This window comes from Eumetopias jubatus, unplaced genomic scaffold (assembly GCF_037043125.1).
Source record: "Eumetopias jubatus isolate StellerSeaLion01/CBP00866 unplaced genomic scaffold, mEumJub1_p1.0 scaffold_7, whole genome shotgun sequence".
NCBI lineage: Eukaryota > Metazoa > Chordata > Mammalia > Carnivora > Otariidae > Eumetopias > Eumetopias jubatus.
Genome location: NW_028274813.1, coordinates 71,487,064 through 71,625,685, shown reverse-complemented (window position 1 = coordinate 71,625,685; position 138,622 = coordinate 71,487,064). Strand labels below are relative to the sequence as shown.

Below are 138,622 nucleotides of genomic sequence, written 5' to 3'. Positions count from 1 at the left end.
TGCCTGGCACTTGTGGGGCCGTGTGCGTGTACGTGTGTGTGTGTGCGCGTGTACATGTACGCAGAAGCGCGTGCTGTATGTGAGCCTCCTGGGCACGGGTGGGGGTTGGCACTGCGCTGGCCAATCTAGAGTCCAACCAGGAGGACAGAGGGATGGAGTGGGAGAAGGAGGGGAGAGGGTCGGGGCCCAGGAGGGCAGAAGCGAGTGCATGGGTTGCTTCGTGCTGCCTGCTTCCAGGCGTGGGCACTGCAGCTGCCACTCTTGTGCCCGCGGAGATGGGAGGAGGCGGGGGGGGTGGGGCGGCAGGAGCCCCGGTCCTCTGAGAGGAGGACCGCTGCCTGGGAGCCATTGGCATCACCTTCGTCAGGCCGGTGCCCAAGCTGGCGCCTTGGGAACAGGGGCCCCAGGAAGCAGAGAGGAGGGGCAGGGGTATGCTAATGATGTTGCTGTCCCTCTGGAGCTCAGCTCTGAGAAACGGTGGGACTAGGGGGTAGTCAGCCTTCTTCCGGTCTGGGAAAGTAAAGTGGGGGAAAGAGTAGCCAGGGAAGTGCCCAGGAAGTGTCTAAGAGCCAGGATGAGGGACTGTGCCACCGCTCCCTGGGGAGAGCTCCTCGGGGCCGGCATTCTGGCCCTCCGTGAAAAGCAGGGGGACATGGGCGTGAGGCCGTGGGTGCTGGCACTGCCTGAGGAGCCGGGCACAGGCTCTGGCATTGTGCAGAGTAGAGGAGGATGGCCGTGCCTCTTGCCAATCTGCTTGAGAGGGTGGCTGTGCCAGGGGTGCGAAGGGAGGTGAGATGTTGGAGTGTGTGTGTGTGTGTGTGTGTGTGTGTCGGTGTGTCGGTGTGTGTGTGTCTCTGTGTGTCTCTGTGTGTCTCTCTGTGTGTGTGTGTGTGTGTGTGTGTGTGTGAGTTGTTTGGGAGAACAGACTTTTTTCTGCCAGGACCTCCTTCCTGTTCCCTCTTAGGCATGGGGAGTGGAGCAGCAGAGGGAGAGAGTCGTGAGGACACAAAGGAGGAAGCGCACCATTGCCAAGACCCCAAGGAAGAAGGATGGAGAACGCTGGCAGTCCTGCCTGGCCCCCGGCCAGTTTCCTGCTGAAGATGGCCAGCTCCTCTTGCCTGGTCTGTGTATGTCCCTGCGTGAGCGTGCTGAGGGCGGGGGTGGGGCCTGCTTGCTGAGCTCGGATCTAGAATGGGAAGGGCACCTTTCTGGGGATCCCATTTGGACTTTCCACTCTAACAAGTGAGGTATCTGATTTTCTCCCTGGTGCCTTCCTCTCCTCCCCCTCCCTCCCCCCTCCACCCCTCTTTCATCTCTCTATCACCATCTGGGTCCTATTGCTTGGCACCCAACCAGCTAGATGCCGCCACGCTTGGCAGTGCTGCACTGGCACGTGAACAGCGTCTCAGATCCTGGCACTGCGGCAAACCCAAAGCCGCCAAACATGCTCACGACCGCCACTTGGCGGCAGAGAGAGAGGGGGCGGCGCACATAGGCAGGCCGGGCATCGGGCAGAGCTCTGTGTTGGGGGGTGGCACGAGATGGGACCCTCAGCAGCCCGCTGCGTCAGTACTCCAGCCAACCCCAACTAGACACCCACCTCCCTCCTGCCTCACTGCCCCCAAGAAAGGGAGTTAGGCTGCTACCACACTCAGTGTTTGAGCAGCTATTGCAAGGGAAGCTGGAGCACACAGGGACAAGGGCTCAGGCAAGAAGCCAAATCCAAGGCTCCAGGCCAGTGGCCTGTACGCCTCTCTGGGCAGTGAGGACAGAAAAAAATACCATGAGGGTGAATGAGAGCTGGAGAGGCCAGCCAGCTATGTTGTCACAAAGCTGGTGCCAGAAGAGATTGAAAGAGAAGTGGGAAGGAGGGACCCTCTGGCCTTGCTGCTGGGTAGTGGGGTGGTTAGCACCTGTATGCGTTTCATCTGCCTTGTGATTGGCTGAGCTGTGGTTGAGATGAATCAGTTCTTTCTCCCGTGTTAGAAGGCCCATATTCAATAACAGTCCTAGAAAAATGAAGAGGTGCTCTAGACCTAGAGAGGTAGGCAGGTATAAGGAAGACAGAGGCACCTGGGACTTATCCTTCCAGAAAGACTGTTCGGGGAGATATAGTGTTTCGGAATTTCTCAATGGCACCCCAGTTAGGTAGAATTTGGATAAATATCCATGTCTTTGAAGTCCACCCCTGGAAGGGAAACCACAAATCAGCAATAAGCCCTCATGAAAAGGAAGGCTCTTAGGAGGCGAGGCCCCAGCATCTGTGGTGACAGAGACCACCCCTATGCCTCCAGGGGCAGTGCCCTTGGCAGTGCCACAAAACTGGACCTTGGGCCTCCATCTGGAAGAACTTCTAGTAGGATGGGCTTTCCTTCCTAGCCAGAAGCCGTGGATTAGTAACTAGGAAGATACTCAGAAGAGTTGGCTCTGGGTGATGTTGAGGGCGACTGGTGGCTCTGATGGAGGATAGGACCTGCCCAGAGGGAAGTCAAGCCCTTGCCATGCTGGACTGAGCTGCTTAGGGTTGGGGGAGCTCTGGTTTCAGCATTTCTGGAAGTGGGTGCCAACTTCAGAAGAGGGGAGATGGTTTCCACAGCAGAGGAAAAAGCAGGGAGACACTCAGGCAAATGGGTGAGTGGACAATGTTTCTTTTCTCCTGTTCAAGAACAGCCAACGTAAGCAGAAGACACAGTCAGATTTCCCAGATGGTGGAGGTGGGGGTGAAGGCAGGGTAATGAAGAAGACAAACCTGAGGTGATGCTAGGCCCCTGGTGGTACCCCCTGGTGGAGCAGGGTTGGGCCTGGGCGCTGGAGAGTGAGGGGCAGGTCACAGATGTATATGGGCTGAGCAGCCCAAATCAGGGGTTCTTGAACTCCAGAGAGCATGGGATCACTTCAGGAGTTTCTGATTCAGAGAATCCGAAGTGTGGTTCAGAAATGTGCATTTTAAGCCAGCACTCTGGTGACCGCGCTGCAGGTAGACAGAACTTTGAGGGACTGTTCTAAGATGCAGCAGTCACGGTAGGACAGTTAACCTAGTCTGATTTCTCTAGGCCTTTGCATCTTTCTTCTTCCTCCCCAACCACAGGCATGTCTTATGCTGTCATGCCTGTGGTCTGTGTGTTGTGAGATATGTGTCAGTGTGTTGTGGGTAGGAACAGTTGGACAGATTATGAGGTCAAATCAGGCCGATTTAGCTTGTCAGAACCATGCCTCTCACCTTACAGAACACTTCCAAATTCTGATGGCTGGCTGCCCTGTGTTTTTGAAACCTCACCACTGAGAACCACTATGTTAGGAGCACGGCCGGGAGATGGCTCTCTGTGGTCCAGTAAGATCTGTGTGGATTCGGTGGCTTGGTACAGGACGAGTCCTAATTATACTTCTTCTTGGAGACAGGCCTGGGTCCTGGGTAGTGGAAGGAGGGGTGGACAGAGTACAGGGCCTAGCCTACTGCAGATACCTAGCAAGATGCAAATGAGGCTGTTGTTTGAGCACTTGGTGGGAATGAGCACAGTGTGGGTCAGTCAAGTCCAGCTGAAAAGCCATGGTGTGAGGTTGGATATCAGGGAAGGACTGTGGATGTAGGGCATGCTGAGTTCCTACTGATTACCTCTTCCAGTGTTTTAGCCATTGTTTGTGTAAAAGTGTGTGTGTGGTGGTTGGTAAGATTAAGAGTCAACCCCAGGGGGGCACCTGGCTGGCTCAGTTGGTGGAACATCCAACTTTTGAACTTGGGGTCATGAGTTTGAGTCCCACATTGGGTGTAGAGATTACTTTAAAAAAAAAAAAGTCAGTACTGGGTCACCTTTCCCCATCACCTTCCTTCTGGTCCACTTAAAATCAGCCTGCTTCCACACTAGTTTCTAACCAGACACCTCTCTGTGGCTGGAGAGCTGCAGGAAACACCGGGCTCACACTATTGACAGGGAGTAATGCCATTTACCCCTTGCTTATCCTTTGTGTGGAAGGTTGTCTGGGCCCTCTGTATGATGGAGAATGACAGGGTGGGTCCTCACCTAATTTTACAGTCCTCCCATAAAGTATAGTCTCGCCCTGGAGGCTTTCCCTGGAGACCACTTCCCATCCCTCTCCAGACTTTATGAGCCACGGTCTAGATCTTCTATGAACGTCCTCTCTCTGGTTTTTCTTTCATCTGCCCTTTTCACAAGGTATCCAGGCTGTAGTCCTGCAGACTGGGTCTGTCGCCCGTCTTGTAGCAAGGGCCTCCTTGGCGTCGGAGCATTTCTTCCTTAGTCCTCAAGGACATCCTCGGGCCTTAGAAGTTTCTCACTAGTTGCGCCCAGCTGGTGGATTGAGCTTCTCACTGCAGCCTAGAGAGAAAGGCCCCATGACACAGGGTCCCAGCCCAGTTTATTCCTGTTTCTAGTTTTCCCAAAAGTTTCCTCCTGGTTTCTCTTCTACCTCTCCTCTCCCCAGTGTCACAATGCAGAGGAATGGAAGGTCCTTTCCCCATGGATTGCAACATTTGGTCACCCTTCCTGATGTAACAGTCAGATTACATTTCCCCTGACTGTTTATAAGTTATTCTCACCTACTGTTGGATGTGAAGAAAATGAGTATGTCCTGGAGGCTGGTTGTACTTATGGGAGGTGTAGGTGATAGGGCTGGGGGCATATCCCTTGCGCCTCTGTACCCATGGTGCCCATCCTTGCTGGCATGTGTGTATCCCCATAGCTCTCTCTGCCTGGCTCTGCTGGTTTCTGACAGTGTGCGGTCTTGTTTCATTGGGGCAGTTATATACACATAGCTCTGTATTTCAGGTGTGAATTTCTATACAGGGATGAATGTTTGGATGAGAAAATATGCCGTAAAGCAACCAGGCTGGTGGAGGTTTGGGGAATTGGTGATCTATAAGCCGTATAAGTAGCTAAGGAACAAAAAGAAGGAAATTAACAGATAGAAGGAATTAAGCAGATGGGTGCTACTGGGTCTGGAATACTTGGCTTTCTTGGTTCTTGTGCATGCTTTTGTAATGCAGAAAGGGCTAGAGGGTTGAGGGAAGAAGGGTTTCTTCTTTGTGGCTCTACTGCAGACTCTGCCCCATTTGGCTGCTGCGGCTTTAGATTTTTTCATATTCTTCCAGAAGACTTTGAATTTTGTTCCTAGTTGAGAATGGGGTACCTGAAGCCGTCCCCACACAGATTCTGGTTTAGTGCAAAAACAGCCAGGCTCCCTTCCACCTCCTGTCTCCTGGTACTGATCCTAGCAGTAAGTAGGCTGGACCAGAATTTGGATGCCTCAGGGCCCATGTATGTCAGAAACCCTAGGCCTTTGCCCCAGGCCGTGGAAGACCAATATTAGGAGCCATGGATTTAAGCTCACTTCAGGGTTGTTGGGGTGGGGCCTGTATTTCAAGATAGAAGTCGATGTGCCAGGCATTTTAAGTTGGGTCTCCTTCTCAGGAACAGCAACAGGGTTTACCCAGAGTGACCTGGTGTTCACCTCTAGCATTCTGCATAGGGCCTGATGACCTGGCCTTCCTTCCACCAGAACAGCCCACTGAGCGTCTCTGAAGCAGGAGCAGAGCTGCTGGGGACTTCTGGTTTGAGAATGGGATTGGGGAGGAAGGCTTCCAGTCACTGGGAACATGGAATGGCATACCTGACTCCACGGTCAGCCAGACTCTTATCTCTCAAGTTACAGGGCTCCTGGTAAGGACAATGCCTTAGAATCAGCTTCTGTCCCCTACTGTGCATGTACGTGATATCTCTAGACCAGGGTGTCCCTGTGTAAGGGAACAGGCCAGAAGGCAGGAGGAGGCAGGGGAGGGATTTCTGGCTATGTTAACTCCTGGTAAAAATATTCACAGTTCAAACGACAGCCAGCCTGTCCTGCTTGTAAACTCCTAAAAATGCACACCACCACGCCTCTAATCATCCCCTACCAGGCGTTTGCCCTGGTTTTCTTTAAAATGTTTCCTCTTTCCCTCCTATCTTTCTTTCTAATTTTTGTTTTGTTTTCAACTTTTACACACAAGTCACATTCCCTGAAAGCACACAGTGGAAAAGCTTCTTTCCCCCTACACGTGCTGCTAAGAAGATAGTCTTACACAGAGTTTCACGGGGAAAAGAAAAGGATAGGAAGGGAGGGCCAGGGGAGAGAGGCTGAGAGGCAGGAAGGGGGGCAAGAGCACGAGCACAGTAGGGCCTGTATTTACACCTGGCATCACTGAAGGACTGCTTCCCCCCTACCCTGGTTGGCTAGAGTCGGAGCTCTTAATTTGAGAAATGGATTGGATCAGAAGTGAGGTTCACAGAACATGTGGGCACTAGGGACTCGGCTGATTTTCCCATCTTTTCGGCACATAAGCCTCTGCTTCGGTATTAACATGTTCATGGGCAGAGTGACAGGCCAGGAAGTGGAAATCCGGGGGCTGACTGAACTGTGGGCGCATATGAAATGGATGATGGTAGTGGAAGAAGCCCGAAGGGAGAAAGTCTGCAAGGAGAATACCTTGAGAGGGGACCCACCCCAAGCCCGGGCGAGGGCAGTAGCAGAAACTGGAGGACTGGGAGCTTTTGCAGGCTTTTCTTTGCTGAAATAAAACACCTGCTTTTCTACCTTGTGCCACTTTAGCTGGGCTTTGGGATCACCACCTGATGCTGGCAGAAACAATGAGGTTACAGATAGGGAACCCTCTTCTAGCTCATTGCTTTCGTTGGTTTCCCTTGGTGATAGCACTCTGTCAGAGATTCACCTTGTGCTTCGGTCATTGCCTTGCCCACCCACCCCCTGAGCTGTCCTCAGCTCCAGAGCCCCAGGGCCCTCCCAGACAACCTCTGACTCTTTGGGCGGTGCCCCCAGCAGCTGCTGCTTACTGGTGGGAGGAAGGGCAAGGTCAGAGAAGGAGGGAAGAACACAGGTGGGGAACAAGGGTCCCTGCAAAGGCAAGGATTTCAAGTGACCAGGAATGTGAAGGGGCCACTGGACACGGAGATAGAAGTTCGGGTTTGTGAAAGAAGCGAAGGGGAGGAAACCGTGATAAGCTGCAGGAAAGGGAAGTATACCCACGATTCAGAAACCACGCAGTCCTTTGCACTCTTTTCTTCCTGGGACCGCCAAGATACATTTGACAACACTGACTTTTCTAACTAGCGGCTGGGAACAAAGGGGTGTTAGCAGTCCTGATACTCAACTCAGGGGGCAAAGGTAGGTCCCTCCCCAGTCTCCAGGCTCTTTTCCCCGTGGCCAGCCCCGGCTTTGGAAGCTGGGTATGGCCAGGGCCAGGCTGCATGGCTTTCTGTCCCACTGTACCCATGCAAGGACTTAAAGCCATTTGCTCTTTCCAAGACTAGTGGTTTAAAGAAACCCTTAACGTGAGGGGAAAGGGACACAAACAGGAAAAAAAAAACAAACAAAAAAATACCAAAAAAACACTTGTTTGATGGGAGAGTTTGCAGTTTTTTTTCTGTATTTTCCAAGTTTATGTTTTACTTTAGTTCATTCCTCTGTCTCCATCTCTCTCCTGTGCACATGTGCGCGCGTGCTCTCTCTCATTTTTTTTTTTTTTTTTTGGTTGTGTGTGTGTTTCAGTTTTTTTAAAAGAACTTTGGATTTGCCGTTGGTGGGCAGCGCCGGTCCCGGAGGCTGGACCCCCACGTGGCAGGGCTGGGACAAGGGGCGGGCCCACGGCTGCTGAGAGGATCTCTGTGTTTAAAGCCTTTGAGAATAAGTTACTGCAGTTCCCAGGGTGCAGGGTGGGGGTTGGCAGAGGGGTTCCTGGCGGCGGCTTCCCCTAGAGTCCAGGCCGCAGGGGCTCCTGGTCAGGCGAGGAGAGGGTTAGGAAGGAGGGGTGTGGGGAGAGTGAACTGTGAGCACTTCTCCCCCTGCCAACCTCCAGTTTGGTTAGAGTTTTGTGGGCTCCCTGCCCATCCCAGGCTCCAACCTTGGGAGCCAACTGGGTATTTGGAAAGTTTGTGAGCTGTGTGGCGCTCTAGACAAGGGGGTAGGGAGAGAGAAGGGGGAGTAGCAAAGTTTGTTCTCCTTCCCCCTTGTCTTGGGTTTTAACTTTCTTCTTTCTTTTTTTCTTTTTTTTTTTTTTTTTTTGGTGTTTTCTCAGTCAGTGAACAGCATGGGCTGACATATATGTGTGTTTGCGGGGGTTGACTGTGTTGGGGGGTGAATCCAGTGGGAATAAGGTAGTGGAGGATGATTCAAGGATAGACCGTGTGTGGTGGGCAGGGCAGAGATGAGCGGAGCCTCAGGATGACAAGGTGGGTGTGCGTCTGTGAAGACATGGGGCAAGGAGCCGCAGAGGAGCAGCGTGTCTGGGGGCGGGGGTGGGGGGGTGGGCAGGGGAGCAGAGGCAGGACTCTGCTGGAGGTGGGGCATGTGAAGCCCACTGAGGGTGGGAACTGAAAGAGTCCCGTGAGGTGGGCGGGGGCGGGGGTGGGGGGGGAGGGATGTGAGCTCCCACCAGACACCCCTTGGGGTAAGGGAGGGGGCCCTGAGGCCCTCCCCTCTCCCCCCATCTTGGTTTATCTGTTTATAAAGCTAGAAGTGTAGAGGTAGTAGTAGTTTTTGGGTTGGAGTCCGTGTGAGGTAATCTTGCTTCCTCTTTGGCAAAAGCCACAGCAGCCGAGGCAGCGGTGGCGGCGTTGGTGATGGTGATGGGTGGGCCCCCCGGGGGTGGGGCCGCCTTGCGCCGGTGGGCCGAGGAGCGCAGGTGGGAGGCCAGGGCTTCGTGCCCACTCAGCAGCACCTCACATGCCAGGCAATGGTAGGTGCAGATGGGCACCCGCAGTGGGGGGGGCACAGAAGCCCCAGGGCCCCGCCCAAAGAAGCAGAACGATCTCTGGTGAGCAGTGGCTGGGGCCTCCCCATCAAATGCCATCTTGCACTGACGGCACAGATAGCGGTGGGTCACGTCCACAGTGGAGATCCCCGCACTGCCTGACAGCAGCTCATCAGCCTCCCCGGCCTCCCCCTCCCCTGGAGCAGCCAGTTCAGGAGGCTTTGGAGGCGCTGTGGCTGTGGGCTCGGGGGGCTGGGGTGGTGGCTGGAGGAGGGCGTTGGGGAGCAGTCCGATGAGGGTCTGAGGTATCACAGGGTTCATGGGAAATAGCCCCTTCTTCATGCCATAGAGCTGTTGGAAGTAGGCCCCCTGCAACTGGGGGCCAAAGACAGCTGGTGGTGTGGCCCCCCCCGCAGGGGGCAATGGGAAGGGCAGGAATTGGCCCCCCAAGAGGGCTGGGACAGTAGCCTTCAGTGCTTTGAGGTTCTTGAGGGCATCAGTGGAGGCGTTGGTGGGGGCTGCAACTGGCTTTCGCTCACCAGAGACCTTGTCCCCAGAGGGCTCAGGAGGGGGGCCTGGGGCAGGGTCAGTGGTGCCTGCTGTGGAGGTGTTAGTTTGCTCGGGCACAGGTCTCTGAGGTAAGGGGCAGCCTGGGCCAGCAGTCTGGACCACTGTGGTAGCAGGCAGGACTGAAGTGGCGAGGCCGAGGAGGCCAGAGGAGGCTGCAGGGCCTAGGAAGATGAAAGGAGTGATGAAGGATTAGCCACCTCCTGGCCTGTCATCCTTCCTGCTGTAGGCCACCTCTAGCCACACCCTCGCCCACTCCCACCACCAAGCGGCCATGCGCCCTTCCCTCCCTTTTCTCCCCACCTCCCCCCCAAGAGCCTGAAACTAAGGAAGGCCACTGGAGGCTGGAGGTGGGGAGAGTCAAGGAGAAAAAAGAGGGGCATGTCATTAGAGAGAGATGGCTCTCTGAAGTTCAACCCCTCCCAACTGCCCACTCACCTGAACTGAAAGGAGCTAAGCTGCCCAGTGGGGGCTGGGCCAGAGCTGGGCCAGACAAGAGGACCGGGGCCAGGCGAGGCAGGGCTGGGGCAGCCCCAAGGGGCAGAGAGGCAGGTGTGGTGGCAGGTGTGGCCTTGGGAGCCGGGGGTGCCTCGGGTGCTGGGGCCAAGTCGTAGCACTTGCTTTCACTCTTCAGCTGGGCTCGGACTGCCTCTTTGAGTTTGGCCAGGTGCTGGCGTGAAAAGAGATGGCCTCGGCAGGAGACATAGAAATCATACTTGACATCGCAGTAGGGACAGTCAGTGCGCTGGGCTCCCAAGGGGCCCTCACTGCTGCCCCCAGCCCCGCCAACCGCTGCCCCCTGCAGCTTGGCCTTCTTTTCCTTGGCACGAGCATTCTGGAACCAGACCTGGATGACTCTCTTGGGCAGCCCAATCTCCTCCCCCAGCACCTCACACTCCTGCATGGTTGGGGTACGGTAGGCTTCGTAGCAGGCTTTCATGATCTTCAACTGCAGGCTGCTCATCTGGGTCCTGTAGCGCCGCTGGCCCATCCCATCTGGAACCCCAGCCCCACTTCCTGTTCCTCCACTGCTTCCTCCAGCCCCAGGGGACTCTGGTTCGGCCAGACTGGAAGCAGACGAATCGCTGAGATCCCCTGCGGATGGACTGCAAGCCTCGCTCTCTGGAGAAGCTTTAGCCGGTTCCTCTGCACCCTCTTCCTCACTGGGTGGAGGGGGAGGTGGGAGAGGTAGCGGTGGCTCTGGTGTTGGGGTGGTGGCCTCTTTCCCAGGTGGTAGAAAAGGGAGGGGCCCGGCGGCAGGGGTAACCGGCGGGTAGGGAAAAGCAGGTGCTTCCCGCTTTGAGGTCTCCCTCCCAGTCCCATCATCTACCTTGCCCAACAAGAGGTTGAACTTGGGGAAGGTTGCCGGGGCAGACGTGATGGGGGGCTTGGCTGCTGGGTTGGGCACCGCTCCAGGGGTGCTTCGAAATTGGCCTTTCCTCTCCCGGGCCCTGGTGTTCTGGAACCAGACCTGCACCACTCGCTTCTTGAGCCCCACCTCCTCAGAGATGCAGTCAAGCATCTTGCGCGTTGGGTTGGAATCTTGCATGTACCAGCGGTACAGGATCTCCAGCTGCTCCGGCAGGATGGTTGTGCGCAGGCGCTTGTCCCGGGGTGGCTCGCCCTCCCCTCCCCCCCCTGCTTCACTGCCTGTTGGGGACAGGCTGCCCTCCTCATGCTTCCGTTTGAGTGGAGGCCCTGGCGCCGGCGGAGTGCCTGCCACCAGGGGGCTTCGCTCCCCAAACACCAGCAAGGGCAGATCCAGGAGGTGCGGGGCCGTGCTGGGCTGCACGGGCGGCAGGAAGTGTAGCCGCCGGTGACTGGTCAGGAGGTCTTGGCTGGGGAAAGCTATGGTGCACTGGTCACAGGTGTGGACTGGGGAAGGCGAGGGAGGGGCCCTCCCTTCAGGTTCTTTGCCTCCTGGCTTTGCTGCCTCTGCTTGGCTCAGCTCTTCCCTCTCCGGGGGCTCTGGTGAGGGACCCTCGGGCGCTGCGGGGGGTTCCAGGCTCTGCTCCTCCTCTGCATCCTCCTCCTCCACCTCTTCCTCCTCTTCACCGCGCTCTGCCTCTTCCTCCTCCTCTGCAGGGGGCTGGTCGTCATAGCATTTCTTGAGGTGCCGCACCAACTCAAAAACACAGGAGAAGGTGGCATGGCAGCGCCTGCAGCCAGAGGCTCCCCCGTTGCCTCCTCCGGTCGGCACAGGCCCACCCTCGATGGCATTTTTGCGTGCTTTCTGGCGGGCATTCTGGAACCACACGACCACCACACGGCTAGCCAGGCCCAAGAGACTTGCGAGCCGCTCCACCTCTCCATCCTTGGGGTAGGCACTGGTCTCAAAGAAAGACTGCAGGGCTTGGGTCTGGAACTCTGTGAACTTGGTTCTGGAGAACCTGCGGCCTGCAGGCACTAGGGGAGGCAGATTCCCTCTGGAGCCTTCTTCCTCCTCTGGGGGCCAGCGTCCTGCCCGGCTGCGCTCCTCAGAGGGACGGGTCCCCCCTGCCTCAGGCTCTGGGACCAGGAATGGAGGGCCCAGGTGGGGAGCTGGTGAATCCAGGGACCCATCAGGAGGTTTGGGGGGCTCTGCAGGGGGTGGGTATAGGCTGTCATAGCTCTTTCGAAACTGAGCAGCATAACGGCTCAGGGCCTCAAAGGGCAGAAATCGGCGGTGGACATGCTCCTCGTGTGTCTTGAGGATAAGCATATTGGAGAAGAGTTTCCCACAGGCCCCACAGGCCAGCTTGTCCCCACCCCCCAGGGCCTCTGGTGGGGGGGGGGTCGGGGGAGGGGGCACAGCCTGCTTTCCTTCATTGTACTGGATCACCAGCTCAAAGCCAAAGTTTTCTAGAAGGGCTTTGGCTGCAGTGCGGGCTGCTTCGTTGGGCGTTGAGGTGGGGGGTGAGGCGGGCCCTGCCTCATTCCCCTCTTCTGCCGTGGGGGGCCGCTCCCACTCCCGCTCAGCCAGCTCAGCCTTGGGTGGCAGGGGCGGGGGGGGAGGGGCGGCAGCTAGTAGGGGCGCAGGCCCAGCCAGTGCCAGCTTGGGCCCCACCTTGATGTCATGGAGGTAGAAGGGCAGGAGCAGCTGTTGCTGCTGGAGCTTAAGCAGTGATTCGGGCACCAGAGGGAAGGGGGGCAGGACTGGTGGGGTGAAGAGGGGGGCTGGGAAGCGGTGCAGGTCCAAGGGGGGTGGGGGAGGCGACAGGAAGGGCAACCCAGAGGTGAAGCCACCAGGGTCAGGGCCCTTCTTCTCAGTGCCCACCTCCCCCTCTGTCTCGCCCTCCTTGGGCTCTTCTTGGCCCCGCTCTGGCCCCTCAGCCTTGGCGTCAGTCTTGGTCCCCCGAGAGCGAGTCTGGTGCAGAACTGAGCGCATGTGGATCTCCAGGGTGGAGCTCTGGTTGTAGGAGACTCGGCAGACCGTGCACTTGAAGGGCTTGTCTGTGGCGGCAGCAGTGGGAGGCGCGGCACCTGCCTCTCCTCGGGCAGGGCCGGACGGGTCAATGGCAGCCTTCTTCATCTTGTGCAGGTGGGAGACAGAGTTGTAATGGACCAGGAGAATATTCTTCTGCGTGAAGGACTCCTTACACACAGTGCACTTATAGGGCCGGGCAGGGTCAAGAAACTTGTCCAGGGCAAAGTTGGTGGTCTTCCGATAGGTCAGAGGGTGGCGAGAGTCAGCTGGAGCAGGCTCTGCAGGGCGGGGCTCCCCGACACTGCCCTCTTCCTCCTCAGCCACGGTGGGTGGAGGGGCCACTTCTTCCACTGGGGCATCAGGCCGAGGGGCTGGAGAAGGGGATCGATCAGGGCTTCCCGGGGGCTTGTCTGGGGCCTCGGCTGAGGGCGGGGGAGGCTCAGGAAGAGGATCAGGACTGGCTTCAGGGCTCAGGTGAGGGCCTTCTGCGGGAGAGAGAAGGGTGCCGTGAGACCGGAACTGTGTCTAAAGTCAGACCCCACCCACTCAACGTCTAGGGCAACTGGTCCTTGCCTCGGGTGTCCTCAGACCCTCTTGGGATGTGGAGCCCAGGTCCCCTTTTCCTGCCACCTTGGCAGGTGTGCCATCCCCATTCTTACCTGCTCCCTGTTCTCTGCCGGGCGCAGGCTCTGGGGCATCCCCCAGCGGGCACAGAGTGGGCCCAGGTAGCACTTTGGTCGTAAAGGTCATCTCTACAGTTGTGGCCTGTAATGGAAGAGAGCCCAGTGACTGCCCCGCCCCACCCCCACCCCCCGCTACTCCTGACACCCTGCTTTGCACCCGCGCCCACCCTGTGCCCAGCCCCTGTCCAGGCCTCCACCCTCGTCCTGGACTCACGCCCCCTAACTTCTGCTCTTCCCCGTGCCGCAGCCTGTGCCTGCCGTTAAGCAGCGCTTGTCTGGACCCTAATGGAAATGAAGGAAACACTGAGCTCCCTCACCGGTGAGCAGAGGCAAGCTCTAAGTATCCCCCCAACACTAAAATTTACCCCTCAAACCTGTGAAGTGCTGCTTCCTCACCACCACCCTCCCGGCCACACACACACCTGCCTGGACACCCCTGCCTTTTCTTCCCCTCCTACCCGGCCCGAACGGGGCCTCCTGGTTGGGTCCTCCCTGAGCCAGTACTCACCACAAGCAGCAGCTTCTCCACACACTCGGGCACCACATTGTGCAGGTGGCTGAGGTGGAAGTGCAGGGCAGGCCGGCCCACCAGCTGCTCCTGGCACAGCGGGCACCTGTACTTGGGCTGCACTGCATGCTGGGAGAGCGTGTGAGCCCTCACCTGGTCGGGCTCTGGGCTCAGGAAGCTGCAGTATGGACAGCAAAACACCTGGGGACACACGGGTGGGGGGTGGTGTGGAGGAGGCATCAGGGAAGGGGGGGCCCACCATCACCCAGCCCTGTGTGTGCGTGAACACAGCAAGATCCCCACGCCCAATTTAGGAGTGAGCCCCAAACGAAGGCATCACGAGGGATCCAGCGAGAGGCAAGAAGCTGGCTCCTCCCTCGTTTCCCTTAGATTGGGACAAAGGCCTAAGCTAGACTTGCCCTTGCCTTCCTTCTTTGTTCAGGCCTCTCCCTCCATTCTGGCCTCTGTCTCTCCTTGGCCTGTCTTTCCGGTCTCTTCTGCCTCGCTCACTTCTCCAGCTAACAGTATATGGCCTTGTACCTCCTCCCCCGGATTGAGTTTTCTTTTCTTACCCACCCCCACCCTGCCGGTGTCTTCTCCATGAAATGGCTCCCCTGCCCTCTGCACATCTGGATCCAGGGGCTCTTTCATCCCTGCTCACTCTGCCTCTCCGAGGTCCCTAATCTGAGTGTCTCCTGAAGAGGGGCCCTCCCTACCTGTCTGCTCAGAAGCCGGCTCATTCTCCCAGACGCTTAGCAGCTCCCACTTTCTTTTCCTTCTCCTCTTCTTAATGTAAACAAACACCACAGCTCCCCCAGCGGCCCAGGAAAATTCTGGCCTGGCTCTGCTGGCGCATTCCCGCCCACACCTCCAGAGGGATGGGGCTGAGGGAAGGCCCTGTCTCCGCCTTAGTCACCTGACTGCCTGACCTCCAGCCTGCAGTTCCTCTCCCTGGCTCACTTCCTCTCCTGCCGGCCGGTGCCACTGGTCCAAGCCCAAGAACTGGGAGGAGGTAATGGCCCAAAAGGAAAGGCATCCAGATGCTCATTTTAATGCCCTCGGCCCTAGGAACAGATACCTGGAATGGGCCTGCAGGAGCGAACAGGAGCGAGGAGGAGGGCCTGGCCAGCACTGTCGTCTGTGGGAATGCAGGAATACTGCGTGCTGCGGTCCCATTTGGAGAGCTGTGAGGGGCAGCATGGCACCTCAGGACCCAGGCTGGGAGTCCCCTCAGAATAACACTTTAGAGCCACAGAGCTAAACCACCCAGGTCCTGCCTGGCCCAGGGTGAGGCCCGAGGCCAGGTGACTTGGAGAGCTGCAGAGTTTGCTATCTGGGCTGGGGCCTCTACCCTCAGGAAGGAGGTGCCTGGATGCTTCCCTGCAGGCTCAGGGCCTTCTGCAGGAGATGACAGGTCTAGTCGTCTTTCTGTTCCTGACAGGAATAGAGAGCTGGGCAGCAGCTAGTCTTGTGGTTTAGGCTTTCTCTTTTCATTTCTTCACTGTGTCTTCCGCCTTCTCTCCACCTGCTTTCAGCCTTTCCTACCTCGATACTGCTTCTGTCTCCCCTTCTCCCTCAAGTCCTGCCCTCCCTTGTTCCTCTGTGCTCCACCCGCTGTGTGGTGCTGAACACATAACTGGCCCTAGGTGGCGTTTCTCAGTGTGGTGTTTTGAGATAAGTCACAGGCCTGACAGAATTCGGTCTACCTTTAGTCTGAAATCCTGTGTAAAGCTCTACCAATGAGAATTTTAGGCTTTAGAATATGAACAGATCTCAGTAACACCAGACCCCCGACCCCAGCTTTTCCCAGTTATCCCGGTTCTGACCGTGGTCTGGTTGGCATTGTCTCCTGGAGGGCCAGTCTTGTTCTCTGCCTCTTCAGAAGCTGAAAGGAGAGGAGATTAAAGAGATCTGACAGCCCTACCTCTTCCTTTCCAGAGCCCCCAGCCCTTAAGATGACCTGACTTGTAGCAGAGAGCTTCCAGGGTAGGTGCTGGACTCTGGGGAAAGGGGAAAGGGCAGAAAAGGACAACGCCGTCCTCAATTCCGGGAGAGGAGGCCCGATGGGGCCAACCCCAGGTTAGCGGGATGGCCAGGTTTGAGCCTTTTGGGGCCCCCCCTTTCCCTCTGGTGAGTCCTTTCTTGCATCAGCTTGGCTCCCCACACCCAGGAGGCCTTGCCGGACATTTGGATTACTGCCACGTCCCCTGTGCCTCTCAGAATGTATGGGGGCGGGGCAGGGATGGAGGGAAAACGGACCAGTTGAGCAACTCACCCAATTGTTCGGTTTTGTTCTGGGCATCTTTTTCAGGGGTGGGCGGCTCAGCTAAGGGGGTGACAGGAGGCTTCCCTGTGTAGGAGGAGGGGAGAGTCAGCTTAAGAGAGTGAAGCATCAGGAAAGGGAGTACCTAGGGCAGAGGAAGTGGGACAAGCAGCCAGGAGAAGGAGAGATGGATGGATGAGCCAACAGGCTGGAGAGGACAAAAAGCTGCCAAAAAGAAATAGAGGATGAAGGAGAAATGGCAGGGTTAGAGCTAGGAGGGCCTAAGAGATGCTGTCTGTGAGCCCAGCCCCCGTCATTTCAAGACGAGGAAACAAGTCTGGCCATAGGCAGCAGAGATGGGGCCAACTCGGCTCCCCATCTTGACTGGTCCTGGAAGCAGGGAGCACAGAAACATAAAGGGAGGGGCACTGGAGAAGGAAGGTGAGGCCGAATGGAAGCAGGTGCGGCGAACAGGAGGCGGCAGGTCTAGCTGGGAGAGATTACCACTCAAGTAAGAATTGACAGATGTGTAGGAATTTATTTTCGATGGCAGCCTAATTAAAGTGTTAAAGTTCCTTAACTCCATTCAGCCCTGCGCCAGGATCATTAGCTATTGATCCGGGCCCCTCCGGCACTTAACTCCAGCCAGCATATTGGCAATTCAATTAGCACCAGTCAATGCTGCCTCTTCCTGGTTCCTGCTGCCCGCACCCTCACCCTCGCCCGCCGCCGCTGGCCCCTACAAAGCCCGGATGCCCGTGCCCACCTCTGACAGCCCCTTCCAGGCTCTTCTCCTGCACCCTCTGGATCAATGGCGCCTGGCTGGCTGTTCCCGGTCTCTGCTGGTACAACCTCAGCTGCCTAAGGGGGACCCTAAGCCCAGCCTTCGGGCTGAAGACCTCCTAGGAGACAGGAAGAGGCTGGGGAGCCCTCCTAGGAGACAGGAAGAGGCTGGGGAGCTCGTCAAGGGCTTCCTCTCCCTGCTGCCTTCGGGCCAGGCCCACAGCTCCCATCTCCGATCTCCTTCCAACACGCCCTGGCCCGGCACGAAGTGCATCCTATTCTGTTTTCCTACTTCCTCTCTCCTTCCTGACCAGCTCCTGCCGCCGCCCAACACCTAGCATTGCCGGGACACTGGTCACCATTCGGAATCACTGGGTGATTCCTCCTTACCTCCCTTCCCGTTTTCTGCTCTCCACCCAGCAAAGTCCCCGCCCTTCTCTGCCTCCTCCCTCCCACGAGCCTCCTACTTCCCCCTTCACTGGGCTGCCCCACTGCACCCCAAGTCCGGTTTTATCAGCCCTTCACGGCTGGCTCCTCTCCACTTGCTCTCGACTGCCCACAGACCCGGTTCTCCTCACTGGCATGCCCTTCTCCCCAGCCCCAGCTCCCACCGCATGCCGCCGCCCAGCCCCTTCTTCCTCACCAGGAGTCCGGAGCTGCCCGTGGCTGAAGCTCAGGATGCTCTGCAGGGCCGAGAGCCCTTCCTCGGCCGCGGGGCCGCTGTGCAGCAGCTGCAGGCGCCGCTGGGCCTGGGCGTCGCGGTGAGCCGGCGCGCGCAGGTGCTGCAGCACAGCCAGGCGGGAGGGGGTCTCCCACGCGCACAGCAGGCAGCGGAAGAGCCCCAGCTCGGCCCCCGCCGCGGCTCCCTCCATCTCCAGCAGAAACTGGAAGCGTGGAAAGAGGCTGCTCAGGCCAGAAGGGACAGGGCCCTCTAGATCTCAGGGGCCCCCTCCGCCTCCCCAGCGGGAGCCTGACCAGCAGCAGCCCCTCCCTGCCCATCCCTTCTGCCCTCTTGAGCACGCCCTTTTCCCTCCTCTGGCCACCTGGATATTAGTGCTTTTTCTCCCCCATCTCCTTCTCTTCCTCCTACCAATCCTGGCCTCCCCCCTGGTAGGTGAATGGAATCTGCTTCCATCCTCTTGAACTGGTCACAAGATGGCCTAAGCAGACAGACACCCCCCTTACCTCCCCACTCCCGACTCTAGTCCCAAACACCAGAAAAACTGAATAAAGTGCTGGATTCATTTTCTCTGAGTCCACCAACCTTTGGTCTCCTCTCCACAACCGTCTCCAAAGAGTTGATGATCCTGGTACATACTTGCCATTTTTATCCAAGCCTGCCACCCTGGGTTTTCCCATCGCTCTCCCACTCGTGGGGATCTCCTTGGTCCACCCCCATGCCTTTCAATTCTTCTCTCTCCCCAGGGGCTCTGTGCCGGGGCCCCTCGAGTGCCAGACCCTCCCTGGCCCACTCTTACCTTATAGATCTGGCTGTTCTCTTCATGGGCTGCACCCCGGGCGTGCAGCTGCATCTTCTCCTTGCTGTTGGACTCGAAGTCACAGATGTTGCAGCGCAGGTGCAACGGGGGCACGGAGCCATAAGGGGCCCCGTCTCCCAGGGGCACCGGGGACGGGGAGCCCATGGCCCCGCCCCCCTCCCTCAGGTGGGCAGCCAGCTGGTACTTCTGAGCATGTTTGTCGGTCTTGAGGTGGAGCTGAAAGTTGGCCTTGAGCTGGGTGCCATAGCAGCAGAGCTTGCAGCGGTGGGTGTCCCCGGCCACCTCCTTCCATTCGGCCTCCGGGAGGCTTCGGCCCACACTGCAGTGGTAGAGCAGCAGCTCCAGGCTGTCCGTGCTGAAGGCCTGGCACACCAGGCAGCGGAACACCTTCAGGGACGGGCTGTCATCTGGGGGCGGTGAGGTGGGCAGGCTGTCAGACAAGGAGCCCAGGAGCTGACTCGGAGGCAGGTGGGTGTCCGGTGAGAGGCTGCCAGGGGCTGGCGGACAGACACAGATGAGTGGCCCAGGGAAGGAAAGGGGTGGGTGGGCAAATGAGGACAGTGCTGAGGGACAGCTGGGATTACCGAGTGCATGGGGGAGCGGGGGGAGGCAGCCCTTGGGAGGAAGCAGAGACTTGAGTTTGGGCCCCGGGGAAGGGAGGAGGGGAAGCAGGTGCAGAGCCCAGCCTGCTTACCGGCTGCGGGGAACTTGCGAGCAGCTGCTCCGAGGTGGTGGAAGCCGTTGAGAAGCAGCTGGGCTTCCAGGGGCTTGTCCGGCCTCAGCCCGGGGCCGGGCAAGGGAGCCTGAGGCTGCCCTAGGGCCTGTGGCCCGAAGTACTGGAAGAGTTCAGGGGGGGTGGCGGGGGCAGCTCCTGCCGGGGGCGGGGGGCCTGGCCCCACCAGCCCAGGGGGCAGGCCCAGCGGCAGCCCCTGGTGCAGCATGAGGACATTCTGCATGTGCTTCTCGGAGGTCATGTGGATGCGCAGGTTTCGGGAGATGTTGGTCTCATAGCTGCACACCTTGCACTGCCAGGACGATTTGGTCTTGGGCTCCTTGTCCCCGGCAGAGGGCGGGAGGGACGCCTCTGGGGGACTGCCCTGGCCACCAGGGCCCGCCTGGAAGCCCTGCAGGTTGGCCAGGTGCTTGTCCGACTGCATGTGGATGCTGAGGTTGCCCTTGGTGGTGGTGGAGTAGTTGCACACGTCACAACGGTAGGGCTTGTAGCCGCAGTTGTAGCTTTCGCCCCGGGCCAGGCGGGGGTGGGCGCCCCCCGCGCTGCAGTAGCTGCAGTGGCTGTTGCTCTCGGGGTGCTTTTCGCGCATGTGCACGTCCAGGGTCTGCTGGTACTTGTAGTGCCAGTTGCACTTGGGACACTTGAGCGTCTTGCAGGAGTTGCGAGAGTGTAACAGAGACATGTGGCTGGACAGGCTGAGGCCCTGGAAGGCCGCAGGGCCCGGGCTATAGTCTTCGGCGAGGCGGTAGGGCTGCGGTGGGTCACTGGGGTCTTCCGGGGAGCCGACTGGGGCAGGGAGAGTGCCCCCCTCCTTGGAGGCGGGTGAGCTTTGGTTGAGGGCGGGGCAGAGCCCTCCATCCTCTTCTTGCCCCTCGGGGAACCAATCTGGCCCCGCCTCACCTGCTGCCATTGGCGATTCTTTGGCTTCGGTTGGGCTGGGGTCCCAGGTGGCGGGGGTTGTGGGCGGGGAGGGCGGGCTGGGGGTCGTGACTTCCGCAGGCAGGACAGGAGCCTGGGCTTCTGCCTCAGGGGGGCCACCCTCGGGCTGGGCTACATTTGCCTCTGTGCCCACCGTGCTGCTATTGTCAAGGGGGGCTTCTAAAGGGGGCTGAGCAGCTGGTTTTGGTTCCAGAAAGCTTAGGAGGGCTGCAGGTCCCTCATCTCCCGCCTGGAGGACAGCTGGGTTACCGGGCAGGCCCAGGTGTTGAGCAGGGGTTAGCTTCACCCCATGAGACTGTGTGTGACCCACGAAAGCCTGGGGCCTACTGAAACCCAGGCGGCACAGGACACAGAGCCAGAAGAGTGCCCTGTGCTCTCCTCCCCAGCTCCCCGTAGGGCCATCTTTGGGATCTCCGGGGGGGTTTGGAGCCAGCCGGTAGCTCCAGAAGGCTCCATCCCTTCCCTCACAGGTGGCCGGAGATGGCGCTGAGGTATCATGGGACAGAATTTGGTCAGAAGAGCTAAAGCCTTGGATTGGGTCAAAGCCATGTTGGATGTGAAGGGCAGTGAGGAGTGCAAGGGGCGGGTGGGCAAGGAGGGGCAGCCTGGGCTCTTCCTTGATTCCTACCTCACCCCAGGGGAAGCCCTTTGGTAACAGGAGTTCACTGCCACCTGACAGGGATAGCTTGGCCACGAGGTAGGCCTCGCCACCAGCTGTGAAGAATAAATGGTTGCTTAGGTCCACGGGAGGGAGCCCTCCTCCTTCCTCCTCCTGCCCCTTGTCCTCTTGTACTCCTAGGTCCTTTGGTGAGAAGCCACCACAGCCAGGCTCTTCTTGGGGCTCCCCAGTCTCCTTTGGTGGGATGAGGCCACAGCCCGACTCCAGGGCCTGTACCCCTGGCTCTGAGGGCCTCATGCTCTCAGAGCTGGAGGGGGCAGCAGGGGGATCTTTGGTGACAGGATCAGCAGGGGTGCTGGGGAAGGAGGTGTCCGGAGGCGGGGACGGGGCATCGTGCCCAGGAGTGGGGGTGGTACCAGTGGTAGAGGATGCGTTAAGGGTAGCCATGGCAGACGGAGGGGTGCCGGGGGTTCATTTCAGCGTGACAGCCAGTAACCCTGGGTGGGGGGGAAACGTGGAGAGAGAGGGGGGGCCGTGAGGTGGCAGGAGAGACACCCAGCCAGGCAGTCAACCCTCCAGATACTCCAGCCCCACTCTCTTCTTCCCCGAGCACCAGACTCAGGTACCCGCTTGCCAACGTGAAGCTTCACCTTAGCACTAAGTCTTCAAACTTAACATGTCCAAAATCAGAACTCTTGTATTTCTCCCCTGAACTTGTTCCTCCCATCTTTCCTATCTCCAAAATTGATACCTCCATTGATCTGGTTGCTTAGGCTAAAAGGCTAAAAGGTGGGCATCTGGGTGGCTCAGTCGGTTAAGCGTCTGCCTTCAGCTCAGGTCATGATCTCAGGGGCCTGGGATCGAGCCCCAGGTCAGGCTCCCTGCTCTGCTGGGGGTCTGCTTCTCCCTCTGCCCCTCTTCCCACTCATTCTCTCAATCTCTCGTTCAAATAAATAAATACAATCTTTAAAAAAAAATCAATAAAAACCTAAAAGGCTCCTCTTGCCCCCACCCATATGCAACCGGACAGCAGCCTCTCAGACACCTGTCCTGTCCCCCCGCCAGCGTCATCTCCACTAGCACCTGGGTGGCCCCAGCCACTGCCCTTCCTGAACCAGGGCAACGGACCCCACGGTGGCCTCTGCTTCCACTACGGCCCCTACAACCCAGTCTCCTTCCTTCCAGCAGCCAGAATGATCTTTCCCTTAATTCTCAATTAGGAAAAATGCCAGGGCGCCTGGGTGGCTCATCGGTTAGGCATCTGCCTTCGCGCAGGTCATGATCCCGGGTGCCCGGATCAAGTCCCGGCCTTAGGCTCCCGGCTCAGCAGGGTGTCTGCTTCTCCCTCTATCCCTTCCCTGTCTTCGTGCTTTCTCTCTCTCTCAAATAAATAAAATCTTGAAAAGAAAAATGCCAGACGTACCTATATAAAAGTAGACCAAATAATATCAGGAACCCCTTCGTACTCATCACTCAGCTTCAAAAGCCACCTGATTGGGACAGCTTGGCTGGTCTTGCTCCAGCCATATCCTCACCCACTTCCCCTTTTCCTATATTGTTTTAAAGCACATTTCAGGTATCATAAAGAAACATCTTTTAAAACATAAATTGTACTATATTCTGCTTAGAACCCATCCATGATTTCTCACTGCACTGTGAATAAGATCCAAACTCCGTCCCTGATCTACAAAAGGACCTATCTGATCTGGTGCCTACCTACTTCTGACACATCTTAAAACCCTCCATCCTGCCTGGCTTGCTAGCAGCGGCCCACTGGCCTTTCTGTTCCTCAAACACGCCAAGTTCATTCCCACCTTAGGGCCTTGCCTAAGCTAAACAGCTTACTCAGCCTGACAGGAAGACTCTTCCCTAGACCTCTGCTTAGTGGCTCTTCAGGTCTCTGCTTACGTTTCACCTCTTCCAACAGGCCTTCCCGCCCTACAGAGGCTAACATGCCCTCGGGGTTACCTTCTTCAGAGATTTAGCACTACCTGGTATTTCCTGGTTTACTTATTTCTCCCTTCTAGAAGGTAAGTTCCAGGAGAGCAGGAACTCTGCTTTATTTATTACTCTATCATTGCCACCAAGAAAGATGCCTGCCAGACAGTCAATACATTATCTGTTGAATGAATGAACTCTAGGAAAGACCCTCTGATTTTCCACTCGATGAAGGGGTAGTTTCCCTAAGTCAAGGTCCTCTAGCCAGAGAGGCCACAGTGAATTTTCACTGGCCTGCAGGTGCCCTCCAGATCATCCATCTCTGGTCACAGCATGTGGAATAGGTTGGGGCTTCCCTGGCCTGTTGGAAGACAACAGCTTCCATGTGATTAACCTCCTTCTCCCCAAGAGATTAAAAAAAAAAAAAAAAGTAACAGTAATATTATTAAAAGCTATCCAGGTACATATACCACGGTCCTGGCACTGTGCTAAATGCTTTCATCAATAATCTCATTTAATCTAACAACCACCTTACTTTACAGATGAGGCAGCCAAAGACACAGAGAGGTTGAGTGAGCTGCTGACTATCACACAGGTCCAAGGAGGTGAAACTAGAAAAGGACTGGCGGGCACAGAGACCTGGGCTCCTCCAACTACCTGGATCGTCCTCAGACCCAATACAGACCAAACACGCCTCCAAAGGTCTAGCAGTCAGGATTCCTGGGCTCCCTCCAGCTGACTAGAAGCACCGGGCCTCCCATGCTTTTACCTTGATGACCCCACCTCCCCGCCGCACCCCCACCCAACTCACCAATTCCCCAGACTTCACCATCCCATACTTCTCCCAATGTCCCAAGTGGCCTGCATCCTCTCCAGTTCTTGCTATCAGCCAGTGTCTAATGACTTAACCTTCAGCGCTCAGCCCAGTGCTGGGAAGGGATGTGGCCTCTCCTTGCTTGAGCCACCTCTAACCCTCACCTTCAGATTCTTCCATTAGAACTGGGTCTTCAGTCTGGCCCCACCTAGCCTGCAGGCCCCCTTTCCCACTTCCCCCCTCCTCCTGGGAGGCTAGCCAGGCGTGAAGACAGAGCCATTAAGGAGCTCCGCGTGGGGCTGGATCAGCATGCTAATGAAAATGCAAATCAGCACCTGGGCGAGGGGTGGAGGGCTGGGGGTGGTAGGGGGGAGGTAGTTGGAGAACCAAGAGGGAAGTAAAGGAATTAGATGGAGGGGTTATCCTACATAACCAGAAAGCAGAAGCCCAACACCATCTGAGAAAGGTGTCCCTCCTATGGACCCCTTGGGGGTAGGTGATCTGGCTCACGAGGGTCTGAGAGTCCACTGTCACCCCCCACAGTGAGGACCCACCATGCTTCTGCTGCCCCACCTGGTGAGAAGAACTGAGGCTGGGCCGGAGGGGCTTCTCCCGGGCCCTGCCACATAGGGCTGACCTGGGTGGTGCTCAGTCCCCGCGGGGCCACTGTGCCTACATCACATCGATCAGCTGCTTCCTCCTGCCTCACAACTCCAGATCCAACTTCAGAGGAGGTGCTAGGAAGACCTAAAACCCAAATCCTCTCTCCAAAGCCTTTATTTCCCAGGCCTGGAAAAAGACCCAGCTGATTGCTAGCTAGAAACCAAAGGAGTTTAGCTTTGGGCTAGCTTGTGGGTGAGACCCAGACAGCCGAGGGGAGGTCGGCAGCTGTTTAAAATTGCAAATCTCTTCCCCACCTCCCCCTCCTCCTCTACAGGAAAGAATTTCAATTGCAAATTTATCTCTACCTCAGTGCACCCCCCTTCCTCACTCCCCGCTCTTCTCTGCGCTTCTCCCCTCACCCTCTATTTATTACAAACCTTTAACTGCTGCAATTCGTTTTTCACCTTTTCCCCCTCCTGATTCCCTCCTCCTCACTCTTTTCTTCCTTCCCTCCCTGGGTCTCTGTCCCTCTCCTTGCCCTTCCTACCTGGAACTCGGTTTGCAGCTCTTGCTGGAGATGATGCAGAACCAGATGACAAACCAAAAAGTCACCCTCCACCTACCACCCCCAGGCCAGGCGTCCTGTCCCCCCTCAGACCACTGCCATTCCTCCTGCAGGTCCGGGCTGTCCTTAAGGGCGTCTCCTCTCCCTTGGGGCACATCCTAGATGTGGGGAAGGGGAGAAGGCGACCCTCAAGGGTCCTGGCATTCCTGCCTCTGGGGGAGGGAAGGGGCGAAGAGGGCAGACCAGGCGGAGGGTGGAAGTGGGGGGACCGTCAAAGGAAAGGTGGCAGCAAGGGCTGGGGCCCAGGAGGAGAGGGGTTGGGGGAGACAGCAGGCAGTGGCGGCGGTGTGATTAGAGCGGAGATTGATGTGAAGGGGCGCCACGGACGGCAGAGAGAGTCAATAAAACGAGAGGATCACATTAGAGGCGACAGAGAGAGCTTTAAATTACAAGGCTGCTGCCACCGAGGGGGATGGGAGGAGGCAGGCCTGGAGCCAAGGGAGGGTGGAGAGTTCTGAGGGTGTAGTCATCCCCTGAGATGAATATTCCAGCTCCAAAATGGCCCTCAGTCTCCAGAGCTCCCCTGCTGCCCCTTCATCCCATTTCCCTCCCTAATGCTTCCTTCCCTCCCACGGGGAGGAGGGGAGAAAGGGGAAGACGGAGAGAAAGCTATGGAGAAATAGAAGAGATTTTTTTTTTCTCCTATTACCCTCTTCCTCTTTCCAGAGCCGTGTCCCTGGCTACTGCTCAGGATGAGAAAGGAAGGATGGAAGTGCTACTTTCAAAGCTCAGCTAGGGAGGGATTGCCCCTAAACTGCACATATTCGTCCGTGGGAGGTGGACAGAAAGACACCCAGTAAATAGCTGAACAAGAATTCCTCCTTCTTGATGTGTGCTCCCTGTTCACTGGGCAGACACACAGTACTTAGAACAGGAGGGAACCCGGAGGCTCCAAGACAGACAGGGGGACCCAGAAAACTATTGAGAGAGAGAGAGAGAGGAAGAGAGAGAGAGGTTCTGAGATGGACCAAAAGGCTTGGGTGTGAAGTTATGGCCATCTGAAACGGTGGGCTCTGAGACCACGCAACACAGGCAGAACACGGTGAGACTTAAGACCAGAAAATTATAGGAGCCAAAGGAGCGAGGGCAAAGGAAGGGCCAAAGAAAGGAGACCCGAAGAAAGAATCTCTCCCTCACCGAGGAGGAATTAGGGCGTGGGTTCAGGTTCGCCTGTGCAAGCCGAGGCAAAACCGGCCAGGGGCGCTCCCTCCGGAGCCCGGCGAGACGGGAACTACCCTTGGGTAGCGCCCCCTCCCGGCCCCAGCGACTACGCGAGGAAAAGGAACACTACTGCTCCCTAGTGGCTACGGAAGGAACATCACCAAGAAGACAGGCCGGGCGGGGGTAGGGATGGGAGTGGGGGTGGGCGGACAGATTGCCTTTCTCTTCCCGCTCCCTTCCTTAAACCAGAAAGCAAAACCCCACTCCCTTCTTTTCTCCAAACGCAAGGACAAGGCAAAGGCTTTCGCAGGAAAGTCAGCCAGAGGGCACCAGCACATTTGCTTAAAATTTGCATACAATGATTTCTGCATCAGAGACCGCCAAACACTCTGGCCTTTCACTTTTCCAAATGTTGGATCTATCCCCTTTCCCTTATTCAGAATCAATTTTTAGGACCTTTCCTTTTTGCTTTTCCTCTCTCTGAAATTCGTGCCTACGGCACTGCTCTCACTTTGCCCTGGCCTCTCTCCCCATTTTGTCTCCTCAACCTGTTGCTTTCAAGAGGCCTCGGCCATGGAGAAGAGGGTCTCAAAGAGAAGAAGGAAAGATGGAGTGAGTGCCCTGTCTCAGGGGGACTTTTTGGTATAAACAGCAAGTAAACTCTGACTTGATGAGCTTTATTTTTAAGGCAGGGGAAGAACATGGGCTTTGGATTCAAGCAGACCCAGGTTCAGTGCTGGTTCCCCCACTCACCAGCTGTGCAACCTTGGTAAGTTACTTGTCTGTTTCCTTATCTGGGAAAATGGGAAGAATGACCCCTTCCTTCCTGACCCACTGTGAAGACTATGTGACCGCGCACACACTGGATGGTCAGGTTAGTTCTTTTCCTTCTCTCTTGGCTAGCTCCGCCCACAGAGCAGAGCAAGGTGTTTGCAGGTAGGTGACAACTTTCCTTCTGCCTTGCCCCTTCATTTTTTTTTTTAAGATTTTATTTATTTGACAGAGAGATACACAGCAAGAGAGGGAACACAAGCAGGGGGAGTGGGAGAGGGAGAAGCAGGCTTCCTGCCGAGCAGGGAGTCCGACGCGGGGCTTGATCCCAGGACCCCGGGATGATGACCTGAGCTGAAGGCAGACGCTTAACGACTGAGCCACCCAGGCGCCCCTGCCTTGCCCCTTCTTGACCAGGACTCATCCTCTAATTTCTGCCCATTTCAAAAACTGAGGGCAGCGTCTTCAATGGACACGATTTAAATCTAAGTGTGTCCAGCAGCAGAGTTCATTTCTCACTTGGCCCTCTTGATTGCCAGGCCTCGAGACACCCCATCATCCCAGAGCAGAGAATGGAAGTCTTGCCTAGGCCCACATTTGGCCTGGGTGCAGAAGCAGCTCATGCTTGGATCAAAACTATATGGCCTCTCCCTGCATTTAAAACTATTATTTTCTGTCTCTAAATCTTACCTTCTTATTTAAAAAGAAAAAAGAGGTACCCCTTTATTTTTCATATTTCAAGTTTTTATTTAAATTCTAATAAGTAACATATAGTGTAATATTAGTTTCAGGAGTATCTATTCCTCTATTTTAATCCTACCTACCTCTCCTAGATCTCCCCATCTCCCCCTACCCCAAATATTTGGCAGTGTTTACTTTGTGCAATAGAAGTTTTGTCCACAGGACAGAGAATGAGAATGGCAGGGAATGAGACACTCAGGAGAAGGAGTGTCATGGGGGAAAAGAGACAGCTAAGACAGAGAGTAAGAGGGAGAAAGAGGGAGAGGTAGAGAAGCTGGGGGAAGGGGCCAGATCTTGATCCACACATGTGATTACTGAATCTCATTGAAGCCTCCCAGCTTTGACATCGGATTGGGCAGGTGGCCTGTCCCCACTGGGAGGGATGGAGCAAGGGGGCTGTGTCTCACACCCTGCAAGATGCTTAAGGTGGTCATGAGGGAACTAGGTGAGGTGTGAGGAGAAAGGAGAGACAGAGAGGAAGAAGATGGTGGGGGGGGGGAAGGCTGGGAGCTGAAGACAGGGGTCAAAGGGCAACTGTGGATTAAAACCACAGCTTGCTAGTTGAACATCCATCCACATTTGCATGGCTTGTTGAGTGGGCTGCTGGAGGGGTGGATGTCCTGGAGAGGAGTAGACCTCTTGCCCATGCATCTCCCTTAATGACACCTCAATTGTTAGGACAGCAGTATGGAGCTGTGATATTGTAGGTGCACCCGGGAGACTCAGGCTCAGACAACCCCACAAAGCCAGCTCTGAACCCTTCTTCTGTATGAGGGGCAGGGAGTAGTGCCCTTGAGTTCAGATTCAGGATCCTCTCTGATCCTGGCAGGGGTGACCTCTGTAGAAGACTGCTGATCTCTCTGCACTCAAAAGGAATTACACACAATTCCTTATAATTATTTGGAAGAATACAATTGTAAGTGACTGTGTATATAAATAAAATCTGATTCTTTGAGTCTACGTGAACCCTTGTGATGGTAATGACTCCATTTAAATAGTGTCACAACAACAACTAATAATAATATCTTTAAATGTTTACCATGTGCCAGCACCATGCTGAGCCCTGGCCAAGCAAGCACTGCATCACCTAATTCTCCACTACAGTCTGATGAAACAGATATAGCTACTCATTCCCATTTTACAAACAGGGAACCAGACCTAGATGCGTTAAGGATTTCCAAGGTCTCCCACTTGGAAAGTAGAGTCCAGACTGGACTCAGGTAGCCTGACCCCAGCACAATTTGCAAGCTTCTGAACTCGGGCTGCCGTGCATTTTGAATGAGGTCTTTGCGGGTTTTTTTGTGTTACTCTGCCCTTATGTGTGTCTCGCCTTGAGCATATAAGGTCCTCTTTCAGCTTGGAAGATGTTGGTCAGATGGCCCCTCTGTTTCTCAGATGGGCCAGATCAGGACCACTGCTTTGTGCAACTCCAGGGGGCGCTATTCACAGGGCAGTCAATGAGGGGCCCTGGCCGTTCCTTTTGTGTGTTTGTGTTTGGGGGTGTGGGTGGAACTAGATATCAAAAGGTCGAGTTGAGGATATGTGTATTCATTTGTGATAATGTCTCTTAAAGTCTACATATGTGCTTCCATAATAGCATATGGACTTCAAGACAAGCCGTATGGTATTATATAAGAACGCGGCCTTTAGGGTCAGACGGACTTGGAATCAAAATTTTAGTTCTAGTCTGTATTATGTAAGTGACTTCGGGTGAGTTGCTTAAAAACTTTCTTCATATACAGAATGGGGAATAGCTCCTCATGGAGTTGTGTCCATTGAGATGATCATTATCCAGGCCAGCACTTTGTGATCAGTAAGTGGAAACGATAATTATTCATCCACGTGCCTTATTTGCTGAGTTGGGGTGTACGTGTGTGTTTACTGCTTTCTAACAGTGTGTGTGGCTGAGGGCCTCGGTGGAGCGCTGTCTGTCCCAGCCCCTCTTCGGGGTTAGTGAAGGTGCTGGCTCTCAAGCCTCCGGCTGGGTCTCCCCGACGCCCCGATTCTGCCCGCGTGGGCCGGCGGCTGCCCGCTGGGCGGCGGGGTGTCGGTGCGGGTGTGTTGCCGCGTGCCTGTTTGTGTTCCGCGGCCCGGCTGGCGCGGGCGTGTTTGGGGTGGTGGTAATTACTGGGATGGCCCAGCCCTAATGAGTGTGATCCCGTTACACTCTCGCCGCCTCTAATGGAGCTAACCTCATTTCACAGCCATTAGAGATGGAGATGAGGCCCCGCCCACTGGCCCCGCCAGCTGCAGCTCCGGCAGCCCGGCCACGTTCCTTCCCTCCGGCTCGCCATTTCCCGGTGCCGCCTTTCCTTCTCCCGCCTGGTCTTTCTGCTCCTCCTTCCAGGCTTCCCTGCCCTGTTCCCCATTGTTCTTTTCCCTCCCATCTCTCCGCTCCCCACTCTTCTCCCCTGCTCCTGGCGCGTCCCCTTCCCTCGGCCTCCCCCGTGCCTGGGTTCCCTCCTCCTCGCTCAGATCCGCTCGGCCGCCGCATCGCCACTCGCCCGTCGTCTTCTCCGCGCCCCTCCCCCGCCCTTCCCCGCCGCTGGCCCTCCCCTCCCCCACGTTGCCCCGTCTGGCCAAAGGACAAATCTCAAGGGGAAACCAGCAAAGACAAACAAGGAGCAGTGACTTCATTATCGTCGTTAATTTGCCACTTCAGTTCCTCCCACAAGGGTCAAAGCCAGCACGGCTTGAACTCAGGACTGCCACGGAGGCTGAGCCGGGGCTGCCTTTAACGCTGGAAGCCTCTCGCCAGCCACTCTCCCTCCCTCCCCCTCCCGGTTGTCTTCGCTTCCCGGCAGGGGGTCGGGCGCCCGGTTTTGCTCCTCCATTTCTTTCCCCGCTGCACAGCCTACCGCCCTCCTTCCTTTTTCATTTAAATTGTGGCCTTCACTCCAGCTCCAAGTCACATGGCTTTTACCTCGGACTCCGTCTCTCAGTTATACTCTGCCTCTCCCCGCCTCTCCCACTCCCTGCCCCATCCATCCTGCACCCCTTCCTTGGCCTCCCCTGGCCTTCTCTCTTCCTAACTTCAAGTGCACTCCTTTCTCTGAAGCACCAGGATTTATCTCTGGATTTTGGGAATGAGGTAGCCAGAAGAAGCTGGAGATGGAAGAAGGCATTCAGGCCCGAGGAGGCCAGTGGTCCAGAACTTGGAAAGGGCTGGACAGAAAGGAAGACAGCTGCCATGGGGGCAACAGGCCCATGAGTCAGAGGAAGCAGCAGAATCTAGACTCAGACATCCCAGACTTGAGAAACCACCTCCAAGACCAGAGAGAAAGGACAGAGCCAGCCAGAGGGCCTTGGGCTCGAGACTGAGGTGGGGGGGGGGGGTCACCAATAAAACAGGATTGAAAGATTTGACGATGGAAATGGCGTGTATCCCATCAGTTCCTCAGGGAAACCCAGTCTAACACTCCGTCGTCCCACCCTCTGCCTTCCTTCACTGAGAAGCCAGATGACTGGCAATTGACTCTGAACCTTTCTTCCCATCCCAGCCCCAAAGAGAGAGGCTGAGAGTAGCTGGCTGTGACCGGAGAAGGCACTAGGGAAATGTCCACACCTGAAGTAAAACTTTCTGGCCCACACCCCTCCTGCCCCACTGCCTGCACATCGGCGCGCTACACTGAGTGAGGCCCTGCATACATTTACCTTCTCTCAGAACAGAGCTCTTGCTACTATGTCCTAATTGCACAGGCGGCCGTGCCAGCACCATGCAGGTGGATGTATCCCTGCGGCGATTCCAAGGCTGGAAACTTCGCTTTCATGGAATCCCTTATTCCTGCCCAGACACAGGGGCAGCTCCTGTTCTCTCACTTGACTTTGACAGAAAAAATCTGAGGGATACCCAGCTATCTCGGCAGGAATTTAGAAAAAGATGTCTCCTTCCAGGTATATGCAGCCTGCACTTCAATGGTATAGCTTGGTGACAGGAGAACAGGTGGATCTTAGCCCAGTCACCCCTTACACGGGGCACACCAAACAACCATCCAAAGGCCCCCGGTCTCTGGACTAGTTTCCTACAGGAGGGGCTACTGAGAGCCAATGGGATTACCTCAGGGTGCCGGAAGGGCCCTCTGAATCTTTCACCCCTGTCTCAAGAGCCTGGGGTGGAGGAGGGGTGGGCGGGCAGTCCCCTGGGGCTTTCCCCAGAGAGGCAAGGGGCTCTGGGAAAGTGAGTGGTGGGATGACTGAGAAGGCAGAAAAGAAAGATGGAAAAATCAATGAAATGAGTTTCTAACGGTGAGGTAAAGGACCGCCGTGTCGACAGCCTGTCGCCTGCTGCAAAATATGAGCTGCCCAAGTCCATGGTGGTGGCTGACAGTGCATCCAACCGCCACCGCCCTCCCTTCAGGCTACCCCCTCCCCCCCAGCCCCTTCTCCAGTTGCCCTGGCCTTTCTTATTAAAGCCAGACTCCCCACCCCCACCCCCCACTAGGGCTCCCCACTTGCTTGCTCCCTTCCAGGTCTTCTCTCCTAGAGTCCTCAACCCATTCAGGGGCTTTCTGACTCCACCATAGAAACAGGACAGGTTATAATCCCGGACCGGTGCATCTTTCTCTAAGACTTCTGTGTATTGAGACCTCTCTGCAGATTTCCCTCAGAGTTGTGCTGAGCTCTGCTCTTCATCTCTTGCCCCACCCCATCCCTTTCTAGATACCTCTGGACTCTCTCAACAACGGGCAGTCAGGCATTAGGGCCATCCCTCACAGGGTTCCTTACATCCAGGTCTGTGCCTCCTGCCCGCTGGCCCACTTGGCCAATGCTGACTTCCTTGTAATTGCCTGGATTGGCCCAGGGTATATAGGATAGGCCTGGTATTGACTTATGAACTCTTTGTGACTTGGAGGGCTGTGCAGGGGTAGGGCTGATTCAGTTGCGGTTTCATGACTGGGAATGGGGTAGGGTGGGGATGCTACTTCCAATTCAAATCTGCCAACTCTGTCTTTAGAAACAACTCCCAACCTTTTCTGGAAACCCCCTCCTTTCTCTACCCTCCTCTGCATCTTCCTCTTGGGCTCCTGAGACTGTTCATTCATGTTTTCTTCCCATCATCTCTCCAAAGACTCCCCAGATCAGCCCCTAGAGTCAGCCCTCTAAGTGTGGCTGCCCTTGGCTAACACCAAGTGTGCCCCTAACCTAGTCAATCTCTCCTCTCTCCACCTCAGGTCTCACAGGGGCTCAGTGAACTCCCCTCCAGCCCTTTCCTTCAGTTTCTGCTTTCCCAACTTGCCCATTTATGCAGACTTAGGCCTGAGGCTTGGGGTGAGAGGAAGGTAGGCAACTCTTTTCCCTAGCTTCTCCCGATTAATTCAACATTCCATCAACAGATATTTATTCAGCATCTTCTATGTGGCAGACGCCGGGCTAGGTGCTGGGAAACAATCGGAAAGTAGATGGACAAGGCCTCTGCTCCTAGGGCCATCATGACTAACCCTGGGTCTCTCACCCAACAGCTTCCTCTCTCCACTCAGTCCCCTCACCCCCGTCCCCAGCCAAATTCCACTGCGCCCTCTGGCCTTTCAGAACCCTGCCCTTTTCTCTAGCCCTACCTCAGTTTACACTCACACAGCCCTGATCTCCTCTCTTCTGCATTTCCAGCTTCAGTCTCCACGCCTAAACCCAGAGCTAGGTTCATCTTACATTTTCAACAACTCTCCTCCCTGCTCACAAAGCCCTTCTCCTTTCACGTTCCCTAATTGCCATTTCCAGTTTTCTTCCTTCTTTGCCTGCCTTTCAGTCCTACCACCTGATCCTTAATGCCCCCTGTCTCCCAAGGTCCCTTCCTCTTGCTCCTGAAGGTTCTAGGGAACGTCAGGCACTCACAAGGTCTCACTCTTGAGCTCAGAACAGCTCCAGGGAGGCAAGGTCAAGCTACCGACCCAGACCCAGGCATCCTACAGATCAGACTCCGGCCCTGTCCCTGTCCGTGTACAGCTCCCAGGAAAGCAGCAAGTTGTTCCTCTGTGGGTCTCAAGGTAACACCAGCTGCTCTGACATCATGGAGGGAGGAACCCTGTCAGGTTGCCAAGGCAACACCAGCAATTTATGACATCAGAAGCTTGAGGTCTTTGGTTCTCAGGGGGCTAGAAAGATTCAAGTTCCTGTCAGCTAAAGTAAATGGGAATTCTACTTTTTCATCTCTTTGCCTGTGTCCCCCTGGCTTGGGAATGAAAAGCAAAGGCCTCTAGTGGGGCAGTGAGGGATGTGGCCAATGGAACGGATGCTTGTGAGGTCTCTTTCCCCGTCTCTTCACCAGCATCTCTGCACGCGCTCTGCCTCTCCTTTGGCACCTTTCCCTTGCGGGGCTTCACCCAGTGGTATTTCTGCGATGCCTTTTTCCGAATCACCCCTCCTGCGGTGCTCTCTTTGCACCGGTCACGCTGTGTCCCTCTCACACCAGAGGCATTTGTTCCCTTTGATACCTCATCCTCTCCTTTCTTCCCCCTCCCAAGCTCTGTGTGGCTCTGATCTGCTTCAGCACTCCTCCATTTGCCTTCCATTTACCTTCTTTGTACCATATTCTTTTTTCACCTCATCTTATTCTTCAATTCCTCCCTTCCCCCACTTTACCATTGTATTCACTGCATATTGCCTTTTCTGTTGACCTCCTCTTTGGGAATACTCTATCATTTCTGTCCATCTTCTGTATCGCTCTGAACTCGTGCTTTATTTCATTCTCCCAATTTTTCATTAATCACCCCTCAGTTCCTTCCCTGCCCCCATTCCGCGTGGATTTTCTTCCCTTCCTTTCGCACACTCCTCACGTCATGCATTTCTCTACCCCACACATTTATTGTACCCAGCCTCTCCTTCCTTTCTGGAACACTGTTCACCTCTGAAATCTTCCATCTTCTGCCCCTATCTACCTCCTTCTCTTACCCTTCCAAGCTCCGAGGGCTGGAAAACAATGATGGGCTTAAAACAAGGTAAACTCTCCTGACTCTTTATCCACCTTTCCCATTCTTTAGGCTGAATGAACCTGGCCTCTTGTATAAGATAGCTTCTGTCATATGAATGAAAACAGCCTCGTAAAGGATCATGCTGAATCCAAATATGATAATAACAGGGGCCCAGGAAGAAGATGAGCTAGAAAGTGAAGAAAAAGCCACTGATATCTAGAATGCACTGAAGGATGAGAGGCAACCAAGCAGGGTGGAGCTCAGAGTCCTAGAGAATGTCCCCTTACAAAATCAAAGTTGACAGTTAATGGACATAATGGCCCTGACTGATGAAGGGGTTATATGCCCCTGGAAGCCCATTAAATTGATTTCTTGGCCTGTTTATGTGCCTTCACAAACCATACTCCCCACCTCTCCCAGCCCCTTGCTCTCTGATACCTTCTGCTGCCGAGGTTAAAATGCTGGGTGAGAGGATAAGGGATAAAAGGAAATTAGGGTGACCAAGGAGAAAAGGTAGGCAGAGGGCATGTTATGGGAACAAAGGTAAAGAACAGGCAAGGGAGATCATGGGAGACAGGAATGCAAAAAAAGGGGGTGAAACAAAATGGGGAAATAAAAAAAATACAATGGCAAAATGAGGGAAGGGAGGAAATCAAGTCAGCAAGGAAGAGGTTTGTGGTGGGAAGCTCCTGGAGAGGCAGATGACACACAGGAGACCAGAGGTTCTGGTGGGGGAGACAGGCACATGGCAAAGGAGATAGTCAACAATGCTAGAAGTTCCAAAGCTTCCTGGGTGAAGGTGCAAGAGGATGCTGTCCTGGCTGTGCTGAAAGGGTAACTGAGTCCTTCAGGGAGACACATCTGCCCCATCCCTCAGACTCTTTCCAGGCCCCTGACCAGTGACTGCCACAATCATGACTGATAAGCATGAAAAAAGTAGCCTGAAAAGGCCAGGGATATCACAAGGACTCCGAAGAAGAGGGCATGGAGTCCTAGACCAGTCAGGCAGCCAAGGCGTGACACATAGTGACAGGGACACGCAGGGAGAGGATCACTCGGATAGGAAGAGTCACATGCAGAGACAGTGACACACAGACCCAGAGATGGATGGCTGGAGAGAATGAACGAGGAGGAAGAATGGCAAAATCAAGAGGCAGGGACGCATGGACACAGATCAGCGGGGCTACAGGCACCCCTAGACCACGCGTGGTCGAGTGCTCAAAAATGATAGGGCTACTCTGAGAGGGGGGCAGACAAGAGCAGAGCAGATGGAGAGTTGGGGGGCCAGGAGAGACACACTTCACCTTGAGTGGAGCAGTGGCCTCCCCTCACTACTCGCACCTTTCCAAAAAAAAAAAAAAAGCTCAACTTCAGGCAAAAACGAAGATCGAAGATTAAGAGTATCCACGTCTCCCCCACCCACCGTCGCCCCCAGCACGCTAGCCCATCCGTCAGCCGGCCCGCCTGCCGCGGTTTCCGATCCCGCAGCCGGCGGGGGGCAGCCGAGACCCAGGCCCCTCCGGGCTGACAGCTCCGAACCCGCACTCACCCGGCCTCCCCTTCCCTCCGGGACCCCCGCTCCCCGCACAGCTCGGCGCGGTCCGTCTAGGCTCTCGTTACCCTCCTCCGTCTGTCCGGCTGGCTCCTGGTCCAGCCTCGATGCCTTTTCCCTTCTTCGTCTCTCCCTCCACCCCTGCATCTCTCTCCCCCACCCCATCCTCCCTCGCACACCCCTCCCCCCCACCGCTGCCCCTCCTTCTCCTCAGGCTCTCTGTCTGTCCGTCCGTCCGTGTCCCCTCCCCCAGCCCCTTCCCGTCCCTCGCCGTGCCCTCCAGCGGCAGTCTCCGAGCGCCTCCTCTCCCCTCCGTCTCCAGCTTCCAAAGAGCAAGGAAAGGAAGAAGAGAGAGAGGGAGAGGAGAAAAAAAACCAACCCAGCAGCATCGGAAATCGATGCACTTACACCTCAGCTGGAAGCAGGGACGGGAGTCGAACCGCGGCCGCCGAGCAGCGCGAGGCGGGGAGGGGAGGGGGCGGCTCTTGGAAGGGACTTCTCCGATGTGTTGATTCCTTTTTTTTTTTCCCCTCCTCCTCCCTCCCTCCAGCGCTCACTCCGGGGCGTCAGGGACGGAGATGGAAAAAATAAATAAATAAATTCACGGCGGTGAGGGAAGTGAAGGAAAATAATCAATGCTATTTGGCTGCGGCTGAAGTGTTTTCCCGGCTTCGTGAGGGGGTTTCCATTGATTCACCCTGGGCACTCGCTCTCTCCCTGCCTCCTCCTCCTCGCCCTCCTCCTCCTCCTCCTCCTCGCCCTCCTCCTCCTCCTCCTCGCCCTCACTCCTCCGCCTCATTCACTGGCTGGAGCCGAGGCGTCCCACACAATGGAATAATCAATACCCAGGCGCCCGGGGCGGCCCCACTGAGCAGGTGCAGCGTCCCGCCCGCCGCGGTGAGTGCCGGGAGTTGTAGTCCGTCCGTCCCTGCTCCCACCCGCCTGCCCGCAAGCGCGGCGTACGCGCGCGGGACCGAGGCCCCAAGGCCGGCGAAGCCAGCGGGCGGAGCCACCTTGCTCGACTGTGGTACTGGGTCCAAGCCAGTGCTTGCCAAGGTGGCAGGCGCCTTTAAACTACTTCCCGTGTTCTCCTCTCCCTCCTGCCTACAGAAACCATACATGTGTTTTGTTGTTTTAAATCGGCTCTAGGGTAAGCCTGGGCTTCTACCAGCTTCCCAGAGCCTCCCCTGGCCTATCTTTCTTTTCCACTCCCTTCTTCCTGCCTTACCAGTCCCCCACCTTTCCAATGGGGTACTAGAACCTTCTCTTCCACAGCAGTTACTATGAAGTCTCCGAGAACGTTTGTCCCCTCCACCCAGAGTTGGGTCAGGAAAGGGAGGTTCTGGCTCCTGGTCCTCATCTTCAGGTCATAAGCTCTCTTATATTCTAATAATAACTGTAGAGATCTATTGAGTGCACAGAACAGTTCCAAGCAAGCACTTTTATGTACATTAACTTGCTTAATCCTCACAACTAGTCCCATTTTACAGTTGAGGAAACTAGGCCACAAAGAAGTTACGTGGCCCAAAGTCACATGGCCCGTAAGTGACAGTGCCAGGTTTCAAACCTCGATGGTCTGACTCCAGAGCTCACAATAGCTGCTGTAAACTACTTCTCTTAAAAGTAAAAGTAAAAGAAAGAAAAAGAAAGAAAGAAAGAAAGAACGAACCCTTGGAGTTTATAGGAAAAGAGGAAGGAGAAAGAAACTAACATTTTGAGGCTCTATGATGTGACCATTTATCATTGAATCCCCACCCATAACTGTGGCAGTCCACATCTTACCAAGGAGAGATGAAAGGTTTGGGGAGGTGAAGTAACCTGCCCAAGACCAAACACCTGGAAATCAAAGCTGGTAGTCAACCCCAGGTCTGTCTGGTTCCTGAGTCTGCCCTCTGCCCCACTGAATTGGACCTTATAACTCAGGGAAGAGGACCTTATAATTCAGGGGAAGAGGTCTTTTTCCCCAGGGAAGAAAACTGAAAATCGAAGGATGGATGAAAAGTAGGCCAGTGATTGGAGCTAGGGGCTGGGGGCCCTCCCCTCCCTGACTGCTGGTGCCTGTTATGGAGTGGAAGAGAGATGCATTCAAGACATCCCAAGTTCAAGATGTTATGTCTATAAATCAGTGTCCTCTCCACAGTACTTCCCACAGGTCATTTGTTTCCAGAAACATACTGGGAAGATGACAGATGTTAAGAACCTGGCACTTCTCACCTATCATAGGAGTTGAAAAGAGCCACTGTTCCTCAGCAAGCTACCTCACCCAGAGGGTCAGACACACAGTCTCCAGGTAATCATAGCCCTCAGAGAGATTAAGAAGGAGCTCTTTTTTATTTTATCTCCCAAAGCAGTCAAAGGGCCACCCCCACATCTTCCTGTATTTTAAGCAAACATGAGAGTTTCTCCCACTCCAGACAAAGCCTGCTCAGGGGCCACTGGCAACTCAGTGACAAATTCCTCAGGCTGGCACTCAAGGCCATTTCCACCCTGCCCTTCAACTGTATTTCTAGCTTCATCTCCTTCTTATACACTGGCCAGGTGCTCTCCAGCTTCTTGGTCTTTGCTCATGCTGTTCCTGTCTCCATCTGGGTGTCTGTTGAAATCCTGTCGTGTCTTTTGTTCCTATCCAAAACACCGTTCCTTCTCTGAAAGTTTTCAACCTTACCCTAAACACTCATTGCAGGGTGTATTATCCCCTCTAAAACTCCTGAGTAGTTAAACTGGTCTTAGTTATCCCCCTTTGCAGCCCATTACCACTCGCTTGTATTCTGTGGGCCGCCATAATAGTCAATAAAATATCTCTTGGACAGCGTCTAAGTGGCTTGGATTTCAGGCCTATTTGCCTAGGAAGTGAAGGGGCTGGAGACCCGACTGGGCTTCGGCTTCTTCCATCAGGCCGTCCGCACCGCCCCTGCTCAACTTTAGGTTGCGTCCCGCGGGCAGTAACCGCAGCTTTCCTGTCACCATAGCGACAGGGTGGAGCGAGAAAGCAAAATCTCCCCTTGGAACTACACCTCCCATCATGCACCCGGGCCCCAAGGTGTCAGGCTCAGCCTGAGGCCTGAGACCCGGGCCGACCCCCGGGAGCCGGCAGGGGTCAGGCAGGAGGAGCAGAGCGCCGGGGGACTTCTGCGCTCCCGGCCCACCCCTGAGGTCGCGGACCCCCATCACGTAGCGGGCCTCTCGATCCCTGGCCCGTCCTCGGCACCGCCACATTGGGCCTAATATGGCCGCTCGTGCTGGGACCCGCCAGGTTCGCAGAGATCCGGGCCGAGGTCCAAGGCCAGGGACTGCTCCCGGCATTCCTCGCGGGCGTGGCGTAGGCTCCCCTCGCCGATCTCCAGGTCCCGCGAGTGGGAGACCCTCGGGCTTTGAGGTGAGACCCGAGGCTCCGCGCGCCGGGCCGGTGCTGTGGCGAAGGGCGGGGTCGTTGCGCGAAGTGAGCCACTGGCCACCTGGGGTAGCTAGGTATAGAGGGCGAGTGTTGAAAGGAGGACACCCACTACAGTTTTCTAGGGAACCCTTTGGATTGAGTACATCATCAAGGGTGTAAGGGTATCTGTCACCGTTGCAGAACCTTAAGATACCAGAGCCAGACGGGGGCCATGCATCACTGAGGCAGGGAGAAAGAGCTGTAGCCCCAACACAGAGCTCGGTGACAGCGTGTGCCTCATAAATTCTTCTTGGGTGGGGGCGGTTTGCCGAATTGTAACCCTGCAAGGCTGAGCACCCTTGGGAGCTCAGCAAATGTTTATTGATTTAGTGATTGCAGGTAGCATGGCCCAGGCCTTGATTGAGGTGGAGCGGAAGTTCATTCCTGGCCCTGACACAGAGAAGCGGCTGCAGGAGTTGGGGGGCACCCTGGAGCACCGGGTCACCTTCCGGGACAGCTACTATGATACCCCTGAGCTGAGCCTCATGCGGGCTGACCACTGGCTGCGACAGCGAGAGGGTAGCGGATGGGAGCTCAAATATCCGGGCGTGGCAGTGGTCGCAGGACCTCACACTGAGTATGTGGAACTCACAGTTGAGCCTGCAATTGTGGCCCAGCTCTGTGAGGTGCTGGGGGCTGACATCCTGGGGGCTGGAAGTGTGGCTGTTGTGCTGGGCCCACTGGGGCTGCAGGAAGTAGCTAGTTTTGTGACTAAGCGTAGTGCCTGGAAGCTGGTGCTATCCGGAGCTGATGAAGAGGAGCCTCCGCTCAGGGTGGACCTGGATACAGCCGACTTTGGCTACGCTGTGGGTGAGGTAGAAGCCCTGGTGCACGAGAAGGCTGAGGTCCCAGCTGCCCTAGACAAGATCAACAGCCTCAGCAGCATGCTCGGTGAGGGAGACAGGCCCTTTTGTGCTTTCCTTGCCTTCCCTACTGCTCTTTTGGATGTACCCACTGAACCACCTAGAGGGGAGGGGCTTGGTGTTATTTCTGTAACGGGGATTGTCTTGGCAATTTTTTGGAGGGCCCAGTTTGCTTTTACAGAAGCTGCCTAACTGGATAGGATCCTTCCTTGTCTCCCCTAGTCCTTGCCTCATTTAGTTCTCACACCTCCAGCCGCTCCAAGTTTGCATCAGTTCTCTGCTTGAATCCTTCCATCCATCCTTCCTTCTCCCAAATCCTGTCCTCTTATTTTTACAACTCTCTAGATCCTCATTTCATTTGTCCCGTTGGCTTTGAGTAAAAGGCAAGAACACTGTATTTATGTGACAGACAACAGGACAAGTCATGGCAGATTGTTCTGTAGACAGTTCAGCCACAGCAGTATGGGGTTGTGCATCCCATGAGGACTTAAAAGTGGTCGAGTGCTGCTCTTGCTTTCTCAGCAAAGATACAGAGTTGAGTTTCCTGCTATATGCCCAGCATGCTGCCAGGCTCTAACAATAAGACACTGACTTATCACGGCTCCATACCATATAGAGGCTAGAATTCTATATGAATCCCACCCCATGGTTGTTGCTGCTTCTCTCCTTTCTCTATCCCTGTTTCTCTGTGTGCATCTCTGCATGTGCTTTATCATCAACCTAATGAGCTTTGGCCTGCCTACATGGGCTTTAATCTTGACTGGGGGACAGGAGCAGTAACTGAAAAGAGTGGGTATGGAGGCACCCTCTGTCTACATGGCACCTGAGCGCCTCTTCACCATTTCTCCTTGCTGGAGGAGCGGTTCATGCTTGGCTTCCCAGCCTCACTCCTACCCGACGTGGCCCTTGTAGGCCCCACTGGCACAGGCCAATCAGGGTGTGCGCTGGTGGGTTACAGAAACTGGTTGGATGGCATTCAGAATCCCAGTGCTGCCTTGGAATCAACTTTGGGGTCTGGCTATGAGGGCAGGGAGCAGAGTCAAAGCATTTACAGCTCTGCTTCTCTCCTCATTTCTTCTTTGGCCTGCAGGTGTGCCGGCGCAGGAGACAGCACCTGCCAAGGTGATCATGCACCTACAGCGCTTCCGGCCTCAGGACTACCAGCACCTGCTAGAAGTATACAGCCCCAGGGAGAGGCCACAGGGGACTAAAGCTCCAGACAGCAGCTTGGGTTAGGGTGTCACTTCCTCAACAGCAAAGAGAACTCTGGGTCTAACAGGGGTCCTTCCTGAGCACACTGTGCCTCTTCCCCTGGCCTCTTCCCCACAGTGACTCCTCTCTCTCTAGCTCTGCCTGTTCTTTCACCTTACCCTCAGCTATCCTTCCTTGAGCCCTCCCTGGCTGCCCCCTCCCTCATCCGTCAGATGCAATCTGTGGGCCGCCCCTCTCCCCTGGCCGCTAAGCAGCCTCCATTGATTTCCGCTCGTGTTTATAGGATTTCCACTTAGCCGTGATCAGTAGTTAAGCACAGGAAAATCCCTTGCCACCCCCCCCTCCCTTGGTCGATGCCATTGATTCTGCCAGCGCCTCCTAAACCGCCTGACAGCTGAGTTAGAGATGAGGGGAGGCAGCAGGGACTTCCCTGCCTTGGGGTGTGGGGAATAGCAGCAGGTTGGGGAAGTGGGTGGGAATCCCTTTTAGACATCTGGAAGTTCTGGTTTCACTTTGCTACTGTGCCCTACTCTGGCCCAGATGGTAGAGTGCCTCCTGTGGAGGTTTAGGGGCAAATCTGCTCCCCAACCTGGAGACGGTAAAAAGAGCCCTTCTTTGTTGAAACAAGTTCCTAAGGCTCAAGGGAAGATACAGACATCCTGGATAAGAAGACTCTTCCCCGGGCGCCGCGGTGGCTCAGTTGGTTAGGTGTCTGCCTTCGGCTCGGGTCATGATCCAGGCTCCTGGGATGGAGCCCCGCGTCGGGCTCCCTGCTCGGTGGGGTGTCTGCTTCTCCCTCCCCCTCTGTGATCTCTCTTGCTTTCGTTCTCTCAAATAAACAATACAATCTTAAAAAAAAAAAAAAAACCTTCCCTTGCTATGATTTGTAAACGTTTTCTATCTCAAATATACCCAAATATGGTCTTCCCCCTCAGGCTTTATTGGGCTTTTATTATTTATGGGGGGTGGAGACCCCCCCCCTTTTGCAGAGGCAAACGTAGGACCAGAGAGCCACCTGCTGGTAGTCGTCAGGTACAGGCTCCAAGTGGCCGAGACCCTGGGGAGTTTGGGATACAGGAGGATTTCAGACTGAGTGGAGGCTGAGTTACTGCCACATCTCCACGGGCAAGTTGTTCACCTCAAAGATCTCCTGTACCGACTGGCCAAAGTGGTTGTAGGTGAGGCGCAGCTTTAGCCTCAAGGGGGCCTAGGAATAGGAGAGTAGAGACCAGGGTTAGCTCCTGTGATTTCTGTCCCTGGGCCTTATCAACAGGGGGTGGGTGCTCCTGAGCTCACCTTGTTAGGATTGAGGATTCTGAGGAGCTGGGTCACTGGAAGGCCACCCTGAGCTGGGACTGTGTCCCCACTGGGGGCCTGTAGCTGCAGATGGAAACTCTGAACACAAGAGGTTGGGCAGAGCACAGTAAGGCAACTAGCTGGGCTGAGGCAACCCCTCCACACCCAACAGTTTCACAACCTCTTCCCATAACACCCCAAGTGCTTATCTCTGCACATCATTCCCTTCCTGTCTCATTTTTCCACCCACCTCCTCTACTTAGCCTTTCTCCTGGAGTGCCCAGGCCACCTCAAACCCTGGTCTTCTACAAACCTTGGGCACAGCAGCCTGACAGACAAAGCGGGTGACGTCAGCCCCTGAGGTGTTGACAGCAGTGACCGTGATTAAGAGCAAAGCAGGGGTTCCAGGGGGTCGAACAAAAGACAGATTCAGCTGCAGTCCTTCACGCTCAAACACTCTGAGATTTGGGATGGAAGCTGGAGTATGGAGAGGGAAGCAGCTCAATGTATGGGGAAGATAACAAGTTCATTCATTCATTCAACAGAAATTAAGGGAGCGCCCACTGGGTGCAGGGCAGTGCTTGAGATGCTAGTGACAAAGTGGACAAGAAGATGAAGTCCCTATTCCGAGCTTATAGTCTAATGGGCAGAGAAAACAATAAACACGAAAACCACCAAGATAATCACAGACTACTTGGTGCTATGAAGAAAATAAACTATGTCAGAGTAACTGGGAGGAATAACTTAAATAGGAACGGTAGGGGAAGGTATCTGACATTTTAGCTGAGGCCTGAAGAATGAGAATGAGCCAGTCATCTGATGTGCTGGGCAAGAACATTCCACGTAGGGGCGCCTGGGTGGCTCAGTTGGTGGAGCGTCTGCCTTCGGCTCAGGTCATGATCCCAGGGTCCTGGGATAGAGCCCCGCATTGGGCTCCCTGCTCAGTGGGGAAGTCTGCTTCTCCCTCTGCCCCTCACCCTGCTCATGTTCTCTGTCTCCCTCAAATAAATAAAATCTAAACAAAACAAAACGGAACAGAACATTCCATGTAAAAGGAGCACAGATTACCAAGGGTTTTGGGTGAGACGGTCTGAGGAACTGAGAGGGGCCAGTGGAGCAGGGAGTGGGAAAGTGTAGGAGATGGGCTGGGAGGAAGCTGGCCCCCATAGGCCAGGATACGAAGTCTGGAACAAAGGGAAGGCATTGAGGGGTATCCAGGAGGGAACTGGCACAAGCTAATGAACTCTTTTATCAAGATGGGGATGTGATGGGAGACTCCCAGCATGGAAGAGGGCACGTAGACCCCAGTTCTTGGCAAAGAAGGAGAAGCAGCACATTTCCACCCCTCCCTTTCTTAAGACGTCTCCCGTCTCCCCTTTGTTGAGGCTTACCTGGGGCTGGAGACGCACAGGGCAGGTCGAGGAGGTGTACTAAGGTGCCTCCTGGGGAGGGTTCCAGAGCAGGTGGGGGCTGGGTAGCCCCAAAAGTGCCATCCAGGAGATCTAACAGATCCAAGAGCTTGGAGGCCTGGGGGAAAGGGCAGAAGGAGCAGGGCTAGGTGTGGAAGGCAGACCAAGTCCTCTTCCCTCGGGGGCTTCCGGCCTTCTCACCTGTGGCTCTGTGGGGACAAGGGCTGCTTCCGAAAGCTGGGCCTCTTTGCTTTCCTTTGCTTCCTCATCCTGAGTGCCACCTCGCTCCACAAGAGGCATCTTTTCTAGGATGGCAGCCCTGAGAGGATGGAACACAGGTGTGTCCCTCTGGGGGGACCCCGGGCTTTTCGTAAGAAGCATGTGGGAGGATGGCTAAGACCATGCAGAACCCTGGGCACACGGTGGGTCGGGGTGCCTTTCTGATTTCCTAGGACCGGCCCACTGTGGCTGGTTTGCGGTGAGCGAGGAGGGCTGGGAGCCACCTTGGCTACAGTCAACTACGGGTGGGAGGCTCTGACTGTGGAGGAGGAAGGACGAAGGGGAGGATGAGACCCTTGTACCCAGAAAGGGGCACTGGGGAGAGGCCACGTGGGCACAGGCAGGGGTCTGGGTCCTACACTGCGGCACAGTGACAGTCGCACCTCATGTGGTCGTACTTCCGGAAGAGCGTGTTGTACTCCACGGCCCGCTGCTGCAGCTCCACGTCCAGGCAGCTCCCGTAGATGGACACCACCTGGCGGATGCGGCTGGGCCACAGGGTGGCGTGTGAGTGGGAGGGCAGCCTGCCCTTCAACTCCAGGATGTGGCACGGAAGGGAAAGGCTGCACAGAGCAGGGGGGTACCCACAACACCTGGCTCAGGAGGAAGAACCTAAGGACTGGGGGACTCGGGGTGTGTGCACGGAGAGAAACTCCGAAACTGGTGGGCACAGTGAAGGGACATCTGTCACCGGAGGCACCAAGAAGAGGGGCCGGGACCCTTTCTTACTTGTTGTCCCCACGGAGCCGGGTGCTGAGCTTCATGAGGGCTGTCAGGGCATATCCTCGGGTGGCCGGTAGGGACATATGGGACTGCAGCACCTTTTCCAGGAGTGCCAACACCTTCTCTTCCTCCACCTTTGCGGGGACACAGGCAGTAACTGTGGGGCATCTTGCCTCTCCCGCTGAGGCCCTCCTCAGTGTACTCCCGAGGTCGGTCTCACCTGAAGGGGCTCGGTTTCCTCACAGCCCCCCTCCAGCAGGAGGTCCCCGTATTCTCCAATGCACCAGGCTGCCACTTGCACCAGTGGTTGCTGCGTAGGACAAGAAAGATGCCAGGCCAGGTTCTGGGTTCCCTCCCCACTTCCACGCCCTGTGACATCCCTTTGTGCGGTGCAGAGATTGTGGGGTTTGGAGAGGTGGGGAAAGGGAAGGCTCTTGCACAGTTTTGTAAGTTTGTCCGTCCCCCCACCCCTGCCAGCTCTGTCCTGACTCCTGGATGTGTTCTGCCCTCTGGTGGCCAAGCGTCAGAACTACATGCCCCCCCCCAAAAGGAGCTGGGTGAGAACCAAGCAGCAGGGTCCCCGCCTTGAGGAAGGTATACGTGGTTTCTGCCCACCCTACTTAAGTAATATGGAAAAAAGACGGTAGATAGATAGTGGCTGGCTTCTGTTAATCCACTCAGCATTCAAGGTAGTAAAAACCCGATACACACAAAAAAAGAGCTCTATCTCAATTTGATCGTCAAGATAGCTCTGGGAGGCAGACAGGGTAGAGAGCTGAGTACACTGGGCAGAAGGAGACTTAAATTAGTCAACTGCAGTTACAGAGCCAGTAGGTACTAGAGCCAGGACAGAAGTCCCGGTGTTTAACTAAAAACAGGGCTCTGTCCTTGAGTGTCTCCATTAAACAGGTAGCTGTGACCTCCAGGGAAAAACAGTGGGGCATCAGGTATAGGGAGTAGGTGGCCCAGGAAGGGCTGGGAGGCTTGGGCAGCCCTGGGTCTGGTGGTGGGAACAGTACTTGGGAGATGTCCTCTGCCAGGGCGCTGTAGAGGCGGCGCACAGAGTAGGCGTGTAGCTCCTGAGCACCCCCAATCAGCTGGGTCAGGTTGGCCACCGCATCATCCCGTACATGGGTGCCTGCCTGGAGGGGGTGAATGTGGCCAAGGGTTCAGGGTGAGGAACCCTGCCCACTCCCTCCCAGCTCTCTTAGATCAGTCCCTGCCTCACCGTTGTCAGCACACGCAGGATGGTGTCTATGTGCCAGCGCTTGGTTGGGGCAAACCTAGGGAACATAAGCCTCTTCAGCCCCGGTACTGACCCTCCCCAGATTCTACCGTCTCTGCCTTCTGGGCACCTGTCACCTCACCTCTCTGCTGCCAGCAGGATGCCTGAGGCACAGTCGGCCCGTAGATCAGGGAGGCAGGATTCCAGAAAGCTCTGCAGCTCTTGTGTCATGGCTCGCACATTGGAGCTATTCACCAGAGCCAGACTCAGTTCCAGGGCCCGCCTGGCAGGAGAAAGACGTCGTCAATACAGGGTAGCCAGGTCACCCTGAGCTAGGCCTCAGGCCCTTCCTTCTCCAGGCACCTGTTTCCTTAATCCCTCTACTTCAGCTGCTCTGACCCGGTCCAGGTCTTGGCTACCAGGCGCTGGGCCCTCTGCCCTGCCTTCTTGTTCCTCTGTCCTCCTCACCGGCTAAGAGAGGCATCGGGTTCCCGCAGACACTCCACCACAGTGGGCCGGTGCCGCTGCACAGCACTGTGATCGGACTGCACCATACGCAGCAATGACGTCAGGGCTACATACCTGGCCAGAGGAGGGGAGGACCTATCACACCGCGGTCCTCAGCCCCCTCCCTGCCCCATCCCGTCCTAGTCCTGGAATAAGAGGCAGGTAAAGCAAGAGACGCTGAAGGAGGAGGGCCAAGGACCAGGGGCTCAGTGGCACAGCCCAGCCAGACACCTGGGATGATTACCTAATGTTCTTGTCGTTGTTGAGCAGAAAGCGGCCAAGAATGTTGACAGCCAGAACCTACAGGAGGCAAAGGTTGAGGACAGTCAGGGAACGAGCACGTTGTTAAGGAGTGCCGGCTGCAGGGCACAGGATGATGGGTGGGGAGGAGAAACCAGTGAATAGGACCTGTCTGCCTGGCTGGGGTTGGTGGGTGGGGCCGCAGTGGGAGAGGCATATGGGATGATACCCGCAGGCTGGCTGCAGAGCGGATGTCCATGATGGTCAGCACTGTCTCAAACAGGACTGCATTGCCCGCATTTCGGCTGGTGTCTGTGTTAGTGGCCACCTGAGTGGATGGGAGAGAAGATGCAACTAGAAGGGGCTCTGTCCTCTCCTCAGGTCTCTGGAAGGTACCCACCGCATCATCCCTTCATCATCTAACAAAGTTCCCCCAGCCCCCACGATGTGCCAGGGGCTACCACACTGAGACAGACCGTGTCCCTGTCCTCATGGAGATCACAGTCTAGAGGGAAACGGAGACGTGATTATACGGCCACCGTGGGGTGGGTGGTCATGTGAGGGGTGCCTGGGGCTGGTAAGATCTCAGAGCCACACACCTAACCAGTGCCCACTCTCCAGCCCCCCACCTGGGCCAGCAAGTCATTCATGATCTCACTGCTTTCTTCATGGTTCCGGCCCAGAATCCGAAGCAGACGAAGTATCTGGACCTAAGATGGGTTAAAAATTGAAAGGTGGAGGGGTTCAAAGGGTAAGGAGTTGGGTTGAAGAGAAAAATCCAGCACCGAAGAAAGTATTGTGAGGGGCCTGGCTGGTTTCCTAGAGCTTCCCTCTCCCTCCCCCCGCACAGGTCCCTTGGGTCCTGGGAGAGCAGAGGCATTGTGAGGCCAGGGGATTTGGAGACAGGCTTTTTGTTGTTGTTGTTACCAAACTGGATTTCTGACCTTTAGGTATCCCCCGCTTCCCGCACTGGTCTTGGGATGACCTGTGCGATCCTGGGCCTGCCACCCTCCTGCCTAAGACACTCACTGGCCCAAAGTGTTCTCTGGGAGGTGGCCGCTAGCCATGGGCTTACTGCTAGGCTCTCTGTTCCAGGGATACAGCAGGACAAGGTCAGCCCACCTGCAGAAAGGGGTCGCTGACTCCAGATATACTGTGTTCTACGGAGTATCCCGTCGTCACCAGAGTCTGGAGGATCTGCACCAGCTGGGGAACCACCTGGAGGGAGGGCACAGCCTTACTGGGCATTCTTCCTAATCCTCTCAACCTTCAGACCCATTCCAACCCCACGGCCCCTCTTTTCCTGGCCCAGGGCCTGCCCCTTTCACCAGCCCACCTTTCGGAAGTGCTTGAGGGCTGCAGGGCTTCGTTCACAGAGCTCCGTGATCAGCGTGATGGTGCCCAGCAGGATGCCTGGTGTCGGGGGGGGGGGCAGTGAATGGTGGGCCAGGTGCACAGAAGAGTCTACTGCGTGTGTGTGTTCATGTTCACATGCTACCCTGCTCCTAGTGGCTGGTGTTCCCATCCTATTTTTGACTTCTGTCCATAGCCAGAGGTAAGGCAGGGGATGGAGAGCCCTGTGGCCTTACCGTGGTGGCGTTCATGAAGCAGTTGGGCACAGGGTGGGAGGAAAATGTTGGAGAGCTCGGGGACCTTCCGGATCATGTGCACTGCAGTCAGAACAGCCTGCAGAGATCAGGGGGCTCAAAAAGGTGCAGGAGTCTGCCAGGATGGACCTTCCACCTTTAACATGTGGCAAACAGGACAGTTTCGGGGGGAAGGGGCAAGTGCCTAGAGTCCTGCCATCTCACCTTCTTGCGCACATAGGAGCCCGGTTGCAGGAGCAGTTTCTCCACCTCAGTGGCCAAGTCCCGGCACATCTCAGCAGAGCCCACAGTGCTCAGAGTGCACAGGGCCAGGCCTTGTACTGCCTGAATCCCCTGGCTCAGGTCACTGCAGAGTCGGGAGGGTGGTCAGTCAAGCTCTGAGAAATCCATCCTTCCCAGTACCTACATCAGGCAGCCCCCTGGGACTTCCCAGTTTCCCACTCTCCCATCTCCCTGATTCCAAGTGCTTCCCAGAACCCTCTCACTTCTTGATGCTGTTGGTAATGAGCAGGTGGGCATCCTGCCTCTCATCCAGTAGAAGCATGGCCCCCAGGTAGCCCACCCTCTTGTCTGTGAATCTGGGGGAGGCGATCAGTTTCAGGCACTCCATCTACAGGGAAGGGGGCAGACCAGGAAGGGGCAGGGGTGAAACTCAAGGCACTAACATCCCTTTTCTATCTTCTTTACCACCAGATTAATTTATGGTAGCACCATTTCCCATCATCCTCCCTTCAACAAAGGAAAAGGCTTAGGAAATTCAAAGTTAGTGGGTAGTTTCAAGGAACCAGGAGTCGAGGAGGTGGGAGAGAAAAGGAGGTGGCTTGAAAGGGGCCGGCCAGAGAATGAAGGGTTCAGTCCAGCTTATGACCTACAGGGGTTGTAATAGGGAAGGAGGTGGGCAGTGCATGCTGTGAGGGAGGGCTCAGAAACTTTGGAGAATAAAAAAATCAGGGCACAAGCAGGTGAAGGTGTCCAAGACCCTGCCCCATTAGCCTTCCTCATCAAACTCAGAAGGGAGGCATCCCTGCCCAGTACCTGTCCAAAGTGGGCGGGGTAGCCCAACATGTGGACGTAGAGCAGTTTGGCCAGCTGGCGGTGCCTGTGCAGAGGGTCCCCATCGCGGAAGGAGGCGCGGATGTGGGCGCACTCCTTCTGGATCACCTCCCGCTCCTGGGCCTGCGTCTTGGCCCCACGAATTTCCTCGATTAGATCTTGGAGCTTCAGCGAAGACACCACCATCCTGAAGGGGCAGAGCCCGGAAATGGAGAGGGCTTTGAAGCTCTCCGGTCGGGAGTACCTGGCCTTCCAGCCCAGACTCGCTCTGTGCCACGATCCTGAAGGCCCGGGTCCTGCAGCTATCCTAAAGCTGAGCCCACATTTACCTTTGCCCACGTGGGTTTACCACATTCCGCCCGCTCCTCACCTCGGGAGGAGATCCCCACTACGCATGCGTCTCCGCCCCACCCCGCGCCCATTCAGACGGAGCATGCGCCAGAACCCCGCCTATTCCACCCCCCCCGCCGCCCCCCCCCCCCCCCCCCCGCCCAATCCTCCGGTCCCACCTGGCTTCCCATCCCTAGCTCGGCCATTGCTTTCCTTTCAGGGCCCTGCGCTACCTCTTCCGTGGGATTCCTCCCCAAGGTCACAGCTCAGGCGGCCTCAGCTTCACACCAGGACGCCAGCCTTAACGACAGCCTCACCTGGCTTGTTTCAACTCCGCTCCTCTTCCCCCCAGCGCTTCCTGGTACCGGGCCCGACGGGGGTTGGTCCTTCTTCTGGTCCTTCCCTCTTCCCGCCCCCGTCACGGGACCCCGCCCCTCCTGGGCCGCCCGGCTGAGCCGTCTAGAACCCTCTGACCTCAGGCCTCAGGCTTTGGAGTTGAGGGCAAGGAGCTGTCCTGGTGGCAAGACTGCATAGCAGGCCTGGGGTTCCCCAAGAGGCCTCTTTGTACATTCTCACCACCCAGAGAGCCTCAAGAGAGCTTGGATTTGAAACCATCGCACCCCAAAGGAGATGACAGTCCCCCCCCTTTTTTGAACTTTTTTATTAATATATTTTTTTGTTAAATTTCTTTGTATTTTTTTTTCCTGCAAGACTTGGTGTTGGCGGCACTGTTGTAGTTTAACTTCAATCCCAAATTCCATGAAATAGAAATCAGAAGTAAAGGTTTAGAGGGGAGGGAGGGAGGCAGGCCAAGGAGTAAACAGAGTTTGACTAGAAAAAAAGAAGAGGGTATGTGTGGTGGGCATTCCCAGGCAAGGCCATTCCTTGAGGGAGGGGGTTGGCAGGCAGCTTGCCTCTGCCTCATGCAGGGGAGGGAGGAAAGATCCCCTGGGGACCCTACAGAGGGGTCCCCCTCTTCCTAGGGCTTCCTGCCCGCAGGGGAAAGCTATTAACAGGGATCAGCCACAACCTCAAACAGGGCTCTCCACCCACCTCTCACCCTGCTTTGACTCCCACATCTGCCCTGCCTGGAAAGTGTGTGAGAGATTGGCTTCCTTTGATCCCTCTTTCTGTGGTTTTCCCATTTCACAAGATTCTGATGTAACGGGGGAAGGGATATAACCCACTTAGAGACTACTAAACTTGTCACAGCTTCTGCTGCTCTGCCAGTTCCTGTTATCTAGGCTGGTTGTGTTCCCCAGAAATGCCTCCCCCCACCACCCCCACGCCACAACTGCCAGAGTTGGGGAGTAGGGTCCTAGCTCAAGCGCTTCTAACCCTCTGCAGTGGAAATGTCTTCTTCAGGCCCCTTAGAAATCTAATCAAAGGCCACAAGTGAGTCCAGACCAACCAAATAAACTTTTGGGGGGAGAGAAGAGGGTGGGAGAGGTCAGTGGGTAGATGTGACTGCATTGGACGGTTTCTTTCCTTTACACATTGCTCTTGACAAGGCATGCCACCCTAGGGGGTTGGACGAGGGGCTGGCTGTTGAGGAAAGGAAGAGGGAGATCCTAGGGAGTCATTCTACTTTTCATCTCCCTTATCTCCTTCAGGGAAGGATGGAGTTAGGCAAGAACCTAGCTCACTGCTTGGAGGTGAGATAGGCTCCTCCAAGGTCAGAGATGGAGGCCGTACCTCCTCCAGCTTTTTCACTAGGCCTCGCAGGGACACCAGGCCCCTTGGGTCAGGGAGCCACAGCAGCTCAGCCAGTGCCTTGCCCAGTATACAGTCATCCCTTCTCCATTTTCTTCTTCCTTTCCACTCAGCTTCCAGGAGACTCCTCAGGACACCAAACCCCCACCCTCATCGAAGTTCAGGTCTAAAGAAAAGGCGGGGAAGACACGGGTCAATGGTCTGACTTAGATTTGTGTGTCTCAGAGAAGAGAGAGACTCTGAGCGAGAAAAGCCCTTCATATGTAAACAATCTAGAGAGAGAGGTGGGGTGGGGTGGGGGAGAGAGTGAGGAAGACAGAGACAGATCCAGAATAAATGAGAGAATCTGAAAGGAGAGCTGGAAAAAAAAGCGAAAGACAAAACCAAAGGGGGACAGAAAAGAAACGGAAGGAAGAAGAGAAAGAAAGATAGGAGAAAAAACAACCAGGTGGAGGAAAAGAGAAAAAGGCAGGTCAAAGAAGTGAAGAGGCAGCAACCGAAGCCAGAGCTAGGCTGGGCAGGAGCCTCAGGTGAGGAGCTGGGAGAACAGGAACGCCAGGCTGAGGTCCAGGAGGGCCACGGCTCCCACCACCAAGGGGTTGGCAGCTCCCTAGAGAGATGGGGGGGGGAAAGGCAGTCTCAGTCCCTGAGGACCATGTCCAGCGACAGGTCCCACCTTCCTGCCCTGGCAGAGATGGCAAAGCTGAAGGGTCCCAGGCACCTCTCCCCAGAGGTCAGAGCAGGGGCATCTCCAACCTTTTTTGGGTTGCAAAAAAACACCTCCCTCCTGCCAGGCAGGGCCCCTCCTTCCCTCTGGCTCCCTCAAGTCGGGAACGGTCCTTCCTCCCCCTCCCTCCGCTCCCCGCCCACTAGCATGTCACGTGGCCCAGGCAGAAGGTGCCTGGCCTTAGTAGCAGACGTTGGCAGCGGCAGTCCGTACTGCAGTAAAGCAGAGAGGGATGAAGGGGTGAGGATGTGGTTGCTAGGAAACAGGAGAAGGCCTGGAGTCCAATCAGAGTAGAGGCTTCTGGGAAAACTCCACCCTTCCAGGTTTTCTGCCTCCTTTCCCATTTCCCTTCTTCCCAGGAGAGGGAGGGAGAGTCAGGGTAGGGAGGGAACAAGCTTTTCCTTTTTTATTTCTGGGCACCAAAGAGAGAAAGTGTGGAGGTGGGGGTGGGGGTGGAGTAGGAAACCAGGAGCTGGAAATGATATGGAAGGAGAACAGGGAAAGATGTTTTGGCTCTACCATTCCTTATTGGTAACCTTGGGCAAATTACTTTAAGGGCTCTGGGCCTCAGTTCCCCCATCTGTCAAATGAGGGAGCTGGAGGTGAAGGTCTCTAAGGTTGCTTGCAGCTCACAAGTTCCTTATTTTTTATTTTATTTATTTATTTTTTTAGGTGGGATATGGTCCAAGAGTGGGCAGGCAGGAAGGAAGCTGAGTCCAAATCAGAGCCCCTGAAGGGATCAGAGAGAGGTCTGGAAAGGATGAGAGACAAGGCTTTGAGGAGAAAAGGGGCCACAAAGTGGGGACGGAGGGCAGCTCACCGGCTGGGCGGGCCTCTCGGTTGCAGCAGGCTCCTCAAGCTCTTCTGTCAGGCACCCGGCCTCAGGACCCCTTGAGGCCGGGTCCCTCAGGACCGGTGTGGCCATGCGCTCAGGCTCCGAGCCCCCTGGGGTTCTCAGCTGGGGCAAGGGCTCTTCGTCTTCCCCTTCCTCCTCTCGAAGACTTCCGGAGCTGTCGCTGCAGCCCCCGAGGAGTGGGGAACCGTCTCTGGGCCCCGGCCCCTGCATCCCAGCCTCGTCCTCGGCCTCATAGCCAGCTAGTTCCTCTGCCTGTTCCCCGGGGCCCCCCCACTCCTCGGGCCAAGCTTTGGGGCTGGAGAAGGGACCTCGGTCCCCTCCAGGAGGCAGTGGGCTCCGGCGGGCAGGGGGTCGCCAGGGTTGGCGGGAGGACACAGGACTGCTGGGCAGTTCAGGGGAGCCCTCTGAGGGGGTCAGTCCATTCTCGTATACCCCAGGGCTGTCCTCATCCAGGGGTTCTGTGTCGGAACCTTCCGAGTCCTGCCTGGGTCTGCGGCCTGCGGCAGGGATAGCTAAGGATCAGAGAGGCCTGACTGGCCTCGGGCAGCAAAAGCTAGAGCTTTATCCCCTCGTCTGAGCACCTCCCAGGCTTAAAGCCTCTCACAGCCAGACCCCAGACCCCAGACCCCTAGTCCTTATTACCCTATTTTATAAATTCCCAGTTCCGCTCCCCAAACATCTGCGTCTGGCCCCCACCCTTGTCCCCTTGGACCCGCATACCTTGGTTTTTTCCATCCCCAGTCCTCTGCAGGGACTTCCTCCCCTTTCCCCACACCTGAGCCCCTCCAGCTCCCCAGGCCGCCCACGCCTCACCTGGGGCCTCTAACATGGGTTGCAGGTCCTGGGCTATCAGTTTGGCCATTCGAGCTGCCTCCACAGCCTTCTCAGCGACACTGCTGGCTGCCACTGCCTTTAGAAGGGCATCTGCCGCCCTGTCGGGTTCCGGGGACAGGGACTTAGCAGACCTGCTCAGATGCTCCAGCCCCCTGGTCCATGTCCCCAGCACATCATATCCTCTGGATCGGAGGTCACCTCTGGAGGGCTCGGTCTTGCTCACCTTGCTCCCTGGCCTGGCGGGGCAGCTGGCCTCTGCTTACCACTCCTAGACCTGGGCTGTGCCTGCTCTCATCACACTCTCCGGCTCCCCTCACACCTGCCACCATCACGTCCCTTCTTCCAGCCACAGCCACCGGCCGCCCTCCACTCTGTTATCGCAGTCCCATCCTGCTCCCTTCCCAGGGACAGATGAGACCTCATGCCCTCCGCACACCTCTCTATAGTCACACCTGCTTGAGCCTTCCCAGCAGCTTCGCTCTCCCTGCCCCTTGTTCTGGGCCACCCGCTCCCTGTGCCTGGAGCCTTTGCCTCCTTTCCCGTTACCACTGCTAAGCCCCCTAACGTAACCCTGCCCCTTCCCTGCAGATTTCCTGACGTGACAGTTTCACAGGCTCCTTCTCTTCAGCCTCGTCTGTTACCACACTCTTCTCACCTCTAGGTCACTGCCCCTTCCTCCTTGCACCATCGCATCCTTTCTGAGCTCTCGAATTGGGGTAAGCTTGGGTTCCCCCCTTTCTGCTCTTTCTACTCCCTCTCCCAGCCACCATGCATTTCTCACCGTTGTGACTATACCTTCCAAGGAAACTCTTAGTTTCCTTCCCTTCCACATGCCCCTCCCATTGTGCCCTGCTCCCTGGGTACAGGCAGCCTTGAAGCACTATCAGTCCTTTCCCCACGGTGGTTTCCCAGTTCTCCCTCTAATGTCAGATGCTTCCTCAGTTTCCCCTCCCTTTCACCGTCTGCTGTTAATCGCAGATGCCCGTGATCATTCAATGAGTTCTGTAATACTGACTGAAGGTGGGGCACAACGGGGCAGAGGTAAAGGTAATCAGATATCCTTGGGCTTAAATGGATCCAGACCCCTCTGCTGGCCCCAGGCTTGTTTTATCTGGCTTAGGAAGGCAGTCTGGGTACCGGGGTAGGAAGAAGGCTGGTGGTGTTCACTGTAGTCTTAAGGCTACCCCCTCTTTATGTACCTAGGGAGATATGGTCAGCCTCCTCCCCTCAAACCTGCTGGGTCAAGGACTTTTCGAGCCTGTTTGGAGGGACCTCAGATAACCCTGTTCTTCTCTCTTTGGGCTGTCAGACTCTATATAACTAGCCTTGCCCTGAAACTAAACTGGTCTCAGGGTTTAGTGCAAGGGATGACGATCACAGTCTTGGGTTGCATGGAGTTCTGTCGGCAGCCAAAAACTGCAACAGTGACAAGAGGCTGTGTTTTTGAGTTTGGAGGGTGTAGATGAGCAAGTCTGAGGCAGTAGATCCAGTCATCAGGCCAGGCTCAGGCTACCTGGCAGAGGCACCTGCTGCTGAGGCTCTGCTGTTTCCATGGCAGCTGGCAACCAATCAGGTTTGCCAGGCCTGTTGCTGGGGAGACCAACCAGCCTCCTCCCACTGACTGATCTTTCAGCTACTGAGATCAGTTTTTCCTGCCCATGCCTGTTCCTCATCTAGACTAACGTGCTCCCTGGTGCCCTGCCCTCCCCCTTCCCTGGCTTAAGGTCCTGGACTCTAACCACCTAGACACTGAGATGTAGCTACAGATAGACATCTCTGGCTCAGGCATCTACTTTGGGTATGACACATTCCTACACAGACACCTTGGTCACCCCTTTACAAATTCACTGAAGCATATTTGGACATATCTTGGTATCTGATCCTCTGAAGCAGTCTCAAATTTAAACAAAATCCTTCAACTGTACCCTCCTTTTTAAAGAAAATCCAATATACACAAATTCACATGTATGAGTTGTATAAATCAGAGGTCTGTGAACCTCATTACAAATGGGTTTTTGGCTTTCTTTAGATCTGTGCTATCTAATCCAGCACTTAAAATGTGGCTAGTCTGGGGGCACCTGGGTGGCTCAGTGGTTAAGTGTCTGCCTTCAGCTCAGGTCATGATCCCAGGTCCTGGGATCGAGCCCCGCTCTGCGGGAAGCCTGCTTCTCCCTCTCCCACTCCCCCTGCTTGTGTTCCCTCTCTCGCTGTGTCTCTCTCTGTCAAATAAATAAATAAAATCTTTTAAAAAATTTATAAAAAAATGTGGCTAGTCTGATCTGAAATGATGCACATAAACATGAAATATATACTAGATTTCAAAGACTTAGTAAAAAAAAAAGGGAGAATATAAAGTCCCTCGTTAGTAATTTTATGTTGATTCTAGGTTGAAATGATCAAATTTTGGATATATTGGTTTAAATAAAGATGTACTATTTATGGGGCACCTGGCTAGCTCACTTGGTGGAGTGTGGGACTCTTGATTCTGGGGTTGCTTGACTTCAAGCCCCATTTTGGGCCGAGAGCTTACTTTTAAAAAAATGTAATAATTAAAATCATTTATCTGTTTTTATTTTTTCACATGGCTACTAGATTTAAAATTACATATTTGGCTTACATTATATTTCTACTGCACAGTGCTACTTTAGATAATAAGATAATGCATGGACATGTAATCTGATTTATGGAGAGAAAATTTCATTTACAGGCGAGCCTCCTCCCCTCAAACCTTCATCAGTTGGGTAAAGGGAGGCAGAGGAAGCAAAGCTGAGAGCAACTATCTTCTCACGTGGATAGGTCAGCTGTACAAACTAGATCTCCCCAAGGCCCAAGGCTGAAATAACATCAGTCTGTGGGCAGGCGGGGATGTGGCTAGGAATACACATTCCTTGTCTCTCTGCCCAGGGCTGCTCCTCCCAGCTGCAAGAGGAGCACTGGGGACAGGTTTCTGAGCCTGCACAAGCCGGCGCTCCTTGCTACTCCCACACACAACATTGACACACATCCCCACAAAAGACACTAAGACACGGTTAGAGTCTAACACGGCTTCCCTCAAATACCCAGCCACCCACAGCTACACCCACATCCACCTGTAGCCTCAGATATAAACACTCCAAACACCCAGGGCTACAACTGCTTGGCCTTAGGCCTGCTCTTCCCCACCAGGTCCTAAGCCTTGGGTCGTGGTCCTCCTTTAGGCACTACCTACCCCCACCCCCGCCCCGCCAACTGTCCCCAGGGTACCTTCTCCACTTAGCCCAGCTTTGGCCTCTGCAGCGGATGCCCACCTGGCAGCGGCGATCTCCTGGCGCTGGCGGGCAGCGCTCACGGCTCGACGGGCGCCTTCGACAGCCCTGTCCACCTTCTCCTTCACTTTGCCCCGGCGAAGGGCCAGAGGCAGGAGGCTGCGCACGCGCCCCCCGTGCACCAGCCGGTTGCGCTTGTACTTGCCCTCCTCGCGGGAGCCGTCCGGGCGGGTGGTGCGTCCGTAGCCGTGCCGCCGGTTGCCCAGCCACTCGCCCTCATAGCGCAGCCCGTTGGAGCGCTGGCTCACGCCGAAGCCGCTGCGCCGGTCGGCGCGCCATTCGCCCGCATACACCTCCGTGGCAGAGCCCTCGATGAGGGCGGGCGGAGCTGGGGCCGGGGGCCCGCTGGCCTCGGAGCCCGGGGGTCCTGTGCTGCCCACCTCGCTGCTCACCTCGCTGCGCAGGGAGCCCCGCTTGCTGCCCAAGGAGCTGCGGCGCCCGCCCGCCCGGAGCCCGCTGAGCAGCAGCGAGCGGCGGAAGAACCCGCCGGCCGCGGGGGTGCGCTTTCGGGAGGACGCGCCGTCAGCGTCCCCCGGCCCGGCCAGCACGAAGCCGCCCCGGGAGCCCGAGGCCGGGCTGCCTCCCTCGTCACCCGGCAGGGGCAGGGGCGGGGGCGGTGTCGGGGGGTCGCTGTGGCCTGAGTCCAGGGAGGTGCGGCGGGGGGAGCGCAGCAGCGCCGCCTGGTGGTAGGGCACGCTCTGGCGTACCCCGTAGCCGTGGCGCTTCCCGGCCTGCCACTGGCCCTGGTAGGTGCCTGCGGGCGGGGTAGGACGGGGAGAAAGGGTCAGGACCCGCTGCTTCCTGCACCCTCGGCCCCAAGCGCCCCTGGAGGCCTTAAGTGTTGGGAGGGAGAGGTGGGGGCAGTTAGCGTGGAGGTCGAGGAAGAGCACTAGGATCGGGGACGGGCCAGGTTGGGTCGGAAGGTGTGGAAGAGCAGAGCGAAGACCGACAGATAGCAGCAGGAGATCCGTGGTTTTGAGTCGTGCAGGTAGACAAGCGAAAGGGGGAGGGCCCGGCAGGCTGGGGTGTGTGAAGGACAGCTAGTCCAGAGGGTGTGAGGGACAGGCTGATAGGGGGTTTAAGATAGTCATGTGACAAGCAGACAGGACGATGAGGGGCAAGCTGACTGAGGAGATGTGAGGGGACAGGCAAGAGCAGAGGTGTTAGGGACAGGCGGGTGGGGGGAGAGGGGAGGTGTGGGACAGCCACAGAGGAGGGGTGGAAGGGACAAGCAGATGGGGGGGTGAGGGTCAGGTAGATGGGGGGTGTGAGGGACAGGCAGACAGGGAAGGGGTGAGGGCAGGCAGACTGCAGACTGGGGAGAGGGAGAAGCAGGCAGGGGCCAGAGAGTGGGAGGAAGGAGTGCGCGATGGGAGGAGAGGGCGGCAAGATGGGCGCCGGGGGCGCATATGGATGGGGGAGGCGTACAGGAGAACAGCGGGGCAGGGGGCCGATGGCGGGGAAGGCGGACGCGGGACAGGCGGACGCGGAGGCGCACGCGGACGAGCAGACAGACAGTAGTGGGCCGGGCCCCGCACCTCCGTCGGAGTAGGTCTCGGTGCCGTAGCCGTCCTGGAAGCCGTCCTTCCAGAGCCCGGCGTAGCGCAGGCCCGACACGCTCTCCCACACGCCGCTGCGCCCCTTCAGCCCGCCCAGCCACTCGCCGCGGTACGTCCAGCGGCTCTTGCGCTCCACGCCCAGCCCTTCGCGCTTGCCCTGCTGCCAGTGGCCCTGGTAGCTGTGTCCGCCGGGCCCCGTGAAGACGCCCAGTGACTCGAAGCCGTGCGCCCAGCAGCCGCTGTACTCGCCCTGGGCGCCGGGCCCCGTGCACACGCCGTAGCCATGTGCCCGCCCCGCCTCCCAGCCCCCCACGTAGCAGCCCCCGTCGTCAAAGTCGAACTTGCCCCCGGGGGACATGCATGTAGTTGGCGCGGCCTCAGCCCCCCGGCGGCTCAGCGCATCCTGGGGCTGGAGAGCCGGCTGGGGGCCTGCGAGCCGGGCGAGGCCTGGGGGCGGGGGCAGTTAGACCGGGGCCGGGCGGGGGGGCCCCAGCGCGGGCTGGCAGGGCCGGACCCTCATCCTGAGTGGCTGCGGAGAAAGAGGGGGGAAGTGGCGAGCGAGGCCCCTCCTCTTTGCCCGCCGCTCCCTGGCCCAGTGGCTCCGGGGCATGAGCACCGCCCCCCAACCCCCCACCCTTCGGCAGCGTCTTCCAGCAGCTCCTAAGCTTTGGAGGCATGGGGGCTCCCCCCACCCCTCCCTCCCTGTAGAGGACCCCTCCCAGGACTTGGGGCCCCAACCCCAAGCGGTAGTCCCGCTTCTTCAGCCTAGAACCCCAAAGTGTCGAGTGTGGATGACAGTTGCTGGCGGGGGCGGTGGAAAGGTGGTCCTCAGAGGGGGCTGGGCAGAGTCGTAGGCCACCCGCTCCTCTGGCTGCTGTCGGGACCCTTCTGCCCTGGTTCTTTGGCTTCCCAGGCAAGGGGTGGGGGTTGGAAATGTGAGGGGGGGCATCGGAGCAAGGTGGGCAGTGGGTTTCGTGGGAGAAAGGATGGGGATGGAGGAGGCTCTGCGGGAAAAGGCGAGGGTGGGGATGGGCAGACAGGCGGAAGGGAGGGGGCAGGTTACTCACCATGTGGGCTGGGGCTCAGGCTGCCTCCCAGGCACAGCATCCATGGCAGGATACCTCCACTCCCACCTCGTCCCGACAAGCCAAAGCCCCCTCCCCTTCCGGAGAGACTGCTCCTACCCAGAGACCGAAGGTGGGGGAGCCGCAAGAGAGAGTCCCCTCTCTACCCAGCTGGAGGAGCAGGCGGTGGGGGTGGGGGGCGAGGTAGTGGCAGGGGTGGGGGGGGAATGAGAATAGTGGAGGGGAAAAAAAAAATCTGCCTTGGATGGAGATAGGGAAGAGGAGCTGGGAACTGGATGGGAAGAGAGAGGGGGCTATCAAAAGGGGGTGTTTTTATTATTTTTTTCCTTCTTATGGTTGGGAGAGGAAAAAAAAAATCAAAATTCCGATTCCATCCCAGCACAAATCAATGTTTGCTCCATCCCAGCATCACGGGGGAGGCTGGGCCAGGCAGATTTAAAGGGGCAGGGAGAAGAGAGAAGAGGAGAGGGTGGGGAGAGGAGGAGAGGAAGAAGACACAGTGGCGATGTTAGCAGTTTGGGGGGGGGTGCCCAGGCTGGAAAAGATGGGTTCCCGCTAAACCTGAGGTGAGGGAGGAGGCAGGTAGAGGGGAGAATGAGAGGCACAGAGACCCCCAGGGTGGAGAGAAACCCTGGGATGCCGGCGGGGAGTGGGGTGAGACCGAGGGTGGGGGGGAGAGAGAGGAGGGGAGCAGAGCGAGAGGGAGGAGACAGAGCTGAAGATGGGGAGGCTGGGGGAGGCCGAAGCCAGGCGGGGGAGGAGAGATGCAGGCGAGGCCGGGAGAGGGCGAGAGGAATACAAAGAGAGAGGTGCAGGGGTGAGAGCTAAGGAGGGGGAGATGCTGCCGGAGAAGGAGGGAGGGGGGAGACCCATTCTGGGGCTGCTGAGGGTTGGCAAGGAGGAGAGAAGCAGGGGAGGAGGGGGAGGGGGAAAGAAATAGGGAGAGTGAGAGCGAATAAGGGTTGTAAGGAAGAGAGAAAGCGCTGCACAGGGAAGGGCTGGTATGGGCATGGAAATCCAGGCAGGAAGAGCCCAAGCGGAGGCAGGAGGGCCGGAAGTGGTGTTTGTGGGCCTCCAGGGAGAAGGATGAACCTGCCAGCTGCTTGGACTGAAGCCAGGAAGCCTTTGGAAGCCAGGAAGCCTGTGTCCTCCAAGTCCGCCGTCCTCCCTAAGTAACCACAGCAGGGCGACCAGAAGCCTCCCTTACTTGCACTTTTTGAGGAAGCTTGAAATGGGGCCCTGCAGGAAGGCTGGCCCCACTAGTGCTTATCCAGACCCCCCCCCACCAATGATTTCTCCCTGGGTTGTCCCTCTGAAGGGGAAGGGATGGCATGAGGGGTGAATTGTTTTTGAATGGGGAACAGGGGCCATGCTTGGTAGTGCCATGAAGACTCTGGGGCTTTGGAGCCTTTTGCAAACCTAGAGACTAAGACACATAGACATGTTGGGGTGGGCCCTTACTGTGGCAAAGCCCCCTTCAGTCTCCCACCCTCCAACCACTCACGAGAGGGGCAGCACATCCTGGGCCTTATTGTTTACAGACAGAAGTAGGCACATAATATCTTCCCTGCCCCTCAGCTTACTTGCTAAGATGCTGCATCTATCCCACTCCTAAGCATTTAGGAGGGAGACACTGTCCAATTACCCACAATGGGGTAAATAGACGTACTCAATTGCTTTCATTTTCGTACAAAGTCTGATCCACTCCATTTCACAAAGAACTGAGGCCCAGAAGGGAAAGTCACTCACTAGAGTCACATGGCAGAGGTGGCAGAGCTAGAACACTAGACTTTATTTATTTTTAAGATTTTATTTATTTGAGAGAGAGTGAGCAAGAGAGCAGGAGCAGGGGCAGAGGGAGAAGGAGACCTTCCGCTGAGCAAGGGACTTGGGGTGGGCTCGATCCCAGGACCCTGGGGGTCAGGACCTGAGCCGAAGGCAGATGCCCGACCACCTGCGCCACCCAGGCGCCCCAGAACACTAGACTTGAGACCTCTGAGCTCTGTAATTCCTCCCAGGATTCCATGTACTGAGGAACCTCCCTCAGACTCAGGAGCTCCATTTTGAGTACTTTGGTAAGATAGTGTGAGGTTTGGAATAAACAGGAATGTCCCTTGCAATTTATTTTCCTAAAGGTGGATACAAAATTGGAGGAATGTGTATATTTTTAAGTCTCCAGGGCAGGGACCACATCTTCAAAGTTCTTTGCACAGAACAGGGCAGCTGTGGGTCTACTTGGGCGAAGACTGGTGATAGAGAAGTCCTCCTTCCCTTCCTTCCTCCCTCCCTCCAGTTCTCCATTTAGCGAACATTTACATAGTTGGCTGTGTACCAGGCACATTGCTAGGTGCTAGAGATACAGTCTCACCCTCATGGAGCTTACTAGTGAAAAAGACAGATGACCAACAAGCAACTCTAGTGTAGTTAGTGCTGTAACAGGTTGGAGGGGTAGAAATAGGGAGAAGGGATGGAAACTAACTTAGGCTGGCTCTCTAGGGAAAGAGGCATTTATGATGAATCCAGAAGGGATTCTGGAGCAGGCCAAGCTCCATCGCTTTGTTCATCCTTAGATATTCAAGCCTTCTTTTCTCCAAGAAAGAGGGACAACAAGAGAAGAAAAGCAACCTATAGGCCTGGTGAGACCTGTGCCCTGTTCTTTAGGAAGACAGGGTGGGAGGGGTAATGGAAGGTAGGGAGCGATGCCTTGTTGGTAGAGCGACTCTGTACTGAACTCTAGGCTGCAAACCAACGCGTAGGGCTGAAGAAGTCACTGACAGAAGTACCTGGAACTTGGGCACACGGTCCCAGCCACCTCCCTGGGTGAGGCAGCCTTCCAGCCCCAATCTGTTTCTGTCCCTACAGGTCCTATAATCCCTTCTCCTCAGGCAGAGACACTTTTGGAAGGTGCACTGGTTTTTGGCACAATTTGTCATTATGCTGGGGTCCTAGAAAGGGGAACAAGGATAGAGCAGCTCTGTGCTCGAGCCAGGCACTGTGGGCGGCACTTAGCCTGCATCACTGCATTCAGTCCTCCCACAAACTTGTAACCATAAGCAGCCCAGGCTGGAGGCCGAGATCTGGGCTTTCACAGATGGACAGACCTCTGTCTGAATCCCGACTCTACTGCTTATTAGCTGGGTAACCCTGAGCACATTCCCTAACTTTCTGAGCCGCAGTACGCATAGCTCTAAGAGGGGAAGATGCTAATCTACTCCAGAGCTAATTGTGAGGACTGAAACAATCATGTATGAATAGTGTGTGGGATTATATATAGGGGAAGACCCTTTGGGCATAGTGCGTAACACATGGTAAATACCCGGTAAACGGTGGCTTGAACAATAGGCTGGCATTATGCCAGCTATATAGGTGCGGAATCTGGGACCCAGATGTCAATTGGCTCAACGTTGCACAGCTAGTATACGGGAGTCCTTGGAGTTGAATATAGCTCAGACTCCCAAGTTGGTGTACTTCAACAAAGGCAATTTGGGGCCCTATTTATAAAAGTAAAACATGCTTATTGTTGAACTAAGAAAATAAAGGACTATATCAAGAATAGAAATCACCCCTAGTCTCACTGTATAAGAAACATATTAGTGTATTTTCATATAGTTTTCCTTCTAGGCGGTGTTTAATATAATTAGTTAAATTAGCATATCCATTTTGTATCCTGCTTATTTGCTTTGCATTACACTGTAGGCATTTTTCTATGGCATTGAAACAGCCTGGAATTTTTAATGGCTGCATAATATTCCACTGTTTGGATGCAGCATGATCTGTTTAGCCATCCCGGCATAGCACTTTTATGCTGTTTGCACAGTTTTTTGCTCCTAAAAATTAACATCTTTTATACAAATCTTTGCATCTCTGATGCTTTCTTTTAAAAATGTTTTATCATGGCAAATTTCAAACATAAACCAAAGTAGACCAAAAAAAAAAAAAAAAACAACCCCCCAAAACAAAAAAACAACCCACAACAAAAAAACCAAACCAAAAAACAGAATAAAGAAGTCCAATGTACCCATCAATCACCAAGCCTCAGCGATGATCATGCTCGGCTCATCTTGTTTTTTCCTTTCCCATTCAATTCAAATTCTGGGTATCATGTTATTTGAGTGTTGATTTTTTGAAGTCGGATTCCTAACAGAAGAATTACTGAGGCAGAGGGTAGGAACACTTTGTAAGATTTTGGATTTCTTTTGCTCGGATCACTTGCAGAAGGGTTGTGCAAATTTGTACTCTCACCCATTGTGCTGGAGAGTGCTGGTCTTTTGCACCCTGACCTGCACTGACCTTTAGTTATAACACACACACACACACCCCTTTTGTAACACACCTTTTGCCAACTTAACAGGTGACAGTGCTTTCTTTATATACATTTGTTTGGTTGCTGGACTTACACTGAGAAGTCACCTGGGGACTACAGTGGAGTAAACCCTCTTGAGGGACTCCTAGGAAACACGCCAGTACTTCTTGGGGCTCCTTGGGGCGCCTGGGTGGCTCAGTCGTTAAGCGTTTGCCTTCGGCTCAGGTCATGATCCCACATCGGGCTCCCCGCTCTGCGGGAAGCCTGCTTCTCCCTCCCCCACTCCCCCTGCTTGTGTTCCCTCTCTCGCTGTGTCTCTCTCTGTCAAATAAATAAAAAAAATCTTTTAAAAAAATGCTGCTTGGGGATCCTAGCCAGGACCTGTGGGGTGGGGGATTCCGTTTTCCTGCTATGCTGGGACCAGGCAAGGTGGAACTTGGGAAGAGTGCTGGCCTCATCCCATGGGCAGCCACCAGGGGTCAGGATGGGGCCAGAGATCCTGATGGTGGGAGCGAGGGTAAGAATGGACAGCAGCCAGACCCTGCATTTCCTCTGTCTGGCCACTGCTGGCTGCCCACACAGCTCCCCTCTGCTGCTCAGACAGTGATTCCAGAATCTTCTGGATGGCTGTCCCCTGCCTGATCACGCCCGCCTCTCTCTGCTCCCAGGTTTGGCTTGCTGAAAAGGGAAAGGTGTTTGAGAACTCGGTTCTGCTTCTTTCTCTATACTCTCTGTGGGACCGAGTTCAGTAGGAAGCAGGGATTTTTAGCCCGGGGTCCATGGACTGAGGGACCCAAAGAAAATGGACAAGTGAGGCATGGATATCCATTTCCCACCCTTTCCTTGGGGGAGAGGACAATATTTTTTGTGAGATTCTGAAAGGTGGATCCGCGCCCCCTCAAGTCCAGCATTTTCTGGTACCTCCTCATCCCTCCTAAGCCCATTTGCTTTCTGTGGGTGTTGTGAGGGAGCAGCTTAGTGTTGGAGACAGGGGTGGTCTCGGGGGTTATGCTAAGGAGTTGGACCTTCTGTATCATCCAATGGAGCTGAGAGAACGAGCCTGAATTTTCCCTAGAGTGGGATAGGATGGGGGAGGGGAGCTGGTCTGTACTCCAGCCACCCGAGCTGTCAGCGGGGCTGCACTAGATTTGGCTACACACTGAGGTACCCCTGCTCACACCGAGGTACACGTATTTATGTGCTTTAAATGACTGGCACAGGGAGCAGAGGATCGGGGAAGCAAGGCTGGTCCCAGGCCAGTCTTGGAACCCGGACCTCTGAGCCATGGGTGGTGGCAGGGACAAGATGTACAAGAGGTAGAGGAAACCAGCCAGGTTACTTTCGGCCAGGGCGCTGCTCTGATCTTACTTCCCCAAGGCGGCCTCTAAGGGACAGCCGCTGCGCATGCGCATCTGGGCGGTGGGGTTAGGGCCCCTGGGATTCTCAGAGCAGCGCAGGCTAGCCCCTGTGTAGTGAGAGAAGCTGGGGGCTCGGAGAGGCGGAGTCAAGGCCAGAGTCATCCAACACAGCGGACATGAAGGAAAAATAAATTCCACGTTTAGTACTCCATTTTATCTCATAAAAATGGTTTCTCTCCGTACATTAAGATACAGCAAATTGTGTTTGGCAGCCAGGCGAAGGGAAGGAGGCAGCCGGTTTGAACCACAGTGTTCACGCTTATGTGCATACAGGACATTGGACTTCAGGCTTCCTGGTTTCTGGTGTTCACTCTGGACTCAGTAGTTCACCCGTCTTATCTTCCAGAGTAGTTTCACCTCTCGAAACTGCAACTGCTTCTTCTCACAGAACTTCCTTATTAAATGGGGAAATTGGCCCATGTTAAAGGCACATTCACATCTAGGGGACTCTCTCCGATGAAAATAGAAAAATTGAAAACATCTTAAAAGTGACATCTTTGAAGAAAACTGGGAACGACTGTTCCAAATGCTGTATGCCAAGAATAAGTGCGGGGAGATTTCCATACCTGTGAAATTCATTTTCAGGTAAAGAGTTTCCTTCATCTGCACCGCCCCCCCCCCCCCCCCCCCGCCGGAGCCTGCAGGGGCCCCAGCCTTTCCTCCCTTGCCTCTCCTGCCAGTCCTCCCAGACCCGGCAGCCACTGATGCAGTTCCTGCTGTTTACACTCCAGGTCCTCCTGGGCAAGGTTGCTCTTGGTAACCATAGAGACCGGAACGGGCCCCTTCACAAGTGTTAGGTGGAAGAACACATTTACCTGTCCAATCTGTTGTTTGATTCGGAGCTTCCCAGCAAGCCTGCACTAGGACGCGATGGTGCAGGCTGATCCATCGAGTGAGACGCGGAGAGGTTGAAGTGGATTTCGCCTTTCAGTGAGAACTGGGCAGCCAGCACATCCCGGTTCTGTGGCATGGATCGCTCTCCAAGCAGAACACGGGACTGTACACCTAGGGCAGCTCTGGAGTTTCTTACATTGTATTATTGGTGGTTATGCTGCAGCCCCCACCCCATCTCCCACCCATGGGCCCTAGAGGGCAGGGACCCTAATTTGGTGCTAGGCAAAGCCTGAGGAGCAATAAGAAGCCAAAGGCAGTCACATGACCTCTGGGGCTGCTGGCCTCTTCCCAGGTCCCAACTGGGCTTACTGGGTTTTCTGGATTCGTTCTGAAACCCAAAGCTGAAGCTACTCCAGCCAAATAGGCACCCTTGTGAGGGGGAGGCAGCCAGGGAGAGGGGAGATGGGGTGTGGGGGTGCAGCAAAACTGTGACAAGCTGGGGACTGTTCCTTCAACGGCGTGGGAACCTGCTGCAGGAAGAAGAGGGAATGCTGGTGGGCGGGGGACAAAGAAGCCCAACACACTAGAGGTTGGGACGAGCCTCTAGCAGCTGTGGTAGCTCCAACTGGGCTGGACCCTCCTCCCCTTGGAATGCACGCATGCTTATAAAACCCACTATCAGTTGGGTTGGGGATCTGGTCAGCTTAGGGTGGGAAGGGCAGAAGGCCTGGGGCCCCTGTGGCCGGGGGTGTGGGGTGGTGGTGATGGTGGGGGGGGTGGCGGTGTGAAGTCACTTGACATTCAACTGTCCAGTAACTCTTCATGATCAATGCGACATGGATGTTAGGCCTGAGCTTGTCCCCAGGCTGAACACAGGTGGCCAGGGCCCCTGACAAGGCTCCAGGGGGCTCTTCTCAGCAGCCTGGTTGTCTGAGCCGGTTCTGGAGTCTGTAGTTTGTGTCGTCTTTGGGAAAGTTGTGTGACTTCTCTGGGACCGAAATTTCTTATTTGTTCTGTTGGGCATAGTCACGCCTCATGAGCGTGAAGAGCATGAAGCTGCACAGCCTGGGGCAGAGCCTGGTAGAGTGGGTGGGCCCTTGCTCCTGGCCTCCCATTCTTCCCTGCCCCTGCCTCTAACCTGCTGGTTAGAGGCTGTGCGGCTAACACGGGGCTCTCTGCCATAGTGTCTGGGCTGGGGGCTTCGTCCCCAGCTCCTGCGGTCCCTCAGAGCCTTTGGCTGGTTGTGTCCAGTCCGCAGGACTCTGCCTGGGGGCTCTGGGGCAGGAGGCTGGATGCAGAGCCCCAGACCCTTGGGAATCCTTAAGGCTGGCATCTCTAAGCATTGGAGAAGGAGCCTGTTCCTTCCTCCTCCGCAGGGTAGAAACTGGCTCAAGTCTCTGGTCCGACTCAGCCACTCAGTGTCTCCTGCTTCAAGGTTTCATTCTTTCTGGACCCAGGGCTCTACAGGGACTCTCTTCTCCATTACCTACAAGGAAAAGGGACAAAGACTGGCCGTGGGCCCCTTACACTTTGGCCGTGCTCTGACCATATGGGACCCAACCTGTCAGGAGGTAAGAGGGGAGAAGTTAAAGACCCCTTGACTCCCTGCACAATTCTGTCCACCCTGGCCCTGCTTATCTTCACTTGTGTGCAGACAGAGACTAGGCCGCCAGGCCTGACCCAAACTGAATCCAATGATTTGGGGCCATAGAGAAGACCTTTGTCTGGCAGGCATATGTCCCAAGACTGCAGCTGAGAGGTGGAGAAAAGCCGTCCGTGAGAGGATAAACCAGAAGGGGCTAAAAAGAGAGATTTGTGCCAACAGCAGCTCGATGCAATTAACAAAAGATTCAAGCTTCAAGTACTTATCCGAGACTCTCTCCTGGCGCTCTTCGTTAAGTTTTTGCGCATGGTCGTTGCTGAATGAATGACAGCACTAAAAGCACAGCCAGAAGAGAAGGGAAAACACTGGGAGAAAGCGCTTATGGAAGGACCAGGCCTGTGTGCAGCTCGGGCTGTAGGGCAGGTGGGAAGCATTCGAACGTAAGGCAACTGTGTGGTACAGGGCCTAGTATGTACCAAACATGGCACAGTCCGTGTCCCACTCGTTGTGGGTCAGATGTCACATATTCCAGGATTGCCTGGTTTGCCACACGGCATCATACTACTAATTCATGGTTAGGGTGTAGCCAACTCTGACCCACAGCTTTTCTTCTAGTATTCATGGTACCCAGCCAGTTGAGCACCAGCCTATATTTTTGGGGTTGGACTTTTTTTTTTTTTTTTTTTTTTTGAGAGAGAGAGAGCATGAGCAGGGCTGGGGGGCAAGGAGAGAGGGAGAGAGAATCTTAAGCAGGCTCCACACCCAGCAAGGAGCCCAACATGGGGCTTAACCAACGGAGCCATGCAGGCGCCCCCTTTTTTTTCTGACTTTGTATTCCTTTTTTTTTTTTTAAGATTTTATTTATTTATTTGAGAGAGAGAGAGAGAAGGGGAAGTGGGAGGGACAGAGGGAGAGGAATAAGTAGACTCCCGGACCCTGGGATCATGACCTGAGAGGAAGTCAGACACTTAACCCATTGAGCCATCCAGATGCCCCTGACTTTGTATTCCTATCTATGGCAACATTGTTCTAAGAATGGAGGGATCATCTTCACCCCCTACAGTGTCTTCTCCACACCGTAGTCACAGGCAACCTTTTATAGTGAGTATCAGCTGCATCACTGCCCTGCTCAAACCCTCCACTCAGAGCAACAGTGGAAGTCCTCTCATGGCCAGGAAGCCTGACCCTCCCTGACTTCATTCCTATCCTTCCCGTTGGTCTGTCCACTCTAGCTTCACTGGTCTTGCTGTTTCCTGAGCTACAGCAAACGCCCTATCTCTTGACTCTGCCTTAGTTTTCCTTGCTGTCCAGAACATTCTGTCCTGTCCCCTGTTCCTTTAGGTCCTGCTCACTTTTTGCCTTCTCACCTTTTGTCTGACCTGTGGCCCAATAGGAAACAAGCACCGCATCCCGTATTCCCTGACCTCACCTTGCTGTATTTTTTTTCAAAGCACTTGTCAGAACCTGTCCCTTTGTGTTTCTTTGTGGATTGCCTGTCTCCCTCCACAGAAATGTAAGCTCCTTACAGGAATAGACTTTTGTTTGTTTTTTTAAGATTTATTGATTTAGGGGCACCTGGGTGGCTCAGTCGTTAAGCATCTGCCTTCGGCTCAGGTCGTGGTCCCAGGGTCCTGGGATTGAGCCCCGCATCGGGCTCCCTGCTCGGCGGGGAGCCTGCTTCTCCCTCCCCCACTCCTCCCCTCCCTGCTTGTGTTCCTTCTCTCGCTGTGTCTCTGTCAGATAAATAAAATCTTAAAAAAAAAAAAAAAGATTATTAATTTGAGAGAGAGTGTGTGAGAGAGGGGGCAGGGACAGAGGGAGAAGCAGACTCCCAGCTGAGCAGGGAGCCTGATACGGGGCTCGATCCCAGGACTTCAGAGTCAGGACCTGAGCCGAAGGCAGACGCTCAACCCACGGAGCCTCCCAGAAGCCCCAGGAATAGACTTTTTAATTTAATTTATTTAAAGATTTTATTTTTAAGTCATCTCTATACCCAGCGTGATGCTCAAACTTACCACCCCGAGATCAAGAGTTGCATGCTCTCCTGACTGAGCCAGCCAGGTGCCCTGAAGAATAGATTTTTGTTTTAAACTCACTGCTGTGTCCCCATCACCTAGAGCAGTCCCTGGCACATAAGAGGTGCTGAATAAACATTTGCTGGGGCACCTGCAAATGAATGTAAATCATGAAGACTTTGAAAACACCCCCAGCCCTGTACACCTGCCATGATAGCTCTTACAGGGTGTCCCTGGCTGTCATACAGTGGTCAGTCATCTGCAGGGGCTGAGAGGTGGCCAATGGTGACCCTGCCTGCGCTCGCCTACCCACAAGGGGGTTACCGGACAAGGGGCCCGATGCCCAGTAAGCCAAACACTGACACTGGCTTTGTGGCAGAGAGGAAGAGTTTTACTATAGGGCACCAAGCAAGGAGTCAGGAGAAAATTTCTCAAATCCACATTCCTGAGGATGCAGGGAGCCGAGTATTTATGGGATTTTTTTCCAGGGGTGGGGTGGGGTGGGGGAATGGAGCTCTTGAGGATGGATGTAGGTGATTGGACGTTGGGAAAAGGTGAGGTGCAAGGGAAAAGACATCGCTGATTCTGTAAAGGTGCCACCCAGTGACATGGTTGTACTTTCGTCATATGTATACAAGATGGCGACACCAGCATGGCAAACAGGGGAGGTCTTCAGGTATCATTACGGAGATTGCTTTCAAATACAGGGGGCCCAGGTTAGTTTGAATTTCAAATAACCCAGGAATAAGTTTTTTAGTATAAGCATGTCCCATGCAGTTTTGGGGATATACTTACACTACCAAATTGCTTTTGGTTTATCTGAAATTCACATTTAACTGGGCATTCTGGTTTGTTTGCCTTTTATTTGCTAAATTTGTCAGTCTCATAAAAGGGACATCAAGGAGGTGCCAAGATGTGGAGTAGAACCCAGATCCATTGGCAGCTTGCTGATGCTCCTTCGAGTGTGCTGTGACACCTTTGTGAGTCAGAGCTCATCGGAGGATAAGCTAAGGAGCTCTGAGAGCAGAGTGTTGGTGGCTGTTATACTGGCAAGTGGACTTTTCTCCTGATAAATGCCTTTGCAGCTGGTCAAGCTTTTGAGATGTTGTGGCGAAAAGGCTAAGCAGGGAATGAATTGGAGGGAGGTTATAAAATGTTGTAATGGGAATTTTTGCTTTGTTTTTGAACACACATATGTCTTCAACAAATTGTGGCCTCTGGAGTTAGGTTAGCATAACTCTCCTGCAGCATCATGGACCTGGTAATGCTTCCCATGCTTCTGAGCTCTAGCCTGGCCCCTGTCTGTCTACACCACCCCATGGCTACCAAAGGCTATGGTTACTAAGGGGTTTCCTTGGGGTGTTAACAGGTCGTTGCCAGACTTTCTTCTCTATCATCTCTTTTCCTCCCCCTCAGGGGAATGCACATATAACCACTTTCCCCATTGTTTTCCCCACTTTTGTCTTATGAAATTTCACCATGGTCAATATCTTCTTCAAATGGACAGATCTTTAAGGGTTTTTTTTTTCCCCCTTTTTTTCCTCTTAGGTGTTTTCCTTCTTTTCTTCAGTGTTCCCTTTCTTTTTCTTCTCTTTTCATTTTTTTTCTTTTCTTCCCTCTTGCAGTTTTTTGCCCATAGAGAAATCTCTCTTGCTTTTTCCATCTCCCCACTCTGTGAACCAACCAACCTTCCAAAAGACCAATCAGCCAACTAACCTATCTGTCTTAGTCTGGTTAGGTCACTATAGCAAAAATGACACAGATTGGGTGGCTTAAACAACATTTATTTCTCACAGTTCTGGAGGCTAGGAAGTCCAAGATCAAGGCACTGGCAAACTCAGTGTCTATCGAAGGTCTGCTTCCTGGTTCATAAACGGCTGTCTTCTCGCCGTGTCCTCACGTGGTGGAGGGAATAAGGGACCTCTCTAGAGTCTCTTTTATACGTGTACTAATCCCATTTATGAGGGTTCCACCCTCATGTCCCAATCACCTCCCAAAGACCCCACCTCCTAAAAGTATCCCATTGGGGACTAAACTTCAACATGAATTTTGGGGAGACACAAACATTCAGTCTAATTCCAGCACCAACCAAGAAACCAAGATTGGAGGATGCTTCAAACTGGTGTAGAGACCAAAGCAAAGTAATGCACTGCCTCATATAGATCTCAACTCTGTGAAGATAGTCTCTTATGTTGTAGGAATTCAGCTTTGAATCATTTATGCCTAGGAGAAGCTGGGGAAGGTCACCACTGGAGAGGAAAGGGGTTGGAAGCATGTTGGGATCCAGGACTATCAATTCCCATAGAAAAATCTTATTTTTATAAAACATCATACTTACTGGTGTTTGCCCTCAGTTTGTCCTTTCACTTTTTCTTTTAAAAATCAGCCCTACTGAGTACTGAATACTGAATCAACCCTACAGTATACTGAAGTATACTGTAGATACAGTGAAATGCACACACCTTAAGTATATAGTTCCTGGAGTTTTGACAAACGCATATATCTGTGTATCCACCATCCCAATCAAGATATAGAAAAAAATCTTTCACCCTAGAACATTCCCTTGTGTCCCTATACTCAGACAACCATTGATTTCTATCACTATCTATTAGTTTTGTCTAGTCTAAAACATCACATAAATTGTACTTTTCTTTTGACTTTGCTTAGGTAGTCTTTTTTCATGCAGAGGTAAAAAAGAATTATTATAGTTTTTTGTTTTTTGGGTTCTTTTTCTTTTTTTTTTGAGAGAGAGACAGAGAGAGAGTGTGTGTGCAAGCTGGGGGGAAGTTTAGAGGGTGAGGGAAAGAACCTTCAGCAGGCTGCAGGCCCAGCACTGAGCCAGTCGTGGGGCTTGATCTTAAGATCCTGAGATCAGGACCTGAGCCGAAATCAGGAGTCAGACACTTAACCAACTGCGCCACCCAAGTGCCCCAAGAATTATTGTAGTTTTTAATGGTTTCATTTTTTTTTACATTTAAAATTTTTTTAAAAGATTTTATTTATTTGAGAGAGCGAGAGAGAGCAGGAGAGCGCAAGCGGGGGGGGAGGGGCAGACAGAGAGGGAGAAGCAGACTTCTTGATGAGCAGGGAGCTGATGACATGGGGCTCGATCCCAGGACCCTGGGATCATGACCTGAGCCGAAGGCAGACGCTTAACCGACTGAGCCATCTAGGTGCCCTATATTTAAATTTTGGATCCATCTGAAATTTATTTTGGTGTGTTGTATGAAAGGCACAGATTTAAGTTAGTTTCTTTTCCCCCAGAGAGCTAGCCAGTTGTCTCAACATCGTTTATTGGTAAATCTTTTTTCTCACTGCTGCGAAATGCCACCTTTATCACTTGTAAAGTTCTCAAGTGTGTTTGTATTTATTTCTGAACCTTCCCTTCCGCTCCTTTGATTTCTTTGTTCATGAATTGATGCAACCCTGTTTTACCTGTGGCTAACTTATTTTTTAAAATCTTATATTTTAAAAGCATATTCTGCTCTGTCTCTTCAATGAGCTAATTCTCTCCAAGATCCCTGTACTAGTTATCTATTGCTGCATAACAAATCCCCCTAACACTTAGCAGCTTGGAAATGTATTACTTCATAGTTTCCGAGAGTCAGGAATGAGAACAATGTAGCTGGTGGTTCTGGCTCAGGATGTTTCATGAGGCTGATGTGAAGTTGGTGTCTTCTCCAGACTTGACTGGGGCCAACTGGATTTGCTCCTGAGCTTGCTCACATGGCTATTGGCAGGCTGCAGTTCCTTGCTACGTGAGTCTTGCCACAGGGGTGCTCACAGCATGGCAGGTGGGAGTGACCCAAAGGAGAAGGGGAGAGACAGAAAGGGTCCAAGACAGAACACTCAGTTTTACGTATCCTTGTCTCAGAAGTGACATACCATTACTTCTGCCAAGCCCTCTATGCCGGGGATTACACAAGGTGGTGAATATCCACCTACAAGGATCACAGGGACCATCTTAGAGGCTGGCTGCCACTCTTCCAGGTTTGACTTTCCTTCCTCTTCACTTTCCCGGGATATCTCATCCATTTATGAGGCTGCTGCCACCCATACCGATAGTTTGCAAATCATTCTTCTGATCTCTGACTTGCCCTCCTAAGTGCCAGGATGCTTTATCCAACTGCCTGGGTACCTCCTCTGAAATATCCATAGACATCTCTATGTGGCTTTTTCCACCCTCTCCTTGGGTGAGCCTCAAGTTGACTTCTATTTTAAAATGTAGCACTCTGCACTACATTTATTTGATTTCTCCATTAGGCTGTAAGCTTATCAAGGGTGGGGACTGTGCCTTCATTATTTTGGTGTTCACAGCGCTTAACACAGTCCTGGCAGGAAGCTGGTGCTCATTCAAATATTTGGACCCAGGTGAGAGCTTGTGTGGTGGGTGGACACCCACCCACTCTACCACTGTTAATCCTGTATAGTGCCAGGGACCTGATCCCCAATCCAGCGGGGAGGGCCTGTTTCACTGGCTTTGAGACTGAGGCCTGCAGTCTCTTTTCGGTGCATGTAGAAACATCTTGGTGGCTTTGTACCCAGCTCTGCCTCCCCAGCCAGCTAAGCCTGTAGGCCCCACAGGGTGGGGTCTGGAGCCTGCTTAGACCCATGGGTCTGTTTCTGTTGTGTGAGTGTCTGGGGACAGCTGGACTGACCGGACGGACCATGGGTCTCTGGTAGGTATGATAAGGAAAATTTGCGTCCTAAGACGGCCAACCGAGGCAGCAAGGGCGTCCCAGTCCTTGTCCTGGGGCTCTTCCGGGTTCTTCTCCCTTCTCTGCTTTGCGCATGCGCCCAAAGTGCCAAGTATGTGGAAGTAGATGTATATAAATTGCCTCCTTCGTTTGTGCTTGAGGGTCAGACCTTTGGAGACCACTCTCCTCTGAGGACACCAGCATTAAATAAACCTCCGATCCTCCAAGATCTCCGGGTGCCGCTTGGTTTCTTCCGTCAGGCGATCCAGTCCAGGTTCCGAACATTTGGTTCCCTGACTGGGAAACCCAACTGCGCTGGCTCATTGTTGCCACCGGTTTGGGGCAACAGTGGGGCGGTGACGGAATGAGGGATCGTAACAGAGAAGGCGCGACCTGCCTAATTTTCAGCCGTCTCCCACCCAGGGCGCCTCGGGCCAGCCCCGCTCCGCTGTTCCCACAGGACTCGAGATGTGGCAGGTGAAGACCTGGTCCCAACATCGGCCTTTTTCCCCACGGAAGAGGGGGAACCAGACCATGACTGCTCTGAGGTGACTGATGAAGTCTACACGAGCCGTCCAGATCTGCGGGATCAAGCCATAAAGAATCCAGAGCTCACACTGTTCAGTGATGGTAGCAGTTACCTACAAGAGGGTGCCCGGAAAGCGGGTTATACAGTAACCACAACCACTGAAGTCCTAGAAGCCAAGGCATTATAAGCCGGATGGTCAGCTCAACGGGCTGAATTACATGCCTTAGTCTGAGCCCTCACCCTCAGTGAAGGCAAGCAAGTCAAAATCTATACTGACTCTCGGTAGGCCCGATACCGGAGCCATCTACAAGGAAAGGGGCCTCCTAACTGCAGCAGGAAAAGCTATCAAGAACAAGAAGGAGATACTGAGACTCCTCAAAGCCATCTGGCTTCCAAAGGAAGTAACAATCCTGCATTGTAAGGGACACCAGAAAGGAGACGACCCCACAGCGTGGGGAAATCGTCTGGCAGATGAGGCAGCCAAGACCACAGCCAGTGAGGACGTGGACAGAGCCCCTTCCCTCACCATGGCCCTAACACCCCCAGAAGAAGTCCCTCCACCCAGTTACACTAAAAAGGAAAAGGAATGGGCCATGGCTGAGGGAGCCACCCTGACTGAAAAGGGATGGTGGATGATGCCAGACGGGTGCATCTTTGTTCCAAGAGCAACTGGAGGGCATCTAGTCAAGGAACACCACTGACTCACTCATCTGGGGAAAATGGCATAGAGGCCCTTCTCAAAAAGCACTACTACATCAGTCAGCTGTCGGCACTATGCCGAGCAATGAGTGAACAATGCATAATGTGCTAAAAATAATGCTCAGTCTGTACCACGGCCTCTGCCAGGTGTCCAGACGATGGGAGCAACCCCCTTTGAAGATCTAGAGGTAGACTTCACAGATGTGCAGCTGAGCAGGGGGTTCAAATATCTCCTAGTAATAGTATGCACATATCCTGGGTGGGTCGAAGCCTTCCAGACCAGGATGGAACAAAGCCGGGAAGTAGCTAAAGTCCTCTTGTGGGAGATCGTGCCCCGGTTCGGCCTGCCATTAACAATCCATAGTGACAATGGACCTGCATTTGTGGCAGACATTGTACAGGTCTTGACCAAATCTCTCAACATCACCTGGAGACTCCACACCACTTACCAGCCCCAAAGTTCAGGAAAAGTAGAGTGAATGAATCACACCCTCAAGAGAACCTTAGCCAAGTTTTGTCAGGAGACTAAACTCCCATGGCCGGATCTGCTACCCCGAGCTCTCCCCATGCTTGCTGCATGCCCGGGACATCAGGTTTCTCCTTCCCCCGGGCTTGGGAATCCTTCCAGGAAACTTCCATCAGGTTGGAGATAAAGGGATAAAGGAGAAGCTTCAGGCCCTGGGGGCCACCCTAAATAAATTACAAAAGTACACTTTTGAGAGGGCCCCAGTCTCCTTAGGGTCTCAGGTATACTCCTTCCAGACGGGGGACTCAGTTTGCTTCAAAGATTGGAAGAAAGAAAAAAGCTTATCATTCGGATGAGGAGCCAAGCCAGTGGAGAGTCCAGCCAGACTTCACGAACCCACTCCGGCTTCACCTTCGACGAGACCCCACTGACTGATGGACACCTGCTTACCGTGGTCCCTGGCTCTCATCGGCATGATTTCCCTCATCTTGGAAGTTGGACTCTACACTGTTGCCCCCCCGACTGGACTTTCCCCCAGAGGCTTCTACCTAAGGTCATGGATCCCACTTTTACTGGCCCTCTGCTGTCTGCTCCTGAGCGCATTTCACCATGGTTTTCCTGGCCCCAGTCAGTCCTGGTCTTCTGCTACCTGGTGTGCTGTTAAGTTTATGATTAAGTCCGTATTCGCCCCAAGCCTTGCAGTCAACCCTCAGAGTCAAACAGAATGATGCCCTCTAAACTAGGTGTTTAAAGGGGCGTCCAAGGGGGGAATGATAAGGAAAATCTGTGTCCTAAGATGGCCGACTGAGCCAGCGAGCGAGTCCCAGTCCTTGCCCCAGGGCTCTTCCAGGTTCTTCTCCCTGCTCCGCTTCATGCACGCACCAGAGGTATGTGGTAGTAGAAGTGTATAAATTGCCCCCTTTGTGCTCAGGGCTCAGACCTTTGGAGACCACTCTTCTCTGAGCCCCCCGGCATTAAATAAACCTATCCTCCAAGATCTCCAGGTGCCGCTTCGTTCTTCCGTTGGGCAATCCAGCCCAGGTTCCGTAACATGTACACGCAAGCATTCTGCAGACTATTACTCAGGCAACAAGTCCTCTTCTTTCCCCCAGGCTACTCCCAGCTGTGCGGGAGGCCTTTTCTCATCACCACCTTTCATAGGTCTAGGACTGTAAATTCCACAAATCCCTGAGTTTTTTGGGAAGAATCACAGGGCCCGAAACCCAGCCTGTCACCTACCCACCTCCTTACACTCAGCTGCAGACTCCACAGAGGAAGGGCTCCTGACCTGTGCTCAGGAACCACAAGAGCACAGCCAAGTAAGGCTGGGGCAGGGACAATATGGCCCACAGTAGGGCTGTGTAGCTTGGGGGTCCGTGATACTGGACCTGCCCACCTTCGCTTTTTAAAATTTTTGTGCTGATGCTTCTTTCTCCCTGGCTCTGTGTGCAGCTGCCTTTATTTCTTCTCTGACTCTCCTAACAAAGTTCTTGGGGGCTGTCAGAGCCCTTAGGGCCCCTCAGCTCAGCGCCTCATCTTGCCGAGGTGCAGATGGAGCCAGAGTAGGGAACAGACTTGCCCAAATCCCACACCTTCTGTGGACATCTCCCTCGTCTCTTGTTCCTGATTTCCAGTGTTTCTCACTATTGCATGTCTCGCCCCTAATCTTTGTTTTCTTTGCTTTTCCCTTTTCTTTTCTCTTTGGTGAAGGCCATACACCTCCAAGATAGGACTAGTTTGAGGGTGTGTCCACTTGGCTTTCCCACCTCCATTTCTGGGCATCTGAACTGCTCAGCATGGTAAGGGGAATCAGAATGGGCAGTGCCAGGCTCAGAGACCACTCTGAGCTCCCGGGACCTGTGGTCGACTCGGGCCTAGCTGGCCCAGCTGACTACTCCAAAGAAAAGCAGAAGTGGGAATGAGGGCTGAGTGAGTGAGAGCCTGGGCCCTTAGAAGCTGCTGTCTCAGGCCCTGGGAAAATGGGACCACGGGAGACAGATGAGGCCTGATTAGTCTCTCTGCATGCTACCTGCAATAGGCCAGGGCTACTTTTCCCTACAAGTAGGACAGCTGTCCTGCAAACCACCTCACGGTAAGGTTAGCAAAGAGCAGGACTTGGTAAGAACCGTGGTAGACCACAGAGGGAACAGCCATAGACTTGCTGAGATGGGACCAGCTTCTCAGAAGTGCCATAACTCTGGTCTTCCAGCAGGGGGCAGCCCATCCTGACAAAAAGCGATTTCTCTTTTTCCTGCTGCCCTCCCAGCCAAGGAGATCAATTCCCCTGACACTTGACGGGGTTAATCTGGGCTCCGTGGCTTGGGGGAGAGAAGTCCCCCAGGGGCCATAACAGTGTTTAGAATCTGGTGTCCTGTTTAGGGAAGGTAGAACAGTCAGAAGCTGAAACCCCTCATCCCCTCAAATTGAAAGGCCATAAATATGACCTTGCAGAAAGGAGAGACAGCATGAGAGAGAGTGAGCAGGGTGACAGCAGCTAGGACGTAAAGATGAGGAGGTCTAGGACCTGCAAAGAGTAACTTTGGAAATATGGTATCAGGAGAGACATAAATTTGAAACCAAGCTGTCTCTCTTAAGGCAGAGCATCTGGTTACCTCATCATGACATGGATACAGCTTGATACTTCATCTGAAATATCTCCATAATTCCTGAGCAGCACCCATTCGCTGATCATTATAGATACCGACCCCTAACTCGAGGGAACTGGGTTACATAAGGGTTGGTTGCTAAGGAACAAGGGAGATGCAGTAGGTATGACAAGGGTTGCTTAGTAACGAGGAGTCCCTTGGCGTTGGAGTGGCCAAAGCAGGTCTGGAACTGATGGGGGTCTGTGGACAGTCAGCCCCCACCAGAGCCTCCTGAAAGTGCATGTCTGCTGGCCCCTCAGTCCAGAGCTACCAGCTTCCCGGCACTATCCTGCATGAAAAGTACATCCCAAGTCCCTGAGTGCCCTTGCTGCAACCGTTCCTTCCCACCTGCCTCCGCAGGAAACAGATCAGACTCCCAGATTCAGGACCCTGCAGGGAAACTCCCACTGGGGGAGGCAAAAGCCTCTGGGCTCACAGTGATGTGGAGTTGGGAAATTTGGGGTCTAGGTGAAAGAGGGTCCCCTACACAAGCATCTCTGATGTGTTTCCAGTTCATCGGAAAGTGTCTGCATACCTGAGTCTCCCACGCAGGGTCCTCACCCTGCCTCCACACCTGCGCACACACACACCTACAGCAGACTACCCCTTTCCTTCCAGAGGGTTTCCGGGAGGCCTGGGTCTGCAACCTGGCTCAGGCTCCTCCCAGCCTCCACTCAGTGAGATTCACTTCAGCACAGCCTGGCAAGGACAGCGTGCAGGCATTCAGAACCTGGGTCTGCTCTCTGACATGTTGCAAGCGCTCAGTGCTTGCTCAGGGGATGAATGGGAAACTCATCCTGTCTACTGAATGGTGGGTCTCATATTCCAATTTGCCTCTTCCATAAATAGAGAATTTTCATAGAGAATTTTCCTGACCCAAGGCTCAGGTGTTTGAAATTCACCCTGACCAGCTCCACTCGCTCTGGGCGTCCCCTTTAGGAACTGGCCCGGGAGTGGCTGGGATAGAAGAAAAAGTTACTGACTCTCATTTCTTGTCTCCTCCTGTCCCATCTGCTTCTCAGAGGCGGCCCATTGGTAGGCATTCACTGTCAGCGCTGGGGGCCTCCTCACCAAGCCCACTCTGCCCCCTTCCCCAAGCAGCTGGCTTTCTGCTCTCGCTTCCCCGGGGAGAGGCAGAGAGTGTCATGGTTCGGAGCGTGGGCATAGGTTCAGAGAGATGGGGTTGGAGTCCCGGCTCCACCACTCATGGCTCTGCAGCTAAACCCTGCTGAGCCTCTGTTCGCTCAGCTCTGAAAGGGGGCTAGTAACGGGAACCGTGCTGCTGCCATGAGGATTGAATTATTCCATGACTAGAGTCATTACAATGGTATCATTCTGATTTCTGTATCTTTTTAAAATAATAGTAGCACCTCAATCCACGGTAAGTGATTGGTTTCCTGTCTCCTCCTGTGTCTGTCTCCTCTCAGGACAGGGGCAGTCGTCCTGGTCTCCTCCATCGCAGCCTATATACCACATGTGGTGAGTGCTTGCTTGGGTGCTCCTGGTAGGACTAGCGGAAGGGGTCCCCAGAATGTCGCAGGGACAATGCCTGAGACAGACCCCCACCTCACTCCTCCTGCCCTAGGTTGAGCTGATGCCCGTGTGGCTGCTGGGTGCCTCAGATCCAGCTGCTGTTCTCAGACCAGGCTGGGGAGAGTGTGTCTGAGCTCTGCGCTTGGGCCAGGGGTGGGATTATCTGTAGGTGAGAAATCCAATTGATACTTTCCTCTGCTTCCTCAGATCCTTTTATTTATTTATTTTTTTAAAGATTTATTTATTTGAGAGGGAAAGGGGCACCTGGGTGGCTCAGTCGTTAAGCGTCTGCCTTCGGCTCAGGTCCTGAGCCGAAGGCAGACGCTTAACGACTGAGCCACCCAGGCGCCCCATAGATAAAATCTTCAAAAAAAAAAAAAAAAAGGAGAGGGAAAGATTCCCAAGCAGACTCCCTGCTGAGTGCCAAGCCATGGATGATGTGGGCTCAATGGTGCGGCTCCATCTCATGACTCTGTGGCCATGACCTGAGCAGAAATCAAGAGTCGAATGCTTAACTGACGGAGCCACCCAGGCGCCCCTGCTTTCCCATATCCTAATCGTTGTCTTGATTCCCTTCCCAGAAACTGGGCCCCTATAATATCAGTAAGACAGCCATGCTGGGCCTCACCAGGACACTGTCACTGGAGCTGGCCCCCAAGGGTATCCGGGTGAATTGCCTAGTTCCAGGAATAATAGAGACCAACTTCAGCAAACTGGTGAGGACCCGGGCGTATCCCCCATTTCCCAGCCCGGCTTGGTGGAAACCTCCCCAATGACTAAGGGCTAAGCCTCAGATGAGTGTCCCTAACAGCTGAGGTCCTCATTGTCCTTTGAAGTCAGCCATGACTCAGCCCATCACCCCTGAGAAAGGCGATCTGCCATGGGTGCTCTGTCGCGGGATCATCTGGAGCCCCGCCCAGCTCCTTGTTTTAGCAGCCCTGACTCTCTCACGTCTTCCCTTTGCCTAGTTACACAAGGATGAGGTTTTCTGGAACGATTCCAAGAAAAAATACCAGCTGCAGAGGCAAGTGGGGTGTGGACCCTTGGTAATCTGGGTACAGCTGGGGATGGGTGGCTGGTCTGTCTCACGGGGCAACCCCTCCTTGTGTACTGGCCATTCCTTTAGCTGAAGTCTGGGTTCCACAGAGCCCTGCGGGGTGCAAGTGGCCCGGCTGAATCTGCCCTGTCCCTCCTTGGAGTCCACTCCCACCGGAGCAGCAGAGTTTGAGATCCCTGACACGTGTTCTGTCCTGTGCAGGATAGGGCAGCCTGAGGACTGTTCCGGGATTGTGTCCTTCCTGTGCTCTCCGGATGCCAGCTACATAACCGGCGAGAACATTGTGGTGGCCGGCTTTTCCTCTCGGCTCTGACGGGGCTGAGGGGGCCCTGAGCTCTGGGTCTTGGCTTAGGAGCCTGGGGACGGGTGGGCTGGGAGATCATTAAGGTCAGGGGGGTAAAGTCTGAAGCTCTGCCAGACAAGCAACCTAGGGGCTTGTTCATGCCAGGCTTGAGGCAGGACCCCCCCCCCCCCCCCCCGCCCAGTGTTCTCATCTGTTGATTCTGCTGTTGATTCAGCTGCTGTGATCCAACCAACATGTGGGTTCTTGATGTGGGGCTGTGGAGCCGACTGAGTTCATGGCGCTGGCACTTTGGAGGAACCATAAGGGACAGGAGCAGAGACTCAGGCCCATGAAGGATCCGGCTCCTTCTCTCTGCCACTTGTCCTCTAAACATTTCTTTCCTAAAATAAACCCCAATTTCTCCTCAAGCCTGGAAACTCCTGGTAAGGGGAGAGCCAAGGGGAATGAGGCTGAGGACAGGCCTCTCCTGTCTCCTGCCTTCTGCTGCCCTGAGCCCATTCACGGACCCATGGTGGTGGCCTGCGAGTGTTCAGAAGGCTCTGCTCCATTCTCTGAGGGGGCTGGTGGAGGCTGAGCAAGGTGGGAGGGGGTGGGAGGATTCTGGCATTTCCCCCTGGGGTTCTGTGGGCTAGTGGTTCTTCATGTTTTCTGGGCCACACACTTTGAGTCCCTGACGAAAAAAGCCCCCCCCCCACAATCTTGCAACTTCTAATTCATACAATAGAGGGAAGTCAGTGTGAAGTTCTCCTTAAGGTTGTCTCCTCTTGGTAAAGGCCCTTTCTATTGTCCTGAGGCATGTTCGAGGGTGTCATCCTTCTGTGTGTGCACATCCAAGGCTCAGCAGACTCAGGAACAGTGGCCCTAAGAACACCTCTTTTCCTCTCGTGCCATCCATAAGTCTTGCCCTGAATTGGTCCCAAGGGAGGACCTGAGACAAGGCTTCCAACTGACCTCTGGCTTTCAACTCACTGAACACGCTCACCAGTGCCCCTCTCTGGACCTCTTGGGCATGGGTCTTTGTCTTGAGTCTCATTCAATTACAAAAACAGGGGCGCCTGGGCGCCTCAGTCATTAGGGGTCTGCCTTCGGCTCAGGTCATGATCCCAGGGTCCTGGGATCGAGCCCTGCATCAGGCTCCCTGCTCGGCGGGAAGCCTGCTTCTCCCTCTCCCACTCCCCCTGCTTGTGTTCCCTCTCTCACTATCTCTCTCTGTCAAATAAATAAATAAAATCTTAAAAAAAAACCCCAAACATTTATTGTTCCCTACGGCAAACCATGCATTGGGCCAGGCACCCTGGAGAACACAAATATAAAAAAAGACCCAACCTCTCTTAAGTTCCTTCCTTGTAGTAGGAGAACAGGGGTTTAAAACACTCATCAGTAAATAAGGCAGAAATGGGGCGCCTGGGTGGCTCAGTTGGTTGAGTGTCCAACTCTTGATTTTGGCTCAAGTCATGGTCTCCACGTTGTGAGATCAAGCCCCACGTCCAGCTCCAGGCTCTGCGCAGTCTGCTTGTCCCTCTCTCCTGCTCTGCCCCCTGCTCTCTCTCTTGCTCTCAAATAAATAAATAAATAAATAAATAAAATCTTTAAAGATAAATTAATAAGGCAGAATGTATTCATTTATTCAATAAATTGAGTACCATTCTATGCCAGGCACTGTTCTAGGAACTCAGAGGGCGACCGTGAACAAAACAAAGATCATTTCCCTGCAGAGTTTAGACTCGTGGGGGAGATCTCCAATAAACAATGAACATGTTAAAAAATAAATTACACTGTGTATTAGTAGGTACATGGGTACAGAAAAAAAAGACAAAAGAGTAGGGTAGGGGTACAATTCTTTACTCAATTCTAAGGCATGGTGGGCTCTTTCCCCATACCAAGCAGTTCTCTAACAGCAGCTGGGTGACTTACAATTCAGCTGAATTCGGATACCATCTGCCTGGAGATAGGGTGAGACCCCACAGGTTAAGGGCTCAGTTCTGCAAGACCATCCCCCACTCCACTTGCTAAGCGCAAGTCCTTATTGTCAGCTGTGCTCTGACTATAGCTTGGAGATTCCAACAACCTCTTCCCTGGGTTCGATGAGTTTGCTGCAGTGGCTCACAGAACTCAGAAAACCATTTTTCTTACCAGATTACCAGTTCAGGGCGCCTGGGTGGCTCAGTCAGTTAAGCATCTGCCTTCGGCTCGGGTCGTGATCCCAGGGTCCTGGGATCAAGCCCCACGTTGGGCTCCCTGCTCAGCGGGGAGTCTGCTTCTCCCTCTCCCTCTGCCCCTCCCCCCATTTGTGATCTCTCTCTCAAATAAATAAATAAAATTTTTAAAAAAGACACCTTTATCATCCTTATCACTTAGGAAATTAAAAGGGCTTTAGGTACTCTGTGGCAGAAATGGGAACAGTGAGGTCTCCCTAGAGTTGGGACTTGTCTAGGCCACAGGTGCTGGGCTAGGAGGCCACCTGAAGAGGCCTGACAGAGGCTTCTGAGGTGAGGAATCAGAGTACAACAGTAAACCAAGAGCATAAAGCTCAGACTGAAGGCATCGGTCTTGGGGAATAGTTGTGGAAGGTGGGGGGCTTGGGCACCAGGTGTGGGGGGGAGATGTAGACAGAGCAGGACAGGCTTCTATGGCTAAGAAGGCCCAGCCCAAAGAGGTGACTCACTGGAGGCTCCCACAGCTCTTGAATAGCCAAGGCAATCGGCAGAGCCTTGTTATCGTATCTCCAGCCCCATGACCTCGTCCTACACTCTAAGAGGGCAGAGTGTAGGGAAAGACAATGAGGGAAGTGGCCAGGCAAGCAGGGACAGGTCTTTAGGCCTGCAAGGAGGACACCCAGAGTGGACCCCCAAGGGGAGAGAGCAGCTTGAGAGTGGGGCAGGGGCTTGCTGAGCCCGCTCCCTCTCAGGATGAGAGCCCCGGGAGAGGGGTGAGGGCATGGCACTGGGAAGGAAGGCCCTGGTTCTGGACCCAGCACTGGAGGCAGGGAGTCGAGGCCCAAGTAGAAGGGAACTTTGCTTGCAATGGAGCACCGCCCAGAGAGGGGTTTGGTGCGTCAGCAATACATGCTCTGTGTTTGTGGGAGCGTGTGTGTGTCCCTGCTGGAGTGGGACTGACCTCAGAAGGAGGAGGGGCTGGGAGAGAGAGCAGGTGAACATGATGGGGTGTGAAGGGACAGTTTGCACTCGATTTATGGCCTTCACCCCTTCCTCTGTTGAGAAGTGTCCAGCAAAGCCCACCCTGGGCCCAGGGCATGCCCAGATTGGGAGGGGTGCAGGAGGCAGAGAGGAGGACAGGCCCCTGTGCTCTGCCCCTGGGCTCTCCTTGCCTCACGGCCTTCCAAGTGGACAAGGGCTCTGGAATGGCTGGGTGAGAACCAGGGCCAGATTGTTTGAGTCCCCTCCCTCCCCCTGTAGTCCTCAGGTCAAGTTTCCAGCCAGGGGCTGCAGGTCATGGATACCCCAACATAAGTACTTCCTTGGGATAAATAACTTCAGTATTTACTTCGTTCCCAGCAGCCCTTGGGCGGTACTCAAATGCTTTCACCTGGGCTAAGAAGTGAAAAAAGAAACAACTTCCACCATCAAGTTTGGCATATCAGAGGGTTTCTGCTGGCTTGGGGTATTTGTGTGCTTGAGGGACTGGGGAGGCGGGAGAGCAGGAAATGGAGCCGGGTTAGTAGGGGAAAGGAGTGAGTGGGACCACTTAGCTTCTAGTTCCCCCAGCTGTGGGACGGAAATCCTCAGAATCATTAGCCTCTGGGGCTGGGGACTTGGAATATCTGACTCTCCACCTGGGAGCACGTTGTCTCTATTTATACATTTCAAGTTAAGCCCTTCATCTCTGATTCCTAAAGAAAGATCTGGAAAACAGTACCAGGACAATGCAGAATTCTAGCGTGTATGGGAACAGCCACAGGTAAGGATTATGACACACCGAGTTGCTGGCAATCCAGCCTGAGGATTCTCTGTGTTACGATGAGTCCTGAGGGCACCCAACCTTGTTTGGATGTTGTGGCCCCATGGGAATGAGAAGTGGCACAAGCTGCAGTCCCTGGCTCAGCTTTTTCTTATTTATTTTCTAGACCACTCTGGCAGTGGGTCCCTCGTCCCGCTGAACCTCCCTGGCTGTGTCTGTTCAGGCCTCACTGTGGGGGCTGGACTCACGGGTGGGAGGGCAGCTTGAGGGTCCTGGGGCTGTGCTGGAGAAGAAGGGGTCGTCCCAGAGTGGCTGGAGGCAGTGTCGTGGGCTGGAGGTTCTGTGGAGGCTGGGATCTGTGGGGGTGAGGTGAGCACCAATATGGCTGAATGCCCAGGGCTATGCTTGGCACATCTGACTCTACCATGAAGATCTCGCACCAGATTTTACCAAGATGAACTGCCTTCCATCTAAAGCAAATGGTTCCCTTGGCAATTGAACAGCAGGGGAAACATTAGCTGAGTACCAGGATAAATGAAAGACTGGGAATCAGATGGAAATGGAGGAAAAGAGTGATCAGGAGATGACAGCCACAGGTGCCCTTGGGCTTCCTCACCTGCGGGGCTGGGACACTGTGTGGGGGGACTGAAGTTGCCAGTCTGGGCTCTTGTGTGCCTTGGGTGGCTGGATTCAAGTTTAGAGTTTCTGTCCCTTTAGCTCTTGAAGGCCAAAAGATGCTGTCCTCCATTCAGGGAGGGTCCTCATGAATCCCAGTGGGTAAAATGACTTCCTTTGCTGATCATTTTTTTTTAAATAACATGTTTAGAAAAAAAATTTTTTTTTTAAGATTTCACTTATTTGACAGAGAGAGAGAGAGCACAAGTACAAGGCGGGGGAGTGCCAGGCAGAAGGAGAGAGAGAAGCAGGCTCCCCGCTGACCAAGGAGCCCGATGTGGGACTTGATCCCAGGACCCTGGGATCATCATGACCTGAGCCGAAGGCAGACACTTAACTGACTGAGCCACCCAGGCATTCCCTTTTGCTGATCATTTTAAACGAGGACCTTTGACGTTTCCTAATTGCTGCCTGCTCCAGAGAAGGTAATTTGTGTAGATACATGCAGCTTGTGTAGATATGTATAGGAAGGTAATGTTGAGCTTTGAATCCAAGTCTGTCAGCCACTTGCCACGACAAAGTGATGGCCAGGGCTCTGTCAGCCTGATTCTGGCATGTCTGTCTTACTTTGGTTTCTCTTGTAAGTAGAGCCTAAGACAAGAGCTTTCAGACAGGAGATCTGAGGGAGCAGGAGGGAGGGGGTGAGCAGGAAAGGAAGGGTTGGGTAGGGAGGGTGCCACTGCATGCCACAGCTCCCTGAAGCTCCCAAGGAGAGCACAGAGCGTCTCTCAGGCATGCGTGTCCCCCCTAAAGATGGCAGGTGGAGCATTTATCCATGCCCTCTCATCTCTCAGCCACCAGTGGCTGCCCCTGGGGATTATTAACTGCTCCACACTTCCAGTCAAAGAGGAAGAAGCCATCCAAAGTGCAGTGAGTCAGACCCATCAGAAATGACCCCCTCCCAACCACATCAGAAGTCCGTCAGATGACGGCAAGAGGGTGTGAGTCAGGGCACCCAAAGTGTCCCATACGAGGTCTCTAGGACCATCCAAGGTCTCACATTTGCTTAAGGGACAAAACTCTCAAACCATTGCTCCTGTGAGGCCCCAGAGAGAAACACAATCTCTCCTCTTCCCCAAATAACAATTAATCCACTTGTCCCAAGGGACGGCCTTCAGAAATTTTCACTGGAGGCTTTCAAGCTGCCGTATCTCAAATCTCCAGTTCCTGGTTTGAGTGGTTCGTGTGGCTGTCCCACAGCATTTCCTAAAGATCGAAGAGATAGGAAGGCAGGAAGGGAAGGTCAGAGAGGAAACTCGTAATAAACTAATCACGCACCAAACGAGCTGTGGCATCTCAACAACTTAATGTTCTACTTGTTAAAAAATGAAAATTTAAACTGCAACCCTCAATGCCATTAAATTTACATATTAACTTTAAAACTCCCCTTACTTCTCCATAAAAATCAGGACGGTTTTAGAATGTGAGGTCCTGGGAGGGAAGGAATCCAGGGCCTCTTTTTGTCCCATTTCTCGTGACCCAGCTTCTGGAGACAATTGACAAAAGATGCTGGTGGTAAGGATGGGTCCTTGGTGACCTGAAGCACCGCAGGTGTGGGAATGAGATGTGGGGCTTTGGAGTTTATTGAATGGACACCTCAGCAGCCAGCCCAACTGGGACACCAGGCATTTGGAGGTCTTGAATGTCCTGGGTCAGATTTTACCAAGAAGATGACTATCTTTCATCCAAAGCAAATGGCCCCCTTGGCCAATTTAAACAGCTTACAGACAACACCGTTAGCCCACATCTGGAGAATTTCTTTCAATGGGCAGAAGGAGGGAGTATGGGATGCCAAGCGAAAGAAACCATCACCCCCACCACCTAACTTTGAAACAGACCCCAGCAGCCCACGTCAGATGGAGCCATTTCCAGAATTCTCTTCTACCTCCTTTCTTCTTTTCACTGTCCTCCTGAAGTTTATCAGCTAATTCCATGTCAAATCTTTCAGGGAGGCTCAGTGCCCCTCCTGTCTTGCTTCATTTGCTGGGGGTTAAGAACTGATGCAGGTGTGGGGAGGTGTAGCCCTCCGAGTGTCCATAAGATCTAAACCCACTTGCTTGTCATGGAGGCTGATTCTCTAGCCAGATCTGCTGGCTTGTCTCCAGTGCACCTGGTCTCTTGCCTTTACCAGAAGAGGTTGAAATCAGCTCATCACCTGCCTTGGGAGCAGTTATGCCTCAGAATCAAGGAAAAGATCATATGGAAGATCTGGTTTACTCCCACCTTCTCTCTCTCCTGCCGTTTTACAGATGAGGCAACTGAAGGCCATGGAGGGGAAGGGGCTTGATCATGAGGTGGGCTGGTAGGAGAAGTGGTCCAGAAACTAGGTCCCCTGACCCTCAGTCTGAGCTTGTCATGAGAAAGTCCTGTGCCAGGTTCACTTGGCCCATTACCTGCCACACTGATGATCCCCTAAGAAGTTCTCTTTTCCAGGGCAGGAGCTTCTGGATCTGAACAGGGCGTGCTGTGGACTGAAAGTCTATGTACCCCCAAATTCATATTTTGAAACCTGAATCCCCAATTGGATGGCCTTTGGAGATGGGACCTTTGTAATTTGGGTTTGATGAGGACACGAGAGTGGGGCCTTCATGATGGAATGAGTGCTCTTAGAAAAGCGACATGACATCTCTCTCTCTCCACCATGTGAGGATACAGTGAGAAAAATGGCCATCCGTGCAGACCAGGAAAAATACTCTCACCACAACCTGACTAGGCTGGCTCCCTGATCTCAGATTCTGAGCCTCCAAAACTGTGAGAAATACAGTTTGGTTTGAATGGTTCATGTGACTGTCCCACAGGGTTCCCAAAAGATTGAAGAGATAGGAAGACAGGAAAGGAAGATGAGAGAGGAAACTCTTAAACTAATCACGCACCAACAGAGCTGCTGCCTCTCAACAACTGAATGTCCTACTTGTTAAAAAGTACCCAGTCTATGTTACTTTGTTATAGCAGCCCAAGCTGACCACATCTGTGGAGCTGACACCAACCTCTGCCCACGCGACCTCACTATCGTGGTGATGAGTCAGAGAGCCTGACCATCTATGCCAACCCCCAGTGGCCCCATCGTCAGGGACCTGCCCCAGCTCAGGGGTTAGAATATATTGTATTAAAGCTTTCTGGTATCTCACAAAAAGCTGCTGAAGCGATCATTACTTAGTGTTGAATCCATATTTAAAAAAAAAATTAGCTCAGTTTCTATACTACTCAGGCAGTAGAGTAAAAACAACTAATTGAATTGATATCTGTACCTTTAGTTTGAAAAGTGCCGAGAAAGAGAGGAGCAGCCCCTGGCCACCTGGAGCTGTCTTGGCACGGTCAGCTGGCTCTTGGTGCTGACGGCCTGGCCTCCCAGCTAGGCCAGAGTGTTCTATTAAACATATACAATTCTGCGAGATACAGACATCCGACAAGCCCACTCTGTTCCCTTGATGGATAAAGACAAAAACAAGATCACTCTGTAATCATGTCTGAACACGGACAAATGACTGTCCAAACCACAAAAATCTGAACATCCATCCTCCATCCGGAATAATGAGTGCCAGGGGCTGCTTTGTCAATAGCCCCTGTAACTTTGCTCTTTTCTTCTCTCCTTCTACATACTTAAGATTAAGATCCCAATTGTCGGATTACACCAGTATCCAATCCAGAGCAAAGCCTTGCCTCTGTGAATGCTCCTCAACATCACCTGACACAAGCCCAATATGATAAGTCCTTTCTAATATTCTGTTCCTGAAACACTCCATACTTGCCCATGGGGTATGTTCTCCCTCATTTGCTAAGAGTCAGTAAACCCCATTTTGTTTGACTACAGTGTGTTCCTGGTAGCCTTTCGCTGGAAGGTTTTGGCAGTCTGTACATTTATTTTTTCAAGTATTTTAAATGAACGTGGTAAAAAATCGAGGTACTTCAAAAGGGTGAATAGTGAAAGGTAAGTCTCTTTTTCTACCCTTGAACCCTGGAATCCACTTCCCTTCCTCCCGGGCCATCACAGTTCCCAAAGACAGTCTGTGCACGTACAAGCAGGTACGTATATTTACCAATTTTGGTGCTAGTTGCATTTATCATTTGTCCTTCCTTTTATCCACCTGTCCACCCAATATTTATTGTACCTGGAACTCCAGGGCGATGCTACGGAACTTTCTCAGTGAAATGATAAAGGTGACTCAGGATACCGGGCGGACCATTTTTCAGTAAGTCAAAACAGGGGAAGAAAGAGCCCCATGGCTGGTGGCCTTTTAAGGAGCGGTCCCAACTTTATTGACAGAGAGGTTTATTGGTTGCTTTAGATTCTCCCTTCACTTCCAGGATGGATGGGGATACCACCTTTGATGCAGAAGCTGTAGCTTTTACAGTGATGAGGGGATGGACTGAGGGGTAGAGAGTAGGTCCTTTGGTAGAGATGGCTTTCCATCAGCTTCAGGATGAGGGCCAATTCCTTTGTGTGGGGTACAACTCCTTGGATGCTGACCTGTCTCCTTTGTCCCTCTGTTCTTTAAACCACCACTTGCCCTCGGGAGCTTTACTCTTGCTGGTGGAAGGGCTCCCCGTCCCGCCCGCAGGCTGCGCCCTCTCTTGTTTATGGTCTGTGCACACACCTGCCTTTGCCAGAAGCTGGCCTCCAGGGCAGCTGCTCCCATGGCACTTGCCGCAGGGCGTGCGCATTGTCGTCACAGTGTTCTGTTTTCTCCTTCCAGAGATGGTCTTGCATCTCGGAAGCCCCAGCCTCTAGCAGGAAGCTCGGCATCCAGAAACTTCTCAACGAAGGTTTGCTGAATAACTGAATGAATGGTGAATGAAGGAAGTCCTCTTCTGGAGGCTCAGTCTGGTGTGTCTAGCCCTTCCTGCTTCTGGGAACCCCTTCTTAGACCCCAAGTTCCTGGAAATGGCAGAGGCAAACCGTACAAGGAAATGGTTCCTTCTAGAAATAGCGAGATTTGCCCCCAGGGCTACTCTGGAGCTGCAGCCGTCTCTGCCTCGTGAACTCCAGAAAGGTTTGTGAAGGGAAAACTCTTGGCAGAGTTTTCTAGGCCCAGAACTCAGGCTGCTTCCTTGGGATTCATCTCCCAAGTGACTGCCAGTGCCACCTGATCAGGGTCCTGTCAGAGAGAGGGGGTGGGGGAGGCACAGACCCCCGGGGCCTTAGTGCAACAGAAGCCACCCCACTGTCCCCAGTTACAGGAAGAGTAGCAGATGCCGCTGACTGAGCCTTTATTCCTGCTCAAGCACGGTGCTAAGTGCTTCTCAGGAACTCTCTCTTCTAAAGATAGTAACAGCTCAAAAATTAAAAAAATTAAAAAATAAAGATGTTATGGAACCTGGACCTCACCTGCCAAGTCTCCTCAAGTCCGGTGGGAACAGTGGAGCGGGGCCAGCCAAAAATTAGGCAGGGCGCGCCTTCTCCATTTCGATCCCTCGTTCTGTCGTCACCGCCCCGCCGTTGCCCCAAACCGGGGGCAACAATGGGCCAGTGCAGTTGGGTTTCCCGGTCAGGGAGCTTGGGCTGCTGGCAAGGAAGCAGTGACATTGGGCGGGGAAGGTAAAGTCCCCTGTGGTGACAGCACACCTCGCTTTGGGGTAGCAGAATTTTATGAGAAATCACATTCCTTGGCTTTAGCAATAGAAGTTAAAACAAAACAAACCCTTTATTGTCCGAGGGAGTCAGCAAGTGCAAAGAAATGCTTGGGAGGAAAGAAGATCCACATGGCTTCTCTCTTTTCCTTTCTAAGAGTCAAGTCCAAACCCTACTCTTGTGGCACTTGTCCTTTGAATTGGTGCCTGAAATTCCACTTAGGAGCTCATTCCTTACAATTCAACTTCTGATCTCCCTGAGAGAATATACTTTCATCCGTTATTACTCACATTCAAGTGTGAATGGGTTTCTAAATCCCTGAGTGAAAGCAAGTATTGATGGGGAGGGGTGGGCAGAGAAGGAGTCACTGGGTGCCTGAGGGAGGTGGGGAAGTGGTTCCTGCCTGGGAGGCAGAGGTAGCCAAGGCCATCTCTCCTAACCCAGCCTCGCCTGATGCCAGGCGCGCGGGTGCGGGTTGAGAAAGGGACTAGGAGTTTCAAAGAACCCTAGGGCCCTCCCTGCTGTCCAGTGAGCTTGAACTATGTGGAAGCTGAGATGCATGTTGTGAAGAGCAGGAGAGAAAGACACACACGCAGGGCAGAAATGTCTCCCCAAGACTGTAGTGGCCCAGTAGAGACGTGTTGGGTCATTATGGAAGGTGGTGTGATACCGCACGAGGATCTTGGGGCGAGGGAGATAACGTTTTCATCTGTATCAGCTCACAGCTTAGCAAGCAGGAGTGGGCCCAGGGTCCCGTCAGACAGGAGAGAGACTTCGAGGAGGAGCAGGGTGGGCAGGGACGCTGGCCAAGCAGCACGACCAGGTCAGGGGCTCCCCTTCTCAACCATGCTCTCCTCTCCTGATCCCTGGCTCTGGAGTCGGCATCCTCCATGGCTGGAGGGTACACAGAAATGGTGGCCCCACTGTTAGAAAGCTGGGCTTCCCAAGGCTGCTGAAATGGCTAAGGAACACTGTCTCCGGGAGGGGCATCTCTCCTGACCTCCCAGGAAGAGCTAACTTCCCAGGAGGGCTCCTGAGAGTTCATTTCCAAGGCCAACGTCTTTCCTCCCCAGATTCTTTTTATTGCCATGGAGACAGTCATCTGCTCTGTCCAGTGAGGAGTCTGAGCCACAGACACCATGACAACCTACGGGGGTTGGAAGCACAGCTCCAAAGCACCTCACAGACCAGAGCAAGGACAGAGGTCCAGGGACATTATTATTGTCACGGGCTCAGCTGATGAAAGGGGGATGGCTTGATTTTTGACCGCCTTCCCCTCAGTGAGCAGTGAGGGAGGGATGGGCATGATGGGTGGGCTGGGGGGCTGACAGGATTGAGGTCTCGGGCTGCCAAAGACAGTCAGCTTCATCTCTTTCTTTCTTTCTTTCTTTCCTTCTTTCTTTCTTTCTTTCTTTCGTTCTTTCTTTCTTTCTTTCTTTCTTTCTTTCTTTCTTTCTTTCTTTCTTTCTTTCTTCCTTCCTTCCTTCCTTCCTTCCTTCCTTCCTTCCTTCCTTCCTTCCTTCCTTCTTTCTTTTCTTTCTTTCTTTCTTTCTTTCTTTCTTTCTTTCTTTCTTTCTTTCTTTCTTTCTGTCTTTCTTTCTGTCTTTCTTTCTTTCTTTCTTTCTTTCTTTCTTTCTTTCTTTCTTTCTTTCTTTTTAAAGATTTTATTTATTTGACAGAGAGAGACACAGCGAGAGAGGGAACACAAGCAGGGGGAGTGGGAGAGGGAGAAGCAGGCTTCCCGCGGAGCAGGGAGCCCGGTGTGGGGCTCGATCCCAGGACTCTGGGATCATGACCTGAGCTGAAGGCAGACGCTTAACGACTGAGCACCCAGGCGCCCCGGCTTCATTCTTTTTCTGATTGCATATTTTGCTTGTCCCGACCAGGCCAGCAGACATGACAAAGCCCAAGCCGGGCACAACTGTCTAGCCCTAGAGTGGCGAGTGGGGCTGGGGAGGACAAAGTAGCACATTCTGAGGAGATGACCCACACCTAGAGCAGCGCTTTGTTTGCAGAAATCACGCCACCCCTCCCAGGATGGCGGAGGCAAAGGACTTGCTGACAAGTTGAGGTGAACCAAATCCTGGTTCCCGGGTTGGAACATCCTGGCTTATCCAGTGGGTGAGGTTTGTTTGTGGAATGAGCCCCCCACCCCCACCCCACCCCACCCTCCGTCTCCAGTGTTTGCCCGACTCCTGCTGGAGCCTGCCTGTCACAGGCAGATCCAGTGACCTTGGTGTTCAGGCCATGGCTGGTTACTTTGCAGAGCTGGGTCAGGAGGCTTGCCCATCTCTCCTTCCTTCCTCCCCGGCTTTCTCTCCATTCCGTCAATCCCCCAGCCCTGGGCTCCCTGACTCTCAGGCCAGTGCTCTCACTCCCACTATTACATGGTTGGGTTATTCAGAGAAGCAGCTTCTATCTCTAGGCAGCCCTCACCCTGGAGGATGGGGAGGAACAGAGTGGTACTGAGATCTGCCTGGTCTTGGAGGGGTTTAGGGAAGTCACAGACATGACCTTTGGCCTGATCATCCTGCTGGGGGTGATCCTCGTGAAGGCCACAGCTTAGGGCACAGCAGGTGATCTGTAAGAGCATCCCCTAGGGCTCATCAGATGACCAAATTTTGATAATAGATATAAGTTACATGACTTCAATTCTGGAGGGTCAACCTTTCCGTAACTGTTTTCTCATGTATAAAATGGGGGTAAATTTGCAGAGCTGTTAGGAGAATCAGATGAATTAACACCTGGGCCTGGTTTGTGGTCGATTTTAGCTGTTATTATGATGTCTTAGTACCAAGTCCTCATACAGAGCTCTTACTGTTCAGTTATTCCCTGTAGACCACCCCCCTCCCCAGCCCTGCCCAGCAGGGCGTCTGCTTGTTCCTGGCTGGGGAGCAGCCTCTGCCCCTCAGCTGTCATGTACACTGACTATCTGGGGAGGGGCAATCCCACCGCAGAGCTATTCATCCTCATCTCCCTGGGACCCCCAGCTGGTAGGGTTTGCCCTTCAACCCATCTGGATAAGAGAGCATCTTGCTCAGACATCTTCAGGTTGATGAGGTTCCCAGCTCACCTTTCTCTCTTGTGGGACCCCCTATCTTCCACCCGTCAGGCACAGGCGCAAGCTTCCAACTGCCTACCATAGGCCGTTCATGCTCTCACCTTAAGGTCAGTTCTGCATCCAGAGCTCTAGTCTGACCCCTGCTGGCCTTACCTTCTCAGACATTACCTCACTGAACAGGAGAACATGCTTCCATTCCCGCCAGCCCTAGGCCAACCCAATTAGCCTGCATCCACCAACAGCAGTTCGTCCGAACTAGCCCTCAGGGAATGCCTCGCACACATCACCCAGAATGTGTCTTCGGAAGCTCCTCCATCCTGGGTCATCACCATTTGGTGCAGCCCATCACCATATTCATGGGGTGTCTTTCTCCCCTCCCCAGGCCAAAACGAGCTCTTGGGAAGTTTTGCAAACTCATTCATTCTGATGCGTAAGTGACTTTTAGGACTTAGACACTGAGGGTTAAAAGACTTCCAGGTAGCCAACCCTCGTGCTGCGAGCTAAATGCGTGCTACAGTGGATGCAGTTGGTTGTCACCATCACCACCATCACTGGTAACATTTACAAGCACTTACTATGTGCCGGGTGAGATAATCGGCCACTGGAGAGTAGTGGTCAACATCTTTACTGAATCCCTACCTCATTTGTTATGCCAAAATTCCAGAATTTTCAAGGATTGCATGGAATGTAATATAACTTATGCTGAGATTTGTGAGCAGGTGTACATTTTATAGCCCCACATATAATAGCAAAAGACAGGAAACCACCTAAATGCCCACCAACAGGGGATGAGTAAATAAGGTAGAGTATATCCGTTTATGGGATATTCTGGATGTGTGAAGAAGAATGGGCTTCGGTCTGTAACTACTGATAATGGAACAATCTCCAAGAAATAAGTTAAAGAGGGAAAAAAGCAAGGTGTAGAACAGCATTCAGAGTTTGCTATGACGTGTGTGGTGAAAGCAAATCTATAGAAAGGCTTACGCACGTGACCTTGAGTAGGTTACTTCCCCTCTTCCAGTCTCCTCCTCTGTAGGATGGGGAGTAATGGCACCCAACTGCCCCTCTTGGGCTGTGGTGAGGATTGAGGGGGATAGTGCCTGTGAAGTTCTCAGCACAGGTGCCTAGCACAAAGCAAACCATCAGTCGTGAGGTGCCGTACATATTCACCTCTATTTATCACGGCAGGTCCAGTATATTCAACTAAACTATGCACTGTGCATCAGGCCTCTAGCAAAGTCTCGACATACAAGAGCAGTGGGAGAGTCAGACGGTGGACAGCCCACCATAACAATCCGGGAACGAAGTGCTATAGGACTTCAGAGGAATGCACGTCTCACTTTGCCAGAGGGATATAGGGAAGGGGTCCTGGAAGTGTTCAGTAAAGAGGTAACATGTGAGATCTGATTTCACAGGGTGAGTAGGAGCAGCTCCAGCAGAGAGAAATCACAGGAGGGGCTCGGGGACCTCCGTTCCTGCCACTGGAGTGCAGAATGTGTGGAGCGAGGGAGGCAGAACCCTCAGGGTCAGGGCCAGAGGCAAAGGGCATCAGTTCCTCACCACAGCAGTGCCTTGCTCCCCTTTTCCCTGTGGCCACCTCCTCGAGACCCTAACCTGTTTCATGTCACTGCAGCTGAGTCCCGGGCAAAAGTACCAGAGGCCATTATGCAAACGGGCTGCATTGACTTCTTTTCTAGCCACAGCCCCCATGCCCCATTCGCTTGGGGAAGCAGCCAGGGACCTGTGTCCTTGAGGGCAGGAGGGTTTCTTTCCCACGTGCTTCTAATACAGCAGCCAGTTACCCCGAGACATCTTTCTCCCCTGACAGATTCACACAGGGGATTTGTATGGCTGTTCTATTTTCTCTGTCAGTTAGGTATCTGTCCATAAAATCTAGATATGTCTCTCCCTCTCTGTTTAAGAAAGGAAGGATCACGCTTCTGGAAGGAGGAAGAGCTGCAACAAGCCATTGGGCTCTGGTGGTCACCCTACAACCAGCTGAGACCCGACAGATAGTGTCTTGTCATCTGATGGATGAGCCACGCCTTCGGAAGACAGCCGAGTGTGAGGCGCCCCCCCCCCCCCCCGTCTCCTGGGCAACCAAGCCTCCGGATGACCCCGCCAACAATAATGCGATGGAAATGAAGAGCACTGCAGTATAATGAGCACGATAAAAATAGAGACACTGGTAAGTAATGGGCCGGCCGTGGTTGAGGAGCAGGAGGAGGAAGGCAGGGCCCTCCTGTCTGGTCCCCCAGCCAGGCTCTGCTGTGTTGCGGAGACAAGACCAGGCACAGGCGAGTTGGAGCTCCGTAGTGGCAAGGATGTCAGGGAGGGATTAAAAAGTGGGCCTAGGGCCGATGTTGAAGAGGTTACTGCCTATGTCAAGCAGAGAAAGACAATTATCATATGGTTTCACTTATTTGTGGACCATAAGGAAGAGCATGGAGGACATTAGGAGAAGGAAGGGAAAATGAAGGGGAGGAATCGGAGGGAGAGATGAACCATGAGAGACTATAGACTCTGAGAAACAAACTGAGGGTTCTAGAGGGGAGGGGGTGGAGGGGTGGGTTAGCCCGGTGATGGGTATTAAGGAGGGCACGTTCTGCATGGAGCACTGGGTGTTATGCACAAACAATGAATCATGGAACACTACATCAAGAACTAATGATGTCATGTATGGTGACTAACATAACACACACACACACACACACACAAAGTGGGCCTAGGTACAAAGCCCGAGCAGACTCTGGCCTGGCCGCTGTTGGGGAAGGATGATGTGGGGCCCCACAGACACTGATGGCCGAAGAGAGGTTGCTGCTATCAGCTCGAACCCCGCGCCAGGCTGTGAGTAGCAGCAAATGGTCTAAGAGTTAACTAACATGCCAGATTTTTTTTTTTTTTCAAAATACTGTACCTCTCGTCTGTAGTGTGCAGTGGAAGAAGCCTGTTCATTATTCCTTTGTTTCTTCTTTTCTTTGTTCCGTTGGTGGCTTGGAGTACCTGCCAGGAAAGACAGTCGCACCCGGGGAAGGAGGGATCCACGTGCTGCGGGGACAGCTGTCTCTGAAGCCTTCTGGTACCAAGTCCCTCTGCAGTCTTTACTTCTTATTGTTTCCGAAAAAAAATTCAATTAAAATTATTTTTTGAATAAGTAATACCTGCATAGAGTACAATATTCAAAAGGAGCAAAGAAAAGTTTGCAGTGAAACTGAATACTCCTTCGTCCTGCCCTCCACCCCCAGCCACCGTTTCTTTCCTAGAAGCAAACACTGCTAGCGGTTTCTCGTGCGGCTTTCTAGAGACGCTAAGCACGCGCAAGTACATGTGTCCCCCTCCTCAACACAAACACTTCTTTTTCTTTTTTCTTTTTTTTGTTTTTACCTAAGTGCTCACATCCCCTATCAGCCAGAGCCCTGACAGAAAATAGAGGGCCCCCATAAAGTGAGTCATTTGAGTGGAGAACAATGAATGGACGGTTTACAGAAGTGTGGACAGGACACAGGAGAAGCACAAGGAAGAGTGTGATGCCCGGGGCCAGCCACAGTGCAGGGAGATGGCACAGCGACTCCCGCGAGCCACACAGCCATCGGAGCGTCCCACAGAGGAGGCCGGGGGCACAAATACCCGCTCCGCCTCTCCTCCCTCCCTCCCTTCCTCCCTCCCTCTGTCCTCTTGCTGCAATACTGAGAACCCAGCCAGAGCCACAGGACAAGACAGTCTGTTGATGTCATTTAGAGAGGTGACCCCCGGGGCAGGAGAGGTGGAGTGAGGGAGGAGGGCAAGCAGCGGCATGACCCCTACGCATGCACTCAGCACCTGGATCCACGTTTCACTGTTTCCCACTGTACAGTCTGCCTCTACCTTTAGCCTCAGTCTCCTGCTGACCTAGAGTACTTGGTAGGATTCTTGTGTGGATACTATAGCACATAAATAGCATACATGATATATTATACATGTATAGCATATAGATGAATACACACTACATGGATATGCTCGTATATGTATAAAATGGATGAACTTTTTATTTTAATTTTATTTTTTATTTTAAAAATACTTATTTACTTATTTGAGAGAGAGAGTGTGTACACATGAGGGGGGGGGAGGGGTAGGAGGAGAGGGAGAGAAACAGACTTCCTGCTGAGCACGGAGCCCCTCTCCGTGGGGCTTGATCTCAAGACCCGGAGATCATGACCTGAGCCGAAATCAAAAGCCAGACACTTAACCAACTGAGCCATCCAGGCGCCCCACACTGATGGACTTGTAGGATTGTTTCCCATCTTCTGCTATTCCAAACAATGCTGCAAAGCATATCCTTTTACTTAGTCATTTTACATGGCAAGGATATGTACAGAATAAATTTCTGGGGAAGAGACTGCTGGATCAAAGAGTGTATGCTTTTAAAATTTTGATAGACACTGCCACATGCCCCTGCATCGAGCTGGCACAAGTGTACACGTGCCTCAGCAATGGATAAGATTTCTGTGCAGTGTTTACACAATCGGGGTTACAAAGATGTGAGTACACTTCTTAGAGCACCTCCCTAGCGGTGTCTGTCACCTTCACAAAATATAAATCCCTCTTTTTTGGGGGGTGTAAATTATGAAAATACACATTTCCCCCTTGTTTTCTGTCCTTTCAGAATTATTCAGCAGGGATAAAATTTCTACACTCTTGAATGGAGTTCTACTCATTCTTTGGGAATAGTCCTGTGTCACTTTAAGTTACAAATAACAGCCTCAACCTAAAAATTAAAAGTTTCCAGTTTATCTTCCTAGACATGAACAAATCAACTGTATTAAAAAAAAAAAAAAAGACATCTTGGACTCAGTTAAGGAAACCATATATGTATTGGGCATCAGGGGACTCCAAAAAAACCACCATTAATCCCACTATGTGTGATGGTGTTGCTGGACCATACAAGAAAATGTTCCTGCTCTCTAAAAAGACAGTGTGGAATCCTCAGAAGTGTGAAATGCCAGATGTCTGCAATTTACTCCAAAACACCTTAGGAGAAAAAAAAAAAAGGTGGAGCAAATATACAGACATTAACAATCATTAAATCTAGATGATAGACAATTTCCCATGTGCTCAGAAACTTTCATAAGAAAAAATCTTAACGAGGACTCCAACCAAGATAATAATCAGCATTTCACCCTTTATCCAAAGGTAAGACTTCTTCCCTCTCCTCCCCTGGCTTCTGTTCCCCTAGCTGCTAACCCGCCTCAGCTCAGTCCTGTTCCGGTGGCCCACAACACGCCGACAATCCGAGCCTCAGGCCACGTGGTCCTCTTGGGGGAAGGCATAAAATGGCTCCAGCCCGGCTTTCCCTCTGCTGAGTGGCAAACACTTGTTCCATGGAAAATCCTCAACTCTCCAACAAACCCTGGAAATGTAGACTCCCTGTCCTGTCCCACAGGCAGCTTCAGCCTCCTCAGGCCCGAGTTAAGCAAGCATGAAAGACCCACCTCCTCCCCCAAACTGCAGAGAACACACACCAAGCTCGCCAGGTGCCATGGAAGCCCCCTCTCAATATTTGTGGTTTATGTCGGTAAGCAGCTTCCTGTCCTCTCCTCCCTGGAGATGGGGGAGTGAGAAAGTATCAGCAGTCTCCAAAGAAATCTTATAAACCCTCTCAATATATGTCTTGGATAAGACAGTTTCCCCCACCATGATATTGAACACATCTTAGTATCATTAAACTTTTACTTTCCATCATATGCATTTAGAGTTTCGTCCATATTTACATAGTCAGGTTTATGACATTCAACTCCATTTGTTTGTAATTGTGCTAGAGAATGTTATTTTATTATCTGTTGTTATGGTGGCTTAAAACATTTCTTTTCTCAAACAGCTTCTGAGAGTCAGGAATTTAGGACTGGCTTATTTGGGGGGTTCTGGCTCAGGATCTCCCGTGAGGTTGCAATCAAGATGTTGGCCAGGACTGCCAACATCTGAAGGTTTGACTGGGGCTGGGGGCTCCACTTCTGGGAGGGCTCACTTACCTGGCTGAGCCTCAGTTTTTCTCAGGTTGTTATCTAGAGACCTCCATTTCTCACCAAGTTGTCTTCTCCATAGGGCTGTTCAAAATACAGCCGCCGGCTTTCCCCTGAGCAAGTGATCTGAGGGAGCAAGAAAGAAGCCATGATATCTCTTATGACCTAGCTTCAGAAGTGACATGCCATGCCCCTGCCATATGGTGTCGGTCACATGGATCAACCATGGTACTCAGGGGAGGAGACAGGGGTGTGAATACCAGGAGGCAGGGACCACTGGGGCTATCTTGGAGGCTGGGCACCTTACCTATTGACATCATCCTGAGCATGTGCTCAGAGCTGTCAGTGTAAGCTGTGGCCCATGGACCCGTCCCCCACAGACTTGTATTCCACGTTAGGGCGATCCCTCCACAGTTTTGAGTGTGGCCTCTGGTCACTGGCTACCAATACCTAGTAAAGTCTGTGTCTCTCAGAGGTCATAGTGATAACGGCGCCATCACTCTCTTTGTGGTGACTTGGGGTCTGAAGATACATTTTCCAGACAGATGCTGCTGTTCTCTGCTTCTAATCTCTCATAGCACCTGGTGCTTTCTTATGCCCTTACCATCGAATCTCTTACAAAAGAAGGTCCTGGGGGGCCCAGTATGCAGACAGAACTGAATTCCAGGAGGGATTAGGCTCATATCTGGGTGCTCCTAACTGCTCCCTCCCCTCCCCAAAGCACAAGAATAAGGAGCTCTATCTGCAGTGATCAGCAGGATCAGCAGGAATGGGGACAAGTCGAGGCGGGGAGTTGCACTCTAGTTGGGGCAGATGGTGTCTATTTTCCTGTCATAGGAGAAGTGAATCCTAACACAGGGAGACTTCGGTGGATGAGAAGAGAAGGCACCAAAAGCAAAGGTACAGAGGACACACCCTAATCCCTACTGAGGACCTTCAAGGAATCTATGAATTCAGTGGTCCTGCCACATCAGGGACCCGATCTCCCAGGAGAAGAAAGGGGTGAGAGAAAGGACAATTTCTTTTTTTTTTTTTTAAGATTTTATTTTTAAGTAATTTCTACATGCAACCTGGGGCTTGAACCCACAACCCCGAGATCAAGAGTCACACGCTCTACTGACTGAGCCAGTCAGGCCCCTCAAGGAAAATTGCTTTTTGAGTCTAGGGAGAAACTATCTGCTTGGCACTTACACGAACTTAAAACAAATTCCGTTTGGGTTTGCACATCAGTTTCTTATAATTTTGGTTTGTGCAGAGTAGCTTCCCTGGGGGTAAAAATGGGAACTGAGAACCAGCCCGGGCTGGGATGGTACTGCCTGCGGGGAGGGGCAGTACTGTGTGATCGCCGCTCTCCGGCTTCCTTACCAGGAAGAGCTGCTCTGTGCCAATGGCTCACCGTGTCCATGCTTTGGAATCTAATTTAGACAGCCCCCAAACTCAGAGTGATGGCATTGTTGTTCTTATTCTATGGGTAAAGAAACAGGCCTGCAGAGAATAAATAACTCCCTAAGTTATTCTTTTTTTTTTTTTTAAGATTTTATTTATTTATTTGAAAAAGAGAGAGAGAGTACAAGCAGGGGGAGCAGCAGGCAGAGGGAGAAGCAGGCTCCCCGCTGAGCAGGGAGCCCCATGCGGGGCTCGATCCCAGGACCCTGGGATCATGACGTGGGTCAAAGGCAGACGCTTAACCAACTGAGCCACCCAGGCATCCCTCCCTAATTTATTCCTAAAACACAAAAGGAGGTCCTTACCCAGACAAAACTCACATCGTGGTGGCCTGCTAAATTGTCTCCCATGCTGCTGGAGCTGGATTTTCACCAGTGCTGGCCACTTCCCTTACAGACTATTATCAATTGTCTCTCCTCAGCAACACCTTCCAAGTTACTATGATCTCTGGTCAGAAAAGAAAGCACTATCTCAACGGATTCACCCACTTCGTGGGTCAGTCTCATTTCCTGTCCTGACCTCCACTAATAGTGGGCTTATCACCATTAACCTGTGGCTGCAGGGGCCGCCCACCTTGTAGTTTCCACAGGGGCCATTGCCACAGCCGTCACGGGGGAAGCCAAAAGTAGAAATGAGGTGTGTCTTTTCAAACAGCATTTAATTGGATAAAAAAAAAAAGCCCATCTGAGACACCCCATTTTTTTAAAAAGTGAGTTTAGTTTGTAGATTTTTTTTTTTTTTGCCATTCCTGTTGTATGTGGACATATTTCTTCTTTACCAAGGTTTTCTTCCCCATTTCTTTTCTCCTTTCTTGTCTTTTGTTGGATTGATGAGGTTTCCTTGGTTCTTTCATTGGTTAGAAGGAGGACATTGTGTGTGCACATCCATTTTTTGGCTAGGTGAAGTTTTTTGTTTAATATGCATATCTAACTATATTTTTCTATAAAAGTAAAAAGTTCATTAATATGGTCATCCTTCTCCTCCTCTAAAGACATAGAATGCCTTATTTTCCCTCTGCTATTTTTCTCCTACCTTCCATATTGTAGTTGTCTAGTATTTTAATTCCTCGATGCTTTTAACCTCTCAATAGTTATGATTTACCACCCATCAGGGATTAGATTCGCCAACATGTTTTATCACTCTTGGCCCATTACCGCTTCTCCTAGCCCATTCTTCCTTTCTGGCTCATTTTCTTTTTTGCTGAAGTAACACTTCTGAAGTGCTGTCAAGTTGTTCTTTTTCTTTGGTGTTCTGTGATAAAACTCTGATGTCTCCAGCTGAGGTGAGGATTGTCTTTAATTACATCGCTTGATATTGGGTGTAATCCCTTTAATTCTGGAAACTCTCGGCCATTATTTCTCAACAGGGCAATATCATAGAAGTGTCCGAGGGGGGGGGGAAGGACACATGGGGACAACATGACATAGGATGGTCAAGGAGAGGTCTCTGAGGAGGTGATGTGGGCACTGAGCTCTAAGTGACAAGGCAGAAGGAAGAGCAAAGTTAAGAGCTTGGTGGGATTTGGGAATTGAAGGAAGGCCCCTGAGTTTGGGGCTTGGGGAGTGAGGGGTGTGGGAGGAGATTAGATGAGCTAGAGAGGGAGGGCTCTCTCGGCTCTTCATGGGAATTTGAGTGGAGAGATGAAAGAGTTCGGCGTGAGCCTTTGTGGCAAAGACACCCAGTTGTTCACCATAACCCACTGAGTCTTTCCTAGGCTCCAAGTGGTATTATCTGCAATCATAACCCAGAGGAATTAGCTGCTCTTCCCAAAGACACTTGATGGCGTAAACCAGATTATAAACCAGAACTCCCAGTGTCTAGTCCAGGTTCCGTTCTTGGGACAGCAAGAAAGAAGATGGGGAGAGTTGGAGGAGAGAGGTGAGTGAGGCTGCACTTGGGATTCATTAGGCACCTGCAGCTGTGCTCGTCCCTGGTGCTTTAGGACACCTCAACAAGAACTTTCATTCACTGACCCTTGAATTCTTTAGACAAATCTGTTTTCCCTTCCCCTGGCTGAGGACACTTACGTCCTGCAATGATGCTTTGGGCTCTGTATTGGGTTAGAGGCTCAGCAGGAAATGGGTAACAACTCACACTGGGTAATTGTGACTAGTCCTCTTATTAAACTCCTCTCAAAGGTGTGGCGGGGTTTAGGAAACCAAGTAGGATGGTGGAAATCATTGTCACCCTTAAGTCTGAAGGGGTATATTGATTTCCTATCGGTGCTGTAACAAATGACCACAAATCTAGTAGTTGAAAACAGCACAAATTTATTTTCTTACAGTTCTAGGGGGTCAGAAGTCTAAAATGGGTCTCACTGAACCAAACTCAGGCGCCATGTTTCTGGAGACTCTAAGGAAGAATAGTTTTGTAGTTTTGTAGTAGCTCTTTCTAGAAGCTGCCTGTACTCTTTGGTTCATAGCCCACTTCCAACTTCAAAGCTGGCAACAGCTGGTCAAGTCTTTCTAATGATGCCATTTCTCCATTTCCGACTCTTCTGATTCCCTCCTCCACATTTAAAGGACCTTGTGATTACATTGGGCCAAACTGGATAATTCAGGATAATCTCTTTATTTGAAAGTTGGATGATTGGCAATCTTAATTCCATCTGCAACCTTAATTCTCACCTTGTCATACAACCTAACATATTCACAGGTTCTGGAAATTAGGGTGGGGACATCCTTGGGAGCCATTACTGTGCCTACCATAAAGAGACAAGGACACGAAACATGTACTGGAACCCAGAGGAGGTAGCTGTTTGAGGTCATGTGACAGGAGTATGACCTTTGGTAGAGAACTGAGTCCCCCAAATTAGGAGTGGTAGATATCATCTGGCCACAGGGGACCAGGAAAGATTTATTGCACTGGTTGAGCAATCAGTCCTGATTAGCATGAGGAACTAGGGTTGTTTCTACACAAAAGGATAGTAAAGAGAATTTCCAGAACTCAGGACATTTATTTGGGCGTCTCTTAGTACTTCTATGTCCTATAATAACCACGGGAATCCCAGCAACTGCAACCCACCGAAGCAGGGAAAAGAAAGGGCCCAAAGGTCTGGATTACTCTACCAGGCAATTAACTTGGGCCAGCCGAAATGCTGTCAAGGAATAAGGGAAATTTAGAATGGGTGTAGAAGAGAGAGGTAGTGAATATCAGGTATGACCAGGGACCAGCTACAACAGCAAGGACTCTTGTTTCTGAATTCTTCCAGAAGTTTGCAATTGGGTACCACCTTGAGGAACTCTGTGACTGATTCAGACACAGACTTCCCTCTAGGGCAAGGAGCAGGGCATCTTGTACTCACACAAAAAATGAAATCTCTACCATATAGTACAGGAGTCAATATAATAGAGAGTGAGTGGATTGGAGAGGTAGGAGGGGTGGGTTATATCTGATGCAAATCTATGTTCATCCTTAGATTTCCTCAGCATGGACAGCCTCTGGGACTCTGCTGACACGACCAGAGGCTGACCATCACTCTCTCTGGGAACACTTGGTCCTTCACCTTGACGGCCACCATGCAGCTAGGCTGAACATCCAGGAACACAGAGTTCCGGGCTCCTCCCACAACTTTCAGAGTTGGATGAAATGCCTTACGGATTCTCACTATAGAAAAGGCCACGGGACAAAACCTGGAACTACTGGGGAGTCAACTTTCTGTCGACTGAGTCTCTGCTAATGGAAAACAGGAGATGGGAGGGAGATTGCAGATAAATTCCCCTTCTTCCTCCCTCCCGTGGCCCACTCCAAAGGGCCATTTCTCTCTGCAGCCTGCTTGGAGTGGAACCATATGCCAACCAAACATGCTTGCTGAGTAACCTGCTGTGATCTTGGAGGCTTCTCGTGAAATGTCAGCCAGAATGACAACGTACCATTTCACACTTCCTTGTGCCTTTCTTGCTTCGCTTCCCCTTTCCTCATCTTTGCTGCCCTGCTTCTGACTCCCAAGTGGGATGGTTAATTTTATGTGTCCATTTGTCTGGGCCATGGTGCCCAGATAATGTGATCAAACCTTTTTCTGGATGTTTCTGTGAGGGTGTTTTTTGGATGAGATGAAAATTTGGATCAGTTGGACTTTGAGTAAAGCACATCATCCTCCATATGTGGGTGGGCCTCGTCCAATCAACTGAAGGCCTGAATAGAACAAGAGGCTGACTTCCTGCAAGCCAGAGAGAATTCTGCAGCAGCCTTCGAAAGTCAAATGCAGCATCAAGCTTTCCCTGGACTCCAGCCTGTTGGCCCGCCCTGCAAATTTTGGACTTGTCAGCCCCATAATTGCAGGAGCCAATTCCTTAAAATAAATCATTTTCTATATAAATACACATCCTACTGGTTCTGTTTCTCTGGAGAACCTTGGCTAATAACATCAAGTAAGGCTCCAGTTCTTTCATCCTTGCTTCAGCCTCTGTTTTAGAGGGTATCAATCCAGCCAAGACAAGGTCCCTGCCTTTCATAGACCTGACACCTCATCTCCATCTCCATGTGAATATTGAAACCGCAGGCCCTAGACCCTAAGGGCCAAGCTCCAGGTCCATACTGACTGCCCTAGTGTCTTCATCTTTCTTACCCCACTGGCTTTGGGTTCCTTATTTCCCTCTGGGACTTGAGAATTTCCTATTATTTATTATATTCTTATTGTTTTGTAATAAAATTTCCTTTTATTAATCTCCTTTATTTCATTCCTCAACTAATATTTTTAATATTATTATACACTTATTCAGTATCTCTTTGTATTTGTAGCAGGAGGGTAACCCTGTCTCTATACAGCACATTGACTGTATTTCCTCATGCAATTTGTCCTATACATATGAAATTGTTAAATAGTAACGAATTCTTCATATGTGTTTGTGAGGCTCACAATTTCCATCATATGGGGATTCGATTTCACTGACCATTTCACTAGTGTTGGATAACTGGATTGATTTTCATTTTTACTATTAAAATTCATTTCATGGTGAATATATTTATGGATAAAACCTTTCGGTATTTGGTATTATGCCCCTAGTATAGACTCCAAAAAGTAGAATTACCACATCAAAGAATACAAACATTTTAAAATCCAAATCACTCTCATCAATTATGCCTTCATGTGACTTCACTCTAGACATCTTGATTGAAGTTTGGCATTCACATGTCTCTTCTGACTTTGATCTGTTCCTTGAGGTGAATTCCTTAGATAGCTACTCTCATCCATTAAAGATTTCTTTTTACTAGTTTAAATCTCAGAGGGCAGGCATCTGCAAGTTGTATCTTTCTGGTTATAAGGACACAGTTATGTTCATGAACAAAATATTCCACATACTCTTAACATAGCTCTTGCTTTGGATTACACCTTAACATCACGATATGTGTGTGGACATTTCCCTTTTGCTTACTAGAAAACACACATTGCAATGGCATAGTTAAGTGTCTGAGCGCTGGGGTCAGACCTGCCTGGATACAAATCATAGCTCCAGGGCTCACTTGCTTTGTCACTTCAGCAAATCCTTTACCCTCACTGAGCTTTAGATATTTTATCTGTCAAATGGGAGTAACAATAGTACCTAACTCAAAAGGCTGCTGTGAGAATGAATTGAGATAACAAATCTAAAGCCCTGGATACACACAAAAGAAGGCACACAATAAGCCCTCACCAGTGTAGGTGTTATTAACAATCAGACTTCAGCTCCTCATGGACCCTAGGGTCCCTGTTTTCCCTGTATCCTGGTGGTAGACAGTGGCCGTGGGGAGCTTGGTTCTTCCCCGCCCCGCCCCCGACCCCAGGGCTCAGTTTGTCATCCCCTCTTTTCTGCTTCTAACAGCACTTTACAGATGAACTAAGTGTAACATAATTGTTATTATTCTATTTTCCTTTTAGTCTTTTTTTTTTAAAGATTTTATTTATTTTTCAACAGAGAGAGAGAGACAGCAAGAGAGGGAACACAAGCAGGGGGAGTGGGAGAGGGAGAAGCAGGCTTCCCGCCGAGCGGGGAGCCCAATGCGGGACTCGATCCCAGGACCCTGGGATCATGACCTGAGCTGAAGGCAGACGCTTAACGACTGAGCCACCCAGGCGCCCTATTTTCCTTTTAGTCTTTAAAAAAAAATTTTTTTTTTAGTTTTTCTAAGAGTTAAAACATTATAGGGGTGCCTGGGTGGCTCAGTCAGTTGGGCTGACTCTTGGTTTCCATTCCTGTCATGATCTCAGGGTCCCGAGAGCTAGCCCTGCATCAGGCTCTGAGCTCAGCAAGGAGTCCGCTTGGGACTCTTTCCCCCCTCTTCTCCTCCCCCTGCTCTCTCTCTCTCTCTCAAATAAATAAATAAATAAAATCTTTTTAAAAAAAAGTTAAAACATTAGAGGTACCACTAAAGTCCCTTTCTTTCCTCAGGTTTTTAATTGTGGTATAATACACATAACATAAAACTTACCATCTTAACCTTTTTTAAGTGTACGGTACAGTGGTCTTAAATACATTCATAATGTTGGGCAACCATCACCACCAACCATCTCCTTTCATTTTGAACTGAAGCACTGTGCCCATTAAACAACTCCCATCCCCCCCTACCCTGACCCTGGCAACCAACATTCTACTTCCTTTCTCTATGAAGTTGACTTCTCTGAGTACCTCACATAAGTGGAATCATACAGTGTTTGTCTTTTTGTGACTAGCTTATTTCACTTAGCATGATATCCTTAAGGTTCATCCATGTTATAGCATGTGTCAGAATTTCCTTCCTTCTTAGGCTGAATAATATTCCACTGTACATATTTACTACATTGTGCTTATCCACCCACATTAAAGCCGCTTTGACAACCCTCCTACTCAACTCTCCAACCCCTCTCCCCCACACGCAAGTTGATCACACTCATGAACTTAGTTTTTCCTTCCAGACTTAAAAAAATTTTTTTATTCAAATATTTGTACTCACAGAAAATGCATAGAATATCAGACAACATAAAGTATTTTGCATCTTATACTTTTCACTTAATGTTTTTGCATTTATCCATGCTGATATATATGGATCTAGTTACGCCATTTTCATACTGCATAATTTTCTATTTTATGTATATATTCTAGTTTTATTTGCCCACTATCCTATTGATCCCTCAGATTTGAGCCCAGTAGCTTTTGATGGCTTTCAGATACTTTAAAAATACATTAAAAATAATTCGTCCAGTTTTTTTTCAGTCCCTAGAGGGAGAGCCGGTCCTGGCTTTGTTCGTAGCTCTTCACTTTGCAAACCAAATATTCAAGAATATATCCACAGAATTTTTTACAAGGTCAAGCTCCAGAGAAAACGTCAATAAAATTTTCCACCGAAGAGAGAGAAAATCAACCATGTTCTCTGGCTTCAATTCAGCAAAATTAGAAATAGAAGTAACTAAATTTATTTTTTTAAGATTTTATTTATTTATTTGAGAGAGAGAGAGAGAGAGAGAGAGAGACCATGAGTGGGGGGGAGGGGCAGAGGGAGAAGCAAACTTCCCAGTGAGCACAGAACCAGATGCAGGGCTCGATCCCAGAACCCTGAGATCACCACCTAAGCAGAAGTCAGACTTGCTTAATGGACTAAGACACCCAGGTGCCCCAGAAATAACTCACTTTAATGAGCACTTAATAAGTACCAGGCACAGGGAGGGATGGGGTGGCTGGGTGATAGACATTGGGGAGGGTATGTGCTATGGTGAGTGCTGTGAATTGTGCAAGACTGTTGAATCACAGATCTGTACCTCTGAAACAAATAATGCAATATATGTTAAGGAAAAAAAAAAGAAGAAGATAGCGGGAGGGGAAGAATGAAGGGGAGTAAATCGGAGGGGGAGACGAACCATGAAAGACGATGGACTCTGAAAAACAAACAGGGCTCTAGAGGGAAGGGGGGTGGGGGGATGGGTTAGCCTGGTGACGGGTATTAAAGAGGGCACGTTCTGCGTGGAGCACTGGGTGTTATGCACAAACAATGAATCATGGAACACTACATCAAAAACTAATGATAGAATGTATGGTGATTAACATAACAATAAAAAATTTAAAGAAAAAAAAATAAGTACCAGGCACAAATCTAGGTGCTTTAAACATATTAAGCTACTAAATCTCATTTAATCAGCACAATAACCCCATGAAGTAGGAATAGTATTATTCCCATACACAAATGAGAAAATGGCAATGAAATGACTTGCCCAAGCTCTCATAGGGTTTTTGTGGAGGAACAAGGATTCCAAACAGAGCAGCAGTCTGATTCCATGGTGCTTAATCATTTCATGATAATACTATATTGAAAGTAGAATTTAAAAAAGATAGAATATTTGCAAATTAAAAGTCAAAGGGAGAATAAGTGAATTGGAAGACACTTTAGAAGATTCTGTAGTATGGGGAAGCAAAAAGAAAAAAAGAAAAGAAAAGAAGACAAAAGTAGACTGAAAGACATGAAATACATCTACTGGACAACTGGAAGCCTAACTTCACCGAATGAAAGTAAGCTGAGAGGGAAGATGGAGGAAGGGAGAAGCAATAGTAAATGTAAAACATTTTCATAAATGTAATTCTGAATTGGCAATGAATTTCTTATTAACATACTTGGTGTGTTATTTTGAAAGTGAAATGAAATCTCGAAACAAGTGGTATCCAAAATAGGGTGCACGAGCCCCAGGAGATCAGTAAAATGACCTCTTTTTGCCCAGAAAGAAAATATCAGGATTTGTCATCTTTATATTAGATTTATCTATTTTTGTCTTTTTGTATATATTTTGTAAATTACATAATACGTTGGAAAGTGATGTGTGTCTATAACTTATAAATAAATGAAGGAATAAATAAATATTACAGATGGATGCTCAATGTTTAGTCATTGGATATTTGAAAATTTGGGGCACCACTTCTAGACAAAATAACAAAAGAGACTGGGCTGGGATTTATTCGGTGGGAAATAAAAGTACACTAATTTGGTGGATCTTTTCTTTTCTTTTCTTTTTTAAAGATTTTATTTTATCTATTTGACAGAGAGAGAGACAGCGAGAGCAGGAACACAAGCAGGGGGAGTGGGAGAGGGAGAAGCAGGCTTCCTGCAGAGCAGGGAACCCGATGCGGGGCTCGATCCCAGGACCCTGGGATCATGACCTGAGCCGAAGGCAGACGCTTAACTGACTGAGCCACCCAGGCGCCCCTTGGTGGATCTTTTCTGTGAAAGAATGGAAATACCGAAAAAATACAGAATTCATTAGAAAATGTTATGGCTACATGTCTGTTAAAATTTAAGGATACTGACCAAATTAGTGTAAATATCTAATATCTTCTGAATAAACAGAGGTAAAAAGATAAACCTTTATCAATCTGACATTAGTCAAGAAAGAAGGGGGGAAGCTAAGAATAAGGAATAAGGATGATATGCAGGGGGTTGAATGATAGTCCCCCCCTAAAAGATATGTTCACATCCTAATCCCTAGAATTTGTAAAGGTGACCTTATTTGGAAAAAAAGTCTTTGCACGCGGCACGTGGGTGGCTCAGTCAGTTAAGCGTCTGCTTCAGCTCAGGTCAGGATCCCAGGGTTGGGGTCGAGTCCAACATTGGGTTCCCAGCTCAGTGGGGGAGCCTGCTTCTCCCTCTCCCTCTGCTGCTCCCCCTGCCTGTGCTCTCTCACTCTCGCTCTGTCAAATAAATAAATAAAATCTTTTTTTTTTTAAGATTTTATTTATTTATTTGAGAGAGAATGAGAGATAGAGAGCACGAGAGGGAAGAGGGTCAGAGGGAGAAGCAGACTCCCTGCCGAGCAGGGAGCCTGATGCGGGACTCGATCCCAGGACTCCAGGATCATGACCTGAGCCGAAGGCAGTCGCTTAACCAACTGAGCCACCCAGGCGCCCTAAATAAAATCTTTTTTTAAAAAAAGTCTTTGCATGGATGAAGTTAAGGATCCCTAGATGAGATCACCCTCAATTATCTGGGTGGGCCCTAAATCCAAATCCAATGCTAAGTGTCAGACATGCAGGGAGAGGACTGCTGGTCAGATGAAGACAGAGGCGGAGATGGGAGAGGTGCAGCTGCAAACCTACGAATGCCAATGGCCACAGAGGCTGGATGAGGCAAGGGATGGACTCTCCTCCAGAGCTTCAGGAGGGAACTTGGCCCTGCCAACACCTGCATTCCAGACTTCCGCCTCCAGAACTGTGACAAAACAGTTTCCAGATTTGTTGAAGTTCACCCCGTTTGTGGTAATTTGTCATAGCAACCTTAGTAAACTAGTATAGATGATAAACAGAAAATGCAGTAACGTACGGTAGAAATAATTCCACATTTATTGATCATCACAAGCAGGTAAACTAATCTATTCAGACTAACAGATTGGATTAAATAAAGCAATAAAAAATCCAGTTATAGGCTCATGACAAGAGGCGGAGGGAGAAAAGTGGTTGCAAATGTTTTAAATACAAGGATGGAGAAGAAAGAGTGGTCAATTATTAACTGAAGAAAGTTGGAGTAGCAATATTAGGTCAGACCATATGAAATTTAAGACAATAAAGAATTAATGAGAATAAAAACAACAGTACATAATTATCCAGGGAAGACTCTACCAAGGGGCTTTATTTTTGTGTAAGTAAAGTTAAAACAGAAAGTAACAAGCTGGAGGAAAGTAGGATAGGCTAAGGCCTTATTTCCCTAATGCATAAAGAACCTCTACAAATCAATAAGAAAAAGACAAAAACTCAGAAAAAACAATGGGCCAGGGATATGAATAGATGTTCAGAGAAAATGCTCAATTTCAGCAGTACGGAAAGAAATGGAATTTTAAACTATGCTGAAAAGCCATTTTTATCTAATTAACTCATTTATTTAAAAATTTTTATTATTGAAGTATAGCTGATATTATATTAGTTTCATGTGTACAACATTGTGACTCGATGATTCTGTACATTATGCATGCTCACCACGATAAGAGTGGTCACCATACTGTTTTTAGAATATTATTGACTGTAGTCCCTATGTTGTACTTTTTATCCCCATGACTTATTTTGTAAGTGGAAATTTGTACCTCTTAATCACCCTCACCACTTTAAAATGATCAGATTGGTAAAGATCCAATAAGTTGATTGAACACTGGGTTAGCCGGTGTTTAGGGTGTGATGAAATAGGCAGCAGTGCAAATCCATACAACATCTGACAGTTTGGCAATTTGGCAATAGGGAAGAAAATAACACAAGCAAACTCCTTTTGACCTACCAATTTCACTTCTCCTAATTTATTCTACAGATACAAACAAAACAATGTATGAAAAAGGCTATTAATTATACTATTATTTATAAAAGCAAAAGATTGATTACAATTCAGTGAACAGTCATAAAATACAAATGCTGTGTGCAACTATTAAAAAGAATGAGGATTCTCAGTATGTAGTGATTCATAATCATCTCCAAAATATATTATTAAATGAAGAAAGTAACAGGCAGGACAGTGTGCACAATATGCCACTCTTTCATAAGCAGGAGTTACAACTACACAAGTATGATTTATACGTAGTTGTTCATACATGCACAAATCTTGCTGAACAGATAGGTAAAAAAGCAACTGGTAACACTGGTTGCCACTGGAGGGGAACTGAGATGCTGGTGGAGGGGGAGTGGGGGGAGACTGAAACCAACAAACCAACAAACCAAACAACAGCTACATGAGACCAAACCACCACCATCATCCTCTCATCTCCATAGAAAGGAAAAAACCATAGAGATAACTGGCAAAACTAAGAGCTGGGTCTTTTAAAATGACTAATAAGGAGCGCCGGGGTGGCTCAGTCGGTTAAGCATCTGCCTTCGGCTCAGGTCATGATCTCAGGGTCCTGGGACTGAGCCCCGGATCAGGCTCCCTCTCAACAAGGAGTATGCTTCTCCCTCTCCCTCTCTCCTCCCCACCCTCCCACTCCCCCGCCCCCACTCATGCTCACGCGCACACATTCTCTCTCAAATAAATAAATAAGATCTTAAAAAAAGAAAATTACTAGTAGAATAGACAAACCAGGGGGAGGGGGGAAAGCTGATCAAAGAAAAGAGAGAATGTACAAATAACATTTGGTGAGATGTGTCTATTCTTGGTCCCCACCTATTGTGTGTCAAGGCTGTGGATGACGTCCATGTCATCTAGAATGGAGTTAAGGCATAGGCTTTCTTCCAAGGCCGAGCTGTCAAAAGAAGGCAGGAATCCCCTCATCTAATCATCCCACGAGGCATGCCAGGGATTGCCAGGCCCGCGGTGTGGGTCTGCATCCCAGTGAGGGTCCTCGTCCTCTTGTAACCTTCCTTTCCTTCTGAAAAGTGCAAATGTAGGAGCAATCTCATCAGTTTGGCAGATCGTTTGGCATCAGGAAAACTTGAAAAAATAAAACACTATTAGAGAAAACAAAACAATAATTAATCAAACTCTGTCTTCCTGCCCCCTCTCAATAAAAACACCAGGACAAGGTGGTGTTAAAGATGTGTTTTATCAACTAGAAATGGATCGTTTTTCAAAATACAGATTGTTTTGGAAGAGAGACAGAGAGAGAGAGAGAGAGGGAACGGTGATACTTGCATCCCCCTAATTTTGATATATTTGTGTTTTCATTTTCATTCAATTAAAATATTTTCTAATTTCTCTTGTAAATCACTGTTGATGTCTGGGTATTTAGCAATGCGTTGTTTCATTTTCAGATGTTTAGAGATTTTCCAAATACCTTAGTTATTTACTTCTAGTTTCATCTTGTTGAGGCCAGAGGACATACCCGCAATATTTCAGTCTTGTGCAGTGTGTTGGGACTTGTTTTCTGGCCCAGGATGTGGTCTATCATGATGAATGTTTCATGTGTGCTTGGAAAAAACAAGGTATATTCTGCTCTTGTTGAGTGGAGTGTTCTATACATGTCAGTTAGGTCAAGTTTGTTGACAGTATTGTTCAGGTTTTTCATAGCCTCATTGTTTTTCCATTTACTTGTCCTATCAATTACTGAGAGAGTAGTGTTGAAGCCTTCAACAATAAAGGCAGATTATCCTGTTTCTCCTTCTAATTCTAACCGTTTCTGCTTTATCTATTTTGAAGTTCTGTTTTTAGATGCATACGCATTTAGGATAGTTACATCTTCTTGCTAATGTGATCCCTTTTTCATTATGTAATAATGTTCTTCTTTATCCCTGGCAATAGTCTTTGTTCTGAAGTGTACTTTTTTGTACTATTATAACTCCTCCAGCTTTCTTTTGAGTGGTGCTTGCATGATCTCCCTTTTCCATCTTTTAACTTTTAAACCCTTTCTTTCTTCATTTTCGGAGTGAGTTTCTTGTGGACCACATATTAGCTGGGTCATGTTTTGTACGTAATCTGACAATCTTTGCTTTTTAATGTGGGGTTCCTTCTGCCCCTGTCTTTTTCATCAGCACTTGGTGGAGGCCTTTGGAAAAGAGGTTGTGAGTGAGTTCAGACTCTCTTGTGTCTGGGTGTTCATGGTTCTAAACCAGTGGTTCTCAATCAGGGGCATTTTGCCCCCAAAGGGATATCTGGTAATGTCTGAAGACATTTTTGATGATCACAATGGGAGGCAAGGGGCGGGTACTACTGGCATCCAGTAGGGAGACTCCAGGAACGCTGCTAAATATTCTACAATGCCTGGGACAGCCTTTCACAACAAATAATTATCCTGCCCAAAATGTCAATAGGGCTAAAGCTGAGCAACTCTGTTCTAGATTGCATGTTAGCCCACACTCGGTCTTAAAGAATTCATTAAAATTTTTGCTGCTTTCATCCTACCCACTTTTATGGCAGCCTCTTCCTCCCCTACCTTGACAAAAGTGAAACAGTTCACGTGTCGCATCTTTCCTTCACTGGTCTTCTCAGTGTTCAGCATTCAGCTCGTGTGGTTGCCTCAGCTTTCTGATGGGGTCTAGGAAAGTTATGATTCTGTACATTATCTATATTTTTTTCATTGCTAGGGCGGGAGTTGATATTTTTTTTTTTGTAGCTTTGTACATTCTAAGTGGAAGCTAAACTTCCATTTGGTTTTTAAATAACCAATTCTAAACCAGGAAAAGGACAATTATGAACCAATCTCAATGAGGAACATGGATGCAAAAATTCTAAAGTGGTAGTGGTAAGATATACAAAATAGAGAACAGCAGCTGCAAATTTATCTCATTCAATGTTCAGAGATAAAAGGGTTAACCATTCATTCCATTGTTTTCTGCAGGTAAGTCCTTTTTTCTTACTGAAATCTGATGGCAATTAAATTCTGATATTTTCCCAAGCTACTATATGAAGAGGGTGCTGAAGGCCATCACTCTACAGCATTTTGCAACATAAGGACTCTTCCATTCACCGATTCTGGTGCAGTGCTATATACAAAATAAATCATGGCCATGTAGAGTTTATCCTAAGAATACAAGGATGTTCACCAGCAAAAAATGTATCACTGTAATCCTGTTCCTTAAGAGATCAAAGGAGCAATCCACATGATCATCTCAATGGAAGCAAAAAATTTTTTTCTATAGAATTTAAGATCTATTCAGGATTTTAAAAAAAGCAACTCTTAACAAACTAGGACTAGAAGGGAATTTTCTTAACCCAATACAGAATCCTACCAAATATCTATAATAAATAGCATTTAAAAGTGAATCCTAACTATATTCCCATGGGACTCAGTAATAAGAAAAGGATACCTGCAGCACTCCTACTATTCAATCTTATACCGGAGGTTTTAATCAATACAATAAAATACGAGAAGGAGGTAAGATGTAAGAATTCCTAAGGATGAGAAAAACTCAATTTATTTGCCAATGCATAGAATCTATGACAAGATATTAGAACTAATAAGTCAGCAGTTTGCTAGCTGCAAGATCAACGTGCAAAATCAGTAATAACAACCAGTTAAAAATGTTAGAGAGAAAAGGGTACCATTCATAAAATCTATCAGATATCTAAGAGTAAAAATAACATAGAGTTTGCTCCGTCTTTACAGAGAAACATATAAACCATTTTTGAAGAGCGAAATGAAGATCTAAGTAGAGAGATCTGCTACACGTGGGGAGGCTCAATAACATGAAGATGCGCATTTGTCCCCATTTTAATCTATGAGGTCAATGTGAGTCCGATCCAAATTTCAATAGTTTGTTTTGTTTCATAGTGGAACTCATATGGGAGAATGAAACTTTAAGAAGACCAAAAACAATTTTGATAAAAAAAAAAAAAGGCGGCGTTACTTGCCTAACTATGTATCAAGACTTATTAAAATGCTGTGGTAAATAAAAGAGACAAATAGACCAATAGGACAGATAGACCAAAAACAAACTTTCCCATGGATGAAAGTTTGAGAAATAGCAGAAGTGAGATTATACAAGCCAATGGAGGAAAGGAAGGACTAGTCAATAAATATTAACGGCATGATTGGTTTTCCACATAAAAATAAATTAGATCCCATAGCTCAGTTGGTAGTGTCTGCCTTTGGCTCCGGTCATGATCCCAGGGTCCTGGAATGGAGCCCTAAATTGGGCTCCCTGCTCAGTGGGGAGTCTGTTTCATCCTCTCCCTCTCTGGCTGCCCCCAGCTTGTTTTCTCTCTCTCTCTCTCTAATAAAATAAAATCTTTAAAAAATAGGAAAAAAAAAATTAGACCCCTATTTCAAACCGCATACAAAAATAAATTGAAATTTGAGAATGCAAAACTGTAAAACTTTTAAGAAAAATAATTTGTCCATTTTTTCATTCATTCAACAAATATTTATTGAGCTTCTGTTATGTACCTAGCCTAGTGCTATATACGTAGCCTAGTACCTAGTACCTAGCCGTGAATAAACGAAAGTTGATATTCTTGCAATGGTTTGCATTTCCAACAAACAAATAAATATATGTCAGGTGATGGTAAGTGCCATGGGGAAAAAAGAAAGCAGGATAAAGGGATAGAGTATGGAGTGGGGCTGCTGTTTTATAGGTGTGGCTGAGGAAGGCCATTCAGATAAGGTGAGTTTGGCATGTGGATATCGAGATGAAGAAACTTTCAGGCAGAATATCCCACCTGAGTGGTGGCTCTGAAGCAGGAGTATACTTGGTCGTTGAGGGACAAGAGGGCCAGTATGTCTGGAGGAGGTAGGGGAGAGAGAGAGAGAAGAGAAGGTAAAAAAGGAATTAGGAGGACAGTGTATGCAGGGCCTGCGAGGCCACTGATAAGGACAGCTGGAGGGTGTGGGGAACCACTGGAGGATTTGAGCTAAGGAGTGACAAGACACAGCTAACAGTTTATAAGGATTACTCTAGCTACTGTGTGGAGGAGAGTGGACTGGAGAGGGGTAAAGGTGAAAGGGACAGGATGTCCAGTTAGTAGGTCATTCTAATAGTCCAGGCAAGAGACGATGACTTGTCTCTGGATGATGGCGGTGGAGGTAGTACGAAGTGCATGCACTCGGATGTGTTTTGGAGGTAGAGAAGATGTAATTTGCTGACATAGGATGGGAGAGAAAGGGAGAGGTCAAAGTCTAGAGATTCCAAGGCCCAAGCAACTGGGTTAACAGTGATGCTTTTTAATAAGATGGTGAACCCTGCAGGAGGAGGAGGCTTATGGCATTGAAATCATCAGCATTAAGAACATGGTTTTAAACATATTGAGTTAGAGATGCTTATCAGACATCAAGTATAAGCATCAAGTAGGTACCTCACTGGTACATGAGTCTAGAGTTCAGGTAAGAAGGTGAAGCCACAAACGTCAGTTTGAGAGTGGCCAGTCTACAGATGATGTATGAAACCATGGGCTGGATGAGATCCCCTAATGAATCAAGTTCATGGAGGAAAGGAGGTCTGAGGCCTGAGCCCCAGGGTGCTCCAGTCTTAGATCTGGAAAGGAAAAGAAGCACCAAGTAAAGGAGCGTTCAACGAGATTTGAAGAGAACCAAAGAGAAGGAGATGTCTCAAGAAGGAGGGAGCAATTTTGTCAGATGCTGCTGAGAGGCTAAGATGAGGACCGAGCATTTATCGTTAGATTTGGCAAAGTGGAGGTCATCCACAGCCTTGCTGATTGTTTCATCGAGTGGTGGTGATGAAAGCCTGTTGGGCCTAGTTTCAAGAAAGGACAGAAGAGCAAGGGGAGAGGATGAGTATAGATGATCTTTTTGAGGAGTTTCCTGTAGAGGGAGGAGGGGAAATGGGACGGGAGTTGAAGGGGACATGTATTAAGTGAGTTTTGGGTTTTGTGTTTATTTCTTTTAACATAGAAGATATACAGAGTGTATGCTGATGAGAATGATCCAGTACAGACAGTGTCTTCGAGGAAGTGAGAAGGAATGGGACCCAGGGCAAAAGTGGAGGCATTGGCTTTGCATGGGAGCCCTGCCACTTTATCCACTGTAACAGAAGGGAAAGCAGAGAATCGGGGTCGGTAATACTTTTTAGAGTGCTCCTATATGCCCCGTACAATCAGAAGCAAGGTCATCAGCTAAAAAGAAGGACATGGGAGGCTTTGGAAATTTGAGGGAAGAGGAGAGGATATGAAATAATTGTCTATAAGACTATGAGAGAGTGAATCAATTAGGGAAGTGGAGCTGAAGGACAGCCCTGAAGACCCTCCTAAGGTTAGCGGTTATGAATATCACCATGCTTGTGTGTTTTTCCCTAGCAACCATCATTTGCTGATGTGCTACTGGGGAGTGAATGGAGAGTTATATTTATTCAGTGTTGGGGTTCTTCCAGAAAAGTTCAAGGGAGGAAAAGAGGAGCAAGAGAACAACCACACATACAGAGAAGAAACTATAATGATGGAATGTGGATTCTAAGCCAGATAGGGGAGGGGGTGAGGACTCAAAGGGGTGTGGGATATTAAAAATTGGCAGGTCAATGGAAAGCAGGTTCTGTTAGAGTTGAAGAATTGTTGAAGTCAGGCTATTGGAGGCAGTGTGCTGAAACCTAAGTATTGAACAGGGAGATGCTTGTCATCAAGAGAAAGGAGGGAACGTGATTGTTGGTAACTGACAAGGTCTCAGGCATGACTGGAAGCAGGTGGCTCGGGAAAGGGTGAAGATAGGATCACTGGGAACGAGGGGATCAGGAACCAAGAAGATCATCCTTGTCGACATTGAAATCCCCAGTAACTGAGTACTGGGAAGGAAGACAATGAACCAGGTGCTAAAATCTTCAGAGAATGAAGAGTGATAACCTGGAGGTCAGATGACTGAAAAAAATAGGGGTCCACTAAAATTTGCACTCAGAATGTGCAAACAACCCTTAAAAATCAATGAGAAACAACCAACCAACCCAATAAACAGTGGACAGAGAATGAACAGCCCATCAATTTACAGAAGAGGAACCACGAATGACTCTCAAACATGTAAAGAGGACCAACTGCACTGGTAATCAGGAAAATGCAAACTACAATGAGATGCTATTTCACATCTATGAGGATGATGAAAATGGAAATGTCTGATAGCACAAGCATTAAGAATGATGTGGAGAAATAGGTGCTCTCATACAAGTGTAAATTGGAACAACGGCGTGGGAAAACAAATTTATTTAATATATAGTAAATATATATAGGAAAGATCAAGATGTGTGTGCCCTTTGACCCAGCCTCCCTCTTCCAATATAAACTCTATGGGAGGGCTCACATGTGTGTGGTGCAAGATGTGTGCAGGATGTTTATGGCAGCATTTTTGGTGATGGACAAAAATTAAAGCAACCCAAATGTTCATCCACATGAAAATGGATAATTATGTGTGTTCATATGGTGAGAACACTCTGTTCTGTGCAGTGAAAGTGAATGGACTAGAGATGCACGTGTTGCAGTTCAATTCCAAAAACATAAAGTTGATGAAAACCAGTAAATTGCAGTATGATAGGTACAGTGTGGTAATACCATATTTGGTAAAGCATAAAAACCAGCAAAACAATACCTATGGTTTATGAATGTAAGTGTGATAAAAATGTAAAAATGTGGGCGCCTGGGTGGCTCAGTCAGTTGGGCATCTGCCTTTGGCCCAGGTTGTGATCCCAGGATCCTGGGATTGAGTCCCGTATCAGGCTCCCTGCTTGGCGGGGAGTCTGCTTCTCTCTCTACCCTTCCCTCCTGCTCGTGCTTTCTCTCTCTCTCTCTCTCTCAAATAAACAAATAGAATCTTAAAAAAAATAAAAAAATAAATGTAAAAACGTGGACAAGAAGGATGCACACAACTTTAGGATGGTGGCCTCCTCTGGGGAGAGTTGGGAGAGGGGAGTCGGATCTTGGAGAAGCACAAAAGGGGGTTTCTACTCAATTTGTAACGTTTTACTTAAAAAATATGAAATAGGGCAAAGTGTTAATATTTGTGAAATGTGGGTGTTGGCTGTATGACTGTTCTTTGCTGTTCACTCGAAATGTTTCACAATAGAAAAAGTCCATGGCATATGTAAGATGACAGCACTTTCAGAGATCAGATAAACACATTTTTAAGGCTCATGTAATCCCACGGTTCAGTGTCAGTCTGTCAATTTGTAAGTACTTCTGGAACACCTAAAAACTGCATAACAGTGCCCTCAGTATCAGGACAGCTGCAGAGGATGAGTAGAATTTCCAAACAGATGTCAGAAATACGAATGTGCCACTCGTAGAAACATATAATTCATCTTGACAAATGTGCATCAAGAGGAGATGGTCCTGGTAGCTTAGTCTAGAATGGGTTGAAATTGACAAAAAAACCCTAAAATATTTCTCTGTGGCCATAGCTCTCCAGTGCTCCAATCTGTGACTCGGCTCCCCCCTCCCCTGCCGCCCAGACTCTCTCTAGGCCATAAGGGCATTTGGAAACCTGCCTCTCCTTTTCCTGTGTAATATATAAATATTAATTTAACAAATAGATATTTATGGCTTCCTGTCAGGCTCGCACGTGCACATGCGCACAGCCCATGTACTGTGCGCTCCCTATCCTGGGTCCTCTCCTCTTACTGCAATCATTACTCCATGGCCCTCTGTCTGCACCCTCCTGGGAAGGTGAACCCCTCTCTTCCTCCAGCAACTTTTGCTACTGGGAACCTAGCTGGGGAGGCAGGATCTTGCCTTAGGAGGGGTTATTCAGGGATATTACAGGTGATACTAAGGAGATCGCCTTTTGGTTAAATGTTTTCATGACTCAAAAAAGGGCTAGGGAGTGAGGTGGTCAGGGAACAGGGTGAGCTTAAGGGGAGTGTCCTAAAAGACAAGAAGAAACGGGATGAAGCTCTTATAAAGCAGAATACTCAGGGTGATCAGCAGAGCTTCATGATTCCTACAGCCCCAGGTTTCTGTTCAAGGATCAGAAGAAAGCACCTGAGTTCATTGGCCCCAGGTAGGCTTGTCTATTTCTTCCACCGATACCCCTGGGGACAAAGGGCTGTAGAGACTGGAGAGGCCAGAGTCCTCTAGAAGGACTAGAGGCCAGAGCCTCTTCTCAGCATCATCCCTGCTCTGCAAGGCTTAAGATTGGCCAGGTTGGGGGGTGTGGTGGTGGGCCCTGGTCACTACCAGGAGGGCCAGAGTATGGACAGGGAGGGTCTTAAGAATGGGACTCAAGTCCTTAACAGAGGAAGTGCTAACCTCCTTATTTCTATGTACTAGAGATATCAGCTCAAATCCCTGTGCCCTGCTGTGGTAGTAATTTATCAGCCATGCCAGAGGCACCATGGGGCCAACTATTCCTATCCTCAAAGAGCATGCCAGGGGGGCTCTTGCAGGGCTAGGTATGGGAGGTAGGTGAGGGCTCCTTCTGAGCCCTTCTGTGAATCCCGGTGCCTTGGAAGTGTGTCTAGAGGTTTCCACAGTGTAATCAGAGTATATTATTTCAGATAATTACAGGATAGTCCAATTTTCATACAAGTTTTCATACAAGTTTCATACAAAATCTCTACATGTACAGCTAATTTAAAGTTGCAAAAAAAAAAAGTTTTTTTTTTTAAAGATTTAACTTATTCACCTGACAGAGAGAGACACAGTGAGAGAGGGAACACAAGCAGGGGAGAGTGGGAGAGGGAGAAGCAGGCTCCCCGTCAAGCAGGGAGCCCTATGCGGGGCTCGATCCCAGGACCCCGGGATCATGACCTGAGCTGAAGGCGGATGCTTAACGACTAAGCCACCCAGGTGCCCAGTTGCAAAATTTTAGTAGCAGATTTTTACTCTTCACAGCTTTAATAATCATTGCCAAATTCTTAGAGGATTCTCAAAATCCTCTAAGGTATGTATAGTTGGTAAAAAATATTTTTAATTAACTTTTTACTTTGGAATAATTTTAGATTTACCAAAAAGTTGCAAAGCTAGTACAAAGAGTTCCTGTGAAGGAAATCAAAGCAGAAAATCACTATTTAGAAATGAACAACAATGTGAGCACTTTGCAGAAGAACAAACCCTGTTTTGTTCCTGTACATTTTTCATTTGTTTTCCTCTAATGTTAACATTTTATGTAAAACAATGGCACATTCACCCAAACTAAGAAATAAACACTGTTACGATATCACACTAACTTACCTGCTTTACTCATACCTCTCCAATTTTTCCACTAATGTCCCTTCATTGTGCCCAGATCCAATCCAGGATGCCATATTGTATTTAATCCTCATGTCTCCTTACTCCCCTCCTATCCCGGACATTTCCTCAGTCTTGTTTTTCATGACCTTAACAGTTTTGAAGAGTACTGGTCAAGACATTGTAGAATGTACCTCAGTTTGGGTTGGTCTGATGTTTTTCTCACGACTGAGCAGGGATGCTGGACTTGGGAGAAGAATACCCTGGAGATGAAGTACTCTTCATATCTCATCATATCAGGGCATCCATGACAGCACTTGACTTATACAGCGATGTGAACCTTGATCATTTGGTTAGGGCAGTGTCTGCTGGGTTTCTCCACTACTGTTCCTTTTCTACACTCAATTCTTTGGAAGCAAGACTCCAAGTCCAGTCTACCCTCAGGGTGGGGCAGGAGGGATTCCTCTCTAGCTCGCACAAATGAAATATTATTTGGAATTCTTCTAGGAAGAAGGCTTATTTCTTCTACATCATTTAGTTATTTATTTAGTCATTTTTTTCTGGTATCAGTATGGACACATGTATATTTATTTTATACGTTAGATTAAAATTCAATTCTACATTATTTATTTTGTTGCTCATTTGTTCCAGCTATTTCAATTTGGCTCCTTTGTCCTTTGACACCCTTCCATATCCTTTTGTTTTTTTCTTTCCTTTTATTTGTTTGTTTGCTTGCTTGCTTTTATTATTATTATTTTATTCTATTTATTTATTTTTTTGCAGTTGTTTATTTTCTGGCACTACATGATGTCCCAGGCTCCTCTTGTATTTTTCCTGCTCCAGCCCTAGAAGCAGCCATTTCTCCAAGAAGATACTGGGTATTTTAAAATAGTAGACTTTTAAATATCAAAGCAATGTTACTTTTTATACAAAATTTGGGAAGTAAATAAGAGTAAAAATTCAAGGTAAAAAAATCACAGTTCCACCACCAAAGGAAAACACACTTTAGAATTTAGTGTCTTTCTTTTCCATTCACTTGTTGATGTTCTTTGTTTTCAGTATCATAATTTCTGCTTTTATTTATTTGTTTATTTATTCATTTTTGCTTGTATTTATATATCTTTTATTCTTTCCACTTTGGGTTTGTTGGTATTTTTCTTTTACTAACTTCTTGAGTTGAAAGCTCATGCCATTATTTTCGACTGTTTCCTTTCTTAAAAATTACACTTTGTCCTCCAGCTCATGCTTTGACCATATTTGATAGGGTTTTGTTCTTCTGCAAAGTGCTCGCATTGTTCATTTCTAAATAGTGATTTTCTGCTTTGATTTCCTCTTCCAAAAGTTATTTTATAAGGAGACTTAAAATTTCTCTGTATATGATATTTTGGGGGTGGTCTATAGTTTTATGTTAATTTCTGTATTTATTGCATGTAAGTGAGTCGATATGGGTGACCCACATGATTTCTGCTCTTCAGAATTTATTGAGATTTCCTTGTTAATTATTATTTAAAATTCTGTATATTTTCTTACTTATATCTTGTCTATTGAAATGTGATTTCAGAAAGATATGTGTTACAGTTACCCACTAACTTTGTGGATTTGCCAGTTTTAAGCTCACATGTTAAGTACATAAAGGTCAATGACAATTATAATTTTGTTTCCTATATATTTTATTAATGTCAATTATTAATCATTTTCCATCTTAAGGTTTTTTTGTCTCAAATTATATTTTGTCTAATTATACTACTGTCATATTTGTTTGCTTTTTAATATTTGCCTGCTATATCATCTACTCCTTTTTTTAAAATGTATTTATTTACTTTAGAGACAGAGCATGTGTGAGTGGGGGGAAGGGCAGAGAGAGAGAATTTCAAGCAGACTCCCCACTGAGCACAGGGCCCCATGTGGGCTGGGTCTCATGACCCTGAGATCATGGTCTGAGCTGAAACCAAGAGTTGGACACCCAACTGACTGAGCCACCCAGGCCCCCTTCATCTATTCCTTTATTGTCAATCTTCCTATGCCATTTTGTTCTAGCTGTGTCTTTTGTGAACTGTAGTTAGCTGGGCTTTAAAAAGATTTAATTTGAGAAACTCCACCTTTTAATAGATGAATTTAACCCATGCTCGTTTATTGTGAACATTCACATACATTTGGACTTACTCTTAAAATCTTGTTTTGTGCTGTTCACGATGCTTTTTTTTTCTTCTTTCATTCCTTTTATTGGATTAATCCAAATTGCTCTGGCCTTCTTATGATTACCTTCTCAGCATTAATGCTTTTCCTCAAGAAGTGCTTGGCAAAAGGGCAATGATTCGGAGAAGAGATCTAATGGCCTGACTCCTCCAAATGCAAGTACCACTGTCCTGACAATTGCCCAGGCCCCTCCTACTCTTTCTGTCTGTTGTCTCTGAGCTTGGAGCATCTGCAGCTCCTCCTGCCTTTTACTATTGTCCTCCCCTGAAGGCAAGTTGGACTGTGATTTTCACTTGCAAAGTGACCCTACCCATCTTTTAAGAATTCCTCATAATTTTTATAAAGCTTGCTTTTTAACCTTATTGCTTTGGATTTGTTTTCTTTCTTTCTTTCTTAAAAATATCTTTTCATCTAGTGATTTGTGGTGAAGGGGAAGGATGAAGTACATATTTAATCTGTCACTTTTATTCTATACAGCTTATTTACTTTCAAGCATTCTTCTATGTAGACATTTATGTTAATATAATTTCAGTCGTTCTGTACATAAAAGTTTGTGTCATGATTTTTCAGCTAGCATTTTAAGTGAAGCATTTCCATATTATTACAAACTACTTATAAACACCATTTTTTAATGGCTGCATATATCCCATCAAGTAACATACCACATTCAGCACTTAAATTTTATCTATTTTTTCACCTGTTACAAATAAGACAATAAAGGTCCCTGTTCATAAATCTATTTTCATATGTTTTAGGTGAATGTCAAGAATTTTGCAGAATCCCAGCAAATCCCAGTTGCATCATTCCAGATCTACTAACATACAAACACACAAAGGTGTATCATATATAACACGTTTGTGTATTTTGTGTATCTATGATATGTAAAATATATAGCATGCATAAAACATACAAGTCTCTATATGTTACCATGGTTCTTTTGGATTCTATGTCTTTGAAAACAAAGATGGTAAATCAACCTGATACTAGACATAGTCCAAGAGTGGGAATGTAAAGTACTATATCACGTGAATGCCTGTGGATGCAGGCCAACTGCTCCTGGTCACACCATTCTCTTTCAGAGGGGGAGGTACAGCAATAGTGATCACATTTTCTGGACCAAAAATAGGGACATATATTTTGTTCCATGATCAGTGTCAGAAGATCAGGGATGGAGTATGAAAACATGGATATGATTGTTTTTTACTGCTTCCTGCCAAATGACTTTGGCTTTCTGACCCCACCCCAACCTGTGGAAGCCTAGCCCATCTCACTTATATCACCAGAGACACCTTTGCTCTCTTCAAATTCCTGAGTCTGAGGCTCACAGTTGCCTTTCTCCTCCTCCTCCTTCTTCTTTTCTTCTTCTCCTTCTCCTTCTTCTCCTCCTTCTCCTCCTTCTTTTTTTTAAGTAGGCTCCAACATGGGGCCCGAACTCGTGACCCTGAGATCAAGACCTGAGCTGAGATCAAGAGTCATATGCTCAACCAGCTGAGCCACCCAGGTGCCCTGCCTTTCTATTCTCTATCTCCTGGGATTCTTTTTGCCTGTCAGAAACCTGTAGTGTGGGCGCCTGGGTGGCTCAGTTGGTTAAGCAACTGCCTTCGGCTCAGGTCATGATCCTGGAGCCCCTGGATCAGGTGCTGCCTTGGGCTCCCTACTCAGTGAGGAGTCTGCTTCTCCCTCTGACCCTCCCTACTCTCATGTGCTCTCTCTATCATTCTCTCTCTCTCTCAATAAATAAATAAAAATTAAAAAAAAAAAGAAATCTGTAGTGTGCCTTTTTTGTTAAAAGGGAGGTTAAGGGAGATTAATGGGTAATAATATAAGGTGTTAAGGAATATTACTGAGGTTTCTTCTTGCACTAGTCCACTAGGGCAGCCATTACAGAAATGCCACAGATGGGGTCTTAAACAACAGAAATTTATTTCTCACAATTCTGGAGGCTGGAAATCCAAGATCAAGGTGTTGGCAGATTTGGTTTCTCCTGAGGCCTCTGTCTTTGGCTTGCAGATGGCTGCTTTCTCACTGTGTCCTCACATGAACTTTTCTTTGTGTGCACACATCCCTGGTGTCTCTTTTGTGTATCCAAATGTCCTCTTCTTATAAGGACAGTGGTCAGACTGGATTAAGTTCTAGTGGCCTCATTTTAACTTAATCACCCCATTAAAGGCCCCTTCTCCACTCCCAAGCCACACTCTGAGGTAATGGAGGTTAGGGCCTCAACATATGAATGTCAGGGTTGGGGGGGGGGGACACAATTCAGTTCATAACACTCCTTGAGATCAAGATTGAACTTGTTTTGAAACCCAGAGATTTAAGTAGAAAGTGCCTGGTTGTTTCAAGCTTTTATGTTGAATACAGATGTGAACTTATCTAGTCTCAGGGACCTAAGAAGGGTTAGATTAACGATCTATATTCCTTCTTTACTGTGTGGGGGCTTAATAGTGGTAGAAAGACTGAGATAGACCACTCAGAAAATGGAACAGGAATAAGGCTAAAAAATGAACACTAGAGAAACAAGTATTAGCTATTTCAGCCTGTAGGGCCTCAAATGGAATTTATGCCTCCTTGAGTGTGATTGTCATTTATATAAAAATTATCCCTTTCTAAAAACCTCCATGAGCTTTTTTTTCTTTGTCCATCAGAGAAAGCCCCAAATCCCATGGCCTTACCTCAGCATCCCACCTTCCCCAGGCCCTCGACTCTGTCGCTGCTGGCCGCCTCTCTATCCCACCTCAGGCCCACTCTGACTAGACTCCGTTCCTGGAGCATTCTCAGCCCTAGCTACCAAGATGAGGGGACTAGTAGCTTCAAGCTCCATCCCACTCCTTTCACAGGTGCTTCCTCACCTCTTCTGTCCTGGGTACTCACTCTGTCTCACTTCATCTCCCAGAGACCAGATATTTGTTTGTGCCGTGCTCGGTCTCAACAGCCAAGCTTGTGCCTTATTCCCCTGCTCTGTCCAATTGTAAAGACTAATGATGAAAGATGTACCTCCCTTATTAAGAGTCAGGAGTACATATTACAGAGTAGATGTCTGCTTTAATAAATAATTGCTTTAAAGTGATTTTAGAAATATAAAAATAGCCCCAATTAATGAATTTGTATTTTATTCTCCTATAGAGCTTAGTTCAGTAGTTTTCAAGTCAGAGCCAAGTGAAGCTCTTTAAAAAGCTTTTAGGTTGAAACAGTTTTGAGTTCAGAGGAAGTTGAGGTCCTGTGTACCATTTATCCACAATTTCCTACTTCCTACCCATATTCTAAATGACAGTACAGTATTCAAACCAGGAAACTGACAGATACAATCCATAGACCTTACTCAGATTTCACCAGTTTCACATGCAATCTTTCGTGTGGGTGATGCTAGACTGTTATCACATGCAGATTTGTGAAGCCACCACCACAACTGAGATACAGAATTGTTCCATCACCACAAATATCCCTCATGCTACCTCTTTAGAGCCACACCCATCTGCCTCCCCCAACCCCACCTCTAACCCCTGGCAACCACAAATCTCTTCTCCATATGTATAATGTTGTCCTTTTGAGAATGCTATATTAGTGGAATCATTAATGGGATTACCTTTTTCACTCAACATAATTTCCTTGAGCTCCATCCAAGTTGTTGCACATATCAGTAGTTTGTTTCTTTTTATTGCTCTAGAGTGTTTTCTCACACCAACCAAGTCTTCAACACCAGCTGGGTGCCCAATAATGTAATTCAATTGTGACATTAACTAGTTAGTGTCAGATACCAGAGGTTTAAGGGTCCGGTCCCACTTGACTGCCCCCCAGTCCAGACACAAATTACAAGTCCCAAGTCACCCATGCTTCTGACCAACCAGCTACAAATCGGGAATCCCCAAAACCTCCTTCTTAGGTTTGATGATTTGCTAGTATGACCTGAAGAGCTCAGGAAAACACTTTGTTTACTTACGTTTACTGGTTTATTATAAAGGATACAACTTAGGAACAGCCATGTGGAATTAATGTATAGCGCAAGTTATAGGTGAGTGAGTGAGTGTGTGTGTGTATGTGTGTGTGTGTGTGTGTGTGTGTTTAGTTTAGTTAGTTTTAGTTTTCTAGAAGCTTTCTGAACCTCATTATACAAGGGTTTTTATAGAGCTCCTCCTCCAGCCCCTCTCTCTCTTCCTGAGGTGGGTGGGTGAAGCTGTTGGTTCCAACTTCCTCATCACTTGGTCTTTCTGGTGACCAACCCCATCCTGAGGCTATCTAGGACCCCCACCTCAAGTCACCTTACTAGCATGAACTCAGTTTGTGATTGGAAAGGGGCTCCTGCTGAATAACAAAAGATACCCCTATTACTCAAAAAATCCCAAGGGTTTTAGGAGCTCTGTGCCAGCAACCAAGGATGGAAATCAAATATATTTTATTTTATACCACTGGGTAGATGTACCACACTTGGCTCAACCATTCATTGAAGGACTTTTGAGTCATTTCCAGCTTGGCTAATACAAATAAAGCTTCTATAAATGTTCATGTGCATGATGTTGTGTGGACATATGTTTTCATTTCTCTGGGATAAATGCCCAGGAGTACAATTGTCGGTCATATGGTAAGTATATGTTTATTTTTAAAGTTTAAGGGTAGCCAAGACAAATATATAAGTTCTGTGGGCTCAGAACAAGTAGCCCCTCCTTGAGGAAGTCAGAGAAGGCAGTAGAATTTAGATATTAAAATTGCAAACTATATTCAGTAGACTTGGTTTTGAACCTGAGCTTTTCTCTTTCTGGTGACAGATTGAACAATTTATCTCTTTGTTTCAGTTTACAGTTCTGCGATATGTGGATAGTAACTGCCATGAACTCAAAATGCTATCATGACTGTTATATTTAAAAAAGATCATGTAGAGTGCATAGCACTATGCTTAGGACATAATGGTCAATAAATGTGACATATGTAACAGATGCTGTTGGTGTCCTGCTTATGTCCCCTGGGCACTCACCTTTCTGTCCATGGAAGCCCAATGTCCAACAGCAAGCAGCTTTGACTTTTCCTGAAGGTTTCTAAGCACAGGTGGGGCAGGTTGAAAATGCTATGGAATTAATGCTGCTCTGGAGCAGTCCTCAACAAACAACTGACAGGTGTTGGAAATATATTCTTATGAGATGAACCGAATATCCTGGTGTGCTTAGGACATGAGCAGTTTCATGGAATATGGGTCTTCCAGTGCTAAAACCTGCATTCCTGGAAAACTGGAATGGCTGGTCACCGTAAGTCCCCAGTGCCCTTGCCTTTTGGGTGGGATAACTCTGAAACTCAAAACTATTGCTCAGAGTTCTTCAGCAGGATAGACCTTCAGATCCCCACAGAGGTAGCCTATTTGATAATGTACCTCTTATGGACAATCTTCCCTTCTATCTCTCTCCCTCCATTCCCCTAACATTGTTTCCCAGGGCCATCTCCAGGGCCAAGCTGAGACAATTGTTCCTTGATCTCCCCAGAAGGAGGTGAAAGATGTGGGTTGAGAGAAAGTTGTTGCAGAAATGTGGTGTTGCTGATGCAGCTGCAATGGCACGGGTGCCATGGGATCTTTGGGCAGGCGGACCGGAATAGTAGGAAGGAGGGGTGAGGATAGAGACCCCACAGCTCCAGCATTTACAACTAACTCCAAATCTCAGCAACTCTCTCTAAAACACCTGGTTTTTGAGTTCCAAGAAGGATGTAGTTAGAAAATCAGCTGCTTCTGAGTCAGAGTAGTGTTGGAATCTAGTCTCTCCCACGTAATTGCTGGGTAACCCAAAGACAATTAATTTGTTATCATCAGGATAGCCCTCTCTCCCTGTCCTTCATGGGCACATCACTGTGGTCTTTTAGGGTCCTGGTCTACCAGGGAGAAGCCCAAGACCTACTTGCCTCTCAGACTTGGGGGTTTCACTGGCTGCAGAATGCCCACCAGCACTCGGGCAATGGGCAGGGCAACATCTCAAGACCAGCTCAGAGACTTTTTATAGATGAACCTCTCCTCTCATCACATTTCTTCCAGTGTCCCTCCAATTCCTCTCATCCTCTAACTGCCATAAGGAACCATGATCTGTAATGAGTCATTACCACAGGCATGAGGAAGGGAAGCTTCTGGTGTTGAGTGCTTCGGGGTCACCATCTTCCTTTTGACCTTTCATGGTCTATACCATCACCAATTTGGACCATTCAATTTTAGAACTGCTTAATCATTCCAGGCTTCCCAGACCCCCATGATGTTTTAAATCATTGTGTGGGCTCCCAATGCCCAGCCTTCATAAAAAATGAATACATCCAAAATGCCAAGCAGCCCGGATAGTTTCCACAAGACAGGAGAAATATGCCTTCTAGCGTTTCATCATCGGGACTCAGCCAGCCCCAATCAGAGCAGCTTCAGATCTCTTAAAGTGAGGAGAGGCAGAGGGGACAGCACATCTTTTTCAGCATGAAAGTTTTTCCTCTGCAGAGCAGAAGAAAGCTACTGGGCTTAGAGAAAGTAATTCCTACCAGAAGCCTCTGGCTAGAACCAAGGGAGAAAATGCTGGGCAGCTGAAGATTCTCTACAGTTGAGGCTGGGTGCCCAGCACATTTACAAATATTCATTTTAAAAACTCCCTTTAACCATTTCCTTACACCACACACAAAATAGACTCAAAATGGATGAAAGACCTAAATGTGAGACAGGAATTCATCAAAATCCTTGACGAGAACACAGGCAGCAACCTCTTTGACCTCAGCCGCAGCAACTTCTTCCCAGACACATCTCCAAAGGCAAGGGAAGCAAGGGCAAAAATGAACTATTGGGACTTCATCAAGATAAAAAGCTTTTGCACAGCAAAGGAAACAGTCAACAAAACCAAAAGACAACCAACAGAATGGGAGAAGATATTTGCAAATGACATATCAGATAAAGGGCTAGTATCCAAAATCTATAAAGAACTTATCAAACTCAACACCCAAAGAACAAATAATCCAATCAACAAATGGGCAGAAGACATGAACAGACATTTCTGCAAGGAAGACATCCAAATGGCCAACAGACCCATGAAAAAGTGCTCAGCATTGCTCGGCATCAGGGAAATTCAAATCAAAACCTCAATGAGATACCACCTCACACCAGTCAGAATGGCTAAAATTAACAAGTCAGGAAACGACAGATGTTGGCAAGGATGCAGAGAAAGGGGAACCCTCCTACACTGTTGGTGGGAATGCAAGCTGGTGTAGCCACTCTGGAAAACAGTATGGAGCTTCCTCAAAAATTTGAAAATAGAGCTACCCTATGACCCAGCAATTGCACTACTGGGTATTTACCCCAAAGATACAAATGTAGTGATCTGAAGGGGTACGTGCACCCCAATGTTTATAGCAGCAATGTCCACAATAGCCAAACTATGGAAAGAGCCAAGATGTCCATCAACAGATGAATGGATAAAAAAGATGTGATATATATATATATATATATATATATATATACACACAATGGGATATTATGCAGCCATCAAAAAACCGAAATCTTGCCATTTGCAACGATGTGGATAGAACTAGAAGGTATTATGCTAAGCGAAATAAATCAAAGAAAGGCAAGTATCATATGACCTTACTAATATGAGGAATTCTTTTTTTTTTTAATCTTCTTGACATTTTATGGTTTTTATTTTTTATTTTTTTTTAGATTTTATTTATTTGAGAGAGACAGAGATAGTGAGAGAGAGAGTGCAAGTGGGGAGGAGAGGGAGAAGCAGGCTCCCCACAGAGCAGGGAGCCGGATGAGGGACTCGATCCCAGGACCCTGGGATCATCACCTGAGTCGAAGGCAGATGCCCAACCGACTGAGCCACCCAGGCGCCCCTAATATGAGGAATTCTTAATCTCAGGAAACAAACTGAGGGTTGCTGGAGTGGTGGGTGGTGGGAGGGATGAGGTGGCTGGGTGATGGACATTGGGGAAGGTATGTGCTATGGTGAGCACTGTGAATTATGTAAGACTGATGAATCACAGACCTGTACCTCTGAAACAAATAATACATTATATGTCAAAAAAAAAAAAAGTAGGAAAGGAAAAATGAAAGGGGGGAAATCGGAGGGGGAGACAAACCATGAGAGACTATGGACTCTGAGAAACAAACTGAGGGTTTTAGAGGGGAGGCGAGGTGGGGGGATGGGTTAGCCCAGTGATGGGTATTAAGGAGGGCACGTACTGAATGGAGCACTGGGTGTTATACGCAAACAATGAATCATGGAATACTACATCAAAAACTAATGATGTAATGTATGGTGACTAACATAACATAACAAAATAAAATTTAAAAAATAAAAAACAAAAAAATAAAAACTCCCTTTAACAAAATTAATGTGAAAATTTTCTCACCTATAAAATATGATTGTTATACAAAGTGAGATTTCAATGGGATAGCCTTGGTGAAGGCCTGATATGTAGTCAGATTCAATAATTCTTCCTCCCTGCTTGGAAGGATTTGGAGGTAGCTCTTGGGCCATACTGTGGAACTCAATTTGTGTCTCATGATCAGGCTCCTAGGGGGAGGATGGGGAGGGACTGACGCCACCACAGCCATCTTTGCCCGCAGGATCGTCTTCGCCATCGCCTGGCGCCTGGCTCAGGATGGGGCCCACGTGGTCATCAGCAGCCGGAAACAGTGGTAGTGGACCAGGAAGTGGCCATGCTGCAGGGGGAGGGGCTGAGTGTGTTGGGCACCGTGTGCCACGTAGGGAAGGCTGAGGACCAGGAACGGCTTGTGGCCATGATGAGTGGCAGGGGTGGAAGGCAGATGGGGACAGGCAGATTTAGCACTGGCAGGAGGCGGTTGAGGTCTCTAGTGTTGGTATCTAGGCCAACAACACATGTGACCCAGGATACGGTCCTGCTCAAGGGATAAAACAAATGGACAACCAGTGTGGCTGAGAAGGGGTGCTCCTGGCAGGAAGGAACTCACCTGGTCTAGACTAGAGGCTTGCTATCAAAGGGTGGTCTGATGACCCCCAGTGGGGCATGTCCTGGGAGCTTGCTGGGGACCCAGAATCTCACCGGAGCTGCTGAATTAAAATCACATTTAACCAGACCCCAGGTGAGTGTATCTGTTAGAGTTTGAGCAGCGCAATGCTAGTGCATCCCAGGTGTTGGGTTGGAGAGCCCACTAGAGTCATAGTCTGGATTAAGATCAGTTCATGCAACAGTCCTGGAAGGGGTGAGCTGTGAGGCAAATCTGTAGTGTGAAATGGGCAGATGCTTGTGGTGAATGGGTTCTTATATGTGCGACAAAAAAGGAGGAGGGTTTCCAGAGTGGAGGGAGGAGAGAGGAGGAATTGGTTAGAAATCTAAGAGGTGAGAGAAGGGGCAGCGTAGAAGCAGCGACCCCTATAAGTAAGTGAAGATCTGGAGTGGGGGCCCAGCTAGCAACTAGGCCATCTTGTGGGGCAGAAATTTAGATGCTTCCAGGGAGGTGCGAAACAAATATTTCACTCAACCTCTGATCTCTGAGATCCAACTCTGCCCCAGGATGGCCTCAGTCAGGAAGTGGTTGCTTACTTTACTCTAAGTCATCAGTCTGGCTGGGGAAGGAGAGAGGCTTCTGGGAACACTTTACTCCATTCCTTCACTCCACATCCTGTCATTTCCTCCACAGGTCCTGGAGCATTGTGGGGGCATCGACTTCCTGGTGTGGGTGGCAGGGGTCAACCCTTTGGTGGGCAGCACTCTGGAGGCCAGTGAGCAGGTGTGGGACAAGGTGAGGACTGGGGTAGGATCTTACACAGCCTGCGTGGTTCTCTGTCCACCATATTTACATGCACACATACGCACGCATGCGCGTGCACACAGACACATAGTACCTAAGGTCCCTCATACTCCTGTCACTACTGACTCTGATGGGTGGGGGGGATGAGCTCACCTGGGTCGAACCACCCATCAGGAAGCTAACAGGCACTACCATGGCCTGCGTATGCCAGGTACCAGCAGCCTCCCTTCTGTTGACATGACTCTCCTTGTGCTGGCAACTGCTACAAAGTCCTGAGATGCCAGAAAAGATTTCTGGTCTGTCCACGGTGAAGGGTTCTGAGGCTGTCCCAGTCTGGACTCATGGGCACCCACTCTGATCCCTTCCAGCCGGCTGTCCCAGGGATACCTCACCTGTCCTCAGACACAACTGAGAGGAGGGACTCCATCCAGTCTCGCCATCCCTGCTGGAACCCACCAAGCATTCTCGGGGCTCCTGTTGCCCCTGCTGTCCTGAAGATCCCCTGAGAGGGCTCGGCACAGTCCTGACCTGTACCCTCTCCTGACCCTGTCGGCAGAGATGGGTCCGTGGTCAGGGTGAGCCATTCCCTCCTCGTGGAGTCTTCTTCCGCTGACCAGCTCCTGCCATCTGTCCTTGCAGACCCTGCCCCACCTTCTCTGTTCAGTTCTCACGTTCCCCGGCCTTCTGGACCCAATTCCCCGTTCCCCCTTCCAATTTCTCAGTCATACTCAGGCTTTTCCAATTAAAAAAAAAAAAAACAACACCAAAATGGTTGTGAACATTTCCTGACAGACTGAGTGCTCAGTGTGGATTCTCTCTCTCTCTCTCTCTCACTCGCACCTCCCTTAAGGCACTCACTAAAAACAAGTCATCCTGATTTCCCCCTTCTCTTTTCTCCAGCCTCCTCTCTGGAGGGCCATGTTGACTGGGGAGAAGCGGTATGGGGACCGGCAGCAGGAGGGTCTCCCAAACCACAGCTTGTTGGTTCCCCTGTGACCTGGGCAGGACAGGAACTTGAGAATCCGACACAGGCCCTTGGATTCCTTCTCCTAAAGGACCCTGTCCCTCGCATACAGTCAAAGAGCAGGACCCAAGCTCTGAGGCTACGGGAAGTGCCTTGGGTCCTGCTCTGGCCACAGGTCTCCAAGTAACCAGTGAGAATGGGCACTGGACAGACGCCATCTTTCCTTCTCCTCTGCCTCTGCTCTGATTTCAGATCCTGGACATGAATGTGAAGTCCCCGGCCCTGCTGCTGAGCCAGCTGTTGCCCCACATGGAGAACAGGGGGTGCAGCAGGGCCCTGGGGTCTCCATGCTTGGGTGTTCTCTATCCTACAAGAAGCACTTGGGCAGGGGCCCAGGAAGTGGAGGGTGGCAGTAGAAGTGGGAGGTGTGTTCTTTGGGAAATGTTCTCCATTCTCACACCTACCCTCTTCCCCACAGGATGTGACAATTATGAAGAAGAGAAACATTTGCTGGGGGAAGGGGGAGAACCTGCCTTCCAGGTCCTCAAAAGACCTGTTACGGGCCCTTGTTCTTTGGATCTCAGAGAATGCAAGGAACTTGCCCCTGTAGTGGCAGCTCCAGGGAAGAAGGGTCCAGAAGGCAGGACCTGGAGCCCCAGCTCTGGTCCCTTGAATCCAGGCCTCCTCTGTGAGCCATCTCACCAGTTTTCTTTCTGGTTAGAGGCACTGTGGTACTTGCTCCTCCTCAAGTCACTTTGCATCCTGGGCCACCCAGAAGCAGATCAGGCTGGGACTGCTTGGCGGCACACTGACTTCACAGGGGTCTGTGGCTTGGGAGTATTACTAAGGCTCTGCTCTCCAGAAGAGCTGCCTCTCAGCCTTGGGTCCCCCGCCCAAGGAATCCCTCCCTGGCTGTGGTCACTGGGTAATATTGACCCCGCCATTGACCTTACTGTCCACCAGCTTCTCACCAGTGTTCCAGATAGTCTCTCACCTTATCATGAATCCTGAGCTGGTTTCCTCTTACTGTGAAAGGATAATTTCCTGGCTCGTCTGGGCTCTTAGTTGGACACACCTGTCATCTCGTCTCATCCAGCTTTCTCCTTACAGGAAAGGCGCCATGTTTCTGGTCTCATCTATGGTGGCCTGTGTGCCAATACCAGTGAGTGTAAAACCGTCTGGATGGGGCTGGGTGAGGGGCAGTGGAGTCTTGTTTTGTGGGAGGTCCTACTCTGGGGTGTGGGAGAACTGGTTATACATGGGAGTTGAGATGAACTTGACTGCTGCAGATTTGGGATTATAATCTCACTTCGCCATAACATCTCTGAAAGCCAAGGATGTTAAGCCGTCTGCCCAGGACACACACAGTTTATGGTAAAGCAAGTTTTGAGTCCTGGGATTT

At 50.8% G+C, this 138,622-nt stretch overlaps 6 protein-coding genes and 1 long non-coding RNA gene across 12 annotated transcripts; 4 read left to right on the top strand and 3 right to left on the bottom strand.

The window, feature by feature from the left end:
* The first annotated feature begins 939 nt into the window (after positions 1 to 939).
* On the top strand, positions 940 to 18,215 carry LOC148163916 (uncharacterized). Of its 3 annotated transcripts, XR_015768521.1 has the most exons (3): positions 940 to 1,121; positions 13,662 to 13,733; positions 15,861 to 18,215. It is a non-coding gene; the product is annotated as an uncharacterized LOC148163916 (long non-coding RNA). The 3 variants fall into 3 exon arrangements; XR_015768522.1 differs by lacking the exons at positions 940 to 1,121; positions 13,662 to 13,733 and adding an exon at positions 6,884 to 7,173; XR_015768523.1 differs by lacking the exons at positions 940 to 1,121; positions 13,662 to 13,733 and adding an exon at positions 8,446 to 11,645.
* ZFHX2 (zinc finger homeobox 2) lies at positions 8,485 to 21,205 on the bottom strand. Of its 2 annotated transcripts, none has more exons than XM_088024671.1 (9): positions 19,162 to 21,205; positions 18,447 to 18,964; positions 17,612 to 17,852; positions 16,198 to 16,272; positions 15,738 to 15,807; positions 13,923 to 14,124; positions 13,391 to 13,496; positions 9,764 to 13,216; positions 8,485 to 9,489 (listed from the first exon to the last, which is right to left on the bottom strand). In XM_088024671.1, exons 1-9 carry the CDS (start codon positions 21,203 to 21,205, stop codon positions 8,510 to 8,512), a joined length of 7,689 nt encoding a protein of 2,562 aa, XP_087880797.1. In that variant the 3' UTR covers positions 8,485 to 8,509. The 2 variants fall into 2 exon arrangements, with proteins under 2 accessions (XP_087880797.1, XP_027970697.2); XM_028114896.2 differs by having other exon boundaries at positions 13,923 to 14,123; positions 15,749 to 15,807.
* Positions 21,206 to 38,895: 17,690 nt separating this feature from the next.
* THTPA (thiamine triphosphatase) lies at positions 38,896 to 42,252 on the top strand. The gene is made up of 3 exons (XM_028114796.2): positions 38,896 to 39,244; positions 39,632 to 40,192; positions 41,255 to 42,252. Exons 2-3 carry the CDS (start codon positions 39,646 to 39,648, stop codon positions 41,398 to 41,400), a joined length of 693 nt encoding a protein of 230 aa, XP_027970597.1. The 5' UTR covers positions 38,896 to 39,244; positions 39,632 to 39,645; the 3' UTR covers positions 41,401 to 42,252.
* A 55-nt stretch (positions 42,253 to 42,307) lies between these two features.
* On the bottom strand, positions 42,308 to 50,394 carry AP1G2 (adaptor related protein complex 1 subunit gamma 2). Of its 3 annotated transcripts, none has more exons than XM_028114793.2 (22): positions 50,279 to 50,394; positions 49,698 to 49,902; positions 49,148 to 49,272; positions 48,867 to 49,008; positions 48,645 to 48,741; positions 48,392 to 48,468; positions 48,178 to 48,273; positions 47,685 to 47,765; positions 47,285 to 47,383; positions 47,060 to 47,115; positions 46,777 to 46,890; positions 46,451 to 46,591; positions 46,312 to 46,366; positions 46,103 to 46,225; positions 45,304 to 45,393; positions 45,090 to 45,217; positions 44,744 to 44,923; positions 44,283 to 44,400; positions 44,064 to 44,199; positions 42,986 to 43,149; positions 42,673 to 42,771; positions 42,308 to 42,583 (listed from the first exon to the last, which is right to left on the bottom strand). In XM_028114793.2, the coding sequence occupies exons 2-22, from the start codon at positions 49,899 to 49,901 to the stop codon at positions 42,482 to 42,484; spliced, it is 2,427 nt and encodes an 808-aa protein (XP_027970594.2). In that variant the 5' UTR covers position 49,902; positions 50,279 to 50,394; the 3' UTR covers positions 42,308 to 42,481. The 3 variants fall into 3 exon arrangements, with proteins under 3 accessions (XP_027970594.2, XP_027970595.2, XP_087880795.1); XM_028114794.2 differs by having other exon boundaries at positions 44,744 to 44,848; positions 50,279 to 50,393; XM_088024669.1 differs by lacking the exon at positions 50,279 to 50,394 and having other exon boundaries at positions 44,744 to 44,848; positions 49,698 to 49,919.
* Positions 50,395 to 52,273: 1,879 nt separating this feature from the next.
* Positions 52,274 to 59,397, bottom strand: JPH4 (junctophilin 4). The gene is made up of 5 exons (XM_028114836.2): positions 59,019 to 59,397; positions 57,463 to 58,234; positions 54,155 to 54,273; positions 53,306 to 53,838; positions 52,274 to 52,368 (listed from the first exon to the last, which is right to left on the bottom strand). The coding sequence occupies exons 1-5, from the start codon at positions 59,395 to 59,397 to the stop codon at positions 52,285 to 52,287; spliced, it is 1,887 nt and encodes a 628-aa protein (XP_027970637.1). The 3' UTR covers positions 52,274 to 52,284.
* Positions 59,398 to 81,296: 21,899 nt separating this feature from the next.
* Positions 81,297 to 82,236, top strand: LOC148163915 (dehydrogenase/reductase SDR family member 2, mitochondrial-like). Its single transcript, XM_088025173.1, has 4 exons — positions 81,297 to 81,317; positions 81,448 to 81,582; positions 81,835 to 81,890; positions 82,125 to 82,236. The coding sequence occupies exons 1-4, from the start codon at positions 81,297 to 81,299 to the stop codon at positions 82,234 to 82,236; spliced, it is 324 nt and encodes a 107-aa protein (XP_087881299.1).
* A 3,874-nt stretch (positions 82,237 to 86,110) lies between these two features.
* LOC114217858 (dehydrogenase/reductase SDR family member 2, mitochondrial-like) lies at positions 86,111 to 137,705 on the top strand. The gene is given in 6 exon segments (XM_088025172.1): positions 86,111 to 86,145; positions 135,090 to 135,160; positions 135,163 to 135,264; positions 136,144 to 136,247; positions 137,473 to 137,543; positions 137,699 to 137,705. Coding segments are annotated over 6 exon segments (390 nt in total).
* The last annotated feature ends 917 nt before the right edge of the window (positions 137,706 to 138,622 follow it).

Excerpts from the sequence above, each read along its gene's own strand:
- ZFHX2 (XM_088024671.1), bottom strand. The coding sequence starts at position 21,205 with ATGGCTACCCTTAACGCATCCTCTACCACTGGTACCACCCCCACTCCT. Across the intron at positions 18,965-19,161 it reads TCGCAAGTTCCCCGCAGCCG|CCCCTGGCAGCCTCTCACCG; the intron begins GTAAGCAGGCTG and ends TCTGTCCGCCAG. Across the intron at positions 13,497-13,922 it reads TGGAGAAGCTGCTGCTTGTG|GCCACAACTGTAGAGATGAC; the intron begins GTGAGTACTGGC and ends CTTCCATTACAG.
- THTPA (XM_028114796.2), top strand. The coding sequence starts at position 39,646 with ATGGCCCAGGCCTTGATTGAGGTGGAGCGGAAGTTCATTCCTGGCCCT. Across the intron at positions 40,193-41,254 it reads CAGCCTCAGCAGCATGCTCG|GTGTGCCGGCGCAGGAGACA; the intron begins GTGAGGGAGACA and ends TTTGGCCTGCAG.
- AP1G2 (XM_028114793.2), bottom strand. The coding sequence starts at position 49,901 with ATGGTGGTGTCTTCGCTGAAGCTCCAAGATCTAATCGAGGAAATTCGT. Across the intron at positions 48,469-48,644 it reads GCTTCATGAACGCCACCACG|GCATCCTGCTGGGCACCATC; the intron begins GTAAGGCCACAG and ends CCCCGACACCAG. Across the intron at positions 46,226-46,311 it reads TCCTGCGTGTGCTGACAACG|GCAGGCACCCATGTACGGGA; the intron begins GTGAGGCAGGGA and ends CACCCCCTCCAG.
- JPH4 (XM_028114836.2), bottom strand. The coding sequence starts at position 59,397 with ATGTCCCCCGGGGGCAAGTTCGACTTTGACGACGGGGGCTGCTACGTG. Across the intron at positions 58,235-59,018 it reads CGAGACCTACTCCGACGGAG|GCACCTACCAGGGCCAGTGG; the intron begins GTGCGGGGCCCG and ends CCCCGCCCGCAG. Across the intron at positions 54,274-57,462 it reads CAGGAGATCGCCGCTGCCAG|GGCGGCAGATGCCCTTCTAA; the intron begins GTGGGCATCCGC and ends GGAACCCGACAG.
- LOC148163915 (XM_088025173.1), top strand. The coding sequence starts at position 81,297 with ATGGATGATGTGGGCTCAATG. Across the intron at positions 81,318-81,447 it reads TGGATGATGTGGGCTCAATG|AAACTGGGCCCCTATAATAT; the intron begins GTGCGGCTCCAT and ends TTCCCTTCCCAG. Across the intron at positions 81,583-81,834 it reads AGACCAACTTCAGCAAACTG|TTACACAAGGATGAGGTTTT; the intron begins GTGAGGACCCGG and ends CCCTTTGCCTAG.